This window comes from Phaseolus vulgaris, chromosome 8 (genome assembly GCF_051622355.1).
Source record: "Phaseolus vulgaris cultivar YP4 chromosome 8, ASM5162235v1, whole genome shotgun sequence".
Lineage (NCBI taxonomy): Eukaryota > Viridiplantae > Streptophyta > Magnoliopsida > Fabales > Fabaceae > Phaseolus > Phaseolus vulgaris.
In genome coordinates this window covers 57,031,567-57,175,745 of record NC_143505.1, presented here as the reverse complement: position 1 = coordinate 57,175,745, position 144,179 = coordinate 57,031,567, and the positions used below count along the sequence as shown (strand labels likewise).

Sequence of the window (144,179 nt, the reverse complement as noted above, 5' to 3'; positions counted from 1 at the left end):
ATTTTAAAAAACCAAAATTAAACCCATCCGGACCAGGACTTTTAGAGTTGTCACAATTCCAAACTGCCTCCTTTACTTCAGCTTCAGATATAGCTCCAACCAACATTTCATTATCCTCTCTAGTGATAACAAACGCCCAATCAATCTTCTGTATTCACTTGGATTCAAAAGTAATGAACCTTCACTTTCAGAGAGAGGATAAGATGGTTCCATGGAAGAAGAGGCAGGTTTGCAAGCCAATCAACCACTATAAGAAATAAGATCTAAACAATATTTCCGTTGATTGAAAACAATACCAGAAGGTGAACAACTTATCTCAAATATCAAGAAATAACGAAGAGTACCAAGGTCTTTGATACTAAATGAGTCATGAAGATGTGTTTTAACACACTGGATTTCCTGAAGATTATTGCCAACCAACATAATGTCATCAACATATAACATATATCAACAGAGCGGTGAAAGAATGATTGTCTCTGCGAATAAATAAAGAATGATCAATTGTACTTTGAACATAACCAAGTTGTATTATAGTCTAAGTTAGTTTTGAGTTCCATTGTCGACTCGCCTGCTTTAGTTCATATAAAGATTTTCTATGTTTACAAACTTCCGTTGGATGAGAAAGAGTAAGGCCCACAACAAGATCACCATGAAGAAAAACATTATTCACATCTAGATGATGAAGAATCCATCCTTTAGCACTTGCTAAAGACAAAATAAATCGAATGGTAGTAATTTTAACTACCGGAGAGAAAGTCTCAAAGTACTAAATACCTTCGGTTTGAGTATATCCTTTGGCAACCAAATGAGCCTTGTACCTATCAATGGTGTCGTCTAGTTTATGTTTGGTTTTGAAAACCCATTTACACCCAATTGGACGCCTTCCAATAGGCAAATCCATCAAAGACCATGTTTCATTAGACTCAAGAGCATCAAGTTCACGTTGCATAACTTCTTTCCAACAATCATGTTGTATCACCTCTTTAAATGATAGTATCCAAGTTGTTGTTTGAGACGAGTAGAAAATCGAACAGATGAAGGTTGTGGATTAGAATGTTGTTGTGGATCATAATGTTGGTGTTGTGAGACATCAGTATCAATTAAATTCAATGATGTAGAAGAATCAGTAGTAGGTAGCAGGAAGATTGGATGGTAATACAATTTCAGAAACTGAAGAAACAATCACTAGTGCAGAAAGACAAAACAAATGCGGCTATTTTACATTTATAAGAACGGCTATATAGCCGCACTTTATCAGCACGCATTCTTAAATTGGAGATTTAAGAGTGCGGCTATTTAACCGCATTCGTAAATGCGATTTATAAATGCGGCTATGGTAAATAGCCGCATTCTTATTTAATTATTTTTTAAAAAAAATAAAACTCTAAACCCTAAGGCAGCAATAACAACGGAGCAAATACGACATAACAATAACCCAAACAGCAGGCAATGAAGCAGGGTGACCTTCGTCAATACAAGAAAACAAATAGATAAGAGAAACAGAAAAAATATATATAAACCAATGGTTAAGAAGAAAGAGAACTCGAAACGAACTTACAATGGCACAAAGAAGACAATGAAGGCTCGTAGAAAACGAGAGGAAGCACAAAAGCAGAAACAAAATAGAAAATGAAGCGTCAGGGAACCCTTCGCCAATGCAAGAAAACAAACAAATAAGTGAAACGAAAAAAATTTATAAACCATTGGTGAAGAAGAAAGAGAACGAATCGAAATGAACTTACAATTGTACGAGAACACAATGAAACTCGTAGAAGAAGGGAGGAACACCATAGCAGAAACAAAGAGAAAACGCGAAGCGCCAAAAAGAAAGAAAGTATGAAAGTGTAAGTGGCGCGCTTCAAAATTAGGGTAAAAAATATTTAAGAATGCGGCTATTTATAATAGCCGCATTCGTAAATCATGCGTTTTGATTTAAGAATGTGGCTATTTAAATAACCGCATTCGTAAATGAAATTAATTTCAAAAATACCACCGCGTTTTGAATGACAGCGACTAACCTAAAACCACATTAAATAAATAGTCGTTGTTTATAGATTTTGTGCTAGTGAATATCACTAACGTAGGCACAACAATATCATTATCAGAAATAGAAGTAAGTAAATGCTTAAACATATCATGTGTGTCAAAATTGGCATCTATGTTGCTCTTATAAAAAAGGAAAATGATTTTCATAAAAAATAACATTTAGAGAAAGAAGAGAAAAGAGAAAAAAGAAAATGATATATTTTATTAATCAAGAATTGTTACACACTTACATTATTGAAAATTATATTTATATAGCACACAAAAATATAAAAGATAAGAAATATCATAAATTGATAGAGTAGTTACAATAGAGTAGTTATAACTTATTGAACACTACAAGAAAATCATTAAATAGTAACCAAATTTAGAGACAAAAAATAATTAGTCACTATATTAACTAAATTAGATATTAATTTAGAGACTAAAAAATTATTCAGATCTAAAGTGGTTTCTATTATTAATAAAAAATTATAAAATAATTTCTAAATTTTTATCTAAATTAGCTACTAAGTTTTAGTTACTAATATTTTAGATTTTAAAATAGTTTCTAAAAGACTAATAGAGATTAATTTATAATATAAAGTAATAAGTAGCTAATAGTTAGATACCAATTTTAAAAAAAATTATAAATTTTTATTAATAATTTTTTTTTTAAATTTAATAATTTTTTTAATTTATAAAATGTTATCTAATTTAGTCAAATAACTAATTATTTTGGTTTCTAAACTTAACTTTTATTTAATATTTGTGTTATAGTAAAATAGTTATAACTTATAACGGTTATAATGTTATAACTGAAAAAAGAAAATAATTACAACTAAAAATCTATCATATTTATATATATATATATATATATCATCTAAAAAAAAAAAGGAAAATGAAATGCTTAATAAAGAATTGTCCACTTGTCCTGATTAAGAATCTAGTTGAGCTAATCATTATAAGAAATTGTATTTTTTTTTATCAGCATAAGAAATTGTATATTATATTATCGACGATTTTTATGAAGAATCTAGTTGACGTAAGCACTAGTACAGTTACCTAAGTTTTTTTACACAGAGATTAGGATCTATAGATAAAATATATTGTTTACCTGGGGGATATTTATGTACCGATTTAAATATGTGTATAAATTTGAACTATCTATTGATTTATTCATAAGCAAATACAAATTAATTTTCCACCCAATATCCGTAGAACAAATTAGTAGAAAATTGAGCACCATGACACATGAATAATTTTGAAGGAATTGATCTATAGGTATAAATAAATTTGTCCGTACGGAAAATAATTGGCATTTTACATACGAAATTTACGTACAAAATTAACAATATTTTATTAAAAAAATAGTGCATACGGATTGAACAAAATATTTTATTGGAAGAATTAAATAGAGTATGTTCTCTTCAAACTTGTTAAGTTCTTCTTGTGTATCCTAAACCCTTTTTTTTATAAAAAAATAATAGAACTATTTTAGAAATATTTCAATTTTTATACCAAGATACATAAAAGTTCACAAACTTGTAACCTTGAGTAAGTTCTTCCCAACTTTACCTTTCATCTCTTCTACTCAATCATTTGATTTGTCACTGGCATCTCTAATTTTTATTATTTTTTATAGATTTCATACATATCAATTTAGACACCAATCAAAATAAAAAAAAACATGTTAAACATATCTTCAATGTTATCACCAAACATTTAACTGTATTATCATAAAGATTTCAGTGTGATATATGCGTATCCTGAAGCCTAAAACATTGCAAACGAAAAAATTGACCTTCATCGTCCTCAAACCACAAACACTTTGTGTAACGAGGAATCATGAATTGAAATTGTTCTTACAATAAGGACCAAGAACACTTGAAATGGGTTAATCAAGACTAATCCTTCAATCTTGGGCTGAATACTATCTTGGGTCGGGTACTTCTCTCCTTGATGGAAACTCTTGGCTTCTCCTCTCGGCTGGTGCTCTCGGCTTCTCCTCTCGGCTGGTGCTCTCGGCTTCTCCTCACAACAGGTGGGGGGTACCTGCAAGTCGCTCCGATGCCAAAGTCAGAAAAGGTTTAACGTTCATCAGATAAAATCACTCTTACCTTTTTTCTTACTCTGAACTTCTATTTATAGGGTTTCCTTAATGGGCTTTTCTCCTTTTCTGTTGGACTTTCTCTTTACACCTTTTTATTATTTACACACTCCTCCTGTGGGTTTTAAACTTAATTGGGTTTCATTTTTATAGTAATATTTATATTTTATTTTATTCTTTAACATATATCTTTTTCATTCTCGGTTTCAACCTTCTTCCCTCGTTTACTCAATGTTGTTCTCGGCCTAAACCTCTCGGTTTTAGCCTACCAGTACACTAGCCCCCGAGACAAAAATATTTTTATTTTAAGTTTAAAGAAATATTTGTGTCTTAATATAATATAATAATGTTTGACGTTTGATTTGATTTGATATGGAACGCTTTGATTTCTGCGCTTTATTTTGCTCAGTTTACATGACTTGACAGGAACTTGCTATTTTGACCGTTAGATGACATATTTTTGAATGGTGCCACATTGTTTATAACGTTTGAAATTCTAGGGTTTTGTCTGGGCTATTAATAGGTTTGCCATTGGGTTTTTTATGATTGTGTGAGCTTTGCTGCTGTTTAGAAGGAAGCATATTGTCAATCTTCGTTCAATTCTTGCGAAGGTAATGTCTCTTTCAAGTTCTTTTGCTACTGATGAATTTTCAAGCGCGGGTGGTGAATCAATTGGCCGAGTGGTTCGAGAAGAGGTTCCTCCTAAGTCAAAATCTTCTTCTGCTACTCCATCTTGTATGAATGATTCAAGTGGAGCTCCTGCTGTTGATGTTCCTCAGGAATTTGAATTTATCGTACCCCAGAAAAAACTTCGTCCTGGTTATCAATGGGTCAATCCTAAAGTCCGAGAGTATTTCTCGAAGTATCGTTCTGCTAACGAACTTCGGAGTTTTCTTTCCCGTTCTCAAATTTATTATTCTGATATTGAAAATGATCATTTCATTTCGGCGTGTTGGTGATGTTGATAATGTGTGTCATGGCCGAGAAGGTGATAGCTATGAATTTTTTTATTTTTATGCTTGCTTTTTCAGAGATCTTCATATTCGATTGCCTTTGAACAATTTTCAAATGGGCGTTCTTAATTTTCTTAATGTTGCTCCTACTCAGCTTCATCCTAATGGTTGGGCTGCGATGCAAGCATTCAGTATTTTGTGTAAATTATTGTCACTTTCTCCTAGTCCTTCTGCGTTTCTATACTATTATAGTTCTCGGCCTGGTAAATGGCCAGGGTGGCTATCCCTTATTAGCAAGTCCAATGTGTGTTTTCTTAAGCCTTTTACGTCGTCGTATAAGGATTTTAAAGGAAGTTTTTTCAAAATTCTAATAGAGCCAATAGGAAGAGAATATTTCTTTAATGGAAATTCTCCAAAATTTCCTCTGTATTGGACGAAAGATCCTATGAAGTTTAACTCAATATCCTTTCATTCGATGGGTGTGGCCGATCGTCATGTTATTGAAGTTTTTAGTCGTTTCTCGTATCAAGTTCCCACTCGTGCTTTGCTTCAATTGTATACTTCATCACATCCTCGAGAAGATCTTACTGGTACGTGGTTATTCCGCATTTTCTTGCCTTTTAGGATAAGTTTTTTAACTTTGCTAAATTTTTTATTGATTTTCAGCTCTGATGGCAAGTACTAATTTGAAAGCTCGATCTTACTTTTCGAAACTACTTAACAAAGTGGGTGATGTTACTCCCCGACGCGAGAATGTGGTAAATCCTGTTGTGGAAGTAGAAAACGTGGAGCCAGTTGCTAATGTTGACGTGGTGGAACTGCCAAGTAATGTTGATGTTGCTGGTCCTTCGAAGAAATCAAAGAAACGAGATAGGAGCAGCAAGAAGTCACATTCATCTTCTCGGCGCCATCGCCATAGTGGAAATGTTTCATGTGAACCTCTTCCCGAGACGATTTTTAGTGCTACGAATAAATATGCAAAATTCGTTCAAACATCTTTTAGTGAATCAACTTACAATATGCTGAAGAATATGGATGTTGCTTTATTAGCGGATTATGTTATTGAATTATCAAGTAGAAATCTTTTGATTGGAAAAATGATGAAAGAGAAGAATGGAAACTGCGTGTCGTTGTCCGAATTTGAGAAGCTGAAGAATGATCTTGCTGAGTATAAGGATAGGATGAACTCTTTATCATTAGAGTTAGAGAAGGTGGCAAAACAGAAAGAACAACAAGAAATCGAAAATGAAGGTCTTGGAAAAGAAATTTCTGATTTGAAGAATGAAAACCTGAAATGTATTACGGAGAATGCTCAATTGTGCAAGGAGAATCAACTTTTGACCGAGAAGGTATCGGCGCTATCTTCTGCTAATGAATCTGACAAGAACACCATCAAACTTATGGATGAGGAGATTAATCAGCTAAAGACCAATGTTTTTGAAGCCGAAAGTTTTATATTTGAACAACACAAACTTGGCTTTGAGAAGGCTCTTCAACAAGCAAAATACTTTTATAAAATTCCTATTGATGAAGGTAATTTTGATGTTAAGAAGGACTTTTATAATGGTGAGCTATTTCCTGCTAATGAGATTCCAGATAATGATGCTGAAGATATTAATATTGAAAATTAGGTATAGGGTTTTAAGTTTTAGTTTGTCGGATACTTCTCGGTTACTTGTGGAGAAGTATAATTGTTTTGGAATGCTAAGTTTGTTGGATATTTGCATTCGTGATGTAATTCCTTTTTTTGGGAAATTTTGTTAATATAAATGTTTAAGCTTTTGTGGTTATCATCGTAATTTTATCCTGTTATGTTCTGATAATTCTGTTATAATCGTTGAGGCTTGCTAGTTTTCGGTTCTTTTGTTGAAAGCGTTAGAAATGTTAGAATTATTTGAGCTTACCTCTCGGTTTTAATAATTATTAGTTTAAAGACGACATTTTGTTGGAACATGAAGATATTGACTATTATGACTTGGACCTTTCGGTGTTTTTTTTATTAAAAAAAAAATTGTGAAGTATAAAATTATTAATCAAAAACCTTTAATTTATTAAGGTTGATTCATAATTGATATATTATTGACTGGAATATGCAATTGTCGGTTTAGTAATGTAAGTTGTACGAGTGACTTTCGGTTTTTGGAATTGTATTTTAGCTCTGATCTTTCGGTTTTTGTTTGAAATAAAATGTTTAAGATTGACAAATTTTAAAGGAAGATTCTGATAGCAAGGATTTTCAAAAAACGAAAGCTAATTCTGATCTTTCGGTTTTCATGTGATTTGAAGATTTTCAAGAATGAGAATTATATTTATGTTTGTTTGGGAGGGATTTCACCTGAAATGAAAGCATCCAAGCCCGAAAAAGTTATGTAAATCGATTCTCGGGTGGGATTTCACCTGGAATGAAAGCATCCAAACCCAAGAAAACTATGTAAATCTATTCTCGGGTGGGATTTCACCTGAAGTGAAAACATCCAAAGCCGAGAGTTTATGTAAATCTATTCTCGGGTGGGATTTCACCTGAAGTGAAAGCATCCAAGGCCGAGAGACGAAGAATGTATATGTACATAATGGAAGATAACAAAACGGATTGTTTCTTGAGAATTCCTCTTCATTATATGATAAGTAATTTACATCTATTCTAACTAAAATAAAATTTTAGATGACTTGCATTCCAGGTTCTCGGTATCATTTTCTCTTCCAAAGTTTCTAACCTATAAGCTCCATTTTGTAAGTTTTCTGGCACTCTAAAAGGTCCTTCCCAATTGGATGCCAATTTTCCATGTCGTGGATCCTTTCGAGCATCAGTTCGCATTCTCCACACCAGATCCCCTTCTTTAAAAGCCCTAAATCTGACTTTTGCATTAAATCTCTTCATTGCTCTTCGTTTGACTGCAGTCTCTTTTATTTTTGCTTTTTCTCTAAGTTCTTCAATAAGATCAAGATCGGTTCTTAAACACTCATTGTTGATATTCCAATCTTCCATTTGTCTTCTTAATGTGGGTTCATTAACTTCTACTGGTAACATTGCGTCTGTTCCGTAAGTGAGATTGAACGGCGTTTCTCCAGTTGATGTTTGCGGTGTGCAACGATATGCCCATAAAATCTCCGGTAATTTCTCTACCCATAATCCTTTAGCAGTCCCCAACCTCTTTTTTAATTGTCCAAGAATAACCTTGTTTGCGGCTTCAGCTTGTCCATTCGTTTGTGGATGTTCGACCGAAGTGGTTGTGGGCTTGATTCCCAAATCTGCATAAAATTCCATAAGTTTTTTGTCAATGAATTGTCGGCCATTGTCACTTACAATAGTATGTGGGATTCTGAATCGACATATTATATTTTTCCGTATAAACGTTTGGACTTGCTGTGCCGTTATCTTTGTCAATGCTTCTGCTTCTATCCATTTTGTAAAGTAGTCTACAGCTACTATCATGAATTTTGTTTGGCCTCGTCCAAGTGGGAATGGGCCAAGTATATCAATTCCCCATTTTGCAAATGGCCATGGAGATATGATTTCTTGCAACTCCTGCGCTGGGATATGATTTAAGCTCCCAAACTCTTGGCATTTTCTACATGTTTTGACATAAACTTCACAGTCCTCTCGGATTGTTGGCCAATAATAACCAGCTCTACAAACCTTTGTTGCCATTGTTCGAGCTCCACAATGCAGTCCACAAATTCCTTCATGAAGTTCTTTGACCACATATTCTGCTTGTTCTTTGGTCAAACATTTTAACAAGGGCATAGAGTATCCCCTTTTATATAGCTCATCACCGATTAGAATGAAATTAGCGACTTTCTTTGCTATTTTGACATCCGGCTGAACACCTTGCTCCTGGGTCTTTATGATTTGAATGTATGTGTTTATCCAGTCATCTTTGGCTGTTACAATATTGAAGCATTCATCGAGACTAACTGTCGGATGACTGAGGGTTTGTTGTATGATGGAATTGTGTTGCACTTGTCTTTGTTGGCTTGCTAACTTAGACAATGAATCTGCTTTCATATTTAATTCTCTTGGAATGTATTTCATCTCGGCCTTGTTAAAACATTGCATAATATTTAAGACTCTATGATAATATTTCATTAACAAAGGATCTTTTACCTGATACTCCCCGTGCACTTGTCCCACCGACAGCTGTGAATCCGTTTTGCAAAGGACATTTTCCACTCCCATGTCTCTGGCTAATAACAATCCTGCAACAAGAGCTTCGTATTCGGCCTGATTGTTGGATGTTTTGAACTCGAATTTGAGCACCATTTCGACTTGGAAGTTATCGGGTCCTTCAAGTACTATTCCTGCTTCGCTTCCTCTTTTGCTTGACGCGCCATCTACATACAAAGTCCACTGGTCCTGTTGTGCTGATGTTGGCATCTGAATGATAAAATCTGCAAGAGATTGGGCTTTGATTGGTCCTCTTGGTTCGTATTTGATTCCATATTCCGAAAGCTCCATTGACCATGTCACCATTCGACCTGCAAGCTCTGGTTTTTTTAAAATTTTAGATATTGGAAAATCTGTTCTCACTATTACCTGATGATTCTGAAAGTATGGTCGAAGGCGTCTTGCAGCATACACTAATGTTAGGGCAACTCTCTCAGCTTTGGGATATCTGGTTTCGGCATTTTGTAGGGTTCTACTCACAAAATATATCGGTTTCTGCTCTGGGTTTTCTTGGATTAAAGCAGCTCCTATTGCTTCATTTGAAGTAGCTAAGTAGACTATGATGGGTTGATTGGGTACAGGTTTTACTAAAATTGGAGGTTCAGCCACCATGCTCTTTATTTGAGATAAAGCTTGCTCACATTGTTCACTCCACACAAAATTTTCAGATTTTTTCAACAAGTTTATAATCGGTTTAGTTTTCTCAGCCAATATTGGCAGAAATCTTGATAGTGAATTCAACTTCCCTACTAACCTTTGCACTTCTTTTAGGTTTTTTGGTCTTCCCATCTGCATGATTGCCTCACATTTGTCAGGATTAGCTTCAATTCCTCTGTTTGTCAACATAAATCCCAAAAATTTTCCTCCTCTGACGCCGAAAACGCATTTTTCTGGATTAAGTCGAATATTGTATTTCCTTATTTGAGCAAACACTTCTTCAAGGTCTTCCAGGTGGTTCTGTATCTCATTTGATTTAACAACCATGTCATCAACATACACTTCTAGGTTCTTTCCAATATGTTCTTTAAATACTTTGTCCATCAATCTTTGGTATGTTGTCCCAGCATTCTTCAAGCCGAAAGGCATGACTTTATAACAATAATTTGCAACATCAGTGGTGAAAGCTGTTTTCGGGATATCAGGTGCATACATCTGTATTTGATTATACCCCGAATAAGCATCAAGGAAACTCATCATCTCTTGGCCAGATGCCCCATCAACAAGTCGGTCATGTTAGGCAATAGATATGTGTCTTTCGGACAAGCTTTGTTCAAATCGGTGTAATCTGTACACATTCTCCATTGTCCACTTGGTTTTTTGACGAGTACCACATTAGACAACCACATGGTATACTTAGCTTCTCGGATAAAACCAGCTTGTATTAACTTTTGAGTTTCTTCAATTGCTGCCTGTCGTCGTTCTTCTCCTAACTTTCTTCGTTTTTGAGATACTGGCTTTGCTTCCCGGCAAACAGATAATTTGTGACACATTACCTCTGGATCAATTCCAGGGATATCAGACGGCCGCCAGGCAAATAAATCCTTATTGCTACGCAACAGTGTGATAAGTTTGCTAAGCAATTCATCAGGCATACTTCCACTTACATAAGTGCATTGTCTGTCGTCTTGGCCTAACAGTACTGCTGTCGTTTCTTCTTTCGGTTCCAGCCTTTCCTCATTCAATCTGGGATCCAAGTCCACCATGGCTACTATTTTTTCAACCTCTTTATCCACCTTCAAATTCATTTTTAAACCTGCTGCATAACATTCTCGAGCATCTCTTTGATTGACATAAACTGTAGCTATCTCTCCTTTTTCTGTTGGGAATGTGGTGTTGACACGATTGCTCCTAACTTATTTAAGGAAGATCGTCCTAGCAACACATTGTATGAGGTGGATGCATCCACCACCAGATATCGGATTTTAATTTTTCTAACTTTGCTACCTCTTCCAAATGTTGTCACCAAATCAACATATCCCTTTGTGTTAACTCTTTCGCCTGAAAAGCCAATGATTTGCTCTCGGAAAGGTACTATGTCTTCTTCTCTCAAATGTAACCTTTTGAACGTATCCCAGAACAAGATATCGACCGAACTCCCTTGATCAACCAGGGTCTTCATGACAGCATATTCGGCTATTTCAACCGTGATCACCATAGGATCATCATGATCTGGATCAATTTCTTGGAAGTCTTCGTCTGTGAAAAGCATTGGTGGTAAAGTTCTTCTTTTGAAAACATGATTAACAGACCTGATATTTCTCCAATGTTGCTTTCGTGCAGATGAGGATTCCTTCCCAGAAAAACCTCCTGAGATCGTATTTATAAACCCCCTAACCGGTCTTCCCAAACTTCGCTCTCTGCTTCGTCTTACTGATTGGGTGTTTTGATAGATTCTATCTCTTCTTTCGTCTGGCCTTCCAACCCTTCTTTCGTCTCTTTTTTCCACTTGTTTATTTTCTCTCCTTTCCAACCTTTCAACCCTTCTTTCACCCAGCTCTCGCCCCCTCGTATCTCTCTCTGGACTCAACCATACTCTTGGATTTCCCCTTTGAACAAAACGTTTTAACTGTCCGGCATGAATCAACTCTTCTATTTTATCTTTCAACCCAATACATTCTTCTGTATGATGACCATGATTTTTATGATATTCACAATGTTTGGTGCGGTCTGCCCTTTCTGGTGTTCTTGCTTTTCTTGGTGATGGTATTATTTCGGCTGCCATGGCTTCCTGTAAAATTCTTGCTCTGTTCGTATTTAGAGGTGTGTATTGCTGGAACTTTCGAGCTCTGAATTCTTCTCGGGCTCTTCTTGCAACAGGCGGGTGTTCTCTTTCTGTCACCCTCTTCTCGCCTCCATCAACCCTTACTTGGTTTCGAAACTCCCTTAATTCTTCCATTTGCATAAATTTTGATGCCCGTTGCCTTAGTTCATCCAGATTGATCGCAGGTTTCTTGCAAAGACTATCGGCAAATGGTCCCGGTTTTAATGCCGTTATCATATGATGCATGGTGACCTCTGGACTAAGATTTCGGATCCCCAAAGCAACCTTTCCAAAACGTTCCATGAACATTCTTAAAGACTCTCCTTTCTCTTGTCTTATTTTCACTAAGGCGATTGACGTTAAATGATGGGGACGACTAGTTGCAAATTGAGCACCGAACTTTTCTATCAACGTATCAAAACAATCTATACTCAAAGGTGGGAGGTGTGTAAACCAGCTCAATGCTGCCCCTTTCAGAGTTGTAGGAAATACTCTGCACATAACAGCATCATTCCATGTATACAAGCTGATTTGAGTAGTATATATTGCAATATGCTCATCAGGATCCGTACTTCCATCATATTTGTCAATGGTTAAGTTCTTCCAATTGTCAGGCAACGGAGTATCGACTATAACATCATAAAACGGATGTTTTCTGGAAGATGTTCCTGCACAAACCCCAGAGTTTTCAAGCCATCTTCTTCTGGTTTGAGAATTTTCATTATATATCCTCTCGTTCACTTGTATCCCCGGTTGGACAGTTTCGAAAGATGAATTCAAAACCGTTTCCTCTTGTAACTTTCTCCTCATGTGTGCGTTTTCGGCTCTTAACATACTCAATTCTTCTTCATTGTTCTTTTTTAACATCACAAATTCTTTTTGTAATTGGACCAACATTGCCATTGGCATGTTAACATTGTCTTCCCGATCTCCACCTTGTTCTCCTCCTTGACTCATCTTGTCTTTAACCCTTCTCAATTGACCCTCGGCCCCACGGTGGGCGCCAAAATGTTCTTACAACAAGAACCAAGAACACTTGAAATGGGTTAATCAAGACTAATCCTTCAATCTTGGGCTGAATACTATCTTGGGCCGGGTACTTCTCTCCTTGATGGAAACTCTTGGCTTCTCCTCTCGGCTAGTGCTCTCGGCTTCTCCTCTCGGCTGGTGCTCTCGGCTTCTCCTCACAACAGGTGGGGGGTACCTGCAAGTCACTCCGATGCCAAAGTCAGAAAAGGTTTAACGTTCATCAGATAAAATCACTCTTACCTTTTTTCTTACTCTGAACTTCTATTTATAGGGTTTCCTTAATGGGCTTTTCTCCTTTTCTGTTGGACTTTCTCTTTACACCTTTTTATTATTTACACACTCCTCCTGTGGGTTTTAAACTTAATTGGGTTTCATTTTTATAGTAATATTTATATTTTATTTTATTCTTTAACATATATCTTTTTCATTCTCGGTTTCAACCTTCTTCCCTCGTTTACTCAATGTTGTTCTTGGCCTAAACCTCTCGGTTTTAGCCTACCAGTACAGAAATCTTGTCACATGTGGAAAGTCATTGTTGTAAGGAGGATTCATCAACTAAAATCACAATTTCAACATGGGAATTGCAAGCTGAAAACACGTTTTAGGAGCGCCAAAGTTAAGTTGCGAAACCCAATTGAAGTGTGGGGCTCATTGAAGTTCGCTACAAAACAATCGTGCGACTTACAACCATGATAACTAAACCCTATGTGAGAAAGTCCGTGATTAATGAGTAAAACTGAAGCTTAATTAAATGGCGTCAATATTTTTGTCCGTATTTATATTTCCAGCTTAATTAGAATTAGATGTAGATATTTTCCCAATAAAAAAGTTATTTTCTTCAAGAAAATTCTAAATAAAAGGCCAAAAGAAAAAACTATGATAAAGTTCGTTTGGATAAGTGTTTACTCCTCCTCGTACTCTACCCAGACATTCTCTCATCTTATCCTTGTTTTGAGGGACATTTGTGGTTCTTGATTTTTTGTATTTTTAAATAAAAAAACTCATTATGTTTATACAAGTTATTAGGCGTAATATTCTTTAATAAAGGATACATTTAAATTATTTTTTAGTACTTTTTATAACAAACTTTCTATTAGTTTAATTTGTGTGCAAATTACTTTAATTGGCATGTTTAAAATAGTATAATTTTCCTTGGTAAAACTTTGTAAAATAACTCCAAACTCTAAAAAGATTTGATAAACCAATTAATAATTTATAAAGTAGTATGATTGAGTTATATTTTTTTATCAGCAGTATATATTTATAACAAAATGGAAATAATTCAGGTGTTCTAACCTTTTAAAAAATATGTAATTTGCAAATTTCATCTTTACAGTGTGTGATTTTAGTCCATTTCCCAATCCCTTTTCAATGTTACATTGTTCCATTGAGTAGTGAGTTGCTACTATTTCACTTAAAGCACTACAACAAGAAAATAGAAATTTAACGGTAATATAACAAAATTAATATTTAGAGTTGGTTAATCATTACTAACAAATAAATATTGATATTGATTAATCAATATCATTAAATTAAATTTGAGTTAAATGTGTGTATCTAAAACCATAATTTATTAGTATTGGTTTTTAAGACCAATTCTAGGTTTGACTAAACTTAAATTGATGTTAATTTAGTATTAAATTATAGATTTAATTTTTAGTTAAAACAATTTAATGGTGATCAAATCAATACTGATATTTTTTATTTTAAAATTTATTTAATCTAATATTTTTTTAATTTTAATATTAATTTAAATTGAGTCGATTTGCTTAACATGTGACAATATTTCAAAAAAAAAAATCTTATAAAACACCTCTATCTTCAACAAAATAAAGTATAAATAAAAAAATTTGTGGTGGAGGAAGGAGATGAACATGAATGAAGTAGATGAATATGAATGAAAAAAAAAAGTGTGGATAAAGAAGATGTGTGTCTATGAAGAAGATGTGTAAGGATGAAAAACCTTATTCAAAACAAAATTTATAAAATATTTAAATAAAATCAACTTCTTAAAATTTAAAATAACTAAATACTAAAATATTAAACCAAATTTTATTACTAGAATATTTTATACGTAAATTCTTAAAAAGCTTTAAATTTGGGTTCTCAATGTTTTAATTAAGTGCTATTTCTAATTAAAATTTGAGTTGTACAGAATAATTCTTGTTTCATGTGTTAAAAAAATTACATGTTGACATAAATTACTCCAACGCTAATGGAGAATATAATTCCAAATTCAGTATTATTTTTTTAAAACATATTAATTAATTAAACGTATTTTAGAAAAAAATATTCAATACACTACACAGTGAAAATATTATCTTCTAGATGAATATTTTAACAAAAAAGGCTTCATATAAAGAAGTATAGTTATATTACTATGATGAAACTCCAATTTCTATTGTAGTGTGTAGTTTTTCTTTTAAAAATTCCATCAAATTAATTTTTCTCATTTGAAAATTAAATTTGAAAGTTAAATGTGCAAAACGTGGAACATGAAGCCATCCAATCAAGTGGCTATAAAAGGTAAGATAGAATGTGTGTATATTGACATCCTTTACTCAAAATATGTTCGACTAAGTTGAGTATGTCTCTCATCTCTTCCTATTTCCATTATTCATTTATAACTCTTTCTCCTAATATTTTTCTATTGCTTCTGTTCTCTGCTTATATTTATATATATATATATATATATATATATAATAATGCTCTATTTCTATTGTTTCATTTATACCTCAATTTAAAAATTGAAAACCCACTGAATTATAAACCATCGTAAACCAAATTTTATCAAATTGTATTTGATTTTTTTTTTCAAACCATGCAATTAGGTTCAGTCAGTGTTTTGACTTGAAAAAGTGACCTAAAACAGTAGAATATATTTATTATTTATTCAGTATTTAAATTAATTAATACAAAGTTATTTAACTTTTCAGCATAATTATCTTGTTATGAATTTGTAATTATATATAATAACTTTCTCTTAATTTGAGTAAATATTAAGCATCAACACCATTATTTGTGTATTCCTATTCATTTATTGATTTTTATTTTTTTTATAAAACATTAATATTATACAGAAAAAGAAACAATGAGGAACTCTCTTATTTTGGCTTCCTACACAACTTCTTCTCTCAGTCACATAAAAACAACAAAAGACTCTTTTGTGTAGCTATCTTGATCACGAGACATCACCTTAACATTGCCAATGACGCACTTTTCTTTGAAAATAATAATTAACTTTCATCCTATAACTTTCACTATATAACTTTCACAATACAATGATTTGAAAATAGATGAATTTCAAAAGGTGAATGGTTGTGTCACTTTGGTGTTGGGAGTAAGTTGAAGATAATTACAAAAGCAAGAAATAAAGAAAAAAAAATACTTAATATGTGACAGTTAAAAATTGTCAATGTATTAAATTTAATTTTAAACATAAACAATAAATAAATTGAATGAATCTAGAGTATTAAATACTTCAAGCATTTTACATTTTACACTACTATCATATTTCCCAACCAAAAATTAAATACTAGGTGATTATTATTTGGATTTTTTTATATAAGGATTAAAGTATTTCTTAAACAGTCCGTTTTAATTTTATTTATTTTTGTTAATAAAAAAAGTAAATATTGATCCTAAAATAATACACATTGTGACTCTTTCTACACTTTTCAACTTTAACATAATTAATACAACACACAAAATATAGTAGGAAGTAGACTTAGTTGATATTATTATTGTTCATTTATCTGCCTATGATGAACATTGAACAAAATTAATATAATACATAATATATAGTATGAAGTAGACTTAGTGACCATAGTTAGCATCATTATTGTTTATTTGGCTGCATATGTGATGATCATATATATATATATTAAAAAATATATTAAAAAATATATTTAGTGACCATAGTTCACACTATTATTTTTTATTTATCTGTCTATATGATGAACAAAATTAATAGAATATACAATATATAGTAGGAAGAAGACTTAGTGAATATAGTTGATATTATTATTGTTTATATGTGTGATGAACATAATTGAACAAAATTAATACAACACACAATGTATAGCAAAGGAGATTTAATTACTATAGTTGACACTATTAATGTTTATTTGTCTGCATGTGATCAACAAAATTGAACAGAATTAAACAAAGAAGTAGATTTGGTGACATAGTTGACTCTATGTTTATGTGACCAGCATACATGGTGCATTGAAGACCCCATTTAGTAATAATTTTAAACCATGGTGAAATGTTAATGTCATTTGAAATTTAACATATACGAAATTATGAACAAAATTTACAGTAGTTTAAAATTTTATGACTAAAATGCTTTAAAGAAATTTTTTTCAAAGAAAATAATAGATTGCACACATTCATCAATCTATCCAATTCAACTTCAACCAGAATTGATAAAATAACAGTAATCTACAAATAAATAAAAAATCACAAAATCAACCTTTTAAGTACATTGTAAAGCTACCAATCCACTTTGTTGTGCAGATTAAAATAGATTAAAATGATGTTCTTCTTGTTAATTTACTTTGTTACTGTTTTCATTCTCAATGTATTATGTTTGGGATGGAGGATTGGGGTAAATCCTTTGAGAATTGTTGTGAGTGGAGAGTGGGAGACGGGAAGAATATTTTGTTTTGGAAAGATGTTTGGGTGGGCAACGAAGATTTGAAAAGTAAATTTCCAAGATTGTTCTCTTTGTGTGGTAGTTTACAGTCTTGTGGGGAGTGGGTTAATGATAGATGGGAGTGGAAGTTAATTTGGAGGAGAGGTCTGTTTAATCGGAAAATATGCCAAGAAGTCCAGTTGTTACAAGAAGTGCATGGAAAGACCCCTATGTTGAATTCTGCAGATAGTCGAGTTTGGAAGGCTGGTAAGGATAGTGGTTTCTCAGTAAAATCTGTCTATGATCTTTTAAGAGACCCTGTTGAGGGAAAAAGTGTGTTTGTCTTCCTCTGGAAGACTATTGCTTTGCCCTCAGCACAGATTATCTCTTGGAGGGTGTTGATTAATTCGATTGCCACAAAAGCTAACTTGGAGAGGCGTGGAGTTTTGGTGGATACCAATCTATGTAGTTTTTGCAGGATGGCTGTGGAGTCGACAAAACACATGTTTTTTTATTGTAGGATTGCTTGGTTAGTCTGGAATCAGTGCTATACATGGTTAGGGATTGCGTCGGTTGTCCATGTTGTCCCAACAGCTCACTTCTTGCATTTTATTTTGCTAAATGCTCTTGTCCAGGTTAATGTAGTTTGGAATTGTGTTTGGATAGTTGTAGTTAGTGAATTATGGAAGCACAAGAATAAACATATTTTCCAAGGAGGGGTGATCGATCCTTGTTCACTTTGGCACAATTAAAGGCTTCTAGGGTAACTTCTAAACCTGTTTCTGCTAGTTTTACTTACTCTTAGTGGTGCATTGATCCTAAGGCTTGTATGTTTTCAATAAAGTGAGCTTTTATAAGAGTTACTCCTTCGGTTGGGTTGTTTGTTGTTCTAAGCTTCTGTTTTGTTCGCCCCTTGTTGTGGTTGCAAAGAGATTGTATTGGGTTTGGTTTTGAGTTTGTACGGGTTAGATTTGAATTTGTACGGGTTAGTTTTGAATTGGTACGAGTTAATCTTAAAAATGAACGGGCTGTACGGTTTTTAGTGGTAGATTTGTTTGTCTCTCTCTATTTGTTGGTTTGGGAGACAAGAGAAATTGTCTCATATTTTTTAGGTATGTATAAGGGTTGAACCACCCCTTAAGTGGTTCCTGTTATTCAATCCCTTTTGCTAATAAAAAAAAATCTCAATTTATTATGTATATATACTTTTATTTACCATTTCCATGATCAAATTTTAATTTTAGTGTATGAGCATTATGCTATGAGTTTCAAATACATACTTAACATAATAAATTAAATTTATTCACAGGTTGAAAGAGTTTGAAGTCTTTAGGATTGTCGCATCTTTTTCAAATTCTTACATCCATTCTGCTATTGACTCCCTCATTTTCTAAAGATGATCGAAAGGTAAATAATATATATTCAATTTTGTTTTACCTAGCAATTGAAACCGTTTGTCTTACAGAAATATACTTTTGCAAAGATATACTTGAGGTATGTCTTTTGTATAATACTTTCACTTTGTACTTTATTTTTTTCCTCAATTAATTTTCACATTTCTTCTATCTGTGAGAAGTTATATCTTTCCATAAATTACTCTTAGGTTTTTATCCTTTTATGATTTTTTAAAATAAATCTAATAATGCATATTTATTTAAATAAAATCTTGAATTACTTTTAAGTTAAGAAGAGTTTGGATTATATTCAAAATGAACTAATTAACCTAAAAATGATTTTATGCAAGGTTGAACATAATATTTTCAATGTTTAAGCATCTACATGAAATTCACTTAGTGGGACTATTATTTTAAATTTCTTTTTCATTTTTTTAATTTATTTTGTTCATACTACAGACTTACATAGTCTATATGGGAGAATATCCAAAGGACATGGAAATCACAGAATCATTTCACACCAGTATGGTTCAAAGTGTCCTCGGCAGGTTCATATATAAGCCTTAATCGTTTCTACTCAACTCACTTAACATTGTCTGTCTAACATTTTCAAATACAAAGAATCTTGTTTGATTTAAATCCTATTTTGGAGGACTGAAAAGAAAAATAATGTAATAAATTGCACCTGAAAGAGAACAAATCTTTTATTTTAAACCTATTATCAATCAAGAATATGGAATTTTTTAACTAACTTGATTAAAATTCCATATGACATATATATCCATCCAGCAAATTTGCATCAGATACTTTGCTGCACCACTACAAGAGTTTCAATGGATTTGTGGCGAGGCTAACCAAGGAAGAATCAGAAAGAATGAAAGGTAATTTTTTTTTCCAAAAAAATGAACTAAAATATATTAATAAACATAGTACTTGAAATATTCCAATTGTACATATGTGTCTATTATCTCAAACCACATTTTCATCAGCTTTTGCTTTATTCATAAATATATTTTTGGTTTTGGTTCATGTGATATTCGTGAAAATTTGAAATTTTTGGACAGGAACGGATGGTGTGGTGTCTATTATTCCAGATAGAGTCCACAATGTCGATACATCAAGGTCCTGGAACTTCCTTAACTTTCCTGAAGATGTCCCAAGAGCAAATGAAGAAAGTAACACAATTGTTGGAGTAATCGATAGTGGAATTTGGATTTCTAATGCCAATAGCTTTAGTGATCGAGGCTTTGGTCCACCACCACCGAAATGGAAGGGAACATGCCATAACTTCACTTGCAATAAGTAAGTAATGTTTCTTGTAACATGCTACAACACATATACATAAACAGCAAGCCTGGTTTCAATTTTTAAACTCACATTTTAAATTTTTTCATGTCAAATGTCAAATTTGAACGAACATCCACCTCAATAGTAAATCAACGTGGATCCAAACATATACACCTAAACTTAAGTAATAAAATTTTCAAAGTAATAATTATTAAAAGATATAAGTAACCATTAAATTACTTATCTATGATTGCTTGCTTGGTGATTTGTTTGTAGCAAAGTAATTGGAGCAAGATATTTTCGCATTCGGGGTCAGTTCAGGCCACAGGACATCATATCTCCAGTTGATACCAATGGTCACGGATCTCACTGTGCATCCATTGCTGCTGGAAACCTTGTTCCCAATGTAAATCTGTTTGGACTTGGCTTAGGAACAGCAAGAGGAGGAGTTCCATCCGCACGCATTGCTGTGTATAAAGTTTGTTGGACAGCGGGTTGTCAAAGTGTTGACATTCTTGCAGCATATGATGCAGCCATTCTCGATGGTGTTGATATTCTTTCTGTTTCACTGGGACCAATATCAATCAGACAACAGAACTATTTTGAAGACATATATGCAATAGGAGCTTTCCATGCAATGAGGAGGGGCATATTAACTTCTAAATCTGCAGGCAATTCAGGTCCTGGTCGTGCTACAATACCGAATCTTGCACCCTGGCTCATTTCTGTGGCTGCCGCCACTATAGACAGAAAGTTTTTCACTAATCTCAAACTGGGCAATGGCCAGATCATCCGGGTAATTATCCCTTTAACTTCTTTTACTTATTTTTTAAAATATTAAAAAAGTAACAAAAGATTTCTCTCAACATATACAGGGAATTTCAGTGAACACATTTTAGTCTACCACAGAATGGTTACCCTATAGTTTATGGTGGAGATGTACCAGCTCCTGGATTTAGTAGTTCCACATCACGGTACCAACGTTAATTTTCTTTAAATTCCAATGTTTCTTTTCCATCTAATCAAGTTGACGCAGTTAAAGAAGCAATATTGAATTAATGGTTAACACTTTGTAACGATTAAAAATTTTAATTTTACAAAATAGTGAAGATTATTTTAAACATGTATCACTATAATAATAATATAATTTATTTAAAAAACATATATAAATTAAAAATTATAGAAAAAGGTCACTATAATAAATTGTATTTTAAAAAATTCAAGCTTGATTTTTAAATATAATAAAATTATAAACCTTTACTAATTCTTCTGATATATTATTACTATATTAGAATCTAATTAGTTGATAGTTAATTAGATATCAATTTAAAAATTATTTATTAATAATAAAAATTACTTTATATATTAATATTTTTTAATTTTTAAAATAATATTTAATTTAGTTAATATAATGATTAATTAATTTTTCTCTAAAATTAATTTTTATTTAATTTTTTTTTTTTGTAATATATTGAGAAGGAAATTAAATTTTATAAATAATTAAAGGAATTAACAAAGTAATTTAGCCTTATTATTTGGTAATTTTTTTGGAATCTTCTATTACAATTCAAAACTCCATTCTAACATTAGCATCATTGATAATTCTTTAAATGGAGCTTTGGTGATTAAATAACTGAATTTTATAAATAATTAAAGTAAATAGCAATTTAGACTTATTATTTGGTAATTTGTTTCTAATCTTTCTATTACAATTCAAAACTCCATTCTAAGCTTAGCATTGCTTAGGTTGTGCACTAACAATTCCTTGAATGGAGCTTTGGTGAGAGGAAAAATTGTTTTGTGTGATGGCTATGCTTCTTCTGTACGTGTGGGATTTGCTTCTGGAGCTGCTGGTATCATATTCCGCAGTACATTGCCTTTAGTTGTTGCAGATGCATTTGCATTGCCAGAAGTTCACATTAGCTCAAGTGATGGGCAATCCGTATATAATTATTTAAAGTCAACAAGGTACAAACTTTTCATCAACACATAAATATCATACATAAGTGCTATAAAATTTTGCTCAATTATTCTTGAATAAAATGATTTATATGTCATGTCACCGATTTGTAGTAATCCAACAGCTATCATATCCAAGAGTTACGAAGGAATAGACTCAGCGGCCCCTTTCATTGCTCGTTTCTCATCAAGAGGTCCAAATACGATCACTCCAAACATTCTTAAGGTAACTTCATGGTACAATATACAATCAATCCAACCAATTCAAGGTCATTTGCTTATATATAAGTTATCTCTTGATGGTGTAGCCTGATATAGCAGCTCCAGGAGTTAACATTCTGGCTGCATGGTCTCCAATTTCTCCTATTTCTTCAGTTAATGGAGATAGTAGAATATCGTATTTCAATATAATATCTGGAACTTCAATGGCATGCCCTCATGTTACTGCAACAGCTGCTTACGTCAAATCATTTCATCCCAGCTGGTCTCCTACTGTACTTACATCCGCATTGATGACAACTGGTAATGGTCTCCTTGCCATCTATGCATGCTAAACTTATTTTATGCCTTCCATGGTTAATTTAAAAAGACTAATTCTTTCTTTTCTTTCCTCACCTGAGTTATTGTTGGAGTTTTTAATTTGAATACACACATATGATTTCATTTACACATATATAGATATGGAACTTTTATTTTTGTTGTGAGATCATGAGTAACTCATTTCCTTAAATATGATAACCTAAAACCTTATGCATTATCACCCTAATGTACATTTGTGTTGGGAAAAACTAGATTAAGTTCAATTATTTTGTGGTATATCTTAATGGCTAAGTATGTATATGTTTACTACCAAATTTGTTGGTTTATCATTTACAGCTACCCCTATGAATCCTGCACTTAATTCGGATGCTGAATTTGCTTACGGTGCGGGACAAATCAATCCTTTAAAGGCAGTAAATCCTGGACTAGTTTATGATGCTGGTCCGAATGATTATATTGAATTTCTTTGTGGAGAAGATTATAGTACAACAATGTTGCGACAAATTACGGGAGATAGCAGCACTTGTACATCAGCAAATAGAGGATCTGTTTTCAACCTTAACCTCCCATCTTTTGCTCTGGCAACCGCTCGCTCAAGTTACAACCATGTCACTTTTGGTAGAACTGTCACTAATGTTGGATCAGCTAGATCCACATATAGGGCAAGAGTATCTGGATATCCATCTTCTTTAAACATCCAAGTAGTGCCAAATGTTTTGACCTTCACATCTGTGGGTCAGAGGTTGCCCTTCATCCTTAGGATTCAAGGAACCATTAATACAAACTTGGTTTCTTTTTCTTTGACTTGGGATGATGGCACTCATCAGGCAAGGAGCCCTGTTGTTGTTTATGTTTCATAAATTCTCTGTTACCAAGGCGAATGGTAATGATTGTGTAATTTGTTGTTTGTTTCTCTTTTTTTTTCTTCCTGTTGAAGTTTAGTGAAATATTCTGGGTGTGTTGTAAGCCACAGAACTTGTGATAAAGTGCTATGTAAGCCAAGAATAAAATCAAGATAATAATTACTTGATCCAAAGTATTTTCTACTGCTCTTTCTGAGTAATTTAGATATCGTTATTATATTGTATGCATACATTCATTATCATTGGTTATTAAAATGAGAAACCGTCTATCCTTCTTAGTAATATAAATGTCATTATACTACGATTTTTTACCTGTTAAAAATATAATATTTTTATTATATAAATTTGGTTTGATAAAATATAGAAGGATTTAAAATAATGGTGTCATAAATCTATACTATCGTCTAACTTTGTTGGAATGAATGTCAAGTATTAAAAGAGTGAACATATTTAACTTTTTGATAATTCAGTAAATTATTATTTAACACTATACCAAATTTTCTCTGTTTCCAATAAAATCAAACATAGAGAGAAACAAAGATATACAATTTTATAAGAAAAACTCTGTATTTAAAATATACCACCTAAGGATATTAATATAGAAAACAGAATACAAAACCTTTGTACATTGGCAAACACTAGATGGATTTTGTTACATGCTTAACATATTTAAAATTAAGTTTAAAAATTTACCTTTATTTGGATATCCATCTGTACATAGGGCAATAGTATTTGGATATCCATCTTCTTTATCCAAATAGTGTCAAATGTTTTGACCTTCACATCTGTGCGTCAGAGGTTGTCCTTCACACTTAGGGTTCGAGGAACCATTAATACAGACATGGTTTCTTATTCTTTGACTTGGGATGATGGCATTCGGCAAGGAGCCCCATTGTTGTTTATGTTCCATAAATTCTCTGTTACCAACGTGAGATTAATTTGTTGTTTGTTTTTCTTTCTTTTTTTCTAGGTGTGTTGTAAGCCACCAAATGTATGATAAAGTGCTATGTAAGCCATGAATAAAATCAAGATAATAATTACTTTTATCCAAAGTATTTTCTACTGCTCCTTCATATGTCGTTATTATATTTTATATACATTCATTATTATTGGTTATTGAAATGAGATCACATTGTGTAAATGATATTTTAAACCATCATTTCACACTTAAATAAATTATTATTTTATTATAATATAATATTTTATTTTAAAAAACGGTTCTACAATGTTTGTTTTTACTATTTGATATGTTAAAACCTTATTTTTCTTAGTAATATAAATGTCACTATACTGTAGTCATCCATAATCCTTCAGATAATGACAACTATAGTAATAACCAAATAATAAACTCTTATAAAATACTTTTATCACAATTCAATTAAAACTAAAGAAGAAAGGAGGTTCATGAGATGTATCTAATTTATTGAGATTCTTTTGAGTTGTGGTAAGTGTAATCACAACTTAAAGAGAAGATTTTATCATTTTGTAAGGTAAGATTTGTACTCATTCATATATATTAATTTGTTCTTATTTCTAGTAAATGTGAAATCTTAAATATATTCCTTTGTGTCAAAGATTGAGCATCTCCAACGCATGTCTAGATATCTCGTTAGGATAAAGTCTTATTCCATATTAATAAGTTTATTAATGTTTAGTTTAACATCACAAAATTAACTTATAAAATGAGGTTTACATTTACTACTTCTGTAGTATAATTTGGCTGTCCAATCTCCAACCATTAATCTTGAGTAAAACCCAATCAAAATTCCTATTAGAGTCACTAAATAATATGCTAATTTAAAGACCTTAATGTTGGAGTTGTCACTTGAAAAAGAACTTAAGATACCCAAATATCTATCCACTACCTTTCTAACTCTTCTTTTAAATCCTACTTCTCTAAAGTATGTTTATAATTTTGTTCTTTTGATTTATTGACTAATAATATGTAGGTGAAATTCAAGATACATTTTAAATATTACCGTCGTTTACTAATTAATATTTATTTTAAAAAATGGATTAATAAAAAGGCGGTTAGAGTGTGAAAAGTTTATGACTAATGAAGTAAGTCTAAACTTTTTTGAATTTAAATAATTTAATATTGATTGAGTTTTTTTTTTATGACATTTGAATAAGGGAAAAAGAACCTTACTTCAATACAACAGTCAAATTCAAAGAAAAACTATTGTTAGTGTAATTTATTATAAGATCACAGTTTTCATTTATAAGAATTTTTTGTTTATTGTTGATTATGTATAAGTATTTTGTTTCTTTTTTTTCATTATTTGAATTGTTTGTTAATAAGCTCTATCTAACACAAGTAGAGAAATCAGTGATTTTCAAAGAAAATAAATAGGAAAAATGGAATATAAAAAAACATTTTGATAGGACTGACTTTAATAAACATCAATAAATAGCAGAAAAATTTCAGTTCATGATTACGTAATCAAATTTTTTTATTGTTTACGATCAGACTATATTTTATATGATCATTTGAGGCCTACAATACCATTTTTCTTTCATATTGCTCTGCATTTGTTTTGCTTTGGGAGCTTAATGGGAAGGAGAATATTATATATATTATTTTTTATCAATAAAAAAAATAAATAAATATAAATCATTTTAAGAATGATTTAATCTTATGTCACTTCAATCCATCTAACAAAAGACAAACCCTCTTCACAAACCACAAAATATACACCTTATTAATCTATAGAAAACTATTTATTATTAATTGAGTACATACAAATTAAAAAAATTGAAACACGAATTTAAAAAGGAAAAGCAAACTAAAACTGAAGAAATTTTAAAATTACCTATCACTAAACTTTTAGTTGAGCGAAAGAGAATACCTCAAAAATACATATATGGTTTGTTACCATATAGTATCTTCAATCAATGATAAACTAGTGGAACTCACAACCCCTTGATTAGCTTCATTCTCTGCTTTGAAGCACTCCCAAATGAAGTCGAATCCCTTCCAAACACGAAAAACAGAGGTAGGAAGACATAATACCTTTTAAATAGAAACTTTTCGACTATTAGACAAAAGAAGGAACACGTGTGGGTCATTCATGAAAATAATTGACTATTTATATATTTATAGGAAGCCAAACGTCTCCGACACACAAAACGACATTATTTATGAATCGCAGGATTTAAACCCATCCAACGACACACAACAAAAGACTCTTCACCTCAACCATGTCAGTTGTAATCATCATGCACGTGAATACAACCCTTCACTCATAATAGCATTAAATGCAAAAGACTTTCCGTGCAACAACTATAGGAAATACCAAAAATTGGTAATTGAAAAATCTTCATCTCTAAGACCATTGAATGCACTAAAAAAAATCATGAAATAGAAATTAATTTTTAGAAATTAAAATAATTAGTTGCAATAGTAACTAAATTAGAGACTATTTTAAAAATTAAAAAAGAATTGGTTTCTAAATTAATTTTTATTATTTTCTATTATTGTTAAATAGTTTCTAAATTGGTATCTAATTAGCAATTAAGGTTTTAGATATCAATTATTTAGTTTTTAAATTTAGTCTCTAAAACCTTGATTGCTAATTAGATACCAATTTAGAAACTATTTAACAATAATAAAAAATAATATAAACTAATTTAGAAACTAATTTTTTTTGTCTTTATTTTAGTTCCGTAACTAATTATTTTGGTTTCTAAAAATTGATTTCTATTTTATGATTTTCTTACAGTGATGGTTCAACCAGCCAAAATTATTCAAAGTCACTCAATGGTGAAGGTGCGGAGAAACCAAAAGTCTGTGAGGAACTTTGAGATTTCCGACATAACGGCTACCAGATTACAGATACGTCTAATCAGAAGAATGCAAATATAAAACCCCGTACACAGAGTTAAAATCAATTTGACAAGGCCAATACGAATACTCAAAGTAAAGGTCAAAATATAAAGTGTGAACTTACTAAATAAAAAATATAAATAGTAAAGAAGCCCAAAATTGTGTAGTATAAATAGGAAGTTTAATTAGCAAGTAAGTAGAGTGTTTTTTTAAAGAGAAGATTACTTAATATTAAAAAAAAAGTTTATTCAATCTAATTGAATCCAAATATTGTGGGTTATTATATTTTAAGTGTTTTGATCAAACTCATTTTAATCAAATTAAAAATCATTGTTTAAAAGTTTAGGGTTAAGTTTCGATATTAAACTCAAATCCAATCCAACTCATATGTTATATAAGACATATTTTTTAATTTTAGTATATGAAAGATGAATATTATAAGAAAATTACATATACTAGTGAGTTTTTTTATTTTATTACTTATAGATAATTATGTTTAATATTAAAAATTTAATAAAATTGAATAAGATTTATTAAAATTAAATCCATCAATTAAATATACAAATGAGAAAAAATATTTTAATAAATTTAATGTCACCATTAATGTTAATTAGAACGAATACAAATACATCATCTTCAAGTAACCATCTCTTCTTTCTTTTACATAAAAGAGTCAATAAGAAAAACAAAATACGGTTGTTTCCATCTTTCTCTTTGTACTTCCTCCTGTGGTCTTCTTTACCTTTCTGAATTAATGACTTTTACACCTTCGTATCGAATAAGTTTGAAAACAAAAAGAGAAACAAGTAAATAAGCTTAATAAAACATTTATCTCTTTTTAGTTTTAAAGGCTTAAAAAAATTATCTTTGATGACACAAAAGAAATGGTGAATGATTAATGTTTATAAAACAATCATTTGAGTCTTTAATAAAAAAAGAAGTAAAAGGATTTAGGGGGAAATAGTGAAGAAATAAGCAACGACATCATGTGGATATCTAAAATGCATAAAACAAAATGTGGTTAGGTTTACATTGTAGTGTCTTATGAAAAAGAATTTGAGAAATGTACTCATTTGAGAGTGAGAAAACAAAGTGAGTGAGGGGAATTGGAGAAGAGAGCACGGTAGACAAATAGCCACTTGTCTTAATTCAACCAATGGATCAAACTTCATGCCCTTGATGACAACAATTGTAAACCAATACAAAAACGCAATGTGCGTAAAGAGGATGGAACAATGGAAACAAAACCAGAAAAAATAGAAAAAAAAATGAGGATCAGAGTATGTATATATATATATATGTGTGTGATAGAGAAAAGGAAAAAAAAAGTTTGAGAATGGAAGTCTGTATCTCAAAGAGACAAAAGGGGATCAGAGAGAAGGGAGAAAGCTTTAAATACATTAATATTCTAACTGATTTAAGAGAGGGAGAGGTGGGTTGTTGATAGATAGGGAAGTGAGAAGCTTTTGATAAAGAGGAAGATGAGAAGTTTTTTATAGAAAGGAAAATGAGAAGTTTTTGAAAGAGAGAGAAGTGAAAAGTTGTTAAAAGAGTTACGTTTGATTTTCAGATTATAAAATAAATAAAAAATAAGAGTGTACCAAAAAACAAAATGATAGAAATGTCCAAGATAACAATAAAATGACAAAAAACCTCTTATTACATATTTTTAAAATAATAAAATAAAATATTATTATAAAGATAAGATGGGAAAATAAATGTGTAAAAAAAAACAGTTAAAGAGGAAATCCCCTATATATAGAAGAAGATATAGATTAAACATTATTATTTTTTTTTTACTTTCTCCTAACTTTCTTACTTAAACATTTTTATATCATCTTTAATTAAAGTATCTCAACTATTGTAATTTCTATACTTTTATATTATGACATTCTTTAGTCGTCTTTTACTTCACCAATATACTATAATCTAAACTTTCTTTCTAATGGTTAATAAAATAAAATTTTAAAAATACTAAATTTAAAACTAACCCAATCTCATCATAAAACCAATTTATAAAATAAGATTTAAAACTACTTGCATAATATAATTTAATCTTATCTTTAATTATTAATTAAAGTAAAGTATTCTTATAATTGTAAAACTCGAATAACAATGTAAAGAAAAACATTTTAGCTTAGGAAGTGAATTTCAAATATCTTATAAAATACTTTTGCATATCTTTATCTTGTATTTTTTTTTTAATTTAAGATTTGATTTGATTACTTACCTTTATATTTTCTTCCTTCACTACAAGAAACATTTATGCAGGGTTACTAGTTTCTCAGGGCTTTCCATTTAATCATTCTTGTGTTTTTTTAACCATAATTATTTACATATATTATATTTATTTATCTATATTTTTAAAGTATTTTTTCAATAAATAAAACAAATAAATAGATATAACATTCATCAATTAACATGATATACATATATATAACTAAATTAAAATTTATACAAAAATATATCAAGTAGACACATTGAAGTTCAAACTCAAAAACAGAATATGAGTTAAAAAACTATGAGGAATTAATAAAAGAAGAATACTGCTATGAAGTACTGCAAATGAAAACCTAACATTATTTACAAAACCCAAAATAGGACAAAAGTCATTTCCACATTATATTATACCAGTGGGAATACAGGCAGTCTCACGCTTGTGTATCTACATTTTTTTTAATTTTTTAATTTATATATATTTATGTTTAATATTAAAATTCGAATAAAAAATGTCATTATTCGCACACTTATATTAACAATATAAAAATTTATAATACATAATAAATAAATAAATAAAAGTCATTATCATCATCATTATATAAAATTATTATACTTTGGTGTCAATTGGCTTAACCAATGCGAGTAATTAATCATCCTTCTAAGTAATATATATTTTTAAGTGATTAATACTTATGAGACCAATTTTTTCAATAAAAAATAAATAGACTTCTAAATATTTATTTTCTTAACATATAAATATATTTCTATAAAAGGAGAATGTAAAAACTAAAAACATGACAAATAAAGTACATCTCTTATTGCGTTGGTAAATTTTCTGATTGATGTTATTGGGTAAAAACATTTTTAAAAAGTATAATGTTAGAGTCTTATTTTATTTTCTGGACACATATTTCAAAAAAAGTTTTAGGATTTGAAAATTTAAAAATTGCATTCAAGTAGTTACAAAATAATTAAATAAAATAATAAAAAAGAACCAACCAAGAACGTGTGCATAAACCAGCTTACTAAATATTGATTTTAAAAATTAAAAAAAATATTAATTTTAAAATGGAGAAGTAATTTATGGAGAAAGAAAAATAGCTAAGGGGGAATCCCCTTTATTATAGTAATAGACTATTCATTGTTTAAAATATTTGTCGATAAAATAAAACTCAAAGATTATAGTTTTTAAAAATGTTTTTACCCAATACCTTCAGCAAGAAATTTTCCCTAGGCAAGGCAAACTATACACTACCGAGACTTTATTTGTTGTTTTTTTTTATTTCTACAGTAACTTATAACCAATTTCAAAGGAAAGACTTACTTGTTTTATTTGATTACTTTACACCCAATCAATAAAGACATTACAACTATCTTTCTCAATTGATCCAAGGAATCCATGAATGCATTCTTTTGCCTGAGTGTTGCATTGGGGACATTTTCCAACCACAGGAGATCTATAAACTCAAAGACAACCAAACCAGAAATCTAATAAGCATATATTGTCGAAACAACCCAACCGGAAAAACTGCTAACAGAACAAAATAGGTAGTTATCCTTGTTTCTTTTTAAACATACTGATAAAGAATCTATATTCTGTTTTTATTGGGCCCCTGTATTTTTGGGCTTTTTCTCTTTAGGGTTTCTGTTTTTTACTTTCCAGCACCTACATACACTCTTGTACCGATTGAGCATAATAATATAGAAAATATATCTTTCTCTTTCGCTCTCTCTGTTGCAATTCATCACTGTCACTTTCTATCTTTTTCTTTTTGGTGCAACATTGGTTTTGCCTTTGGCTTCTTGGTTCTTTCTTTTGTCAAGCAGGGCATCTTTCTTCCATCTTATTCTAGCTTATGCAGGTTTGATCTAACAACCCCAAGACTCGCGTCAACTCTGTTACATACCATTCCAATGTGTTTAACAAAAACTAAGTACAACTACAACAACAATCTAATATAAAGAGTGATATATTAAGTAATTACAATAAAAGTAGACTTTACTATACAATAGATAGTATAAAAAAAAAATTATTTGAAGTACGTTTTAGATATAATGTAGTGTGGTGGATAAGGGGTTCGGGTTTGTCGGGTTGATGGCAATCAAGGAAAGCAAAAATTGAACACTTTCTCTTAAAAAAAGCTTTGGAAAGCCTCACATATTCCTTCACTAAATGAGAAATTCGCTCATATGATATTATAAACAAAAAGCAAAAAATATAATAATTAATTAGACAACAAGTAAGTACATAAAAAAAATATCGACGAAACAGAAAATGGAGAATCTTTGTTCATGGATTGGTTTTGCCAATTATTATAAGAAATAAAAAAAAACAATAATTATATACATACTTACGAATTTGTGAGCACTAACTAGGCAGAAGTCATTGAAAAACAGTACTAACTAGTTGATTTCGTGGTTCTTGGAACGAAACTACTACTTCTGATATTTTGAATATGAAAATAGAAAACGAAGTTTAATGGGTTATATAGCCTTCAGTTTAGTTTCAAATTTAAAAATATTTAAAATTTTTGAAAATATTAAAATTTTGAATTTTCTTTTTGAAAATTAACAAAATTCAAAACTTTGAAAATTTTGAAGTGTTTCGGAAAAGCTTTATTTGAAAATTTAATTTTTTTTAAAATGTAAAAAATTTGAGAAAATAGAAAATATCGCATAATAATAAAATGAAATTAAATATTGATATGAGGATAAAATAGGAAAAAATTGAGGGAAGTTAAAGAGGGGAATCCCCTTTATATATTTAAAAATTTTGAATTTTTAAAAATTTAAAAATTTAAAAATTTAAAAATTTAAAAATTTTGAAACATTAAATTTTGAAATTTGAAGGGTTTCGAAATGGTTTTAGGGAATGAAAAATTGAAAAATTTAAAAGTTTTGAAAATTTAAAATTTTTGAAAAATTTAATGTGTTAAGAAAATGTTTTAGGGTTTGAAAAATTGAAAAATTTTAAACTTAAAAATTTTGAAAAAAATAAAATATGAAAATATAAAAATTTAAAAAAAATGACGTAATGCCCATAATAATTTAATAAAACCAAATATTGATATAGGGATAAAATTGAAAAAAAATTAAGGAAAGTTAGAAAGGAGAATCCCCTTTATATATAGATAGACTAGTGATATATATATATATATATATATATATATATATATATATATATATATATATTTTTGGTAATTATCTGTTTGTGTAGATAAATGTGTGAATGCTTTGTATTTATATCTTCATTTAACTATAAAGGGATCCTTATATATTATGTTGCCTTTAATACATAATAACAAATAGTATAAGGAGAATATTCACATATACTTATATTTATAAACATAAATAAAATTAACAATACTTGATTTTTGAGATAACAAAATATCTTTACAAACAACATTTTTCGTAAATTTTTCATTTTCTCCTTCAAGGTGTCATTCTTTAATAAGAATTTTGGTTGAAGCTTGAGAAACACCTCTTAGTAATGCAACATATAATTAATCATGACAAAAAACGTGTCGTGAAAGGTAAATTTCAATCTTAAGTATAATTTGCCTCCTGTGATTTATTTTATAGTAATGGCTAAACTTAATTTCACAGAAAATTGTTTCCTAAACACAAATAACGGGAATAGAGACATTTTATTTATTTATCTATATTTATGTATAATATTAAAATTGAAATAAACCATATTACATATAATTTTATATGTTATTTATAAATTTAAAATATATAATTATTAAATGTTTCCTTATATGTATTTATATTTATTAAAATAAATTACAAATATATAAGAGTGCGAATACATATAGATACACTTATGATAATATTATAAATAAAATATGCAGATTTGCAGTAGTAATATTATAAAAAGTTTACGCGTGGAAATTCATCGAGTGAATTTTTTTATATGTGGTCCAAGTAAACAATTTAAGTAGAACTGTTTTTTTTATTTACTATTGGTACGGATTTGAAACCTAAATGTTTTGATTAAATCAAACAATTCATTACTCTTTATGTGAATTAACTTTGTAATTAAAATTGATATAGTTTTAAATAATCGTTTTAATATTTTAAATTTTAAATTAATTTTTAAAAGACTAATAAATATTAATTTAAAATATAAAATAATAAGTAATTAAAATTTTTGGTAGTTAATAATTAAATATTAATTTATAATTAATTTATAATTTTTTATTAATAATAGAAACTTTTTCGAATATCAATAACTTTTTTATTTTACAAAATATCTATAATTTAATTACACATTAATTAATTATTTTAATATCTAAAATTATTTTTTATTTAATATTTTTTTAGTGTTTCTTTTCTTACAAACAATTTTGAAAGTTAATTTAATTAATTACATAATTGATCATTGCTATAATTTATTATTATCAAAACAAAATTTTATTTAGATATATTCTGTAAAATCTATTTTTAATATTTACAACAATTCATTTTATAGAAATTCATGCTGTAATATTTTTCAAACCAATAAGGGATTAGTGTAATATAGAAAATATTGAAAAGTTTGACACATATAATGATTTATAAAAGATGGATTTGTTTTTCTCATAAACATTATGCATGTATACGTGGGTTTCAACGTGACTGGTGTGTCCTATACTCTGGCCTTCATAAACGATGGGCTTTGTCACTCAGTATTCAACTTTATCTTTGTCTCCAAAACTTCTTTTTCAAATTTGTTTGTTTCTAAATCTTCTTCAGTGGTAATCCATTGCTTGAGCAATGCCATCGTAAAGAACAAAATTCACAAAAATTAAAACAGAATATAATATCGAATTTAACACATGTTATATTTAAAATCACCCCAACTACCAATTTTGAATATCACATATTTTATATTTTTCAACCAGTATACACATTAATTTTATATTTTTCATACCTACAAGAGATTGAACTAATTGAACCGTTACAATAGAACAATTATAATTGATAGAACAGTTTTTTTTATCAGCAAAGAATAAAATTAAATAAACCGAGATACTTTAGAGATATCACAACCCTTATACAAACTCGCACTCGTACAAAAAGTATAGGTAACATCTAGCACATGAAGAAAGAGAAAAACTGTTGCAAAATTATTGCCAAGAGTATACAACCACACAAGGTTCCAAAACTACTGAAAAAGTAGTTATAATTGAAAATCTAAAATATTATGAGATCATATTTATCATCTAATAACACCCCACAAGCTGAAACATGTATATCTTTCATGTTCAACTTGGATAAGTTGTCACGAAATGACCGAGGATGCAGAGGTTTGGTCAAGATATCAACCATTAGAGGAAGAATTTGGGATTAAATAAATGAGACCTTCTTAAAGTTTAGTATGAACGAAATGACAATCAATTTCAATATGTTTCGTCCTCTCATGAAACATGGCCTTATAGGAAAAGTGAATTTGGCGTTTGAGTTTGGACAAGCGTGGGTTGTGGTTGGAGATCATGGAGTTTAAGTATGGAGGTTGGAGAAGCTTGAAAGAGCAGAGGGACAATAACAACAAAGTCTCTCTTTGGTGGAAAGATTTGAAGGAGAGCTGGAAGTCGAAAAATTGGGGAGGGAAGTTTGAAAACTACTTTACTGAAAGCTTGGAAAAGGGAGAAAAATTCTTTTTTGAAATGACAACTGGACGGGTTGTGGTGCTATGTAGATTCTCAAGACTCTTTTATTTAATCGCTAATAAATAAACGAATAAATGTGAGATAAATATACAATAAAAGGACAATATTTATAAAAAAAAATTAAATTATTTATATTATTTTAATAGACTCTTTTGATCAATAGATTCTTAGATGTTTAATGTAAACTAAATATTAGATTACATATCTAAGTATTAATTTTTTTTTTAATTATATCCATTTTGAGATTGAAATTTATATGTTGTGAGATAGATGGGACACTTTCTCTTGGAAAAAAGAAAATTAACTGTTTCATGTACATTTCAGATGTTAAAAAAGTGATTAGATTATAATTAGGTGTGATATAGATGAAATGCAATTAATTGAATCTTTAATTAAAGGTAAAACATTTTCCTTTACTTTTAAAAGTAATAAAAATAAAAGAGTAAAAGTGAAGCTTAATTATATTTCCAGCTTAATTAGAATTAGAGGTAGATATTTTCCCAATAAAATAAGTTTTTTTCTTGAAGAAAATTCTAAATAAAAGGCCAAAAGAAAAAACAATGATAAAGTTGGTTTGGATAAGTGTTTACTCCTCCTCGTGCTCTACCCAGACATTCTCTCATCTTATCCTTGTTTTGAGGGACCTATCAGTTTGTGGTTCTTCATTGTTTGTATTTTTAAATAAATAAAAAAACTCATTATGTTTATACAATATTAGGCGTAATATTCTTTAATAAAGGATACATTTAAATGATTTTTTAGTACTTTTTATAACAAACTTTCCATTAGTTTAATTTGTGTCCAAATTACTTTAATTGACATGTTTAAAATAGTATAATTTTCCTTGGTAAAACTTTGTAAAATAACTCCAAACTCTAAAAAGATTTGATAAACCAACTAATAATTTATAAAGTAGTATGATTGAGTTATATTTTTTTATCAGCAGTATATATTTATAACAAAATGGAAATAATTGAGGTGTTCTAATCTTTTAAAAAGTATGTAATTTGCAAATTTCATCTTTACAGTATGATTTTAGTCCATTTCCCAATCCCTTTTCAATGTTACATTAAGTAGTAAGTTGCGAATATATTTACTATTTCATTTAAATTCATGCACTACAACAAGAAAATAGAAATTTAACGGTACTATAACAAAATTGATATTTAGTGTTGGTTAAGCATTACTAACAAATAAATACTGATATTTAATATTAGCTTTTTAAGACCAATTCTAGGTTTGACTAAATTTAAACTGATGTTAATTTAGTATTAAATTATAAATTGATATTTTAGTTAAAACAATTTAATGTGGATCAAGTAAATACTAATGTTTTTTATTTTAAAATTTATTTAATTTAATATTTTTTAATTTTAATATTAATTTAAATTGAGTCGATTTGTTCAACATATGATAATATTTTAATTTTTTTATAAAACATTAATCTTCAACAAAATAAAGTATAAAAAAAATAAAAAAATTTAGTGGATGAAAGAGATGAACATGGATAAAGTAGATGAATATGAAAGAAAAAGAAGAAGAAAAAGAGTGTGGATGAAGGAGATGTGTGTCTATGAATGAGATGTGTGAGGATAAAAAACCTTATTTAAAACAAATTTATAAAATATTTAAATAAAATCAACTTCTTAAAATTTAAAATAACTAAATATTAAACCAAATTTTATTATTACAAATATTTGATAGTTAAATTCTTAAAAAGCCTTAAATTCGGATTCTCAATGTTTTAATTAAGTGCTATTTCTAATTAAAATTTGAGTTGCGCAGAATAATTCTTGTTTACATGTTGACATAAATTACTCCAACTCTAATAGAAAATATAATTCCAAATGCAGTATTTTTTTTAAAGCATATTAATTAATTAAACATATTTTAGAAAAAATATTCAATACACTACACTGTGAAAATATTATCTTCTAGATGAATATTTTAACAAAAAAGGCTTAATATAGAGAAGTATAGTTACATTACTATGATAAACTCCAATTTCTATTGGAGTGCATAGTTTTTCTTTTAAAAATTCAATCAAATCAATTTTTCTCATTGAAAATTAAATGTCAAATTAATTTTTCTCATTGAAAATCAAATTTGAAAATTAAATGCGCAAAACGTGGACCATGAAGCCACGAAATCTAGTGGCTATAAAAGGTAAGATAGAGTGTGTATTGGCTATAAAAGGTAAGATAGAGTGTGTGTATTGACATCCTTTACTCAATATATGGTCGACCAAGCTGAGTATGTCTCTCCTCTATTCCTATTTCCATTATTCATTTATAACTCTTTCTCCTAATATTTTTCTATTGCTTCTGTTCTCTGCTTATATATATAACAATGCTCTATTTCTATTGTTTCATTTATACCTTAATTTAAAAACTGAAAACCCACTGAATTATAAACCATCATAAACCAAACTTTATCAAATTGTTTTTGATTTTTTTTTTCAAACCATGCAATTAGGTTCAGTCAGTGCTTTGGTTTGAAAAAGTGTCCTAAAACAGTAGAATGTATCATACTTTTTTATATTTATTATTTATTCAGTATTTAAATTAATTAATACAAAGTTATTTAACTTTTCACATAATTATCTTGTTATGAATTTTTAATTATATATAATAACTAAGAGTAAATATTAAGGATCAACATCATCCCTAATTACTTTTATTGGTTTATTTCTAATTATTTTATTACTTTGTTACAAGTGGTTCCCTACACAACTTCTTCTCTCAGTCACATAAAAACAACATACTCTCTTGTGTATAGCTATCTTGATCACGACACATCAAGTTAACATTGCCAATGACACACTTTTCTTTGAAAATAATGATTAACTTGTACTCATCCTATAACTTTCACTATATAACTTTCACAATGCAATGATTTGGAAATAGATGAATTTCAAAAGGTAAATGATTGTCATTTTGGTGTTGGGGGAGTAAGTTGAAGATAATTACAAAAGCAAGAAATAAAGAAAAAAAACTTAATATGTGACCGTTAAAAATTGTAAATGTATTAAATTTAATTTTAAACATATAATTTTAGTAATATTTTTTTATAGATAATAAATAAATTTAGAGTATTAAATACTTCAACCATTATATTATAATATTTCTCAACCAACTAGTTCATTATTATTTGAATTTTTTATATAAAAATTGAAGTATTTTTTAAACATTTCGTTTTAATTTTATTTATTATTTGTTGATAGAAAAATTAAATAAGTTTATTGGTGCTAAAAGAATACATATATCACTCTTCGTACAGTTTTCAATTTGAACATAATTAATACAACCCATAACATAATATAGTAGGAAGTAGACTTAGTTGACATTATTATTGTTCATTTATCATACCATGGTGAAATTTTCATGGACAAAATTTACAGTAGCTTAAAATGTTATGCCTAAAATGCTTAACATTTTTTCAAAGAAAATAATAGATTGCACACATTCATCAATCTATCCAATTCAACTTCAACAACCAGAAATGATAAAATAACTGTAATCTACAAATAAATAAAAAATCATAAAACCAACCTTTTAAGTACATTGTAAAGCTACCCAATCCACTTTGTTGTGCTAATCTACTTTCTTATTGTTTTCATTCTCAATTTATTATGTATATATACTTCTATTTATCATTTCCAATATCAAATTTTAAAATTTTATTGTGTTACTATGAGTTTCAAATATATATTTAACATAAATTTTATTGTGTTGCTATGAGTTTCAAATATATACTTAACATAATAAATTAAATTTATTCACAGGTTGAAAGAGCTTAAAAACGCATTCATCATTTAATCAAGATTACTGTCACCAAAAGATGAAGTCTTTAGGGTTGTCACATCTTCTTCAAATTCTTGCATGCATTCTGCTGTTGACTCCCTCATTTTCTAAAGATGATCGAAAGGTAAATAATATATATCTAATATTGTTCTAGCAATTGAAATTGTTTGTCTTACAAAAAATATACTTTATAAAAATGTACTTGAGGCATCTCTTTTATAATACTTCACTTTGTACTTTATTTTTTCCTCAACTAACTTCCACATTCCTTCTATATGTGAGAAGTTATATCTTTCCATAAATTACTCTTAGGTTTTTATCCTTTTATGATTTTTTTAAATAAATCTAATAATGCTTATTTTTTTAAAGAAAATATTGGATTACATTTAAGTTAAGAAGAATTTGGATTATATTCAAAATGAACAAATTAACCTAAAAATTATTTTATGCAAGGGTTGAACATAATATTTTCAATGTTTAAGCATCCACGTGAAATTCACTTAGTTTAAAATTCTTTTTTATTTTTTTAATTTATCTTGCTCATGCTACAGACTTATATAGTCTACATGGGAGAATATCCAAAGGATATGGAAATCACAGATTCATTTCACACCAGTATGGTTCAAAGTGTTCTGGGCAGGTTGATAACCCTTAATTGTTTCTATTCAACTCATCTAACAGATTTTCACTCAAAATTGAGGCTTAGTTTAATATTGTCTAAAAAGAGAACAATTATTTTATTTTAAACCTATTATCAATCAAGAATATGAAATTTTTAAAAAACTAACTTGATTAAAATTCCATATGACATATATATCCATCCAGCAAATTTGCATCAAATACGTTGTTGCATCGCTACAAGAGTTTCAATGGATTTGTGGCGAGGCTAACCAAAAAAGAATCAGAAAGAATGAAAGGTATTTTCATCTATTAGCTCATACCACATTTTCATCAGTTTTTTGCTTTATTCATAAATATATTTTTGGTTTCTGTCACATTCCTACATTAATATGATTGATTATGATTTTGCGAAAACAGGAATGGATGGTGTGGTGTCTGTTATTCCAGATAGAGTCTACAATGTTGAAACATCAAGGTCCTGGAACTTCCTTAACTTCCCCGAAAATGTCCCAAGAGCAGCAACGGTGGAAGGTAACACAATTGTTGGAGTAATCGATAGTGGAATTTGGATTCCTAATGCCAATAGCTTTACTGATAGAGGCTTTGGTCCACCACCACAGAAATGGAAGGGAACATGCAATAACTTCACTTGCAATAAGTAAGTAATGTTTCTTATAACATGCTACAACACATACATAAACAGCATGCCTGGTTTCAATTTTTAAACTCACATTTTAAATTTTTTCATGTCAAATGTCAAATTTGAACGAACATCCACCTCAATAGTAAATCAACGTGGATCCAAACATATACACCTAAACTTAAGTAATAAAATTTTCAAAGTAATAATTATTAAAAGATAAAGGTAACAAATAAATTACTTATCTATGAATGCTTGCTTCATGATTTGTTTGTAGCAAAGTAATTGGAGCAAAATATTTTCACATTGAGAGTAACTTCAAGCCAGAGGACATCATATCTCCAGCTGATACTACTGGTCACGGGTCTCACTGTGCATCAATTGCTGCTGGAAACCTTGTTCCCAATGCAAATCTGTTTGGACTTGGCTCAGGAACAACAAGAGGAGGAGTTCCATCAGCACGCATTGCTGTGTATAAAGTTTGTTGGGAATCGGGTTGTAACGGCGTTGACATTCTTGCAGGAGTTGATGCAGCCATTGCGGATGGTGTTGATATTATTTCTATTTCAGTGGGAGAAAAAGAAGTTGTCCAACAGCTGAAATATTTTGAAGATGTATTTGCAATAGGATCTTTCCATGCAATGAGGAGTGGTATATTAACTTCTAAATCTGTAGGCAATTTGGGTCCAAATCCTTCCACAATGACGAATGTTGCACCCTGGTTCATTTCTGTGGCTGCCAGCACTATAGACAGAAAGTTTTTCGGTGATCTCAAACTGGGCAATGGCCAGACCATCCGGGTAATTATCCCTTTAAATTCTTTTACTTATCTTTTAAAATATTATAAAAGTAACAAAAGATTTAATAGTTCCAGTTCCAGGTACCAACATTTACCAATATCTGTCTTTTAATTCTTTTTCTTACTTTATTTATTTATTTATTTATAATTTTTTATATACTTTCTCTATTTGAAAGGGTTCAAATTTTCTTTAAATATCCAATGTTTCTTTTCATCTAATCAAGTTGACACCGTTAAAGAAGAATTAATGGTTAACACTTTGGAACGATTAAAAATTTTAATTTTACAAAACAGTGAAGATTTTTTTAAACATTTATCACTATAATAATATTATAATTTATTTTAAAAAATAAAAATTACACATTATAGAAAAGGTCACTATAATAAATTGTAACTAATTTTAAGAAAATCAAGTTTTGATTTTTAAATATAATAAAATTATAAACCTTTACTAATTCTTTTGGTATATTATTAGTATATTAGAATCTAGTTATTGATTGCTACATAACAAATTTAAAAATTATTTATTAATAATAGAATTTATTTTATATATTAATAAAAAAAAATTTAGTCTTTAAAATAATAATTAATTTAATTAATATAGTGATTAATTATATTTTTTTTAAATTAGTCGAGAGAGAAATTGAATTTTATATATAATTAAAGAACTTAGCAAAGTAATTTAGACTTATTATTTGGTAATTTGTTTCTAATCTTTCTATTACAATTCAAAACTCCACTCTAACCTTAGGATTGCTTAGGTTCTGCACTTACAATTCTTTGAATGGAGCTTTGGTGAGTGGGAAAATTGTTTTGTGTGATGGCTATGCTTCTCCTAAATTTGTGGAATTTGCTTCTGGGGCTGCTGGTGTTATATTCAGAACTGCATTCGTGTCTTCAATTGGCCCAGATGTACTTGCCATCACTTTACATTAGCTCAAGTGATGGGAAGTCCGTATATAATTATTTAAAGACAACAAGGTACAAAACTATTCATCAACATATCTATAAAATTTTGGGGAACTAATCTTGAATTAACTTATTTATATGTCATGTCATCGATTTGTAGTAATTCAACAGCTATCATATCTAAGAGTTACGAAGGAATAGACTCAGCAGCCCCTTACATTCCTCGTTTCTCATCAAGAGGTCCAAATACGATTACTCGAAACATTCTTAAGGTAACTTCATGGTACAATATACAATCAATCCAACCAATTCAAGGTCATTTGCTTATATATAAGTTATCTCTTGATGGTGTAGCCTGATATAGCAGCTCCAGGAGTTAACATTTTGGTTGCATGGTCTCCACGTTCTCCTATTTCTACAATTAAAGGAGATAGTAAAATATCGTATTTCAATATAGAATCTGGAACTTCAATGGCATGCCCTCATGTTACTGCAGCAGCGGTTTACGTCAAATCATTTAATCTCGGATTGTCTCCTGCTGCACTTAAATCTGCATTGATGACAACTGGTAATGGTCTCCTTACCATCCATGCATGCTAAACTCATTTTATGCCCTTTTCTTATCTCTCAATTCAATAATCCTTCATGGTTAATTTAAAAAGACCAATTCTTTCTCACACATAATATAGATGAAACTTTGGAACTTTTATTTTTGTTGTGAGAGATAATGAGTAACTCATATCCTTAAATAAAAATTAAGCGACTAGTTTGTACGAAAAAAAGAGACTACGATGTAAACATTTAATCAAGAATTGTTTCTGAACTCTTTTATATAAACAATTTACAGAAAACTTCATAAGATAACAATTTTATTCAAGTCTATCTATCATTAAGTCATATTATTATAACATAATTATTAAATAATTTTTTTTACTGTTAAAGTATTTTTTTTATGTTGTTATTTTTGTCCTGGTGCACAGTTCGTTGTTTTTTTTTTCTACATCACTTTTAATGTTTTACTGTTTTTTTATTTTAAGTAAAATTATTATTGATTTTTTTTATCAGCAAGAAAAAAACAAAATATAAACCACTTTAGTGGTCTCATTCTTATAAAAAAAATTAATTATTAGTTTCTCTCAAATAAGGTAAAAAAATAAACTAATTTAGATATTAATAATTTTTTTAATCTCCAAAATACCAAGTATTTAATTTTGTTAATATTATAATTAATTATTTTTTATTTTTAAAATTGATTTTTATTTAATTTTTTTTTAGTAATATTTTTTCATTACTACCTAAAGTACACTTGTGTTCAAAAAAACTAGATTTAGTTCAATTATTTTGTGGTATATCTTAATGACCAGTATATATATGCTTACGACCAAATTTATTGGTTTATCATTTACAGCTACTCCTATGAATCCTGCACTTAATTCAGATGCTGAATTTGCCTACGGTGCGGGGCAAATCAATCCTTTGAAGGCAGTAAATCCTGGACTAGTTTATGATCTTGGTCCGAATGATTATATTAATTTTTTGTGTGGACAAGCTTATAATATTGTAAGGTTGCGAAAAATTACGAGAGATAACAGCACTTGTGCATCAGCCAAAAGAGTATCTGTTTTCAACTTTAACCTCCCATCTTTTGCTCTATCAACCGCTCTCTCAAAGAACAACGATGTCACTTTTGGTAGAACTATTACTAATGTTGAATTAGCTAGATCCACATATAGGGCAACAATATCTGGAAATCCATCTTCTTTAAACATCCAAGTAGTGCCAAATGTTTTGACCTTCACATCTGTGGGTGAGAGCCTGTCCTTCACCCTTAGGATTCAAGGAACCATTAATGCAACCTTGGTTTCTTATTCTTTGACTTGGGATGATGGCACTCATCAGGTAAGGAGGCCCATTGTAGTTTATGTTCCATAAATTCTCTGTTACCGACGTGAATGACAATGATTATGTAATTTGTTGGTTGTTTCTCTTTTTTTTTCTCCCTATTGAAGTTTAGTGAATAAATATTCTGGGTGTGTTGTAAGCCACATAACTTGTGATAAAGTGCTATGTAAGCCAAAAATAAAATCAAGATAATAATTACTTTATCCAAAATATTTTCTAGTGCTCCTTCTGAGTAATTTAGATATCGTTATTATACTGTATGCGTACATTCATTATCATTGGTTATTGAAATGAGAAACATTTTGTCCTTCTTAGTAATATAAATGTCATTATACTAGGATTTTTTACCTGTTAAAAATATAATATATTTATTATATAAATTTGGTTTGATAAAATATAGAAGGATTTAAAATAATAATAAATAACATGTATAATATGTATATAAAAATGTATTATTATATAATTTTAGAATAATAATAATAATATAAGTAGTAGTAATAATAATGATAATAAAATAACATTTATTAACATAATTTTGTTGTTTGGTTTCATTAATCAATATGTTTATTTTTCATTATATCAATTTTAATCTATGTAAGTAAATATTTGAAAATAAGATTTTTTTTATCGACAAAGAATAAAAAAATTAAAGGAAACATTTTAAGGATATTTCAATCCTTATACAAGAATCTCAAATCAGAAAAGAAGTGTAAGATACAAGTACCTATATAGCTATCTAACAAAAACTTCACAACTACCTATAATAACCTATATTTGTAAATAAGATATCAAATAATTTTATATTAATATATATATAATATGAAAGTAAATTTAAATTTAACCATGAGTTTTAAAAAATTAATGATTAAATAAAAAAATATATTAATCAATATATATGTATTTATGGTATTAAATTTATATTAATATTATATAATTTCTTCCTTTTTCTCTCTATCTATCTATATCCGGATAAAAGTAATATTACTCAAGTCAAATAAAACTACTATACACACACAATAAATATCTAAATGTATATTTATATCAAAATTAATATTAATAATATGAATATAATATTGATAATATGAATATAATACTAATAATATGAATAATATTAATAATATTAATATAATTTATTTTATTATTATTATTAATAATTATATTAATATGTATAAATTATATTAATATGTATAAGTATAATAAAAATGATAATATGACCAAAGAACTTGTCTGGTCTAGTGGTCAATGCTTCCCTTGCTCACTGGAGATATCTGGGTTTGCTTACATACGCATTGCTTAACATGTTTAAAATTTTACTTTTACTTTTAAATTTTTTTTTGAAAAATAAAATATGAGAGATATTTTAAAATATTCATACTATTTATAAACTCATTAATGAATGAGATAATCGATTATTAACTATATTTTTAAGAGAAGCAAGGTTGTAGTGTAGCTGAAAAATAAAAGCAACGGTAAAAATAACATTAAACGATTCTTTACTATTTTTTTAAGAGAAGAAAGGTTGTAGTGTAGGTGCAAACAAAAAAACAGAAGAAACTACACTCCATGTGAGAGAGCAAACTTTGTACAAATATAAAAGTCACATGATAAAATAAGAGTGTTGATGTTTTCACCCCTCATTTGTCGGTTGGATTAGTACAATTCTCCGTTCAGCTATGCTTTCTATAAGAATAAGTGGTAGTTTGGTGGGTTTTTTTCCTTGCAGTCGAGGGGTAAGACAAGGTGATCCATTGTCTCCTTTACTTTTCTGTCTTGCAGAGGAAGTTCTTAGTAGAGGTCTCTCTAAGCTTGTGAATGATAAGAAGATTTTAAATATGGCCAGTCCGCACGGTTATCTCACTCCCTCTCATATTTTGTATGCTGATGACATATTTATTTTTTGTAGGGGGATATTAAGTCTCTTAGAAATTTGAGTTCTTTTCTTAAAACATATGGTGATTTTTCTAGTCAATATATTAATAACTCTAAAAGTAGTTTCTTCACCATGGATAATTCTCCAAGATTTGTCACCAAAATTCAAAATATTCTTTCTTGTAGTCATGGTTGTTTGCCTTTCCATTATTTAGGAGTGCCTATCTTTGTTGGTGCTCCAAAGTGTCGGTTTCTTCAACCTTTGGCTGATAAAGTTAAATTGAAGCTAGCATCTTGGAAAGGTAAATCTCTTAGCATGATTGGTCGAATTCAGCTGGTCAATACAGTGATTACTGGATCTCTAGCTTATAGTTTTAATATGTATAAGTGGCCTGTTTCACTTATTAAGCAAGTTGAGCAGTGGTGTCAAAATTTTATTTGGACTGGTGATATTCTGAAAAAAGGTATTGCTACCGTTAATTGGGGGAAAATTTGTTCACCTCTTGAGGATGGAGGCTTGAATATCATTAATCTTCATCATGAAAATAATGCATATCTTCTTAAGCTTGCTTGGAACTTTGCTTATAGCGACAAACCTTGGTCTTTACTCTTGAAAGCCAGGGTTCTTAAATCAAAATATGAATTTCGAACGGTTTATAGATCTTCCTCTCTCTGGCCTGGAATTAAGCAATTTTATTCTACCATACTTGACTATACTTATTGGACTGTTGGTACAAGTTCTTTTATTAATTTCTGGAATGATAAATGGTGCTCTACTACTTCTTTAGCAAATATTGCAGGGTTATCTGATGGTGTTAGCATTTCGAATACAGTCTCTCAATTTTGGACAGGTTGTGATTGGAATATTCCCTTCTCTTTACAACAGATGCCTCTTTTTTTTAATCATATCATGATTAGAGAGGAACAGGATATTCCTAATTGGATTCTAAATGAGTCTGGCGTTTCACTCTTAAATCGGCTAAGACTTTTTTCTTGGAACCAGGAGTTCCAGGTGGTTGGGGTAAATTCATTTGGTCTTCATCTATTCCGCCTTCCAAAACTCTAGTACTCTAGAATTTTTTTCATGGACGACTTCCTACAGATCAACATATTCAGAATAAAGGTTTGCATATATGTTCTATGTGTTCGCTTTGTGAAAAGCAAGAGGAATCTATTCAACATCTATTTTTTGAATGTCCTAACGCATTGCATATTTGGAGTTGGGTACGACAAATTTTTCTTACTTCTCATTTCTCTAATAAGGATGATCTACTTTCTTTTATTAAGAGTGATGGTAGTCCTTTGGTTAAATTGATTAAGCTTGCGGTGATAACCTTTTCTATATGGATGATATGGCGTATGAGGAATTATGCTAGATTGCAGGATAAGATTGGGGTTTCTAAGGCTATTTCGATAATTAAAGATTTAACTTGTCTAGTGGGAAATTCGTCTAAAGCTTCAATGAAGAATGATATGTTGGACTTCAACGTGATTAAGTTTTTCGGTATTAAGACTCGTAGTGGTAAAGTTCTTTGTCATCTTCCTATTAGATGGGAATTTCCTTCACCAGGCTGGGTCAAAATTAATACTGATGGGGCTGCTAGGGGGTATCCTGGTCTTGCTACTTGTGGAGGTATTTTTCGTGGGAGTATGGGAGAATTTATTGGTGCTTTTTCAGTGTTTCTTGAAGTTCAAACTGCTTTGGTTGCTGACTTTTATGGAGTTATACATGCTATGGAGGAAGCTCAAAAAATGGGACTTACTAATGTCTGGCTTGAATGTGATTCTGCCTTGGTTTGTGCTGCGTTTACTGCTAGGACTAATGTTCCGTGGATGTTTCAGAATCGATGGAATACTTGTCTTAATTTTTGTGGGACAATCAGGTTTAGGGTAACTCATATTTTTCGTGAAGGGAATGCGTGTGCTGATAAGTTGGCTAATTTAGGATTTATTCATAGAGAATCTTTTCATTGGTATAATAGACTCCCAGCTAGTCTGTTCTTAGAATTCTTTATGAATAGGTATAATCTACCTATGTATCGTTTGTGTTAACATATGGGTTTTGGTCTAGTCCCCCCATATTTTTGTATTTTCTTTCTTTTTTCTTTTTTTTAATAATATTTTTTTTTTCATGTGATGGCAGATGATTGTTGTTTCTTGAGGTGTCAGCTTAGCTGAGATGTCAAGTTGCATAGTGATGCCTAACACGAAAACTTTATAAAAAAAAATTAATATTTTATTATTTTTTATTTTATTTTTTAATTTATAAATATTATTATATTATTATAAATAGTGTCAAATGTGTATTATTTACTATTCATAGTGTCAACAAATTTTTTCTTTAAATTTTTATTTTTATCAACAAATAGTAATGAAATTAAATTGGTCCACTTTGGGTAGTCCAATCCTTATAAAGAATAATTGATTTCAAAGAGTACAATTTCATTTGCAAATCCACCAAAATTACCTCCTACTAACTACCTCAGCTCTGTCAATTGAAAAGGAAAAGTAGTAAGGATAAACCATTATAAATATATTAAATTGAATGCATACATACCAAGGGTTCTAGACACCAGTTAGGGAATGAGAAATTAGCTGACGGTATCTTTGATAAGATCCATGACCAAACCTTAACCTGTGTCAGGGAGAAAACTTCACTATGATCAACCAATTCATCTTTAAATAAACAATTATTACAATTATTTTTGTGCCTCCAAATCTCAGTAACTAATGCGATCCACACATTACCCATAATCCATCGTGTCTTTTCTCACACTTATCTATATGTGAGAGAAGAAGAAAAAACAACTTACTCCCTTTTTTTCCCTCCTACACATTACTCATAATCCATCGTGTCTTTTCTCACACTTATCTATACGTGAGAGAAGAAGAAAAAACAACTTACTCCCTTTTTTACCTCCCACAAATCAACGCACTTGGATTGTGCAATCGTTTTTCCATTCACTTAAACAATGCCACCATGTTAATATATGTCAAGTTTTTAAGATATATTTTAAGATTAAAATAGTTCTCTCAAAAAATGCTTTGTTCTCTCTCTTCTTTTCGCTTTGCCACAATAATGGCATACGGTAATCACATACAGCATCTACCTTCAGGTAACCATACAACTTTCTTCTTCTCCAATTTCCCTAATGGTTATGGAGAATACGATATGATAAAAATATTTCAAAGATGGACTAGAGTTAAAGAAGTCTTCATAGCCCGAAGGCTGAATAGGTCGGAAAGAAGGTTTGGGTTTGTAAGGTTCTTTGATGCATCAAATGTGATTCGTTTGGAGAAGTAATTGGACCAAATCCACATTGGCAACATGAAATTCTACGTTAATATACCAAGGTATAGGCGCCAAGAGCGTGGACCAAACAAGGAGGTAAGGAATCAAGGAAAGTATGATCCCAGGGAGAGGAAGAATAAGGTGGTGAGAAGGGAAGTCAATAGGAAAAAATATAAGGAAGTGTGGAAGGAAAAGAAAGTTAAAAAATCCTTTGCAGAGGTGGTTAGAGGAATATCATCTCAAGCACTTTGGAAGAGACCTATCATTGAAACTGAAAAACAAGTATTGTCATGGATGGAAGCTAGTGCAATCGGTCAATTCAACTATGAGCTTAACTTTTATCAAGTACTTTAGAAATTTATCAAGAGTGGTATGAATATGGTAAAAGTTAGATATATGGGGGGATAACTTGGCCTTATTAACACCAACTGAGGGCGAACGTATTGAGGATGTGATTAAACTAAAAAAAGATTGGTTTAAGAGTATTTTTTATGAGGTATAGCCGTGGTCAGAGACATATCTAGTCAGTCATAAATAGTATGGGTTAGATGCACTGGTCTTCCCTTCACGTTATGGAACAAAGACTGTTTTGCAAAAGTGGTAGGAGAAGTGGCCTCGTTAATAACCATTGGCAAAGCTACGAAAAGCTTGGAAAATCTAGAATATGCACGACTTCAAGTGAGGATGCTAAGGAGTGGGAATGCAAGGCTAAACAAAGGGATGAAGATTCTCGGATGAGAAGGGAGATGTATGGGGAGACAAATTTTGCACCCCACCAAGGCAATTGAGGCACCGAGGGAGATGGGGAATAGGAGAGTCCAGCAGGAAACCACAATGGAAGTTCTTATTTGATTTGGATGATCACCAGGCTAAAATAAGCACTAATTCAAGGTTAGATCTTAGCTCATTAAAATCTTTGAGTAATCCTTTATCTAATGAAGGTATTGTTAACTGTAATAGAAGGGTTAGGAAGTCAATAAAAATAGCATAACCAATTAAGATTTGGGAATTAGGTAAACATATAGGAATAACTTGTTGCGGGGATGTGGAAGAGGTAATCAATGAGATGGAAAAGTATGGAAGAGAGGGATGTAGCAGTCATGGGAAAGTGTGAGAGGGTAATAAGAGAGGTTTGTCATGATTATTATATGTATAAATATCAGAGGGCTAGGAGAGGGAACTAAAAGGAGATATATGAGGAACATAATCACCAAAGAAGGCGCAGAAGTAGTATGTATTCAGGAAACAAAAACAAAAACTAATTCTTTATCAGACGCCACTTGTTTTTCTGAGGGGAAATAACGGATGGCTACATAATGAAGGTGAAGACGGGGCTGGAAGCTTGTTAACCATGTGGAATAAGGAGCTCTTAAATTATGATAATCATGTAATAGGAAAAGGCTTTATTGTTCTTTATGCTAAGCACTTGAAATCCCAAAAGAACATAGCGTTGGTTAATGTGTATGCACCATGTAATGCTAGAGAAAAGACTGCACTATGGGAGGTAATAACAAATATTAAATTGGTAAATCAGACTTATAATTGGTGTGTTCTGGGTGATTTTAACGCGGTTAGAAGAGTCAATGAAAGAAAAGGAAAAAGTGTAAGGAGTAATCAATCGAGTGAAACAAAAAGGTTTAATGAATTCATTGACAAGAACGTTTTATTAGAAATTCGAATTGTAGGTAGGAGGTTCACATGGTACAAACAAAACGGAACAATTAAGAGTAGGTTAGATAGAATCCTAGTCTCTATTGAATGGCTACAAGAATGGCCTTTGAGCAAGCAGAACATTCAAGTTAGGGAAATATCTAATCAGTGTGCAATAGTGGTTAAATCTGTGGTCAAGGACTAGGGCACGAGACCTTTTAAGTTTATTGTTGATGCTTGGCTCTTGAACAAAGGCTTCAAGACTTCGAGACTTCATGGTATCTTGTAGATGTTTTGGGCTTATGGTTCCTAGATAGGTTGACTTGGGTTTTCTTTCTCGATCAGTTGGACTTGGGCTCTCTTTCGATTGGGTTGATGTGAGCTCTCTCTTGGTTGAATTGACTTGGATTTTCTCTCTCGATTGGGTGAATACTTACAAGGTGCTCAAATGATAAAGTCATAATCAATTTAATTAAATAGTAATCTTTATAAAAAAAAACATTATACTTACAGAGACCACCTATCATAATCAATTTGATTAAATAGTAATCTTTATTAAAAAAAAATATACTTACACAGACCACCTATTTATAGTGTTTGTTATTGGACTTCATCAATTTTCTTGAACTTTTACTTTTTATACTTATAATTAATTAGTGAGTGTATTCTTAATATTTTGCACTTATTTATTGAATCTTGATACATTATTAAAATTATTTTATTATTGTTTTTTTTTCTAATTTTACTTAATGTTTGTGTGAGAATGGCAGTCTCTCGATATTTTCCGGGACAGTACAATGTTATTGACAACATAAAAAAAAAAAAAGAGCTCATGTTAGTGAGCTTATTTGCATTCATTTCTTCCTAAAGTTACAAACATCATTCAACTTTTATTTCAAATTATTTCATCTTATTTGACGCACTTAGAATTGATACACTACAATTGGGCTTCTAACTTGGTGGTTTCCATCATCCCAAATCAAAGAAGCAGAGAGTATTTCCACATTAATTCTCCCTTGAATTATGACATAAAATGACTTTTTCTGCCCTATAGATGTGAAGGAAAGAGTATTGGGTTTCACTTGAATATTTAACAAAGATGGAGCAATTACTCTGGCTTTATATGTAGATGTTGTAGATCCCACATTTGTAACTGTTCTTCGATAAGGACTACTAAAATATGAGTCATTTACATAAAGAGAAAATGAAGGGAGGTTTAATTCAAATACTGCTTTCTTGTTCGCTTGTCCTTTGCAACTACTATGATCTGCAGTTAGGACTCGAAGCTCTTTATCTGTAAACCCTTCACCACACAAAAACTTTATATAATCTGCTTCATTAATATCATATACTAGACCAGGATTTGGTGCCTTAACAGGATTAATAAGCCCAGCTCCATATGCAAATTCAGCTTCAGGATTAAGAGTACGACTCATTGGAGTAGCTATCAATAGAGTGAAAAAAAGATGGTCAATTTGGCTGACTAATGATAAAGAAAATCATACTCTTTATGTGTAATTGCTTACATACGCACACTTTTATCTTAGAGGAACTAGGTGATTATAACTTATTTATTTTTTAAAACACACTCTCGAGAGCACATATTAGTAGTAGTAACTTAGCAAAGTATTAATTACCAGTGGTCATCAATGCAGACTTGATCATGGCAGGAGACCAATTGGGGTGAAATGATTTGATATATGCAGCTGTTGCAGTAGCATGAGGGCATGCCATTGAAGTGCCTGAGATTACATTATATTTTACTTTTCTTTTGTCACCTTTGACACTTGAAATTGGGTCAATTGGAGACCATGCAGCTATAACTTCAACTCCAGGAGCAGCAATGTCAGGCTACAATATCAGTAAAATTAATATTGAAAATGGTATCTTGATTATATAGCATACAATATGTAAGGTTACCTTTAAAGTATTTGGTGTGATTGGATTTGGACCTCTTGAGGAGAATGAAGCTATGGAAGGGATTAGTCCATCGTTTACTTCTTCACTCTTAAATATTGTGGCTGTTGCATTTCTAGTAATTGGTAGAACAATAGATGAGAAAAGGTTGAATTTAATATCATTAGATTTCACACTTTTCATTATCACATATATTTTACACCTTTAACAACTAAAGTGACTCCAGTGGATAACTCATGAACTTATTTTGTTGAATTATCTAAAACTTTGAATGTAGTGAATTTTTTACCCCAATTTAGAAATAAAAAGATATATATTTGTGTGATATTGAAGAAGAACCCACAAGTTATTTCAACTAAGATATTTGATTATTTGATCATTTTTTTATTTAGCATTAAATCTATTATTAGCATTTTGAAAATAATAAAGGTGAACACAAAAGTCTCATTTATAAAGATACACAGGATTAAATAAATTTTTAAGATACTTAAAATTGATTCAGATAGAAATGGACACCTTTTAACTTTTTTTAGTCTATACTTATACTTAGTATTTAATGAATACATAAAAATAAAATGTTTGGCTTAATCCCAAATTTTATATCCGTGAGAATTATTCGAGAGAGTTTGAGAGTTATAAATTAATTTCTCCTCCTTTATTGTTAATATTCTAATTTGTAATATTTTCTCCCACATTAGTAAAAGTGGGTTGTTTCAGCTGTGTCGGAGATTAAGTTAAATTGGCGGAACTCCGTTAACTAGTTTTTGGTGTGTTTTTTCGTCTTTATCTCTTTTATTATTCTGTTCTATTTATTAGTATTATGCTGCTTTCTCTTTTGTTATAGTATTCAATATTATATGTCGGATAACTCTCTTAGTGTTTTATTTTAGTGAAAAATTACCCGTTTTTTTCAACATAAAATTGATCTTAACTATAATTTTTACTATTAATACATAATCATCAAGATATTTATTTATAATATCTAGAAAATTAAAAGGTTATTTAATTCAAATACATACAAAAATGCACTATTATAGTACAAATATTTTATATATATCACTTTGGATAATATATATATATATATATATATATATGTATATTACTATTTTTCTCTTAATATTGGGAGGTGCAGTTCGTAATTATGGTGCCTGTATAAACACACATACCTGTTTGAAGTTAAATAAGAATGTATGAGTCTTAGATCCCACAGAGTAACCTCCAAAGCAGGCAACGCGTATGCTCCGGGCAAATCTTTAGGGTAATTATTTCCAAATATAACACCAACTGCCCCAGATAAAAACCCTGCATCTTCAGCACCCTGAATGCTTTCACACAGAACAATCTTTCCCTGCACTGAATGTTTATCCAAAGAGTCCTTTTCACAATACCTGACCAATTAATAACGTATCAAATTGAAATCCAATTTTTTTCTGATTTCCTTAAAGAAAACAACAGACTGTCTTAGAATTCATTTTCTGATACCTGGATGTGGAGCTGTTATGTCCACCAGCAGTGTTAGGTATATCTCCACCATATACAAGTGGATAAAGTTTTCTCTTAAGATCAAATGTGTTGATTGAGACCCCCTGCACACATATAAATACTCACACTCATCAGTAAAACTAAGCCTTTATTTGAATATTTCAAGTTAAGATCAATTCCGTTGAAGTTATAATGGAGAATTTACAGAAATGATACCTCATAAATCGCCCCATTGCCCAACTTCACCTTGGTGACAATCTTTCTGTCGAAAGTGCTAGCAGCTACAGAAAGTAACCATGGTGCATAATTTGTCATTGAGTAAAGATTTGGACCCAAATTGTTGGCAGAATTTGAGGTTAGTATCCCCTTCTTCATTGCATGAAAACTTCCTATATTATTTGAATCTTGAAAATACGGAACATGGACTATATTTCCGAGTCCAGTTGAAATAGAAATGACGTCTACTCCATCACTAATAGCTTCATCAAAGGCTGCAAGGGTGTCAGCATCGCCACAATTTCCTGTCTTCCAGCATACTTTGTACACTGCAATTCGGGCAGATGGAACTCCTCCACGGGCAGTCCCTGAGGCTAAACCAAATAGACTTACTGAGTTAACCGAGTTTCCAGCAACTGTGGATGCACAATGTGATCCATGACCTTCTCCATCTCTTGGGGATAATATATCATCTTTGGCAAACTCACGCTTCAGATTAAAGTACTTTGCGCCAATTATTTTGCTGCATCAAAGTATTGACTGACTTAATAAAGAATCTACTTTTTTACAAAGTGAGCATCCAATTGCTTTACCCCGGAATATTCTAGTCAGAATATATGACATTGCCGTGAAAAGTGATGTTACAAAAATATGTCAAACTTGACTCTAGTTCATTTTTTAGTCTATCAAACCATATACAAGATAAATTAGACCTATCAAAAATTAAACAGAAAATAAACATCTAAATAGGTTAATAGCTTAACCCAAGTTTTCAAATAATTTAAACTAGACCTGAAAATTGTATTACAAGTAATAGATTAGACTGAATTTTAAAAAATATATATGTTAGATCTATTTAAACTTGTATTGTCTAACTTTTTTTTATCCAAGTAACATATGACTTGCTCAAATAAAAGAGTAATGATTAAAGTACACCTTATCTGAGTGTATATATATATATATATATATATATATATATTTTTCAGTTAAGTCTGCTTCTGGTTTTTTAAGAGAAGGAAATGAGGAAGACTCGAGAAGGTACAAGTTCTTCTGGGGTATTAAGGCGCTTCCCTCAACTCACATCACAGCTTGGAGAGTGATTGAAAACAAGGTTGCTTACAAGGTAAATCTGGAGAGAGGAGATACAGGGGTCGAGAGCAATTTGTGTTGTTTGTGAAGGATGTTAGAGGAGTCAATAAATCATTTGTTCTTCGGTTGCAGAGTTGCTTGGATAATTTGGAACCTATGTTACGATTGGTTAGGTGTGAACTCAGTTGACTCTACGGATCCTGTGTCTCATTTTGAACAGTTTAAGATTCTAGACTCTTCTACTTCAGTTAATCTTATCATGGGTAACATGTGGATCGCGTTGGTTAGCAAGATTTGGAGACATAAGAATAATTGTTTATTTAAAGGTGGAGTGATTGATCATATTGAAGTTTTCTCTTTGACAGAGGTTAAGGTTTGGTCCTTGATCTCATCAAAGATACCGTGAGCTAATTTCTCATTCTCTGACTGGTGTCTAAAACCTTCCGTATGTATGCAGTCAATTTAATATCTTTATAAGAGTTGCTCATTTTTATTATTTTTCTGTTTAATTGATAGAGCTGGGTAGACATCAAGAGATAATATTGGTTGATAAGTGGACAAAAAGGTATTTTTTGAAATTCAATTTTTGTAAAAAGGGTTAAATCATCTTTAAAGTGGACTCATTTAATTTCATTCCTATTTGTTGATAAAAAAAATAGAGAGAGGTTGGAAGAAAAAATAAATATGAAAGTAATATATAAAGAAAAGAGAGATAAATATAGTAGAAAATGAGAAAAGGAAAAAAAGCAAGTCTATAAAATAAATGATTACTTGTTGCAGGTGAAGTTATGACATGATCCTTTCCATTTGGTTGGTGGAGGACCAAATCCTTTGTCGCTGAAGCTCTCAGACTCGGGCCAAATACCAGTGTCTATTACTCCCACAATTATGTCACTCTCTGTGGTTTCTCTATTAGTATTCTGCGGAAGCCCTAAGAAGTTCCACGACCTTGTTGTGCGAGGAACATTCTTGCCGTTTGGGAAAACAGAGACAACGCTCTCCATTTCTGTTGCAATCCAAAGTAACACTGTGTTTTACCTTTCATGAACATAATATTAATCATGAATTACAGAGGCATTGAAATGAGAATAGCACCTGCCATTCTTTTAGCCTCCTCTTCTGTTAACTTCATGACGAATGCATTGAAGTTTTTGTAGCTGTGAAGTACAGCTTCTGTTTTGAAATCGCTGGAAGCAAGCAGGTTTGGACAGTTAACGAACAAAATCAATCTAACTCTATTCCATTATTTGCAGTGGAGTTTTTATTCAGTAAGAAAGATATTTTGAAGCATGAGTTATCATAAACAAGAATATATGTTGAACCTGCCAAGGACTTTTTGAGCCATGGTGGTATGAAGAGAAGGTATGGAAGTGAGGTCTGTGTCCTTGGGATGATCACCCATGTAGACAATGTAAGTCTGTGTTGAGAAAAATTATATATTAATTAAATTAAAAGAATAATTGAAATCTAAAAATAAAGTAGATAGATACTAAAAATAAGGAGGGAGATGCAAGATTTAAGATATAAGTAGGTATTTGCCTTCCTATCATTGTTGGAATGTGCATGTTTAACTGTGGCAATGCAGAGAAGAATGAAAAGAAGGCATGGCCTTAAAGAGATCATATTTGATACTCCAATGGGATATGAAATACCTAGCAGAATTTGAAGGGGCTAAATTAAGAGTGTGCATAGCAAGTTCCAGCAAAGAGTATTTATAGTAGAAGAGTAGAATTTGGCTCATTGCTACTTTCACAAATCCAATAACACTGGTAGTACTTCACTAGAGTGTTCATAATTTTGACACCACTAAAAATACAAAAGATATTCACACCACTAAAAAGATAAAATAGTTATTTATAATAATAAATTGACATGGATGTGATCGTTTAATAAATTTCTTTAAAACTTTTAAAAATATCATTTTTTACGACTTTTCAAAGAAATGCTTTTGGACTATAAAAAATTCTTTATGTTCAATCATAATATTTAATACAAAATGTTTTTTACAGTATAATATCACATAAAATGGGTCACTGAACGAATCTTTCTTTTTGGTAAAAGAAATCATAAATATAGGGTAAAGGAGAATTTAACTGTAGTTCATAATCCATGACAACTTCTGATAGTCGTTAAAAAAAAAGTGGAATAATCTTGCATGTTCTTAAACAAATTATTTTTCTTTCAGACAAAGCTACACACCATGTAAAAAAATGCCCAGGTACTTTTGCTTTTGGACAAAAAAAAAGTTCAAACTTTAGTTAGCTAATCTTATCTGTAAAATTTATTGTTTGTTTCTATTTCAAATAAAGTAATAATATATGCGAAATTAATATTAATTATATAAAATTAAATCTTTATTATTCAAATTTAAATATTATTATTACACTATATTTTTATAAAATAATTGTCGGGAACTTCATTTCTCACTGAAAGTATATCATTGAATAGAAAGAATGAAAGATACAAATGATCAGCTTTGACTGTTTCTTACACATTAATTACAACCATTGAAAAATAAATTAATTGAATTTAATAAAAATTAACAATATTCCAAAATGGATTAACTATTAGACCTTTTATTTATTTAAAATTACGTAACTAGAAAATATTGATATAAAATTGATAATGAAATAATTTCAATCTTTTAAGAACTTTTGTCTTTTAATCTTATAAAATTGCTAATGAAAGCAACATTTTAATATAAATCTCATAAATATACCATTCTTGAAAATAAGATAATCTTTTATATAAATAATTTTATTTAATTTTAAATATTTTTTTATTAGACTTATTTTAAAATATTAGTTTGATTGATAAAAAAAATATCATAATTTCTTTCATTAAATATATTTGAAGTCTTGAGAACAAAATTTATAGATTTATTGAAAACGTTATTTATAATTTGATTTCTATATTTAGACTTTTTTTTAATACGGTGTCATAATTTTCAAAATTATTAGTTTAGTTTCATCTTATATATAAAAAATGATAAAAAAATAAACAATGTGACTCTTCGGATAAATTCATGTTAGGTGTTATTCAGAGTGAGATAAAATAACTATTATCGTACGCACAATATTCTACATGTGAGTTATTTTTCTTCACATCACTTGGACACAATTTTCTGGCATTCAAGAAACTATTTGTTTTTTATTGACACGTGTTTTGAACATGAATCTCGAGGGAAAAGTGGTTGTTCATTCAAGAGGCAGAAATTGACAGAGTTGGAAAGAGTCACTAAGGTTTGAGATTATCACATAAATCTTAAATTTTATCTTATAAAATAATTAAATAAAATTGAGTTAGATTTAGAATTTATTAATTAATATAATATTAAATTTATTTAAAATTTATCTTAATGAAAATTTATCATCATCGGATCAACATCAAATTATATAATTTTAAATATAAATGGACAGATATTAGTAAGATTATAATAAATACTACATCAACTAAAAATAAAATATGTTTACAAATCTTCTTTTATAAATTTTATTTTATAAAATCAAATGAGATTTTAAAATTCATTAATAAATAAAAAAACTCTTTTCTAATTAAATTAGACTTAGTCAGAGAGTATGACTAAGTGTGAGAGTATAGCATGGGAAAAGAAAGACCACATAATGTACAATGTCTCATTCTAGTGTTATCCTGTCACATCATCACAGGTTAACTTGAATTTAATGAGAAAAAACATATTACATGATTTTAAATATGAAACTATATTAAGAAAAATTCAAATATAAAAAAATAATTAACATTCCATAAATAATTATACAAAACTTTGTAGTGGGACTAGCTGGACTTTTTTATAGCAGCCAAAACAGAAAAAGATGATTGCACAGAGACTACGTCAGATAGATTAGCAAAATGTTACATAAGATGGGATAAGAATACAAAAAATAATACATTATTTCTTTATTCAACTTGTTGAAGATTCAAGGTCAAATAAAATTGTGATTCATCATATCTCTGTTTAAAGTGAAACTTCATCACAATTTAAATATATATATATATATGTAAATACTTTTAAACTTCTAAATTTGAGATAATTGTTTTAATTTTAAGTTTTCATCACAATTAAAAAATTATTTTAGAACTGTCACTCAAACACCATTAGAGAATTCATTAATTTAAGGAAACTTAATAAAGCTATTTTTAAATTAGAATATCAAAATAAATTTATATCACATTTAATAGACTAAAAACTAAATTTATTTCATTAAAAAGATAGCCAATATTTTATTCATAAATTTTAAATATTATATAAATTTTAAAATAAGTAAGGGTATCGAGAAAAAAATAAAGATAACGTGAAGAAGTGGATTTTACTATCAACTCGTGCGTGGAACTATGTGAAAAAGTGAACTTTAAGTCTAACTCAATCCCATAAAACCGACTCATAAGATTGAGGTTTGCACTCACTTATATACAATGAAAGACTCTAATATCTAGTCGATATGGGATCTCCACCAAATAATCTATATAGAAAAGATAAAAATTGAAATAGTGATTCTTCTCTATTCTTCTTCCAACCATATCATAGCATACCATAATTTTGTTGCTTCTCATCTTAATAAAATATTATATATATATATATATGTAATTCTTTCAATTTTTACTATTTAAAAAATATATAAATAAAGGGAATTTATATCTTATTAAATTTAATTATTTTTAACTATCAGATAAAATTTATTCAAATTAATTTATTATTAGAAATTATTATCTCTATTTTTCTCTCTTTCAGGTTCTTATGCAGTAGAAATGTTGTTGGTTTAGATTTTAGTGTTAGAACTTATACTAGAAATTTGATAGGATTTACCATAACTGTATTTGATATGAAGAGAATAGATGAAGTTACAACTATCAGTAAAGATTCCAGCATATTAGAATTTTTTTTTTTTAACTTAATGGTTAAAATATTGTATTTACTTTTCCTGAATTATATTTTTAATAAAAGGATATTCATCTTTCCTATAATATTAAATTGCATAATCTCTTCCATGTTTTTAAGAGATCCTTCCTTATATTTTAATAACCTAACATTCATATTTTTTTAATTTTTTATTAAAAGTATTTTTAATTTGTATTTAGAACTTTAATTTTAATTTTCATAATATGTTATTTTTTAGTCAATATGATTTTTTTAAATAAGATAAAAAATAATTATCACTTTATTAAAAATATAAAGGAGATAAATATTAATTCCTAAAAGTAGAAAGGGATGTGAATGTTTATTTAACAGATAGAAAATATGCTAATGTTATTTTATTAGAAAAAAGATTAATGTGTTTTTTAGTGTTCAATACCATTATATAGACATGTTTTTGGATATTTCACCAAAAATGGTGTAGTTTTTTTTCACATTTAATTGCAAAAAATTACAGAAATGGGCAGCATCAATTGCAACTTCATTTCCAAAAAATCTCATTGTACTAAAAAAAATTTATGTAATCATGTGAACATAAAATGTGTAGGCGTGTTTTGAGGAATAAAACATTATTTATGAGAAAATCAATTGTTGTTGCAGGTTTTGTAATTAAAATTATAATAGTGTGAGAAATTTTTTAATTTTGTGTCTAGTTGCAATTAAAGCTACCCATTTGTATTTTTTTCTGTACCATAAAAAAAACTGCACCATTTGTGAAATATCCTATGTTTCTCTATTGTAATGCTCAAATTTGTACTGTTCAATGCATCTACCTCACTTTTTCCTTCTTCTATTTTTTCAAGTGGGAACATTCTTCCAAAAACATAAATTGTGATATTCATCCGATGTATATTGAAATTTTTTAAATTATCTTCAATTCAAAATTAAAAATATGAAATTAATAAAATACAATTTCATTATAAAATTGGAAAATCAAAATTTTGTATATATTAGTTATAGTATGTATTTTATATAAGAAATTAAAAATATGAAACATGAAAATCACACACAAAAATTATTTTTACCATATAATTTTTTTAATATTATTCTTATAAAATTATAAATATTTTATATTACATGTAATTTAAAAATTATATTATTTGAATACCAGAAAAAATAAATACATATGTGTGGAAGCGGATGGAATTGTATAAATGATATAAAACGTGTTTTACACTCGTTGATTAAATTAAAGTTCAGGACACAATTATAACAATGATGGTTAACGAAATATTTTAAATAAGTATTATAAAATGAATTTTTCTTTTTTAGCAATGAATGATGAGTGAATGTAAAAATGTTGAATATGACAATTTCTTTTTATAAAAAAATTTAATGTTAGGCATCACTATGCTACTTGACATCTCAGCTAGGCTGACATTTTAAGTAACAACAATCATTTGTCATCACATAAAAAAAAGTATTATTAATATATATATATATATAAATATGGAGGACTAGACCAAAACTCATATGTTAACAAAAACGATACATAACTAGACTATATCAATGAAAGGATTCTCTATGAATAAATCTTAAATTAGTCAATTTATCAGCACACACATTAGTTTCACAAAAAATATGATTAACTCTAAACCTGATTTTTCTACAATAATTAAGAAAAGTATTTCATTGATTACGAAACATCTAAGGAATATTTGTCCTAGCAGTAAATGCAACACAAACCAAGACAGAGTCACGTTCCAGCCAGACATTAGTAAGATACAACTTTTGAGCTTCCTCCAAAGCATATATAACTCCATAAAATTCAGCAACCAAAGCAGTCTGAACGTCAAGAAACGCAGAGAAAGCTCCAATAAACTTCTTCATACTCCCACGAAAAATACTTCCACAAGCGACAAGACATGGATAACCCCTAGCAGCCCCATTATTGTTAATTTTAACTCAGCCTGGTGAAGGAAACTTCCATCTAACGAGAAGAGGACATAGAACTTTATCGGTACGAGTGTTAATAGCAAAAAACTTGAACACATTGAAATCGAACATATCATTCTTCATTGAAACTTTAGGCGAATTACCCACTAGACAAGTTAAATCTTTAATAACCAAAATAGCCCTAGAAACATTAATCTTATCCTGAAAACGAGCTTATCATCTAAATAGAAAAAATTATCACAACTAGCTTAACTAATTTAACCAACGGACTATCACCACTCCTACTAAAAAGAAAGAAGATCATCCTTATTAGAGAAATCATAAGTAGGAAAAATATGTCGAACTCAACTCCAAATACGCAAAGCATTATCACATTAAAAAAATAAATGTCAAAAAGATAGATATTGTCAAAGTGACTTTTTTTTCTTCTTCAAACTTGTTCTTATTAATTATTTCTTTAAAAGCAAAAATCTAAATCATTTTATCTATTTTATTTTAAATATATTTTTTATTGTTCCGTCTATTTCCAAACTTAACTATTATCATGTTTCCTAAGAAAGTTTGTTTGTATTTTAAATGTTAAAAGCTAAATATTTGTGTCTTATAAAGTTGTATATTATACTTTTAGTATTATTTAAGTTTTTCTATTACTGATATTATAAAAATTAGTTTGACAGTAACTCATAAACTGAAAATTAATTATGTATTTAAAATATAGAAAATAATACAGTTTCTTTTATTAATTCTTTAAATAAAAGGAGTCTTTTTCATCGACTAAAACGAATAAAACCATTGGCTACTTAGTCATGTTTTATATACATGTGACCACAAACATACGAGAGTGCAACATGTTTGTCTTCTTCTTCTTTTTCTTTTGTTAGATTGTCTGATACTGTATATGAACTAAAATGACCTACAAGCAATACAAATGAGACAAGTGAAGTGGCATCAGCACTTGATGATAAAGATGAAAAATAATTTGAATAATCAACACAAACATGAAAATTTTGAAAAATGATTTGAGCAATAATCAATATTAATAAGTATAAGTAGAAAGAAACCAAATTATTATTTAATATAGATTACATAAATAAAAATAATAAACTGGATTGATAAAAATAATATATAATATATAAATGAAATAAATATCATTTTACAAATTTTGTAAGGATAAATTATATTTAAACTCACTTCTTAATATATTATTTGTAACATCCCTAAATTTTATCCATATATAATAAAATAAAAAGCAAAACAAACACTTTCTACTTAACATATGAATATATACAACTATCTCATGATTGTATCTCAGAGAAATAAATATCCCTCTTCATAGGGATTTTAATATATACATGAACAAATTTAAAACAAAACATGTCTTCCTCTGACGGCTCACTAATGAACTCTATTATCTACAACCTCATCTTATGCGAAGCAAATGTGCAGAATATTAGGTGCATTAAGGCGATTTTAAGATGTTTTGAATTAAGCTCGGGCCTTAGGGTAAACTTTTTTAAGAGTAAGATAGGCGCAATTGGAGTAGATAGTTATGAGGTGAAAATGTATTCAGAAATACTTCATTGCAGCATAATGGAGATACCTTTCTCATACTTAGGTTTAACTATAGGAGGTAATCCATCTAGGTGTTCTTTTTGGGAGCCTGTGGTATCGAAGATAAGGAAGAGATAGTCAGTATGGAAGAGGAGGAACTTGTCATTCGTAGGAAGAGTGTGCCTTATAAAATCTGTTATCAACGTTATACCACTATTTTACCTATCCTTTTTTAGAGCACCAATTGGAGTGTGTAAGGAGATTACTAAATTACAGAGAAAGTTCCTGTGGGGGTGGGGATCAGAAGGGAGGAAAATTGCTTGGATTAGTTGGGATAATATCTGTAAAGCGAAAGAGGAGGGAGGTCTTGGTTAGGAGTATCGAGTTGTTCAATAAGGCACTCTTGGCAAAATGGCTATGGAAACTGGGTTCCTCTGAATATGGTCTTTGGAAGGAGATCTTAGAATCTAAGTATGGTTTGAGACGGTTGTCAAACTCATACGTACCGAAACAAAACAAGTTTACATCTAGATGGTGGTTAGATTTATTCAAAGTTAGTTTTTCAGACCAAGGTGTTAATTGGTTTAATCAGAATATGGCTTGGGAAGTTGGATCAGGGGAGAAGGTTAAATTCTGGGAAGACGAGTGGCTAAACATTGGGCAACTCAGAGTAAAATACGAAAGAATATACAATAACTCTGAGCTTAAAGACAAACCTATTGATAATTTTGGCAGTTGGAACGCAGATGGGTGGGAGTGGAATTTCAGTTGGAGAAGAGATTGGTTTGAATGGGAAAAGACTTTTGTAGAGGAGTTCCTGTCAATAATATCACATGTGTCACTACAACCTGACAAAGAGGATTCAAGGACTTGGAACGATCCTCCATCTTTTACCTTTTCAGTAAAATATGCTTATAATAAGCTAGTTAACCAAGGGTTTGGGGGAGTATCAGTATTTGGTTATCTATGGAATTTAAAGGTTACGCCCTCAGCCATGTTTTACGTGTGGAGGGTCTTTTTGAATAGGATAGTGACAAAACAGAATCTGCACAAAAGGGGAGTGTCATTAGGTGATACTTTATGCGCTTCATGTGGAAGTGAAGAGGAGACCATTGCACACATCCTCCTCTCATGTAAGGTCTCAAGTAAAGTTTGGAACATGTGCTTTAGTTGGTTGGGAATCAGTTCAGTGAACCATAATGAATTGATTTATCATTTTGAACAATTCTCTTGTATGTGCTTTAACAAAGAAGGCAACAGGTTATGGAAAAGTCTTTGGGTCTCAATAGTATGGAGTATATGGAAGCATAGAAAAAAGGTTATCTTTAACCAAGCTAAGATAGATGCAGAGGAGATTTTTACCATGGCACAAGTACAATCTTGGATATGGATGAAACACAAAGAAAAGAAAGTTATCTTTTCCTTCTCTGATTGGATCTTATCACCATTAACCTGTGTTAATATGGTAACTAGGTAAGGGAATAAATGTTTTTTCTCATATGTTGATGCATGTATATCACAGGAACCATCTTAACCCTCTTTATATTCTGCATGATTGGTTGGGTGCTGTTATAAATAAGGCATAATTTTCTTAAGAGCAAGGTAATGTGGTAGTTTTTGCTTCTTTGAGTTAGTTTGAGAGGTGGAAAGGTTGAGCTATTGGTGCAGGTACAGCTGATGGGGAGCAATGTGTTAATATTTTAAAAGAGGAATGTAGAGTGAAAAGATGGTGGGCCGAAGAGGTTTTTATTTGAAGATGGTGATGCTCAAAATCCTTATGGAGCTAGAGGAAATCAAGGAAATTCTTGGTGTCTCACGCTTGGTACCTTTGCTGCTAGTATTGGTGTTTTTCAAATAGGTGTTATGATAGGTATTGGTTATTTTTGGAAGATTTGGATAATGTGTTCTGTTGGACAATGTATGTCTTGCTGCAATGGAATTTGTAGGACCTTACAACTGCTTCAATGGTAAAACTGAAAATCATATCTGAAACTTTCAATTTAAATGCCAGCATAGTTCAAATGTGGTATCTAGATAATGTTTCTACCTTTTTCAATTTCACGCCTGTTGATTGGTTGCTGCAACAATTAGAATTTTAATTGTTTAAGATCCAAGGGATTGATTTGTTTTGATTATCTAAGTTTTTGGTGAGGAGGGGTAGGTGTTTGTTTCTCTTTGGTGCAGGAAAATTGGAAGGACATTAGCTAAATAACATCAGATATTACTATCACGTTGTGGTGAATGAAAAGTGAATGTCTTCTATCTTTACCAATTTTGCTAGTAGGGACGTTTGTAGCATAGGGATATTTTAAATTAAATTGTCTGAGACCAACGGGTTGAAAATGTTTTTCAATGCATACGTTATCGGGAAGGTGTTTTCTTTTGATGCAGGTAAAAGGGAGGACAACAACTAATATCATAAGATATTAGAGTAGCATGAGGAGTGGAAGCGAGAAGATTGTTGATGGAAGCTGGGGCATAGGGAGAATAAGTTGTTATCAATTCTAATTGATGTCTCATGTGTGTGGTGTCCTGCTAAAGGAGCTAGATAATTGGGATGGCATTAGATGTTAGATGTTGGATTTTTGGAAACCAAATCTGGTTTGTGCAACAGTTGTAATGTCAGGTTGTAATAGTGGCTTTAGGGGTGTGCTTTTTATGTTGCTGTATGATTTTAAGGTTGTGGGGTTGCATAGTTTTGTTAGTTTTGTTGTCAGGTTTCTTATAAGTTGTTGTTGTAAGAGGGTAAGTTCTCTTTTGTTTGTTTTTTCTTTCTTTTCATAGCCCATTTTTAATGGGTTTGTATAAGGGTTGGGACACCCCTAAAGTGTCTCTTTAATTTTTTAATTCTTTGCTGAAAAAAAAAAACCTACAACTTCATATGCTCTTGTGTAATTACACGATCATCACAAATTAAAGAAAGCGAACACAAACAAAGAACAGGGTAAGCTGGCAATATAAAAATTTCTATAAAATTTCAATCTCAATTTAATGAAAATATTTCATCAAGTCTCATACAATTTCTCAAATCATCAAGTGTCTATTAAAAAATCATATCCATCTTTCATATATCAGACTTCTACTAACTCAACACATACACACTTGACTCTACTTCCGGAAGACTCGTGCGTTGACTTAGACTAAGAGATATGCACCTGTCATACCATATCACTATGAAATCCACACAGCTATGCGCATAAAATAATCTCAATATCATCTCTCCTATTATGACATGGTTAATTCATATAACAGGTCAAGTTAGTTATCTTTCAAACAACTTACATATTCATACGAACCTCATTTGACTCTCACCACCTGAATAACTTCATCTATATGATTCCATTATCTTAAGAGAGTCTGGATATCTCCTTCTATACGAATCCCTAGTCAATGCACATTCTAAACAATCTTAACACAGTATTTTCTTACCTGAAAATACTACGTCTTGACAAAATTTCATATTTTGAACCTCAAAATATCCAACATCAAACAAATAAATCATACCAAATTTTATAATTTTCAAAACACACAACAATTAAGTTACTAATCATATAAATGTCTAATTAAATAAATTTTCAATTAAATATACACGAAATAAAAGTTTAAATAATTTCTAAGTAAAGCTATACGGAATTTAATAAACCATCCTTTTAAAAGAAAGAATTTTTTTTTTTTTAGAGATTCTAGCTTGATCGAGAATTTCTCGCTAGCGAAAATCAAGCCGAGAGCACCCAAACTTTCATCCCAAATCTCGTTTGAGTGAGAATTAAGCTGAGAGCACCCAAATTTTCATCCCATGTCTCGCTTGAGCGAGAATTATCTCGCTTGAGCAAGATATGCAGAAAAATTCTGCATAAACATGTTATACTTGTTAAATTCTAAACAAACATTCCATTTAATTGATAAATTTCTAAATCTACAATTTACATTAACAGTTCCTGCTCAAAATTATACAAGCACTTTCATTAAGTCATTGAACCAGTATATCAATCTACACATATATGTGATTTCTAAATCAAAATCACTTAAAATCAAACAACCAATTCTCATCAAATATTTCATAAACTCATTTAATTCCAAACTCATATACATTCTACAACATCTACTATATCTACCATTTCACACTTCAATTTCACTCAATTTCCAAATCGATTCAAAACAAGAAATCCTGCAAACCAAAAGTTTACTGATGACCACGTCACCCCACATCCAGATCTTCTAGTCTAGTGTTCTATTGAAAATTTAAACTAATTTTTCTTACCTTTACTTGAGCATATGCTCACTAAAAGTCTCAAGTCTACCAAAAGCTTCAAGAGTAGCTTAACCTGCCCCCACATAGTCCTGATTAAAATTTAACTATACCACTAGAACTCTGACCTAACAAAGACTAATCCTAAAGCAAAAATGGTCATATGTGTAAACTTAGATCGAGACAAATCTACAAGTTCAAAATTTAACTCAAAGAGAAGAGTAAAAAATGAACTTACTCTATCAGACATTCTGATCAGGCAGTCTTGTAGTCCTCGTTGTCAGGAGTCTAATGGTAGACTCTGATCGTCAAACTGATGAGTAAGGAAGTTAGAATCTTAGAGAGAAGGGAGAGAAAAGGAAAGGAAACTTCTAGAGAGATGGTGGTTCTTTTGAAAGGAAACCTGAATAACTGAATTTTCTATTTATATGTCATTTTCATTTTAATAATAAAATATTCAAGATTCATTTAAAATATATCACTTTTACTCCAAAGTAATTTTCTAGATCCTTACATTCTCCCCAACAAGAAAAATTTTCGTCCCCAAAAATTGACTTACCAAGATAGGGATAGGTTTCCCTAATGGTTTCTTCTAATTCCCAAGTGGAATCACCAGATCTATCATCCCACACCACCTTCACCATATTGATGGTCTTGCCTCTGAGTTGTTTACTCTGTTGATCTTCAATCCTATATGGTTTTGCTTCAAAAGACAAGTTATCCTTGATTTGCACATTATCCACTTCCAACATGTGACCAGGGTCTGAGATATACTTTCTTAGCTGTGATACATGAAAGACATTATGCAAGTTTTCTAATTGGGGAAGAGCAATCTCATAAGCCACTGGACCTATCTTCTTTAAGATTTGATAACTTCATTGATTTGATAGCTCGTCCTACACCCTTGGTTGGTGACACTCTCATGAACACATGGTCTATAGTGTCAAACTCCAAAGGTTTTCTCCTTTTATATGCACAGGATTTCTACCTACTTTGAGAAGCTTTCATTCTATCTTGTATCTGTTTCACCTTCTCAGTGATCTATTGAATTAACTCTGGCCTAACCAAAATTGTTGCACCATCCTGATACCAACATAAAGGAGTTATGCACTTCCGCTCATACAGAGCTTCATATGGTGTCATCCGAATATTGGAATGATAACTATTATTATAAGTGAACTCCATTATATGCAACATCTCATCCCAACTTCCTAGATGATCCAAGATACATATCCTCAACATATCTTCTAAGTACTGGATCGTTCTCTCAGACTGCCAAAACCGTGAAGTAAACATGGGATCTCTATCCGAAACAATACTGGAAGGCACTTCATACAATCTTACAATTTCTCTGATGTATAACTGTGCCAACTTGGCCATAGATATCCTCAAATTAACTGGAAGAAAGTGAGCACTCTTTGTCAATCAATGAACAATTACCCAGACTGCATCATGACCCCTTACTGATGTAGGAAAATGAGTAGCAAAATCCATAACAATGCTATCCCATTTCCACTCAGGAATATCCAACTACTGCAACAATCCACCAGGTCTTTGATGCTCTACCTTTGCTTTCTGACATGTCAAGCATGCAACAACATACTAAGCTATTTCTTTCTTCGTGCCTGACCACCAAAAGGACTCCTTCAAATCTTGGTACATCTTATTCATACCGGGATATAGACTAAGATGACTTTTATGACCCTCTTGAGCTCTTCATTTGCAGGTATGCAAATTCTGCTATTAAATCTCAAGATCCCATCTTCTCCCATCACAAAGTCATCTAAGAAGATGGAGTATCATGTGATCGATTTTCGTATTTCAGGACATGTGGCCTATTCAGAGTCACTAAAGCCTCGAAGTTGAAGAGTACTAGTGTGAGGTAGATAGATGCCATCAACAGGATTGCCTTTGAGATAATGTAGAAGTCGAGAGACAGCTTGCTGGTGGAGTGTAGTAGGAGCACATATGAATTGGCTGAGGTTGTTGGCTAAAAAGGCAATGTTAGGTCGAGTGTTGGTTAAGTAGATGAGTCTTCCAATTAGTCTTCTGTATATAGAAGTGTCTTATTATTCTTTTATCTTTCTAATTTTACATTATTTTTCTGTGATAACAACCTTTCGTTCTCTCAATATTTTTCATAAAAGTACAATACTATTGACAACTGTACCTGTCGAAAACAAATGGAGGCCTTAGCATCCAGTTAGTGTCGATCAATATGACTAAATTCATTAAGCCCAAGAGAAGGTTAACTACACCAAACAGTGATTAACCATTAGGTAATACACTCTCAATTATGATCCAAAATCCTAATTTAGCCCAGAAACAGGGCCCAAAATCATATAAATAGTCACAAGTTTCGGAAAAAAGGTACGTCGTCATCACGCCTTAATCACACCGAATATTAAAATCTCACTTGAGTGTCGGAGTACCTCTGGATTAGGAGTTAGCAAAAGGAGGGGAGGATAGCGAAGGAATAGGAGGGAGGTGTTCAGTGAAACAAAGAGGCAAAAGAAGACCGACCAACTATGATGGAGATAATAGTTATCTCAGTTCTAACCCATACAAGAGCAACAATATAAAAGAAAAAGGCTCCTCTCACTGAGCTTATTTGCATTCATTTCTTCATAAAGTTACAAACATCATTCAACTTTGATTTCAAATTATTCCATCTTATTTGACGCACTTAGAATCGATCAACTTGCTACAGCCCCATACACTACAATTGGGCTTCTAACTTGGTGGTTTCCATCATCCCAAATCAAAGAAGCAGAGAGTATTTCCACATTAATTCTCCCTTGAATTATGACATAAAATGACTTTTTCTGCCCTATAGATGTGAAGGAAAGAGTATTGGGTTTCACTTGAATATTTAACAAAGATGGAGCAATTACTCTGGCTTTATATGTAGATGTTGTAGATCCCACATTTGTAACTGTTCTTCGATAAGGACTACTAAAATATGAGTCATTTACATAAAGAGAAAATGAAGGGAGGTTTAATTCAAATACTGCTTTCTTGTTCGCTTGTCCTTTGCAACTACTATGATCTGCAGTTAGGACTCGAAGCTCTTTATCTGTAAACCCTTCACCACACAAAAACTTTATATAATCTGCTTCATTAATATCATATACTAGACCAGGATTTGGTGCCTTAACAGGATTAATAAGCCCAGCTCCATATGCAAATTCAGCTTCAGGATTAAGAGTACGACTCATTGGAGTAGCTATCAATAGAGTGAAAAAAAGATGGTCAATTTGGCTGACTAATGATAAAGAAAATCATACTCTTTATGTGTAATTGCTTACATACGCACACTTTTATCTTAGAGGAACTAGGTGATTATAACTTATTTATTTTTTAAAACACACTCTCGAGAGCACATATTAGTAGTAGTAACTTAGCAAAGTATTAATTACCAGTGGTCATCAATGCAGACTTGATCATGGCAGGAGACCAATTGGGGTGAAATGATTTGATATATGCAGCTGTTGCAGTAGCATGAGGGCATGCCATTGAAGTGCCTGAGATTACATTATATTTTACTTTTCTTTTGTCACCTTTGACACTTGAAATTGGGTCAATTGGAGACCATGCAGCTATAACTTCAACTCCAGGAGCAGCAATGTCAGGCTACAATATCAGTAAAATTAATATTGAAAATGGTATCTTGATTATATAGCATACAATATGTAAGGTTACCTTTAAAGTATTTGGTGTGATTGGATTTGGACCTCTTGAGGAGAATGAAGCTATGGAAGGGATTAGTCCATCGTTTACTTCTTCACTCTTAAATATTGTGGCTGTTGCATTTCTAGTAATTGGTAGAACAATAGATGAGAAAAGGTTGAATTTAATATCATTAGATTTCACACTTTTCATTATCACATATATTTTACACCTTTAACAACTAAAGTGACTCCAGTGGATAACTCATGAACTTATTTTGTTGAATTATCTAAAACTTTGAATGTAGTGAATTTTTTACCCCAATTTAGAAATAAAAAGATATATATTTGTGTGATATTGAAGAAGAACCCACAAGTTATTTCAACTAAGATATTTGATTATTTGATCATTTTTTTATTTAGCATTAAATCTATTATTAGCATTTTGAAAATAATAAAGGTGAACACAAAAGTCTCATTTATAAAGATACACAGGATTAAATAAATTTTTAAGATACTTAAAATTGATTCAGATAGAAATGGACACCTTTTAACTTTTTTTAGTCTATACTTATACTTATACTTAGTATTTAATGAATACATAAAAATAAAATGTTTGGCTTAATCCCAAATTTTATATCCGTGAGAATTATTCGAGAGAGTTTGAGAGTTATAAATTAATTTCTCCTCCTTTATTGTTAATATTCTAATTTGTAATATTTTCTCCCACATTAGTAAAAGTGGGTTGTTTCAGCTGTGTCGGAGATTAAGTTAAATTGGCGGAACTCCGTTAACTAGTTTTTGGTGTGTTTTTTCGTCTTTATCTCTTTTATTATTCTGTTCTATTTATTAGTATTATGCTGCTTTCTCTTTTGTTATAGTATTCAATATTATATGTCGGATAACTCTCTTAGTGTTTTATTTTAGTGAAAAATTACCCGTTTTTTTCAACATAAAATTGATCTTAACTATAATTTTTACTATTAATACATAATCATCAAGATATTTATTTATAATATCTAGAAAATTAAAAGGTTATTTAATTCAAATACATACAAAAATGCACTATTATAGTACAAATATTTTATATATATCACTTTGGATAATATATATATATATATATATATATATGTATATTACTATTTTTCTCTTAATATTGGGAGGTGCAGTTCGTAATTATGGTGCCTGTATAAACACACATACCTGTTTGAAGTTAAATAAGAATGTATGAGTCTTAGATCCCACAGAGTAACCTCCAAAGCAGGCAACGCGTATGCTCCGGGCAAATCTTTAGGGTAATTATTTCCAAATATAACACCAACTGCCCCAGATAAAAACCCTGCATCTTCAGCACCCTGAATGCTTTCACACAGAACAATCTTTCCCTGCACTGAATGTTTATCCAAAGAGTCCTTTTCACAATACCTGACCAATTAATAACGTATCAAATTGAAATCCAATTTTTTTCTGATTTCCTTAAAGAAAACAACAGACTGTCTTAGAATTCATTTTCTGATACCTGGATGTGGAGCTGTTATGTCCACCAGCAGTGTTAGGTATATCTCCACCATATACAAGTGGATAAAGTTTTCTCTTAAGATCAAATGTGTTGATTGAGACCCCCTGCACACATATAAATACTCACACTCATCAGTAAAACTAAGCCTTTATTTGAATATTTCAAGTTAAGATCAATTCCGTTGAAGTTATAATGGAGAATTTACAGAAATGATACCTCATAAATCGCCCCATTGCCCAACTTCACCTTGGTGACAATCTTTCTGTCGAAAGTGCTAGCAGCTACAGAAAGTAACCATGGTGCATAATTTGTCATTGAGTAAAGATTTGGACCCAAATTGTTGGCAGAATTTGAGGTTAGTATCCCCTTCTTCATTGCATGAAAACTTCCTATATTATTTGAATCTTGAAAATACGGAACATGGACTATATTTCCGAGTCCAGTTGAAATAGAAATGACGTCTACTCCATCACTAATAGCTTCATCAAAGGCTGCAAGGGTGTCAGCATCGCCACAATTTCCTGTCTTCCAGCATACTTTGTACACTGCAATTCGGGCAGATGGAACTCCTCCACGGGCAGTCCCTGAGGCTAAACCAAATAGACTTACTGAGTTAACCGAGTTTCCAGCAACTGTGGATGCACAATGTGATCCATGACCTTCTCCATCTCTTGGGGATAATATATCATCTTTGGCAAACTCACGCTTCAGATTAAAGTACTTTGCGCCAATTATTTTGCTGCATCAAAGTATTGACTGACTTAATAAAGAATCTACTTTTTTACAAAGTGAGCATCCAATTGCTTTACCCCGGAATATTCTAGTCAGAATATATGACATTGCCGTGAAAAGTGATGTTACAAAAATATGTCAAACTTGACTCTAGTTCATTTTTTAGTCTATCAAACCATATACAAGATAAATTAGACCTATCAAAAATTAAACAGAAAATAAACATCTAAATAGGTTAATAGCTTAACCCAAGTTTTCAAATAATTTAAACTAGACCTGAAAATTGTATTACAAGTAATAGATTAGACTGAATTTTAAAAAATATATATGTTAGATCTATTTAAACTTGTATTGTCTAACTTTTTTTTATCCAAGTAACATATGACTTGCTCAAATAAAAGAGTAATGATTAAAGTACACCTTATCTGAGTGTATATATATATATATATATATATATATATATATATATATATTTTTCAGTTAAGTCTGCTTCTGGTTTTTTAAGAGAAGGAAATGAGGAAGACTCGAGAAGGTACAAGTTCTTCTGGGGTATTAAGGCGCTTCCCTCAACTCACATCACAGCTTGGAGAGTGATTGAAAACAAGGTTGCTTACAAGGTAAATCTGGAGAGAGGAGATACAGGGGTCGAGAGCAATTTGTGTTGTTTGTGAAGGATGTTAGAGGAGTCAATAAATCATTTGTTCTTCGGTTGCAGAGTTGCTTGGATAATTTGGAACCTATGTTACGATTGGTTAGGTGTGAACTCAGTTGACTCTACGGATCCTGTGTCTCATTTTGAACAGTTTAAGATTCTAGACTCTTCTACTTCAGTTAATCTTATCATGGGTAACATGTGGATCGCGTTGGTTAGCAAGATTTGGAGACATAAGAATAATTGTTTATTTAAAGGTGGAGTGATTGATCATATTGAAGTTTTCTCTTTGACAGAGGTTAAGGTTTGGTCCTTGATCTCATCAAAGATACCGTGAGCTAATTTCTCATTCTCTGACTGGTGTCTAAAACCTTCCGTATGTATGCAGTCAATTTAATATCTTTATAAGAGTTGCTCATTTTTATTATTTTTCTGTTTAATTGATAGAGCTGGGTAGACATCAAGAGATAATATTGGTTGATAAGTGGACAAAAAGGTATTTTTTGAAATTCAATTTTTGTAAAAAGGGTTAAATCATCTTTAAAGTGGACTCATTTAATTTCATTCCTATTTGTTGATAAAAAAAATAGAGAGAGGTTGGAAGAAAAAATAAATATGAAAGTAATATATAAAGAAAAGAGAGATAAATATAGTAGAAAATGAGAAAAGGAAAAAAAGCAAGTCTATAAAATAAATGATTACTTGTTGCAGGTGAAGTTATGACATGATCCTTTCCATTTGGTTGGTGGAGGACCAAATCCTTTGTCGCTGAAGCTCTCAGACTCGGGCCAAATACCAGTGTCTATTACTCCCACAATTATGTCACTCTCTGTGGTTTCTCTATTAGTATTCTGCGGAAGCCCTAAGAAGTTCCACGACCTTGTTGTGCGAGGAACATTCTTGCCGTTTGGGAAAACAGAGACAACGCTCTCCATTTCTGTTGCAATCCAAAGTAACACTGTGTTTTACCTTTCATGAACATAATATTAATCATGAATTACAGAGGCATTGAAATGAGAATAGCACCTGCCATTCTTTTAGCCTCCTCTTCTGTTAACTTCATGACGAATGCATTGAAGTTTTTGTAGCTGTGAAGTACAGCTTCTGTTTTGAAATCGCTGGAAGCAAGCAGGTTTGGACAGTTAACGAACAAAATCAATCTAACTCTATTCCATTATTTGCAGTGGAGTTTTTATTCAGTAAGAAAGATATTTTGAAGCATGAGTTATCATAAACAAGAATATATGTTGAACCTGCCAAGGACTTTTTGAGCCATGGTGGTATGAAGAGAAGGTATGGAAGTGAGGTCTGTGTCCTTGGGATGATCACCCATGTAGACAATGTAAGTCTGTGTTGAGAAAAATTATATATTAATTAAATTAAAAGAATAATTGAAATCTAAAAATAAAGTAGATAGATACTAAAAATAAGGAGGGAGATGCAAGATTTAAGATATAAGTAGGTATTTGCCTTCCTATCATTGTTGGAATGTGCATGTTTAACTGTGGCAATGCAGAGAAGAATGAAAAGAAGGCATGGCCTTAAAGAGATCATATTTGATACTCCAATGGGATATGAAATACCTAGCAGAATTTGAAGGGGCTAAATTAAGAGTGTGCATAGCAAGTTCCAGCAAAGAGTATTTATAGTAGAAGAGTAGAATTTGGCTCATTGCTACTTTCACAAATCCAATAACACTGGTAGTACTTCACTAGAGTGTTCATAATTTTGACACCACTAAAAATACAAAAGATATTCACACCACTAAAAAGATAAAATAGTTATTTATAATAATAAATTGACATGGATGTGATCGTTTAATAAATTTCTTTAAAACTTTTAAAAATATCATTTTTTACGACTTTTCAAAGAAATGCTTTTGGACTATAAAAAATTCTTTATGTTCAATCATAATATTTAATACAAAATGTTTTTTACAGTATAATATCACATAAAATGGGTCACTGAACGAATCTTTCTTTTTGGTAAAAGAAATCATAAATATAGGGTAAAGGAGAATTTAACTGTAGTTCATAATCCATGACAACTTCTGATAGTCGTTAAAAAAAAAGTGGAATAATCTTGCATGTTCTTAAACAAATTATTTTTCTTTCAGACAAAGCTACACACCATGTAAAAAAATGCCCAGGTACTTTTGCTTTTGGACAAAAAAAAAGTTCAAACTTTAGTTAGCTAATCTTATCTGTAAAATTTATTGTTTGTTTCTATTTCAAATAAAGTAATAATATATGCGAAATTAATATTAATTATATAAAATTAAATCTTTATTATTCAAATTTAAATATTATTATTACACTATATTTTTATAAAATAATTGTCGGGAACTTCATTTCTCACTGAAAGTATATCATTGAATAGAAAGAATGAAAGATACAAATGATCAGCTTTGACTGTTTCTTACACATTAATTACAACCATTGAAAAATAAATTAATTGAATTTAATAAAAATTAACAATATTCCAAAATGGATTAACTATTAGACCTTTTATTTATTTAAAATTACGTAACTAGAAAATATTGATATAAAATTGATAATGAAATAATTTCAATCTTTTAAGAACTTTTGTCTTTTAATCTTATAAAATTGCTAATGAAAGCAACATTTTAATATAAATCTCATAAATATACCATTCTTGAAAATAAGATAATCTTTTATATAAATAATTTTATTTAATTTTAAATATTTTTTTATTAGACTTATTTTAAAATATTAGTTTGATTGATAAAAAAAATATCATAATTTCTTTCATTAAATATATTTGAAGTCTTGAGAACAAAATTTATAGATTTATTGAAAACGTTATTTATAATTTGATTTCTATATTTAGACTTTTTTTTAATACGGTGTCATAATTTTCAAAATTATTAGTTTAGTTTCATCTTATATATAAAAAATGATAAAAAAATAAACAATGTGACTCTTCGGATAAATTCATGTTAGGTGTTATTCAGAGTGAGATAAAATAACTATTATCGTACGCACAATATTCTACATGTGAGTTATTTTTCTTCACATCACTTGGACACAATTTTCTGGCATTCAAGAAACTATTTGTTTTTTATTGACACGTGTTTTGAACATGAATCTCGAGGGAAAAGTGGTTGTTCATTCAAGAGGCAGAAATTGACAGAGTTGGAAAGAGTCACTAAGGTTTGAGATTATCACATAAATCTTAAATTTTATCTTATAAAATAATTAAATAAAATTGAGTTAGATTTAGAATTTATTAATTAATATAATATTAAATTTATTTAAAATTTATCTTAATGAAAATTTATCATCATCGGATCAACATCAAATTATATAATTTTAAATATAAATGGACAGATATTAGTAAGATTATAATAAATACTACATCAACTAAAAATAAAATATGTTTACAAATCTTCTTTTATAAATTTTATTTTATAAAATCAAATGAGATTTTAAAATTCATTAATAAATAAAAAAACTCTTTTCTAATTAAATTAGACTTAGTCAGAGAGTATGACTAAGTGTGAGAGTATAGCATGGGAAAAGAAAGACCACATAATGTACAATGTCTCATTCTAGTGTTATCCTGTCACATCATCACAGGTTAACTTGAATTTAATGAGAAAAAACATATTACATGATTTTAAATATGAAACTATATTAAGAAAAATTCAAATATAAAAAAATAATTAACATTCCATAAATAATTATACAAAACTTTGTAGTGGGACTAGCTGGACTTTTTTATAGCAGCCAAAACAGAAAAAGATGATTGCACAGAGACTACGTCAGATAGATTAGCAAAATGTTACATAAGATGGGATAAGAATACAAAAAATAATACATTATTTCTTTATTCAACTTGTTGAAGATTCAAGGTCAAATAAAATTGTGATTCATCATATCTCTGTTTAAAGTGAAACTTCATCACAATTTAAATATATATATATATATGTAAATACTTTTAAACTTCTAAATTTGAGATAATTGTTTTAATTTTAAGTTTTCATCACAATTAAAAAATTATTTTAGAACTGTCACTCAAACACCATTAGAGAATTCATTAATTTAAGGAAACTTAATAAAGCTATTTTTAAATTAGAATATCAAAATAAATTTATATCACATTTAATAGACTAAAAACTAAATTTATTTCATTAAAAAGATAGCCAATATTTTATTCATAAATTTTAAATATTATATAAATTTTAAAATAAGTAAGGGTATCGAGAAAAAAATAAAGATAACGTGAAGAAGTGGATTTTACTATCAACTCGTGCGTGGAACTATGTGAAAAAGTGAACTTTAAGTCTAACTCAATCCCATAAAACCGACTCATAAGATTGAGGTTTGCACTCACTTATATACAATGAAAGACTCTAATATCTAGTCGATATGGGATCTCCACCAAATAATCTATATAGAAAAGATAAAAATTGAAATAGTGATTCTTCTCTATTCTTCTTCCAACCATATCATAGCATACCATAATTTTGTTGCTTCTCATCTTAATAAAATATTATATATATATATATATGTAATTCTTTCAATTTTTACTATTTAAAAAATATATAAATAAAGGGAATTTATATCTTATTAAATTTAATTATTTTTAACTATCAGATAAAATTTATTCAAATTAATTTATTATTAGAAATTATTATCTCTATTTTTCTCTCTTTCAGGTTCTTATGCAGTAGAAATGTTGTTGGTTTAGATTTTAGTGTTAGAACTTATACTAGAAATTTGATAGGATTTACCATAACTGTATTTGATATGAAGAGAATAGATGAAGTTACAACTATCAGTAAAGATTCCAGCATATTAGAATTTTTTTTTTTTAACTTAATGGTTAAAATATTGTATTTACTTTTCCTGAATTATATTTTTAATAAAAGGATATTCATCTTTCCTATAATATTAAATTGCATAATCTCTTCCATGTTTTTAAGAGATCCTTCCTTATATTTTAATAACCTAACATTCATATTTTTTTAATTTTTTATTAAAAGTATTTTTAATTTGTATTTAGAACTTTAATTTTAATTTTCATAATATGTTATTTTTTAGTCAATATGATTTTTTTAAATAAGATAAAAAATAATTATCACTTTATTAAAAATATAAAGGAGATAAATATTAATTCCTAAAAGTAGAAAGGGATGTGAATGTTTATTTAACAGATAGAAAATATGCTAATGTTATTTTATTAGAAAAAAGATTAATGTGTTTTTTAGTGTTCAATACCATTATATAGACATGTTTTTGGATATTTCACCAAAAATGGTGTAGTTTTTTTTCACATTTAATTGCAAAAAATTACAGAAATGGGCAGCATCAATTGCAACTTCATTTCCAAAAAATCTCATTGTACTAAAAAAAATTTATGTAATCATGTGAACATAAAATGTGTAGGCGTGTTTTGAGGAATAAAACATTATTTATGAGAAAATCAATTGTTGTTGCAGGTTTTGTAATTAAAATTATAATAGTGTGAGAAATTTTTTAATTTTGTGTCTAGTTGCAATTAAAGCTACCCATTTGTATTTTTTTCTGTACCATAAAAAAAACTGCACCATTTGTGAAATATCCTATGTTTCTCTATTGTAATGCTCAAATTTGTACTGTTCAATGCATCTACCTCACTTTTTCCTTCTTCTATTTTTTCAAGTGGGAACATTCTTCCAAAAACATAAATTGTGATATTCATCCGATGTATATTGAAATTTTTTAAATTATCTTCAATTCAAAATTAAAAATATGAAATTAATAAAATACAATTTCATTATAAAATTGGAAAATCAAAATTTTGTATATATTAGTTATAGTATGTATTTTATATAAGAAATTAAAAATATGAAACATGAAAATCACACACAAAAATTATTTTTACCATATAATTTTTTTAATATTATTCTTATAAAATTATAAATATTTTATATTACATGTAATTTAAAAATTATATTATTTGAATACCAGAAAAAATAAATACATATGTGTGGAAGCGGATGGAATTGTATAAATGATATAAAACGTGTTTTACACTCGTTGATTAAATTAAAGTTCAGGACACAATTATAACAATGATGGTTAACGAAATATTTTAAATAAGTATTATAAAATGAATTTTTCTTTTTTAGCAATGAATGATGAGTGAATGTAAAAATGTTGAATATGACAATTTCTTTTTATAAAAAAATTTAATGTTAGGCATCACTATGCTACTTGACATCTCAGCTAGGCTGACATTTTAAGTAACAACAATCATTTGTCATCACATAAAAAAAAGTATTATTAATATATATATATATATAAATATGGAGGACTAGACCAAAACTCATATGTTAACAAAAACGATACATAACTAGACTATATCAATGAAAGGATTCTCTATGAATAAATCTTAAATTAGTCAATTTATCAGCACACACATTAGTTTCACAAAAAATATGATTAACTCTAAACCTGATTTTTCTACAATAATTAAGAAAAGTATTTCATTGATTACGAAACATCTAAGGAATATTTGTCCTAGCAGTAAATGCAACACAAACCAAGACAGAGTCACGTTCCAGCCAGACATTAGTAAGATACAACTTTTGAGCTTCCTCCAAAGCATATATAACTCCATAAAATTCAGCAACCAAAGCAGTCTGAACGTCAAGAAACGCAGAGAAAGCTCCAATAAACTTCTTCATACTCCCACGAAAAATACTTCCACAAGCGACAAGACATGGATAACCCCTAGCAGCCCCATTATTGTTAATTTTAACTCAGCCTGGTGAAGGAAACTTCCATCTAACGAGAAGAGGACATAGAACTTTATCGGTACGAGTGTTAATAGCAAAAAACTTGAACACATTGAAATCGAACATATCATTCTTCATTGAAACTTTAGGCGAATTACCCACTAGACAAGTTAAATCTTTAATAACCAAAATAGCCCTAGAAACATTAATCTTATCCTGAAAACGAGCTTATCATCTAAATAGAAAAAATTATCACAACTAGCTTAACTAATTTAACCAACGGACTATCACCACTCCTACTAAAAAGAAAGAAGATCATCCTTATTAGAGAAATCATAAGTAGGAAAAATATGTCGAACTCAACTCCAAATACGCAAAGCATTATCACATTAAAAAAATAAATGTCAAAAAGATAGATATTGTCAAAGTGACTTTTTTTTCTTCTTCAAACTTGTTCTTATTAATTATTTCTTTAAAAGCAAAAATCTAAATCATTTTATCTATTTTATTTTAAATATATTTTTTATTGTTCCGTCTATTTCCAAACTTAACTATTATCATGTTTCCTAAGAAAGTTTGTTTGTATTTTAAATGTTAAAAGCTAAATATTTGTGTCTTATAAAGTTGTATATTATACTTTTAGTATTATTTAAGTTTTTCTATTACTGATATTATAAAAATTAGTTTGACAGTAACTCATAAACTGAAAATTAATTATGTATTTAAAATATAGAAAATAATACAGTTTCTTTTATTAATTCTTTAAATAAAAGGAGTCTTTTTCATCGACTAAAACAAATAAAACCATTGGCTACTTAGTCATGTTTTATATACATGTGACCACAAACATACGAGAGTGCAACATGTTTGTCTTCTTCTTCTTTTTCTTTTGTTAGATTGTCTGATACTGTATATGAACTAAAATGACCTACAAGCAATACAAATGAGACAAGTGAAGTGGCATCAGCACTTGATGATAAAGATGAAAAATAATTTGAATAATCAACACAAACATGAAAATTTTGAAAAATGATTTGAGCAATAATCAATATTAATAAGTATAAGTAGAAAGAAACCAAATTATTATTTAATATAGATTACATAAATAAAAATAATAAACTGGATTGATAAAAATAATATATAATATATAAATGAAATAAATATCATTTTACAAATTTTGTAAGGATAAATTATATTTAAACTCACTTCTTAATATATTATTTGTAACATCCCTAAATTTTATCCATATATAATAAAATAAAAAGCAAAACAAACACTTTCTACTTAACATATGAATATATACAACTATCTCATGATTGTATCTCAGAGAAATAAATATCCCTCTTCATAGGGATTTTAATATATACATGAACAAATTTAAAACAAAACATGTCTTCCTCTGACGGCTCACTAATGAACTCTATTATCTACAACCTCATCTTATGCGAAGCAAATGTGCAGAATATTAGGTGCATTAAGGCGATTTTAAGATGTTTTGAATTAAGCTCGGGCCTTAGGGTAAACTTTTTTAAGAGTAAGATAGGCGCAATTGGAGTAGATAGTTATGAGGTGAAAATGTATTCAGAAATACTTCATTGCAGCATAATGGAGATACCTTTCTCATACTTAGGTTTAACTATAGGAGGTAATCCATCTAGGTGTTCTTTTTGGGAGCCTGTGGTATCGAAGATAAGGAAGAGATAGTCAGTATGGAAGAGGAGGAACTTGTCATTCGTAGGAAGAGTGTGCCTTATAAAATCTGTTATCAACGTTATACCACTATTTTACCTATCCTTTTTTAGAGCACCAATTGGAGTGTGTAAGGAGATTACTAAATTACAGAGAAAGTTCCTGTGGGGGTGGGGATCAGAAGGGAGGAAAATTGCTTGGATTAGTTGGGATAATATCTGTAAAGCGAAAGAGGAGGGAGGTCTTGGTTAGGAGTATCGAGTTGTTCAATAAGGCACTCTTGGCAAAATGGCTATGGAAACTGGGTTCCTCTGAATATGGTCTTTGGAAGGAGATCTTAGAATCTAAGTATGGTTTGAGACGGTTGTCAAACTCATACGTACCGAAACAAAACAAGTTTACATCTAGATGGTGGTTAGATTTATTCAAAGTTAGTTTTTCAGACCAAGGTGTTAATTGGTTTAATCAGAATATGGCTTGGGAAGTTGGATCAGGGGAGAAGGTTAAATTCTGGGAAGACGAGTGGCTAAACATTGGGCAACTCAGAGTAAAATACGAAAGAATATACAATAACTCTGAGCTTAAAGACAAACCTATTGATAATTTTGGCAGTTGGAACGCAGATGGGTGGGAGTGGAATTTCAGTTGGAGAAGAGATTGGTTTGAATGGGAAAAGACTTTTGTAGAGGAGTTCCTGTCAATAATATCACATGTGTCACTACAACCTGACAAAGAGGATTCAAGGACTTGGAACGATCCTCCATCTTTTACCTTTTCAGTAAAATATGCTTATAATAAGCTAGTTAACCAAGGGTTTGGGGGAGTATCAGTATTTGGTTATCTATGGAATTTAAAGGTTACGCCCTCAGCCATGTTTTACGTGTGGAGGGTCTTTTTGAATAGGATAGTGACAAAACAGAATCTGCACAAAAGGGGAGTGTCATTAGGTGATACTTTATGCGCTTCATGTGGAAGTGAAGAGGAGACCATTGCACACATCCTCCTCTCATGTAAGGTCTCAAGTAAAGTTTGGAACATGTGCTTTAGTTGGTTGGGAATCAGTTCAGTGAACCATAATGAATTGATTTATCATTTTGAACAATTCTCTTGTATGTGCTTTAACAAAGAAGGCAACAGGTTATGGAAAAGTCTTTGGGTCTCAATAGTATGGAGTATATGGAAGCATAGAAAAAAGGTTATCTTTAACCAAGCTAAGATAGATGCAGAGGAGATTTTTACCATGGCACAAGTACAATCTTGGATATGGATGAAACACAAAGAAAAGAAAGTTATCTTTTCCTTCTCTGATTGGATCTTATCACCATTAACCTGTGTTAATATGGTAACTAGGTAAGGGAATAAATGTTTTTTCTCATATGTTGATGCATGTATATCACAGGAACCATCTTAACCCTCTTTATATTCTGCATGATTGGTTGGGTGCTGTTATAAATAAGGCATAATTTTCTTAAGAGCAAGGTAATGTGGTAGTTTTTGCTTCTTTGAGTTAGTTTGAGAGGTGGAAAGGTTGAGCTATTGGTGCAGGTACAGCTGATGGGGAGCAATGTGTTAATATTTTAAAAGAGGAATGTAGAGTGAAAAGATGGTGGGCCGAAGAGGTTTTTATTTGAAGATGGTGATGCTCAAAATCCTTATGGAGCTAGAGGAAATCAAGGAAATTCTTGGTGTCTCACGCTTGGTACCTTTGCTGCTAGTATTGGTGTTTTTCAAATAGGTGTTATGATAGGTATTGGTTATTTTTGGAAGATTTGGATAATGTGTTCTGTTGGACAATGTATGTCTTGCTGCAATGGAATTTGTAGGACCTTACAACTGCTTCAATGGTAAAACTGAAAATCATATCTGAAACTTTCAATTTAAATGCCAGCATAGTTCAAATGTGGTATCTAGATAATGTTTCTACCTTTTTCAATTTCACGCCTGTTGATTGGTTGCTGCAACAATTAGAATTTTAATTGTTTAAGATCCAAGGGATTGATTTGTTTTGATTATCTAAGTTTTTGGTGAGGAGGGGTAGGTGTTTGTTTCTCTTTGGTGCAGGAAAATTGGAAGGACATTAGCTAAATAACATCAGATATTACTATCACGTTGTGGTGAATGAAAAGTGAATGTCTTCTATCTTTACCAATTTTGCTAGTAGGGACGTTTGTAGCATAGGGATATTTTAAATTAAATTGTCTGAGACCAACGGGTTGAAAATGTTTTTCAATGCATACGTTATCGGGAAGGTGTTTTCTTTTGATGCAGGTAAAAGGGAGGACAACAACTAATATCATAAGATATTAGAGTAGCATGAGGAGTGGAAGCGAGAAGATTGTTGATGGAAGCTGGGGCATAGGGAGAATAAGTTGTTATCAATTCTAATTGATGTCTCATGTGTGTGGTGTCCTGCTAAAGGAGCTAGATAATTGGGATGGCATTAGATGTTAGATGTTGGATTTTTGGAAACCAAATCTGGTTTGTGCAACAGTTGTAATGTCAGGTTGTAATAGTGGCTTTAGGGGTGTGCTTTTTATGTTGCTGTATGATTTTAAGGTTGTGGGGTTGCATAGTTTTGTTAGTTTTGTTGTCAGGTTTCTTATAAGTTGTTGTTGTAAGAGGGTAAGTTCTCTTTTGTTTGTTTTTTCTTTCTTTTCATAGCCCATTTTTAATGGGTTTGTATAAGGGTTGGGACACCCCTAAAGTGTCTCTTTAATTTTTTAATTCTTTGCTGAAAAAAAAAAACCTACAACTTCATATGCTCTTGTGTAATTACACGATCATCACAAATTAAAGAAAGCGAACACAAACAAAGAACAGGGTAAGCTGGCAATATAAAAATTTCTATAAAATTTCAATCTCAATTTAATGAAAATATTTCATCAAGTCTCATACAATTTCTCAAATCATCAAGTGTCTATTAAAAAATCATATCCATCTTTCATATATCAGACTTCTACTAACTCAACACATACACACTTGACTCTACTTCCGGAAGACTCGTGCGTTGACTTAGACTAAGAGATATGCACCTGTCATACCATATCACTATGAAATCCACACAGCTATGCGCATAAAATAATCTCAATATCATCTCTCCTATTATGACATGGTTAATTCATATAACAGGTCAAGTTAGTTATCTTTCAAACAACTTACATATTCATACGAACCTCATTTGACTCTCACCACCTGAATAACTTCATCTATATGATTCCATTATCTTAAGAGAGTCTGGATATCTCCTTCTATACGAATCCCTAGTCAATGCACATTCTAAACAATCTTAACACAGTATTTTCTTACCTGAAAATACTACGTCTTGACAAAATTTCATATTTTGAACCTCAAAATATCCAACATCAAACAAATAAATCATACCAAATTTTATAATTTTCAAAACACACAACAATTAAGTTACTAATCATATAAATGTCTAATTAAATAAATTTTCAATTAAATATACACGAAATAAAAGTTTAAATAATTTCTAAGTAAAGCTATACGGAATTTAATAAACCATCCTTTTAAAAGAAAGAATTTTTTTTTTTTTAGAGATTCTAGCTTGATCGAGAATTTCTCGCTAGCGAAAATCAAGCCGAGAGCACCCAAACTTTCATCCCAAATCTCGTTTGAGTGAGAATTAAGCTGAGAGCACCCAAATTTTCATCCCATGTCTCGCTTGAGCGAGAATTATCTCGCTTGAGCAAGATATGCAGAAAAATTCTGCATAAACATGTTATACTTGTTAAATTCTAAACAAACATTCCATTTAATTGATAAATTTCTAAATCTACAATTTACATTAACAGTTCCTGCTCAAAATTATACAAGCACTTTCATTAAGTCATTGAACCAGTATATCAATCTACACATATATGTGATTTCTAAATCAAAATCACTTAAAATCAAACAACCAATTCTCATCAAATATTTCATAAACTCATTTAATTCCAAACTCATATACATTCTACAACATCTACTATATCTACCATTTCACACTTCAATTTCACTCAATTTCCAAATCGATTCAAAACAAGAAATCCTGCAAACCAAAAGTTTACTGATGACCACGTCACCCCACATCCAGATCTTCTAGTCTAGTGTTCTATTGAAAATTTAAACTAATTTTTCTTACCTTTACTTGAGCATATGCTCACTAAAAGTCTCAAGTCTACCAAAAGCTTCAAGAGTAGCTTAACCTGCCCCCACATAGTCCTGATTAAAATTTAACTATACCACTAGAACTCTGACCTAACAAAGACTAATCCTAAAGCAAAAATGGTCATATGTGTAAACTTAGATCGAGACAAATCTACAAGTTCAAAATTTAACTCAAAGAGAAGAGTAAAAAATGAACTTACTCTATCAGACATTCTGATCAGGCAGTCTTGTAGTCCTCGTTGTCAGGAGTCTAATGGTAGACTCTGATCGTCAAACTGATGAGTAAGGAAGTTAGAATCTTAGAGAGAAGGGAGAGAAAAGGAAAGGAAACTTCTAGAGAGATGGTGGTTCTTTTGAAAGGAAACCTGAATAACTGAATTTTCTATTTATATGTCATTTTCATTTTAATAATAAAATATTCAAGATTCATTTAAAATATATCACTTTTACTCCAAAGTAATTTTCTAGATCCTTACATTCTCCCCAACAAGAAAAATTTTCGTCCCCAAAAATTGACTTACCAAGATAGGGATAGGTTTCCCTAATGGTTTCTTCTAATTCCCAAGTGGAATCACCAGATCTATCATCCCACACCACCTTCACCATATTGATGGTCTTGCCTCTGAGTTGTTTACTCTGTTGATCTTCAATCCTATATGGTTTTGCTTCAAAAGACAAGTTATCCTTGATTTGCACATTATCCACTTCCAACATGTGACCAGGGTCTGAGATATACTTTCTTAGCTGTGATACATGAAAGACATTATGCAAGTTTTCTAATTGGGGAAGAGCAATCTCATAAGCCACTGGACCTATCTTCTTTAAGATTTGATAACTTCATTGATTTGATAGCTCGTCCTACACCCTTGGTTGGTGACACTCTCATGAACACATGGTCTATAGTGTCAAACTCCAAAGGTTTTCTCCTTTTATATGCACAGGATTTCTACCTACTTTGAGAAGCTTTCATTCTATCTTGTATCTGTTTCACCTTCTCAGTGATCTATTGAATTAACTCTGGCCTAACCAAAATTGTTGCACCATCCTGATACCAACATAAAGGAGTTATGCACTTCCGCTCATACAGAGCTTCATATGGTGTCATCCGAATATTGGAATGATAACTATTATTATAAGTGAACTCCATTATATGCAACATCTCATCCCAACTTCCTAGATGATCCAAGATACATATCCTCAACATATCTTCTAAGTACTGGATCGTTCTCTCAGACTGCCAAAACCGTGAAGTAAACATGGGATCTCTATCCGAAACAATACTGGAAGGCACTTCATACAATCTTACAATTTCTCTGATGTATAACTGTGCCAACTTGGCCATAGATATCCTCAAATTAACTGGAAGAAAGTGAGCACTCTTTGTCAATCAATGAACAATTACCCAGACTGCATCATGACCCCTTACTGATGTAGGAAAATGAGTAGCAAAATCCATAACAATGCTATCCCATTTCCACTCAGGAATATCCAACTACTGCAACAATCCACCAGGTCTTTGATGCTCTACCTTTGCTTTCTGACATGTCAAGCATGCAACAACATACTAAGCTATTTCTTTCTTCGTGCCTGACCACCAAAAGGACTCCTTCAAATCTTGGTACATCTTATTCATACCGGGATATAGACTAAGATGACTTTTATGACCCTCTTGAGCTCTTCATTTGCAGGTATGCAAATTCTGCTATTAAATCTCAAGATCCCATCTTCTCCCATCACAAAGTCATCTAAGAAGATGGAGTATCATGTGATCGATTTTCGTATTTCAGGACATGTGGCCTATTCAGAGTCACTAAAGCCTCGAAGTTGAAGAGTACTAGTGTGAGGTAGATAGATGCCATCAACAGGATTGCCTTTGAGATAATGTAGAAGTCGAGAGACAGCTTGCTGGTGGAGTGTAGTAGGAGCACATATGAATTGGCTGAGGTTGTTGGCTAAAAAGGCAATGTTAGGTCGAGTGTTGGTTAAGTAGATGAGTCTTCCAATTAGTCTTCTGTATATAGAAGTGTCTTATTATTCTTTTATCTTTCTAATTTTACATTATTTTTCTGTGATAACAACCTTTCGTTCTCTCAATATTTTTCATAAAAGTACAATACTATTGACAACTGTACCTGTCGAAAACAAATGGAGGCCTTAGCATCCAGTTAGTGTCGATCAATATGACTAAATTCATTAAGCCCAAGAGAAGGTTAACTACACCAAACAGTGATTAACCATTAGGTAATACACTCTCAATTATGATCCAAAATCCTAATTTAGCCCAGAAACAGGGCCCAAAATCATATAAATAGTCACAAGTTTCGGAAAAAAGGTACGTCGTCATCACGCCTTAATCACACCGAATATTAAGATCTCACTTGAGTGTCGGAGTACCTCTGGATTAGGAGTTAGCAAAAGGAGGGGAGGATAGCGAAGGAATAGGAGGGAGGTGTTCAGTGAAACAAAGAGGCAAAAGAAGACCGACCAACTATGATGGAGATAATAGTTATCTCAGTTCTAACCCATACAAGAGCAACAATATAAAAGAAAAAGGCTCCTCTCACTGAGCTTATTTGCATTCATTTCTTCATAAAGTTACAAACATCATTCAACTTTGATTTCAAATTATTCCATCTTATTTGACGCACTTAGAATCGATCAACTTGCTACAGCCCCATACACTACAATTGGGCTTCTAACTTGGTGGTTTCCATCATCCCAAATCAAAGAAGCAGAGAGTATTTCCACATTAATTCTCCCTTGAATTATGACATAAAATGACTTTTTCTGCCCTATAGATGTGAAGGAAAGAGTATTGGGTTTCACTTGAATATTTAACAAAGATGGAGCAATTACTCTGGCTTTATATGTAGATGTTGTAGATCCCACATTTGTAACTGTTCTTCGATAAGGACTACTAAAATATGAGTCATTTACATAAAGAGAAAATGAAGGGAGGTTTAATTCAAATACTGCTTTCTTGTTCGCTTGTCCTTTGCAACTACTATGATCTGCAGTTAGGACTCGAAGCTCTTTATCTGTAAACCCTTCACCACACAAAAACTTTATATAATCTGCTTCATTAATATCATATACTAGACCAGGATTTGGTGCCTTAACAGGATTAATAAGCCCAGCTCCATATGCAAATTCAGCTTCAGGATTAAGAGTACGACTCATTGGAGTAGCTATCAATAGAGTGAAAAAAAGATGGTCAATTTGGCTGACTAATGATAAAGAAAATCATACTCTTTATGTGTAATTGCTTACATACGCACACTTTTATCTTAGAGGAACTAGGTGATTATAACTTATTTATTTTTTAAAACACACTCTCGAGAGCACATATTAGTAGTAGTAACTTAGCAAAGTATTAATTACCAGTGGTCATCAATGCAGACTTGATCATGGCAGGAGACCAATTGGGGTGAAATGATTTGATATATGCAGCTGTTGCAGTAGCATGAGGGCATGCCATTGAAGTGCCTGAGATTACATTATATTTTACTTTTCTTTTGTCACCTTTGACACTTGAAATTGGGTCAATTGGAGACCATGCAGCTATAACTTCAACTCCAGGAGCAGCAATGTCAGGCTACAATATCAGTAAAATTAATATTGAAAATGGTATCTTGATTATATAGCATACAATATGTAAGGTTACCTTTAAAGTATTTGGTGTGATTGGATTTGGACCTCTTGAGGAGAATGAAGCTATGGAAGGGATTAGTCCATCGTTTACTTCTTCACTCTTAAATATTGTGGCTGTTGCATTTCTAGTAATTGGTAGAACAATAGATGAGAAAAGGTTGAATTTAATATCATTAGATTTCACACTTTTCATTATCACATATATTTTACACCTTTAACAACTAAAGTGACTCCAGTGGATAACTCATGAACTTATTTTGTTGAATTATCTAAAACTTTGAATGTAGTGAATTTTTTACCCCAATTTAGAAATAAAAAGATATATATTTGTGTGATATTGAAGAAGAACCCACAAGTTATTTCAACTAAGATATTTGATTATTTGATCATTTTTTTATTTAGCATTAAATCTATTATTAGCATTTTGAAAATAATAAAGGTGAACACAAAAGTCTCATTTATAAAGATACACAGGATTAAATAAATTTTTAAGATACTTAAAATTGATTCAGATAGAAATGGACACCTTTTAACTTTTTTTAGTCTATACTTATACTTAGTATTTAATGAATACATAAAAATAAAATGTTTGGCTTAATCCCAAATTTTATATCCGTGAGAATTATTCGAGAGAGTTTGAGAGTTATAAATTAATTTCTCCTCCTTTATTGTTAATATTCTAATTTGTAATATTTTCTTCCACATTAGTAAAAGTGGGTTGTTTCAGCTGTGTCGGAGATTAAGTTAAATTGGCGGAACTCCGTTAACTAGTTTTTGGTGTGTTTTTTCGTCTTTATCTCTTTTATTATTCTGTTCTATTTATTAGTATTATGCTGCTTTCTCTTTTGTTATAGTATTCAATATTATATGTCGGATAACTCTCTTAGTGTTTTATTTTAGTGAAAAATTACCCGTTTTTTTCAACATAAAATTGATCTTAACTATAATTTTTACTATTAATACATAATCATCAAGATATTTATTTATAATATCTAGAAAATTAAAAGGTTATTTAATTCAAATACATACAAAAATGCACTATTATAGTACAAATATTTTATATATATCACTTTGGATAATATATATATATATATATATATATGTATATTACTATTTTTCTCTTAATATTGGGAGGTGCAGTTCGTAATTATGGTGCCTGTATAAACACACATACCTGTTTGAAGTTAAATAAGAATGTATGAGTCTTAGATCCCACAGAGTAACCTCCAAAGCAGGCAACGCGTATGCTCCGGGCAAATCTTTAGGGTAATTATTTCCAAATATAACACCAACTGCCCCAGATAAAAACCCTGCATCTTCAGCACCCTGAATGCTTTCACACAGAACAATCTTTCCCTGCACTGAATGTTTATCCAAAGAGTCCTTTTCACAATACCTGACCAATTAATAACGTATCAAATTGAAATCCAATTTTTTTCTGATTTCCTTAAAGAAAACAACAGACTGTCTTAGAATTCATTTTCTGATACCTGGATGTGGAGCTGTTATGTCCACCAGCAGTGTTAGGTATATCTCCACCATATACAAGTGGATAAAGTTTTCTCTTAAGATCAAATGTGTTGATTGAGACCCCCTGCACACATATAAATACTCACACTCATCAGTAAAACTAAGCCTTTATTTGAATATTTCAAGTTAAGATCAATTCCGTTGAAGTTATAATGGAGAATTTACAGAAATGATACCTCATAAATCGCCCCATTGCCCAACTTCACCTTGGTGACAATCTTTCTGTCGAAAGTGCTAGCAGCTACAGAAAGTAACCATGGTGCATAATTTGTCATTGAGTAAAGATTTGGACCCAAATTGTTGGCAGAATTTGAGGTTAGTATCCCCTTCTTCATTGCATGAAAACTTCCTATATTATTTGAATCTTGAAAATACGGAACATGGACTATATTTCCGAGTCCAGTTGAAATAGAAATGACGTCTACTCCATCACTAATAGCTTCATCAAAGGCTGCAAGGGTGTCAGCATCGCCACAACTTCCTGTCTTCCAGCATACTTTGTACATTGCAATTCGGGCAGATGGAACTCCTCCACGGGCAGTCCCTGAGGCTAACCCAAATACACTTACTGAGTTAACCGAGTTTCCAGCAACTGTTGATGCACAATGTGATCCATGACCTTCTCCATCTCTTGGAGATAATATATCATCTTTGGCAAACTCATGCTCTATATTAAAGTACTTTGCGCCAATTATTTTGCTGCATAATAGAGATTGTTTTGTTTACATCATACACAGTAGAAACATATACTTCACAATAGATTATAATAATATAATAATATTTAAATTTTAAAAAGAAATATGATTAAAAATTATTTTATTGGTATATGAAATAAATGTGTTTTTACTGTTTGTTTGTGGTGATGTGTGTATGTGGTGCTAACACATCACCAGTCTTAATAAAGAATTACTTTTTTAGAAAGTGAGCATCCAATTACTTTACCCCGAAATATTCTAGTCAGAGTATGACATTGTCGTGAAAAATGATGTTATATAAATATTTCAAACTTGACTCTAGTTATTTTTTATTAGTGTATTAAACCATGTAAAAGATAAATTAGACCTATAAAAAATTAAACAGAAAATAAACATCTAAATAGGTTAATAGCTGGACCCAAGTTTTCAAATAATTAAAACCAGACCTAAAAAATTGTATTACAATTAATAGATTAGATCGAATTTTCAAAAAAAATAAGTTAGATCTATTTTAACTTGTTTTTATCCAGTAACATATGACTTGCAGAAATGAAAAGTAATGTTTAAAGTATACCTTATCTGGGTATTCATAGAGAGAGAGAGGTTGGAAGAAAATAAAAAGAAGAGAAAGAAAGTGATATATAAAGAAAATAGAGATAAATATAGTAGAAAATGAGAAAAAGAAAAAAAACAAGTCTATAAAATAAATGATATTACTTGTTGCAGGTGAAGTTATGACATGATCCTTTCCATCTGGTTGGTGGAGGACCAAATCCTTTGCCGCTGAAGCTCTCAGACTCGGGCCAGATACCACTGTCTATTACTCCCACAATTATGTCATTCTCTATGGTTTCTCTATTAGTATTATGCGGAAGCCCTAAGAAGTTCCACGACCTTGTTGTGTGAAGACGATTCTTGCCGTTTGGGAAAACAGAGACAACGTTCTCCATTTCTGTTACAATCCAAAGTAACACAGTGTTTTACCTTTCATGAACATAATATTAATCATGAATTACAGAGGCATTGAAATGAGAATAGCACCTGCCATTCTTTTAGCCTCCTCTTCTGTTAACTTCATGACGAATGCATTGAAGTTTTTGTAGCTGTGAAGTACAGCTTCTGTTTTGAAGTCGCTGGAAGCAAGCAGGTTTGGACAGTTAACGAACAAAATCAATCTAACTCAATTCCATTATTTACAGTGGAGTTTTTATTCAGTAACAAAGATATTTTGAAGCAGGAGTTATCATAAACAAGAATATATGTTGAACCTGCCAAGGACTTTTTGAGCCATGGTGGTATGAAGAGAAGGTATGGAAGTGAGGTCTGTGTCCTTGGGATGATCACCCATGTAGACAATGTAAGTCTGTGTTGAGAAAAATTATATATTAATTAAATTAAAAGAATAATTGAAATCTAAATATAAAGTAGATGGATACCAAAAATAAGGAGGGAGATGCAAGATTTAAGATATAAGTAGGTATTTGCCTTCCTATCATTGTTGGAATGTGCATGTTTAACTGTGGCAATGCAGAGAAGAATGAAAAGAAGGCATGGCCTTAAAGAGATCATATTTGATACTCCAATGGATGAAATACCTAGCAGAATTTGAAGGGGCTAAATTAAGTGTGAGTATAGCAAGTTCCAGCAAAGAGTATTTATAGTAGAAGAGAACTACTACAGTTTGGCTCATTGCTACTTTCACAAATCCAATAACACTGGTTTGTAATTTATTTCACTAGAGTGTTTGTAATTTTGACACCACTAAAAAAACAAAATATCTTCATTTCACACCACTAAAAAGATAAAATATTTATTTATTTTTAATATAAAATGATAATATATATTATATTAGTTGGTTATGAGATGGCAGTATTTTGTACGAGGTCTCAATTTCCTATCTAGCACCATTTACATATTTATTTCCCTATCTAGCACCTTTTTGTTTTTATTTCCCTATCTAGCACCCTTTTATTTTTTATTTTCCTATCTAGCACCATTTTAAAAATAAATAAATAAATAATAAATTATTATTTTTTTAATAATTTTAATTTTGAATGCATTAAAAAATAAATATTTTTAATGTTTAAAATAATTAGAAATATAATTAATGAATAAATAAATGAGTTTTTACAAAATAAAAATAAAAAAGTAATAAATTAGAAATGGTTAGTTTAAAACATTAATTTTATAAAACAAATATTTTACATCTCAAAAAGTAAAAGCATTAATTTTATAACATTTTTCACATCCCATTATAATATAATATATTAATATTTTAAATTAAAAAGACAATTAAAATACTAATTTATTTAGTTGTTGTTAGGTAGGTATGGTTATTTTTTATTTTCACCCTTACAATTTTCTTTTTATTAAAATAAACGAAATTGCTCAAATATAAAATAATTAATTTACACTTACAATAATAAAAAATGACATGGATGTGATCCTTTAATAAATTTTTTCATAACTTTATTTAGAACTTTTAAAAACATCCTTTTTGTGACTTTTTAAAAAAATCTTTTGGACTAAAAAAAATATTATTTATGTTCAATCATAATTTTTAATACAAAATGTTTTTTATAGTATAATATCAAAATGGGGCCACTGAACGAATCTTTATTTCTCGTAAGAAATCATAAATATAGGGTAAAGGATCATAATTCATGACAAGCTATATCACTTCTAGTAGTAGTTGTTAAAAAAAAATGGAATAATCTTGCATGTTCTTAAACAAATTATCTTTTTTAACGACAAATCTACACAGTGTAAAAAAATGCCCAAGTACTTTTGCTTTTGGAAAAAAAAAAAGTTCAAACTTAGTTAGCTAATCTTATCTGTAAAATTTATTGATTGTTTCTATTTTAAATAAAGTAATAATATATTTGAAATAAATATTAACTTGTAAAATTAAATCTTTATTATTCAAATTTAAATATTATTAAATAAAATAATTGTCTGACAACTTCATTTCCCAGGGAAGATATATCATTGAATAGAAAGAATGAAAGTCAGATAGAAATGATCAGCTTTGACTGTTTATTACATCTATCATTACAACCATGAAAAAGAAAAATGATTGAATTTTATAAAAATTAACAATATTCCAAAATAGATTAACTATTAGACCTTTTATTTAAAATTACGTATCTATAAATATTAATATAAAATTGATAACTAAATCATTTCAATGTTTTAAGAACTTTTGTCTTTGAACATCTGAAATGAAAATTGCTTAAATAAATATCTTGCTAATGAAAGCAAGATTTTAATATAAATCTCATAAATATACCATTCTTAAAATTAAGATAATCTTTTATATAAATAATTTTATTTAATTTAAAATAGTTTTTTTTATTAGATTTATTTTAAAATGTTATTTTGATTGATAAAAAAATCATAATTTCTTTCATTAAATATATTTGAAGTCTTAATAAAAGTTATAATTTATTAAAAACGTTATTTATAATTTGATTTCTATATTTAGAATTATTTTAATACAGTATCATAATTTTCTAAATTATTAATTTAGTTCCAATTTAATTTTAAATGAAACAATGAGACTCTTCTGATAAATTCATGTTAGGTGTTATGCCTAAATTTGTACTGTTCAATGCATTCTCCCTCACTTTTTCTTCTTTTCGGTTTTTTCGAGTACAAAATATGAGAAAATTCTTCCAAATCAACTTATAAAATGTGACTGCATCAGTTGCATATTGAAATTTTTAAAATTGATATCCGGAATTAAAAATCTGGAATTAAAAAAATAAATCAAGAATAAAATTTTTGCTATGGAAATAAAATTTTATAATAAAATTAGAAAATCAAAATTTCATTTTGAAAAAATAATTATGAAATATAATAAATACATTTTGAAAAAAAAAAATCAAAAAGTTATTATAGAAAAGGAATTTCAAAAACCAGTAAAATGTTCTCACAAACAAAATTTCGTGACGTGTTCCACGTGTTTCAGAAAAAAAAATCCAAAATGTATTTTAATATGTACTCCTTTTTAACTTAAAGATATTTTTGTGATTTCATGTAAAAATCGGTTACATGTTCAGATTATGTCATACTGAGACAAATTCTTCCTACGTATTCAAATCTTTCCCTAAACTTTACGCTTTCATATTAAGTAGGGTTTAGGGTTTAGGTGAAAATTGATTTTAATATTTTAATTTTTTTAAAATAATTATAAAGGAAACATAACATCATCTTTTAAATAATCTTAGTTTCAACCTACACTTTCATATCTTTCTTTCGGACGCAACACTTCTATTCTTGTTAATACTACAAGAAATAATTATGGTAGAGTTCTCAAAATAGTGACGCAAAAAGCAAAAAAACAACTCTATGACTATAAAATTAAATAATTATTAAGAAGTGGACTTTAAGTCTTTGCAACTCGTGCATGAGACTATATTAAGAAGTGAACTCTGATACCATATTAAAAAGTTAATTTTAAGTCTAACTCAACTTCATAAAATCAACTTATAAAGTGAGGTTTACACCCACTTATATACTATGAAATATCTTAATATTTAGTCGATGTGGGATCTCTAACAATAATTAAACTTAGCGTTGTCATTGAGGACACTACGTGAGAAAACAAATGTAAGTAAATTGTTATCCGTGTCGCCTAGACCTACACTAAATTTAATAAAATATTAACTTCTCCATTTTGTGCCCCCATTCTCAACGCAATATCATTTTGCAACTTATTTTTTGATTGCATCTACTTTGTGTTCACATTCTAAATCTAACTTGTTATTATTATTTTAATAATTTTTAACTTACATCAACTTTGTGTTCACATTCTAGACTTAATATTATTCTGTCAATTAATTTTTTTTCATTGCATCTACTTTGTGTCCCCATTCTAGACACTAGTTTATTATTATTATTTTAATAATTTTTAGTGAGTTAAAGGTCTCCATTGTGAACACAATATTTAACATTTATTTTTATGTCTAACTTGACTAGACTTTACCCTTACTAGTAACTTCTTTTATTTTGTTGGCAGCTAAAATTAATTTTTCTTGTTGTGAAAAACACTTAAAAAAAAAAAACCAATTTATTTATGCTTTCTCCAGCCCTCAATACTTACTATTTTCACTTCTCAATTAAAATATAACTATTATTCTTAGTTAAATTTTCAAATTAGTTCACATACCTCACACAGATGTATCTTAGTTTAACTAAATTTTAAACATAAGTTAAATTTAGTTACTCTTTTTAATTTAATTTACTCAATTAGATTATTACATTGAAAACACAGTCCTTACAGCTTTTCTAGACAAAAGAAGAAGAAAAAGTGCGGGTAATTTTCTTCCTGAAATGTGAGAGAATCCAATGTGGGTAAAATGACACATACTGTCCCAAAGAATAGACATGAAAAAGTAAGTGAAGGTAAGACAATTGAAAGGAGTGGTCTAGAGAGTAGGTAGAAAGGGGTAATAATGTAAATGTGGCTGCCAATCATGGTGTTTGGTTATTGGTATTATAAGGGATGTCAATGTCCTAATTATTGTATTGGGATAAGTGTGTGCTCCACTAGAGTTCACATCTTAGGAAAAGGCTAAACAACATTCGAAGATGAATAGTGGGTGGAATTCCAAGTAGTTTTCCCATTAAGAATTTTTGTTTGTTTACATTTCATGGGTGAACACCTTCCACACTGTAACAATACTAAGAACATGTATTCAAATAATATATAAAAAAATTATTACAAACTAAACTTAAAGTCTAACTCAATCACATAAAATCGACTCATAAAATTGAGTTTTGCACCTATTTATATACAATGAAATGTCATCATCTTTAGTCGATTGGGATCTTCAATAAAAATATTAAATTATCGTTTAATTCAAAATAATTGACATTTTTTTTAAATATGAAGAATTTAATAAAATTCAAATTATTTTCAATTATATTATCCGATTGAATTAGAGTGTGTTTTGATTTGTAAATTTCCACTTTCCTAAGAAAAAAACACAGTTTATGTTTAATAAGTGGAGTTGAGATAAATTATTAATTTATATACTAAATACATGTTAAACTATAAAAAAAAGAAACATCTTCTAGCATCTTCATTATACATTATACATTATACACAAATTTATAAACTTAATACTTGAGTTAATGTTTTTATTAGTTAGAAAATACTCATATGACATACAATTTAATATTTTAAATTTTGAAAAAAAAAATATTGATTTATAAAAGTAAAAAAAATACCTTTTTATTTTAAAATGCATATTATTGTCAATAATTAAATAAAATATTAGTTATAGTATGTATTTTATAAAAAAAAAATTAAAAATATGAAACATGAAAATACACAAAAAAATGATTTTTACCATATAATTTTTTTAATTTTACTCTTATAAAATTATACATATTTTTATATTCTATTATTTTAATATTTTTAATATTATTTTTTAAAATTATATATGTAATTTAAAAATTATATTATTTGAATACAATAAATAATAAATACATATGTGTGGAAGCTGATGGACTTTTATAAATGATATAAATTTACACTGGTTGGTTGGCATAAACAACTTCAAGACACAACTATACAATGATTTTTAACGAAATATTTTAAATAAGTATTATAAAATGCATTTTTCTTTTTACCAATAAATGATGATTCAATGTAAAAATGTTGAACATCGCATTTTTTTTTGTTCAAACTTGTTCTTATTATTTCTTTAAAAGCAAAAATCTAAATCATTTTGTCTATTTTATTTTAAATATATTTGTTATTGTTCCGTTTATTTCCAAACTTAACTATTATCATGTTTGCTAAGAAAGTTTCTTTGTGTTTTAAATGCTAAAAGCTAAATATTTGTGTCTTATAAAGTTGTATATTATACTTTTGATATTATTTAAACCATTGACCTACACAAGCAATACAAATTAGACAAGTGGCATGAGCACTTGATGACAAAGATGAAAAATAATTTGAACAATCAACACAAACATGAAAAATATATGAAATATTTGAAAAATGATTTGAGCCACAATCAACATTAATAAGTATAAGTAGAAAGAAACCAAATTATTATTTAATATAAATTACATAAATAAAAATAATAAACTGGATTTATAAAAATAATATATAATATATAAATGAAATAAATATCATTTTACAAAATTTGTAAGTACTTCTTAATATATTATTAAAAATATTTTATAATTTTTTATAAAATATATAATTAAAGAATAACAGTTTTGCATTCACAAAAATAATATATAATAATAATTATAGTTTTAGTTCAATAAATAGAAAATAAAACGTCCAAGTTTATTTCAAAGTCTAACTGAATATTATATAATTAGTAACTTTGACTATTCACATGTATGATAAAAATAAACATATTTAAAATAGTATAAAAGTATGCTCATTAATGTTTAGGTCTAATTTAAAAATATAAGACAAATTTAATATTTTCAGAAAAAAGAGAAATAAAATATAAAATAATTTGACATTTTAAAATATTACTTCTAAAAAACACTGTAAACTATTAAAAGAATTTGTACATCAAATATTAAAAATATTAAATCTTAATTGCATTTTTTTACTATTGAATTTTGACACTTTCTCGAATTCGCTAATGATTTTTGTTTTCACTTATTGTATCATCAGGTCAAACATTAAATATATTTTACTAATTCATAGATCGAGAATCAAATAATCACTTGATGTAACTAATCGTGTTTGTTGGTCACTATGAATTGGAAAAATATAAGTATCTTGTTATTTCTTAATTTTTTAAGAGTTGACATAAAAAGTTATTTAAATATTTTTTAAAATTATGTGAAATGTACTGTAAAGATAAATGTAAAGATAAAATTATGATGGAGTTTTAAGTTTTATAGTAAATAATATCTCAAAACAATGGTTAATATTAATAAATTTGATATTGCACCATTGATATTTTTTATAAAAATAAAAATAGTGTCTGTGTGATGTGTTTGTGTTCAGGATTCTATGGTCAATTGCTTACTCATACCTCATCTTACATGTCACTATTTAAAGTTAAATAAAAATGCCATATTTAGTGTAGAACATTTATTGTTATGAATAAATATATTAAATGCAAAGTTTAATTATCAATACTATATTAAATGTTATATTTATTATAGTATTTAAGTGTATTTTTTTGGATAAAACTTTTTAATGGACTTGTTTGACAGTTGTGATATATTACAATAAAATTATGAAATAAAATATAAAACAATTTTAGTGACAAAAAGTAATTAGTTGCTATAGTACTAAATTAGAGATTATTTTAGAAACTAAAAAAATTTTTTTGTTTCTAAATTAATTTTTATTATTGTTAAATAGTTTCTAAATTGATATCTAATTAGCTACCAAGGTTTTAACTACCAATTATTTAGATTCTAAATTTGGTAGCAAAAAACTTGGTAGCAAAAAACTTGGTAGCTAATTAAATACCAGTTTAGAAACCATCTACCAATAATAGAAACTAATTTAGAAACCAAAAGTTTTTAAAATTTTTAAAATGGTTTCTAATTTAGTCACTATAGCAACTAATTATTTTTTGTCTTTAAAATTTGTTTTTATTTCATAATTTTCTTGTAGTGATAAACGTATAGCTCTAGTTGATAAATATAAAATATTGCTAAAAAAATCATTATATATCAATTAATATAGAAAAAAATAATCAATACAAGAAAAAATATTTTTTTTACCGATGTTTATTTTGACATTACCAAGAATTGAAATCCTTGTTAAGTCATTTACTCAATTGTAATTTCTAATACTACCGTTGGAAACGTAATTTTCATGATATTTTTTAACCTCATCAAAAGCCAATATTTATTTCAAAACTCACTTTAACTATCAAGAGTTTAAAAACATCCATAAAATATAATGAGTTTCAAAACTTCCATACAAATATCATAGATTTCAAAATTTCCTTAAAATACCATGTGTTTTAAAATCTGTATAGAATAACATGTGTTTTAAAATCTTTGTAAAATATAAAAATATATGTATCCAATTTTACTTATTTAATATTAATTTTAATTATAACTTAATTTTTATATATTTAAAAATATTAATAATAAAATATTAAGTTAATAATTATTTTTCTTCCACTTATTATTTTTATTATTATTCACTGATTATCATACAACCAAGTTTAACGAGAAAATTTATTTGAAAAAAAAAATATTATTGTAAAATTAATATGAAAAAACCTTTTTTATATAATAAAAAAATATATACCGAAGATCATGAATACCTAGATGAATCAATACCTTTAAATATGACAACATTTGTTTCATTTTCATAAAATTCTAAAAAAAAAAACACTTCCAAAACAATCAATGTACGACACATAGATGAAGATTGAAGATTGTTGACCCTCAAATTGGTGCTTCACTCCAAAGTAATAAAGTTGGTGAGATTTTCATAGAGACAACCAAATCATGAAAGGATATATATTACGAAGTGGACTTTAAGCCTAACTCAATTCCATAAAACCGGCTTAATAAGGTGAGGTTTTCACCCACTTATATACAATGAAATGTTCTCATCTCTAGTCGATATGAGATCTCCAACAATATAAATTCACACATACCACAAATTCCATCTTTTAATGTTTTGTTGACCTATTATAGTATCAAACTATTTTAAATTAGTCCATACACTATTTGCTTTTATCATTCTTTTAAGTTTGCATGAAGTAATATGTAGGTGGATCATCTTTGATTGCTAGCTCAGATTGAGACAACACTATAAAGAGTAGAGGAGGCTTATAGGTCTCAATACGGCCCGTCTTAGGCTTTAACGCTTACGTCTCGTTTAATAACCTAGTACTTAAGCTTTAACATTTCAATTAATAAGTTATAAAAAAAACAGTTCTAAGATCAATTATGCCTTCAAAATATTATGGGTCTCAACTCCTAATACATTTTTAAATTATTTTATCTTTTTTCTTTCTTGTTTAGAATAAATTAGTTAGTTTTGAACTAATTAAATAACAAACTTTAAGGTTTAACTCATAAAAAAATCTAAGTACAATTAGGTTCTTCATCTTGAAAGGCTTAAGTTTGGGATGTGTATAGGTAATTAGTTTAATCTCCTATTGAAAGGAAATGTAACTTATCCAAATAATAGATTATAGGTCATATTAATCATTAAAAGAGAAATTATAAAACTACTTAGGTAAAAATAAGAACATATCTATTTGTACTTAAAATCAGTTAAAAAAAATTCAAATTTTAAGAATTAAATAATATTAGTTAAAATTTAAATAAATAACTAATTATAAGTTAAAAACACCCTTACAATGAAGAAAGGGACAGATGCTCTAGATGAAAGCTATATGTGTAAAATTGAAATATTCTTGAATAGAACAATATTATTTTATATTTATCCACTAGTTTATCAAAACAGTTCTAATATAATAAAATTACTTATCAGCTTGAAACTTATAAACTAAATGTAGTTTATTAACTAATTTTACCAAACAAATCCGTGAACAATTTTTATCGAAAATGTTTAAATTTAAATAAATATTTTAATGATAACATTATAAGAAAATTATTAAATAGAAATTAATTTTAAAATCAAAATAATTATTATAAACTTAAAAAATCATTGGTATTTAAATTAGTTTCTATTATTAATAAAAATTTAGAAAATAGTTTCTAAATTGATATCTAACCATTAGTTATCAAGATTTTAACTACTTTGACTACTTTATATTCTAGAGACTAATATAGAATCTAAAATATTAGTAGTTAAAACCTAGGTAACTAATTTATATACCAATTTAGAAACTAATTTAGATACGAATAATTTTTTAGTCTCTAAATTAATATTTAATTTAGTTAATTTAGTGATTAATTATTTTTTTGTCTGTAAATTTAGTTTCTATTTAATAACTTGCTGGTAGTGTAAACTTTTTCAGAAATTAAATATTTTGTACGTTATTTTCTGCCCTTAAATATATAATAAATATAGTATTTAATACTATTGAATTTTCAACCTTACATTTAATATAATTAAATAAAACATTTTTATTTACTTCCAATACTGATATGTGAGGTGAGATTTATTAAGCAATTGACATATAATATAATTTTTTTAATAATATACTTTTCACTACAAAAAAAATATAGTATTATTTACGAAATTTTACCCACGGACTTTAATCCGTAGGTAAATTCAGCATTACCTATCAACTATTACCCACGGATCTTATTACCTACGAATTTTTACCCACGGATCTTTATTACCTACCAACTATTACCCACGAATCTCTATTACCTACCAATTATTATTGTAACACCCCGAAAATACATCTAACTATTTAAAATGTTCTACGTACAAAATTTATTTCTAATACATGATTAGGACATATAGAAATATAAATATTTACAATATAAGTTTCAAAGTCAACACCCTAAAACTCTTCAGACCCTCCTACACCTGCAATATCATCTGCTCATGTACGTAGTACCGTCATCGCAGTTCAAAAACAACCAAGAAAAGTAAGGATAAGCTAGTGAAAAGAAATTTTATATCTTATCTATTTTTTTGCAAAAATAACCAATCAAACAAATCATTTATAAACATTTCTTTAAATATTGTCATATAAAATTTCAATATCAATTTCATCATTCATATAGACCACACATGGATCTATTTTCAATCACAATCATTGGATTTCATTTCAATCCCACTTCATCTTCCGGAAGACTCATTAAGTATGCCCCTACCAGATACTAACACCTGATCCAAAGATTACTAGCGAATCCAATAGAAAGGATCAGGGTAAGTTCAAACATCTAATACCGAGTGTCTACAGCGGGACCCGATGTGTATGAACTCCCTCTCAGCTTCTCACCACCTGATATCTTAATCTACATGACTTAGATCATCAGTAAAGCCAGAGGATCTCCGTTAAACATAGACTTTTCATACTTAATGTACCATCAAACAACAACTCATACATTATCCCAAATGTATGACATCAATTTCATACAATTCACATCATTCATATATAAAACATATCATTCAATCACATAACATTTAAAAATTCATATAATTCAAGAACATTTCCAATATCAAAAACAATATTTAACTCTCAAACTATCAAAATATAATATTTATAAAGTTTAAATAATATCTAATCAAACACACAATATATAAACAAACAACATCCCTGGAAGAGAAATTGAATATTGGGATCATGTCCCCTCAATATTCAGATCTCCTAGCCTAGGGTATTATTGAGAGTTAAAGTTAGCTTCTCTTACCTTAATTGTTTGCTTTCCAAGCAACTTCTAGAATTTTATTCCCCACAGTCTAGATAAGCTTCAAAATTTACGGGCCTAATGTAAGTTATTCAAACATAACAAAAATTCAGTATATAGTAGAATAAGTTGAGAGGATTAAACTTCTCAACTGACCCCACCAAGATTGATGACTAAATCCTAAGGAAAAATATAGAACAAAGGATCTCTAGAGCAAAAATGAACTTACTCTGTTTGAAGATCTGATCGGGTAGAAATGTAGTCTGACTCCTCATCTACAACATGGCGTAATCAGATTTTGGAATAGATGAGGTATGAGAGAGAAAATGAAGAGAGAAGGGAGATGAGAGAAGTGGGTAGAGAGAAAGTAGGAAAAAAAGGTAAAGAGGAAAATGATGGGGCAAGGGCTCTTGGTTTTTATTCACAGGGTTACAATTATCATAATAATTATATACATAATATTAAAAATATTATTATAATATAATTAATTATAAAATCACAAATAATAATAATAATATTTAATAATATTAAGAATTTTTATTAATATTGAGAATTTTTAATAATATTAATTATATTAACATTGATAATTTTATTAATAAGTATAATAATAATCACAATGTTATAATAAAACTTGACTAGTGTAATGATTAAAACTTCTTTGGACATTTTTTCAAAAAACTTAGATTCGATACTTTAATTACAATTGAGTGGGTATTACCTATGAAATTCTTCCATAGATAAATTGAATTTTTCTTGTAGTGTTGGCTTAAAAACACAAATTCTAGTTAAATAATAAAATCTATGTAACTATATTTTATCAACTATAACTATAAGCTGATCAGGTACTAACTAGCATATAGTTTATTAGTTAATTTTGTCAAACAAGTCCATGAACAGTTTTATTGAAAATAGTTTAAATTTATTTTTTTAATCATGATTTGTTTAGAAGTTAAATATTTCATAAGTTATATTTTTTATAAAAAAATTCTAGATATTACTATACAACTTTACATCTTAATTAAAGTGACACTTTAAATAACAACAATTATATTTCCTAAATTATTTATTATCCTTAAATATCATAATAAAGATCACATTTAATGGTATTGAATGTTAAACTTTACATTTAATATATTTATAATAACAATAAATTATCTAACTTTAAATAGTGACATGTAAGGTGAGATATCTCTAAGCAATTGAGAATAGAATCCTGAAAATATGATCAATACATTGATCTTTATTTTGTGTTTGGTGAGCAGTGGTACTAACCCTGTAGTTTATGGTATTGAAAATGTACTGAAAGAAGATTTGGAACTGGAACGACGAGTAAAGCTCATTAGCAAGTCTCCTACCAAAACTATTAATGTATTTTATAATCTTGTACCTTATGCTTTCTTTTGTTGAATCAATCAGATTATTTGATTAACAATTTTTTTTATATATATGGTGTTCTAAATTTATAGACAGAGTATGGAGACGTGATTGATTGCATTGATATTAACAAACAACCCGCCTTTGATCATCCTTTACTTAAAATCACAAACTCCAAGTAAATGAATTTTTTTAATCAAACATGGAAAATTCAATATTTCTTTCAATGCACTCTTAATTTCAATATTTATTTGTGTTGTTTAATTACAGAAAAAACCTAGCTTTCAAAAACCAATTGAAAAAAGAAGTGTGAAGAATTTATCACATAGATCTATATTTGGACTTCATAAAGATCGGTGTCCTAAAGGGACTGTTCCTATTCTGAGAACAACAAAAAAAGATCTTATTGAAGAGAAAAATTCACTAACTAGTAGTATCTTCCTTGAAGATATCCCTGGTGTTCATGTATGTTGTCTCCTTTGACTAAATTTCAAATTTCCATGATTTATTTCTATAAATTACATCGTGTTTTAATTCTTCAATTTTTGAACTTTGTAGGTTGCAGAGATAGCTATTTCTTCCAAGTTTGGCCCATACTATAGCATTTTCGGAATGAATAGCGTTTATAATCCTAGAGTAACTGCTAAGGGTCAAATGTCTCTTTCTCATATGTGGGTTCAAAATGGACCAGTAGATACTAATAACAAAATTAGTATCGGATGGCATGTGAGTTCTAATCTATGCAATTATATTATTGTTTAAAAAAATATGAAAAAAATAATTTATAGTAATTTCATGGTATAGAAAAAAAAAAGGCAATTTTTTCTTGCATCTTATAAATTGTTATTTGCATTCAATCCATTCTGAAATTTAAAATTTAAAATTGAAAAAAAAATGTTCAAAATATGAAATAGATTTTTATGTTCCAGGAATGCAATTTCAGAATAGAATTGAAAAATCAAAACCCCATTCTAGAAAAAAGTACATTCTAGAAAATAAATTCCAAAAAAAAAAAGCAGAAATTTATTCCATAAAAAAATTCTAAAAACCACAAAAGTATTTCAGAAATTAAAATCCAAAAACGTGTTCTAGAAAATAAAATCTTAAATGTAATTTTATCTACATCTCCAAGAGCATTTATTTCATGTGAACAACGAGTGCTGGTTTATATTTTATTAGGTGCAGGAAGTAATTTTCTAGAAAAGGATACCCATCTAATCTCAAATTTTGGTATAGGTATGTCCAGAATTATACGGTGATCAAGATAGCCATGTATACACATCATGGACGGTACGAAAAGATATCATAATTTATATTTATATTTATATATATATATATGATAAACTTATTTATATGAACATCAAATGCTCCCAATTTCACATTACTAGTTTTCACTTTATGTTATCTTAGTGCTGTTAAAAAAAAATTATGTTATCTTAGCATTTGTGAAAAAAAAAATCCTTCACTTATTAAATAATTACTGTAATGTTTCTAATATACAGAGAGATAATTATCGGAAGACGGGATGCTACAATATTCGATGTCCAGGTTTTGTTCAAATTCATAAAAATATGTATCCTGGTGCACGTCTGAAAAATGTATCTTCTTATGGTGGACCAGTTTTTGGATTTGATAGTTCTATTACTCAGGTGATGTTCTTGTTATATATTTTCATGTAATATTGTATAATACATGAATGTGGGATATTATTTTTGACAAAAATTTGTGTACATACATTTTCAGGACCCAGTGACCAAAAACTGGTGGATAGGTGAAAAAGGTCATTTTATGGGATATTTTCCAGCAAAATTGTTCTCCAATATGAATTCAGCGGATAAAGTAGGGTTTGGTGGAAGGACTTTAACTCCTAAAGGTTCTCCTAGTCCTCCCATGGGATCTGGACATTTTCCTGATGAGAACTTCTATCATGCAAGTTTTTATAAGTGGATCAATGTTGAGAATCTTACAAGAGATTTTGGACCTGAAAAATATCAAATAGAAAACTACATTGACCATCCTAAATGTTTTGGTGTTAGTTATTATGGTAAACTTCAAAAAAAATTTGGATATACTCTCCAATTTGGAGGACCTGGTGGTAATTGTGGAAATTGATTAGTTAATTTTTAGTAATAAACTTTAAAGTTATATTTTATTATGATTATATTTTTAATCATTTATGATTCTACCATTGCCTTATTTTTCTCAACAATTTTAATAATTTCATAATTCAGAAAGTATTATTCAAGATATATGTCCTAGTGTATATTGTAGAATATAAAATGTAGTAGTATCAATTTAAAATCACACACTCTCACCCAAACATACTCACTCACCCACACATATGCATAAGACGCGATTTTCATATTAAACAAAACGATCAAATATAAGTATAACATATAATTATTTTCCTTTAACATAATCTTCCTTTTTACCTTTTTTTTGTTTAGTTGGTTGCGTAAACACATCACTTTTTTTATAATTAAATATATAATAAATAGTTATCTTTTTAATTTTTAAGTTCTTTAAATAATATAAAAAGTTTTTTCTACAAAAAAAAATATCAAATATACAATGTATCAATATAACATAAAAAAAGTTATAATTTTTTATCCAAATAATTAAATATATTATGAAACAAAATCAATAATTTTGATACACACAAAAAAATTACTCTCACTTAACAACCATTTTAATAATATAATAATATATATTGGTATTTTAAGTTTAAAAAAAAATTGACATCTAACTAAATATTAATATTTTAATTTTTTTAATTTTAAAAATTATTTTAATATTTTGTATTTTGTCTATATTTTCATTAAGGAGATTTTTTCTTTTTTTAATTTTTTTTATTACAAATATTAATATTTTGTTGTTCATGTAAAATGGAACAGGGTGTCAAAATATCATCACCTAAAATAAAATAAATACACTATGTAGTACATATATGTTACTTTATGGGTTCCAAAGTATCATCCCTTATTATGAAATACAATTTTAGAAAAAATTATCTTACAAATTAAAATAATTAACAAATTAAAATAGTGACCCTAAACCCTAAACTATTATGTCACTCTCTAAACTTGTTCTTAGGATTTGTTTTGGACTAGGAACAAAGAACTAGGATCTTAATTACTTTAGCTACTAAAATTTGCTTCATGTTGCAGTTAATTTATTCAGTGATAAAGACAAATTTAAGAAGTATTTCCAAAACTTGTATGTATACTCTAAAGTTGCCAATCAAGATGCTTAGATAATGTTGAAACTACCCCCAAAGATGGCTTTGATTAACAATGAGTTTATCATGCAACCAGGATTAAACTTTAAACATAACAGGAAGTTTTAGATAGTTGCAAAGATATGGAGTTTTGGTATGTTGACCAAGGAATTGTAGCCCAAGATGCAGAGGGTTCAGCTTCATTTTGCAAAACTATTCAGCGACAAGAATTCGAGAAAGCAGTTGAATCACACAAGATAATCTGCAAGCCAAATTCTAAAAGCTGCCATGGCTATCAACAACGGTGCTTTAGCTGAAATGAAATTTCCAGTGTCATACTTGGAAACCCTTCCCAAGGTATGATTATTTTCCACATAAATAGAAGCAGTTGATGTTATTATATGATTTAGACAAATGATAAAAAAAATAATATGGAATTGATGGTATTTCTGGACATCGCAAAGTACTTATCACACATTTCTGATTAGATGACAACTTAAAGAACTATTAGACAATCACTCTGTCACGATATTTTAATTAAATTTCTCTGCAAGTTTACCAAGGAAACGTTCATAGAACGTGTAAAGAGCTTTGTTTGATCATGAGCTTAAAGAAACAATGTGTCATTCTTCTAAAATATAATATACTATATGCATTGCTAAAATCTATCTGCTCACTTATATGACATTGTGGTGAAATTTGATTCGTTTTGGGAAAAGGGTTTTTCCAACATTGTTGGAGATCCCACATCGACTAGAGATTAGAGTCTTTCATTGTATATAAGTGGGTGCAAACCTCAATCTTATTAGCCGGTTTTATGGGGTTGAGTTAGGTTTTTCTTCCATCAGATCAAGTGTGAATTTCCATTCTAATTTTTTTTTCAATTTTTATTAATATGGTGTTTAATATTTTGTAAAATCCTCATTTTTAGAAAATTAACAGTTTCTGGTACTGCTGGGTTTTTATTAAAAAGCTTAAATAATATCAAAAGTCATAGTGGTGAGTAATTCCGCCTGTCACGGACGACCCGGGTTCGATCCCCGGCAACGGCGCATTTTTTCTTTTCATTCTTTTACACAAGAGTAACCTTAAACTTATTATTGTATTGAAATATAAATTTTTGTCTTATTTAAGGATTTTTTCTGCAAAAATACTATTTTTATGAACTGTAATACATTTATCTGTTATGGTGTTTAATTATTATAAACTATCGAGTCATACTTTCATAAAATCTATATATACATATATAAAATTAATATGATATGATAAATAAATGGATTAGATCTTTCAAGAAAAATCAGATATAATTTTAGGTATTACCAAATTTAGTCTAAAAATGATTTAACTTGATATAATGTATTTTATTGTGTATCCAATTTTACTTGCATGAAATATATTTCACTATCAAAATATTGAAGTTTCAATTATAATACTAAACAGTTATATGACATTTAACATGCTATGGTTAGTTTTAACTATGCATAATCTCAAGACAGCTAGTTATGATACCAACACATTTTTTAAGGCTTTTAATATAGTTAATTATTTATTTTTATCGCCTTAGATTATCAAAATATATTAATAAGTTTTGTTTTGGATTGAACGTATTTGCATATGTTAACAATGATTAAATCATATAGAAAATTAGATAATATGAATATTAATCATGGCACACACCTTAATCTAGGTCTAATAGGAAAATGGTCAATGAGATATTGCAAATAGATGCAACAGACAAAAGTATGTCACTATTATAACATTTATTCTGTCTGAATACCGAATACTTACTTGAATGTCAGATAACCTTTTGCAAGTGCACTCTCGATGGAGAGTCGAAGTTCGAACAACGGGAGAAAGGAGAGAGCAACTGAAGGAAGAAATCAATTGTTAAACTGGTAACAATTATTGTCTCATTCCCTCACACCAAGTGGTTAAGTAAGTGTGAATGTTCACTTCAGAAGAACAAAGAGAAAAAGACAATTATAAGGTGACAAATGATGCAGCGAAAATTAAGATAAGGAATAAGTAAAGAAGAAGAACAAAGCAAAGAACAAATTAAATATTAGAAGAAGACATATATGGAATGGAAGGAGGCGTAAAAAAGATAAAAGAGGAAGGGATGAAGAAATCTTATAGAAATAAAGGAAGTCACGCCACTTGGAACAGAGAGACTCCAAGATAAGTGATGCAAGAGCCTTATTAGGTACTAGCTAGTTGGTCATGAACAAGTTTTACTGAAAAATATTTAAATTTAAATAATTATTTTAATCATAATTTTCTTAAAAGTTAAATATTTACTACGCTTCTTTATTACCCTTAAATAATATAATAAATATAACATTTAATGGTATTGAATGTTAAACTTTACATTTAATATATTTATTCATAACAATAAATGCTCTATACTAAATATGACATTTTTATTTAACTTTAAATAGTGACATGTAAGGTGAGGTATGAGTAAGCAATTGACAATAGAATCTTGAAAATATGATCAGGACATTGATCATTGTTTTGTGTTTGGTGAGCATTGGTGTTATCCTTGTAGTTTATGGTATTGAAAATGTGCTCAAAGAAGATTTGGAACTGGAACGACAACTAAAGCTCATTAATAAGTCTCCTATCAAAACTATTAATGTATTTTATAATCTTCTAATAAATTACCTTATGCTTTTTTTTTAATCTTAGTCTCGTTATATTGATTAACAATTTTTTTTATTTGTATGGTTTTCTAAATTGTTAGACAGAGTATGGCAACGTTGTTGACTGCATTGATATTAATAAACAACCGGCCTTTGATCATCCTTTACTTCAAAATCATAAACTCCAGGTATATAAGTTTCTCTAATTAGTTTTCAATGTGAAAAACTTTTAATATTTCTTTCAATACACTTTTAATTTTAATATTTATGTTTGTTGTTTACTTACAGAAAAAACCTAGTTTTCAAAAATCAACTGCAAGAACAAGAGTGAAAAATTTATCAAATGGACCCATATTTGGACTTCGTAAAGATCAGTGTCCTAAAGGGACTGTTCCTATTCCAAGGACAACAAAAGAAGATCTCATTCGAGAAAAAAAATTGTTAAACAGTAGTATCTTCCTTCGAGATATTCCTGGTGTTCATGTATGTAGTCTCCTTCAACTAAATTTCAAATTTCCATGATTTATTTCTATAAATCACAGGTTTAATTCTTCAATTTGTCTATCTATTGAACTTTGTAGCTTGCAGAGGTAGCTCTTTCTTCAAAATTTGGCCCATATTACAGTGTTTCTGGAACAAATAGCGTTTATAATCCTACCGTCACCAAAGGTCAAATGTCGCTTTCTCATATATGGGTCCAAAATGGACCAATAGATACTAATAACAAAATTAGTATTGGATGGCATGTGAGTTTTAATCTTTGCAATTATATTATTGTTTAAAAAAATATGTAAAAGAATTACCTAATTTGTACTAATTTTATTATGTAGAAAAAAAATACATATTTAATCTCAAGTTTTGTTATAGGAGTGTCCACAATTACACGGTGACAAAGATACCATATGTACTCTTCATGGACGGTACGAAATATATATTTATATATATATATGATAAACTCATTTATATAAACATCAAAATATTTTCAATTTCACATTATTAGTTTACATTTTATGTTAACATAAGAAACCTTTGTTAAAAACATGAATCCTTCACTTCTCAAAATATTATAGTGATGTTAAAAAATATGCAGTCAGATAATTATCACAGGACAGGATGCTACAATACTCGATGTCCAGGTTTCGTTCAAACTCATAGAGGACTTTATCCTGGTTCACGTACGGCAAATTCATCTTCCTATGGTGGACCAATTTTTGGTTTTGATAGTGTTATTACTCAAGTGATGTTCTTGTTATAAATTTTCATATAATATTGTATGATACATGGAGGTGAGGTATTATTCTTGACAAGAATTTGTGTATATACATTTTCAGGACCCATTGACCAAAAATTGGTGGATAGGTGGAGATGGTTATTATATGGGATACTTTCCATCAAAATTGTTCTCCAATATGGGTTCAGCGGATAAAGTAGGGTTGGGCGGAAGGACTTTAACTCCTCGAGGTTCTCCTAGTCCTCCAATGGGATCTGGACATTTTCCTGATAAGAACTTTTTTCATGCAAGCTTTTATAGGTACATCTTTGTTGAGAATGCTACAAGAAGAAATTATGGACCTGAAAAGTATCAAATAGAAAACTACTTTGACAAACCTAACTGTTTTCGTGTTAATTATTACGGTAATCTTCAGAGAGACCTTGGATATTCTCTCCAATTTGGAGGACCTGGTGGTAATTGTGACAATTGATTAGTTAATTTGTAATCAAGAACTTTAAAATTAAACTTTATTATAAAAAAAATTTCAATAATTTATGTTTCTACCATTCTCTTATTTTAGTCAACAATTTTAATAATTTTATAATCACAGTGTATTTGACCTGTATAGAGTATGACAAAATGAAATATAGAGCATAAAATTTATATTTCAATAATTATAGAAGTTTAAGTCAATTGATGTATCATAAAAAGGCACAAAAATATCACCGTTGCCGGGGATCAAACCCGGGTCATCCGCGTGACAGGCGGAAATACTCACCACTATACTACAACGACCTTTGATATTATTCAATCTTTCTAATAAAAACCAACCGTATCAAAACCTGTTAATTTTCTAAAATAGAAGATTTTACAAAATACTAAACACCAGATTAATAAAAATTGAAAAAAAAACTAGTATGAAAATTCACTTGATCTGATGGAAGAAAAGGCAAGTAGACATAATTTTGAAGGAATAACTGAAAAGCATGTCCTCTAAATACATTAGATAAATGATCTACACTAAATACAATCTTCTAATTGATACAATTGGTCCTCAACTTACCCCTGTCAGATTTCAGCTAAAGACTGCAAATAATAAACACAACAACTTCACATTTCTATTCTCAACTAACAACATCTTTAGGACTCAACAAACAGATGCTGCCAATAAATGATACAAGGAGATGGTTGTTTTACTGTAAAACCTCACCACTCATTTTGTCTTCTCATTCATGGCATGTGCCTTCTTTTCTGCTTTGTTGCTGCTTGGGTTTGAACCATTCAACACACCTGGATTGCTAAAACTCTTTGTTTCTTTTGATTCTGCACCAAGATAATTTGACAGTACTCTTCTCACCCCAAAGCCTCGACGTTGAGGTTTGATGTTCTTATTGTTATTGTCAATGTTAATGTTGTTGTTGAGGAAAGGAGATCTCTCTCCCCTTGCAGGACTAATTAGTGGTGGTGCCACTGAAAAGCTTGGTGTGCCAACTGCTTTGTGAGGAGTGCCTGAGACAGACACTGTCATTGGAACCAATGGAAACCTATCTGAATGTTTAGTCAAGTCATCCACATACAGCAGATCGTCTATGCGAGCTACAATGTTAAATGCCATGCTCTCCAAAACTCTTGAATAACTCTCTAGTATGGATTTTCCAACATCCTGAATGTTTTCAAATGAAATAAGATTTGTTAATGTGAAAGGCTTTGAGATAAAGATTGCAAAAACTAGATGAAAATAAGGAAATAGAAGCATGGAACCTTGTTGCACTGAATCTTGCTGGTATCCAAGGTAGTTTGAGTTAGACCAGGAAATTTCTGCTTCAGTGAAAGTAGGACATTTTCAGCTCTTTCTGCTAGTAGTTCTCTCTTATCTCCGTCAGCCATGAAGTCCTTCACAATTTCCCACGATGACTTTGTAGTTGAACGGTTAGGATTAGGTGGGGGTTTAGAGTTAGCTCTTCTACGCCACACATACATTGAGGCTTCAACACGGTTTGCAATCTCAAGTGCCACATGCTCGGAGGATAGGTCTAGGCAGTCAAGAAGACACTCTGGAGAGAATTTCTCTGATGTAATGTAATGGTAAATAAAATCCCCCAAACAAGTTCTTCCATTCTGAAAGTTTAACAAGAAATCAACTATGTTGGAAAAAAACCCTTTGCGAAAACCAATCAAATTTCACCACAATGTCATATAAGTGAGCAGATAGATTTTAGCAATGCATATAGTATAGTATATTTTAGAAGAATAACACATGTTTTTTAAGCTCATGATCAAACAAAGCTGTTTACACGTTCTATGAACGTTTCCTTGGTAAACTTGCAGTGGAATTTAATTAGAATATCGTGACAGAGTGATTACCTAAAAGTTCTTTAAGTTGTTATCTAATCATAAATGTGTGATAAGTACTTTGAAAGTGGTTGACACTAAACAAATTTACACACTAGGAGTATATAAAAATTAAACTCACTTTGCAATGCCCAGAAATATCATCAATTCCATACTATTTTTTTTATCATTTGTCTAAACCATATAATAACATCAACTTCTATTTATGAGGAAAATAATCATACCTTGGGAAGGGTTTCCAAGTATGACTCAGGAACTGCCATTTCAGCTAAAGCACCGTTGTTGATAGCCATGGCAGCTTTTAGAATTTGACTTGCACATTCTCTTGTGTGATTCAACTGCTTTCTCGAGTTCTCACTGAGGCCGGCAGGGGGCACACGAGGTACAGGGAGCCACCACTTATCCTCTTGTCGCTGAATTCTTTTGCAAAATGAAGCTGAACCCTCTGCATCTTGGGCTACAATTCCTTGGTCAACATACCAAAACTCCATATCTTTGCAACTATCTAAAATTTCCTGTTATGAAGATAAGTTTACACGAGTGTCAGCAATTTCTCTACCATCTACTACTCTACTAGCACACCATGAAAGAATAAGATTCAACACTCACAAGAAGCATGTTGTCGAGTTTGCGCAGAGCTGGAAGATTCATAAAAAGGTCTGACCTTGGTCTGCAAGTCATTACCTATAGAATGCACCATATATAAACATCACAATCGCAATACCTGTTTTAGTTTTAGTTACATACAAAGTAGAGAGCTCTTTATTGAAAAGAAAATTGAAGTCATATATGAGCATTCAATCCAATTGTACCTCTAGCTTACTTCCATCTGGAAATGTCTGCCAAGAAGGTATTAACTCAACAATGTGATCACTAACACTAAGAAGCCATTCCATCTCCCTCCGCCACATTTCTTTCTTTTCACAAGGAACAGGTTCTAGTCTCCATAATTGCCCAAATACAGTGGCTACAAGTTGCATTAAATTCGAATTGTAAAGATCATTACAACAACATTTAAATTCAAACGATAAAGGAAATTTTGAAAATTTTGCCAATCCAGCTTGTGTTACAGACAAAGCATACCACAAAGATTTGTAACGGCATTTGAGATGGCCAAAGCACTGCAGACTCCTTTCCCAGATCCTGACATATCTTCCCCAAGCAGTAATTTTGCAAACCTTTCCTTCATTGCATCGATTCCTGATCCAACATTATTTCCCAGTAGTTAGACGACAACCAAATGAATATTAACAACTAAACCCACCTAGGTGTTAATAATAGTCTTTCAATATTTTTCCAGCCTTCATAGAATCAACGGAATTCAAAACTTGTGTGAATTTTTAAACTTTTTGCAGTCTGTCAGTACTCCAAATATTCTAGTCCCAACTTACCTGGCATTTTAGAACTGATGCTGGTAAATTTTTTATCTTCCAAGAGAGAAACAGGTTCATTTTCTTTCTCATCTGATTTGCGGCATTTGGAGAGTGCAGCCTTCCGAATAGGCCAACCAAGAGGAGGAGAAGCACACCCTTTGAGTTCTTGAGCTGAAACACTGGCAGAAGAAGGAAACCCGTCTTTTTTCTTCTGAAAATTTTCACCCTTGTTGCATAAAGCCTCCATCTTGAACAACTTTCCCTCAGCAGAAAAGCTTTGCTTTTTGAACTAAAATCACCCCAATGATGGCTCACTCTCCTCCAACATGACCCAACACAGCGACAGTAACAGTTTTCTGCCGTAACAGAGAAGGAGTTTGAAAAACAAAGGAAGTTGGGAGGTGGGTTTTATAGATTATCGTGTATGAAGGGACCGTTGAGGTTGCTGTGAACACAGCATCGTGGAAAAGACGATGGAATGAAGAACAATGTAGCTTTTGGGGAAAAGGTTATTGTGTCACTGAACAGTTGTCGTGGTTTCTTACACTCTCTCTCTCTCTCACTGTTGTTCCAAATTTGAAGTGTGGAATGCCCCATGACATACCAACGTCTCTCTGGCTTTCGCTCTCAGAGTAACTCAAATTTGTGGCCATGTTCAAAAATAATACTAAACAATTTAAACTTGTTTGACTTTTTTCTGTTATTCCCAATATATATTATGCTTTCTAATTTCTGTTTAGTAATTACTATTATATGCATCTCGATATAATTTTTTATTACTTTTTATACTGTTAATAATTACTCTCTCTATACTTTAAACTTAAAAATGTACTAATTATATTTTAAAAATTCCCTCAAAATATTTATATGTTATCAGCATTTATTTTTATTGCAATTTTAATGTACTAAATTTAAAACGTTAAAATATAAAATATTCTTACAAACTTTCAATACTTTAAATTCTTTACGTTTTTTTAATCCATTTTTAAATTTTTATTATTAAAACTATTTGTGAATATCTCTTATAATTTACAAACCTTTTTCGTTATATGTTTTTAATTCATATTTTGTAATTTTATCTGCATTTCATAAATAACTTGCAATGCACTTTAATTACAATTTTAAATAAAGCAAATTAGTATCTAAATACACATGCTAATGCTAATAGGCAAGAGTACTTTCACAAACAAAATTTAGTATCTCGATTTGTTGCATACAAATAGAATATATAGCTTGACAAGATTTTGCATGCTGGAGTCTTTTATAATTGTATATTTTACTCACTTTTTAAATTTGTATTATTCTCTTTTAAATTATACAGTAATCGTCTTATTATTCTCATATTATTAATTTCTTTCTTTCCTGCCATCCAACTATATTATTTTTCTTCTTCTTTTATTTTTATTTAAAAAAGTAGAGAGACACTAAGTGCTTGTCTCTGCCTAGTATTAATAAAATTCAAGTACAATTTTTTCATAAAAAGGAATATCATTAATTGAAAGGAGGAATAGAAGTTTCCTGTGCAATGAATAAAACAGTTGAATTAGGTATATATTTGAATATAAATAGAATTGTGAATTGATAGTTCTTGGTTTAAATTTAAATGTAATACATTTTTAATTGAACTGGAAAGTGAGTGGTGAGAACAAAGGTCCTATAGACTCACCCAAGAACCACCCTATTAGCTCCATTGTTGTCTTACATCCATGCATCATCATCTTCCCAGCAACAAAAAGGTAGAACACTTTTTTTGCCTGGAAGACACCAACAACGGCTACCACATCAGACATACACAAAGTGGAAAAAAAAAAGGTTTAACGTTATTATTTCCGTTTGGGAAAGAAGAGGTACTCATAGCCTTGAAGATTCGTGTTACTATAATTTTAATAGTTTTTAATCACAAATATTTATAAAATCTAAAGTTTGAACTATGTTTTATAGGCCCACTCTATATTCCTCTTAGCATTGGTGCATTTAAATGTTGAGTTTGGGTAGTAGTAGTTGGTCTTGAATCCATACTCTTGAAGCAATAATTAACTTTACTTACCACTCTTTGTAAGGAAAGCTTTTCTTCTACTTTTTGCACCCAAGCTAGTCGTTTGAATTTTAAATCAGAATAAAGAATGCGTCCTTTCCTTTTTCAACTGCGGAATTTCAAACCCAACCACCATAGCATCACGTTATGTTCTCACCGTTGCGAATCTATCATTTTTTTCATTATAAGGTTTTGTTCTTCATGCAGTGCAATTGCCAATTGTTTTCTCCAATGTTTCCATTGGAATTTCACCATCCATTTATTAAATAGATAAACAACAAATAGCTAGGTAGCACAGATACAAATATATATACTGACACAATACGGATACGAACACCTTTAAAATATAGGACACGGAGATACAGATCTATATATTATATAATTTTGAATTATATAAATTGAAAATAAATATTTATGTGCAAAAGTATGTTTGAGATTCTTTTGGGAGCATGAAGATATTTTTCGTGATGGATTCAAAATAATTTGTTCCTTAATTTTATAATTATAATAAAAATTTATACAATAAATTTGAGTTTTTAGAAAATTATTGTATTTATACCTTTTAAAATTGTGTTAGAACGGTACTATAATTTCCAAAAGTCCAACAAATATTTTTTGAATTAAACATTTCAGATACGCATGAGTGTCGACACCGATACGTATGTCCGATACGCATACGTCATTTAAGATAAGTGTTTGAACCTCATAAACAAATAACATTAACGTTTTATTTAATTAAACAGAAGTCAAAAGAACATATATATTATAAGCATTTTTTATTTTTTAATAAAACAACTCTTTCATAACAAACAAGCATTAGCTTTATTTGTAGTAAAAGAGAAAATAAAAAATGAAAACAATTAAAACCAAACAATTTTTTAAATCATACAATATATTTATATATGTGGAAAATAAATAAAAAATGTTTTTTCAAACCAAATGTCAACTGGTCTGGTTTTCTTTGTAATCACATGAACTGTGATTTCTTTTAAATGACATTTTATATTTCTTTTTAATCAGTGATATTTGTTTAAAAAATGTCAACATTAACTGCACACTACTCATCATGTGAATTCGCGCAAACTCTTTATTCACGGTGTATAATGGTCCCCTAAGCATTAAAAAAACTCGTTTCCAAATTTTGTTTTGTGGTTTGGTTGGTGACAAAACTCAACTTCCTCTATTTTTTGCCACTGCTCTTAACTAGAACACCCTAGAAGAGGAACAAAAGTTTAAAACCCATTCACGTTGATTGGGTTTGTTGTTTTAAGTTCTTCTTTTCGTGGTTGCTAAATTTTTTAACACCAACGGTAGCCAAATTTGGTACTTTTTTGTGAAGCAAAGTTTAGGTTTTCTTTGTAGTGTTCCATTTCGAAGTTGGTTACTTGAAATGTTAGGATTTATGATAAAATTAAGCATAGTGGTGGCGTGATTCGAGACTTGAAGTAACACCCAAAGTGGGTTGTGTCAATCTTGATGTATGAATCCAACCACCTCAAATTCTAAAAATATAATATTCTTCCTGTAACTCTTCCACCTTTTATTTTATTTTTTTTATAAATTTTAAATTTTGAATAGATTTGAAAATGCATTTTGAAGAATTTAATATATAAAATTATATTCTAAATTTTATATTTTTGAAATTTATTTTTTTACATATCTTTTAAAATTTTGAATTTGAATTACAGTATTTTAAAATTCGGAACATTTCAAACTTTAAAATTAAAAATACAAAATTGTATTTCGAATTTTAAATTTCGAAAGATATATGGATTATACTATTTGAAAATTAAAAAAAAAAAATCTTCCATCTTTTGCTCGAGGGTAATTTTGGAGTAATAAAAATTATGGATGTGCAGGAACACAATGTGGAGGTGGAGGAAGAAATTACTTCTTTAGACTGGATAAAGAAAAGTCCCAAACCCAATTGGTTTGGGTTAAGACTTATGCAAGTTTTGGACTGTTTCTTCCTGCACCTCCATACCTTAAATTCAACCCATTCAACTAGGTCCATTTTATAATATTGTCGTTTTAGTTTTTTTTTTACAGGAATCAAGAAGAGTTAGTAAAGAAAATAAATGAAAATCACAATTTTACAAAAATAAACTTGTTATTGATATTAGATTAGTATAAAATTACACTTATTTTAAAAGTTAATCCATCGTATTAATAATATTTCCAAGATTTATAAAACATGTGCTGATTACACCACCATTCACATATCTTTCGATGATATTTCGTAAATATTTCGATTTATTTGTGTACCACAGAAAACACAAACACGTCCTTGTTGGGATAGTGAATATGTGTTTCAAAAAGTCATGAGAAATTATTTCAAACGTGTACAAATTATTGTTATATAAAAGTATAATTTGAAAATTATTACGAGACAAATTTTTAAGAAATTGAAAAGTAAAAATTCAAATGTGTAATAGAATAATCTGTAAAAAGAACTATTGAAAAATAACTAGTTATAAATAAGTAGAAAAAAATGTAATAAGAAATAATGCTTATGAAAGAAAAACAACCAAAACAAATTGATAACAGACGAAACAATAAAATTAATATATATATTTCTGAAAATATTGTAGAAAATATTGAAAATCTGTAAAAAAATATAACATGTATAATAAAATAATATTAAAAGATAAAATTTGAGAATAAATAATAAGAGTTATACTAATGAAAGTCAAAGGCTAGCATGTGAAATGTCACATAAAATTTCCATCGCCTATTTTTTCGTTCATAATATTTTCATATCGCTTGATGTTTTCATATCATTTGATGTTTTCTTTTCGGGGCAAATCCAATTTTCTATATATTAGAATTCCTACTTTAATAAAAAAAATTATAATACATAAATAAATGGATACAATTTTTATTTTAAAGTTAATTTATTATAATTGAGTTAGGTATAAACTTATATATTAAAATGATATTAAAACCATTAAAAACTATCATACTCAGAGTTGTGAAATTGACTATTATGTCAATATTGTGGAAACCATCTACAAATATCTAATTTTATATTTTTACTTTTTTTATTTACTTCATTGAACTGTAATTGAAGAAAGCTTCTTAAAATTAAAGATAATTTTTAAATAATAATAAAAAACTTGTTTAATCAACTTCTATCTATCTAAGATTATCTAATCACCATAATCAATACAAATGGAAAGAAAAGTACCCTCAAGAAATCAATTATGTTACTAGGGACACTGAAGCCTTCTTTATGAAACAAAAACAGGAAACATCCAATGAAACTACTAAGACACTTTTTTTATTAATTAAAATTTATTACGAAATGAAAAAATAAAAGAAGAAATTGAAGAAGAAATCCATTAAATATGATGTGTAAATTGTAATAAACTATTTTTTCTGGTTTTTAATAAATTTTAGTTAAATCACAAAATGTTCTTAAAAGAATGTTTTATTTAGCCCTTCCATCCAATCCCTTCTCTCTCTAAGTTCTATAAGCCTAAAAAGATATTTGGGCTTCAAATTTTCGAACATACTACCAACTTAGAAACAAGCCTACAAATTCTTATTGGCACCCCCTTCTTAGCTAAAAGCACCTCCTCCACACTTATAAAAGATAACTAAGTTGTTAGACAACAAACATTGTGAAAAAATAGTCAAGAACCTATCGTTTAAAACATTATAAAAGTAATTTCATAATAAATCTCAAACATTAAGAAAAAGTAATCGAAAAGTAAAAAGCAGAAAGTAATTAGAAAGAAAGTTGTTTTGCTGTTAAATTTATTTTAACCTGATCATAAATTTTAAAATAAGTTGTGAAAATAGTTTTGTTTTCTCTTTTCCCTTTGAAAATTAAGTTATCGGCATTTTTTTTCTTATTCTCTTCTATTTTATTGGAAAACTTAACGGGGAACACCATTTATATGATTAAAAACTCCCCATGAGTTCAGACTTTTCAACCTGATGGTTAGATTTGGGATTAACTTGTATTTGACAACAGTCGATTTTCCCAGCAATTTAAGGACATTAAAGGAAACTATTAAAAATATTATGATGAATAATATTCCTGATAATTAGATTTTAATCAAATTCACAATACATTTGGGGTATTTGGTACACTTCATTTGAAGATTTCTGGACAAGGTTTACAGCGATAAAATTGTGCATGAGATGGATTTGAGTGAATTTTTAAAGAAAGTTTGAAGTGATAAATTTGTAATTATTGTGTGTAAATGAAAATTTTACCTCATTTATTAATTTTATTTCTATTTATTTTTTAAATTATTACTATTAATACTAATTATTAATTCATATTTTTACATAAATATTTTTGTTAAGAAATAATTCATTTTTATTTTCTTACTAATTTTTTAACACAAATCTTATATTTTAGAACATAAATCACACAATTTTCACATTTACATAACGACAAATAATTCAATTTAACATGTGGTTCACAACTTAGCATCTACATCCTTGAAACAAATATTTTCACAAAGATAAAATTATAAGCTCTCTCAACTTAACATATCAACAACTAATTACACACCAGACGAAGACACACAACTACTTAAGCCTTAATATTCGAAAGAAATTATTAAGTCTTGATGTAAACATTTATATTAATTCAACATTTTTATAATAGTTTATTACTTTTTCTGTCATTAGTTACCACATTGCACCTCATACTTGTTGTCGATAACTTCATTGTCACCCATAATTTGCCGCTATTCAAGGTGGAATCCATCATCAACATGGTCACACCAACCAAGCTAGACCCATTACACTTCCACCATCACACTCTCTTCAAAGACACAATGTTGACTCTAATCAACATGCTAAATTGTTCATCTCTTTCCTTAATTAGAACCTCACCTATAATGTCACTTATGAGAATCCTCAATAAAAAAATAATCTTTTTCGACAAAAGTACACTCACTTAAGAGAAAACAAATAAACACATACTCAATTTTAACGTAGTTTGACAATTCAACGCATACATCCACCATTCACGAACACTCAACTTTAATTAGTTAGTAAATTGTAATTGGTTTATTTATGAATGAAATATTACTGGTGGAATACGAAAGTCAATTCAAACGAAGTTTTCTCATAATGATAGTCACTATGTTGGATTAAATGCCCACTAATCCATATATATATATATATATATATATATATATAATAACCACAAAATGGATATCACTAATTATATATCACTCCATGAACATCTCTTGATGGAGCTCGTTCCCTCATGTAAAGAAAATTTTCCTTACTTGAGCAGCATCACATAATGTGAAGGACATGTGTTTCATAGGAGAGAAAATTTATATAATATATTTTTTTGCATGAGTGAGCTCTTGTATGTGACACAAGTAGGTCAAGACACAATAAAATCATTGTATTTGAATCATTATGGTTTTAAATGAAGAAATTTAAAGTGTAATTTTCAATTCTAACTCTTTACCAAATATTAAATGTTGAGTTTAATGTTACAACCAAAAGAAAGAAAAAAAAACAAAGTATTCAAAAAATAAATAGCTTCAAAATTTAAATATCTAAATGATATAAAGAAAATTTAAAGAAAAAATAAATAAAAAGTTAAAATTCTCATAAATTCAAAAATAAATGGTTAGACTTAAACACTCTCTATAACTTTAAGAAAAACTTTGACATGTTACACATTTAACTTAACTCCATCTAGAATAAACATGCTTAATATTAATATTAATGCACATGAGCAAGTTGGTTGAGTCTAAAAATACATTACTCTAATCTTTGAATTTAAATTTTCCTGTCAAACATTTAGTTATTGAATAATATATTAATATCTTTATCATCATTCTTCGAACGTAAGATTTGTTTGTCTTAGTGATAGTACGCTTATGAATTCCAACTTTAATAATATATATATATATATATATATATATATATATATATATATATATATATATATATATATATACTGATATACTGATATACTGATGCACAAATGTGTGGACACTCCTTGCTGAAAGAGCAGCTGTAGAATGCGACCCTAGTTCCAAGACCTTTCACCATTGACTATGCTGCAATTTTTTTAAACAATAGTTGTCATTACTCATTACTAAGAATCTTGATTTTTTTATTGTTGGCAACGATAATCGAGGCTTCAAATTTTGCTGAAGGATGCAAATTACTCCATGTTCTGCACCCCAGGAATCTTCTAAGGCAGGGTTCTACGACAACTCATCTCTTCCCCGCATAACATTGACAAATCTTCATCCATGATTAATTTGTAGTTATTACCAAAACGTTATAATTTATTTCCATGTCTTCGTATACATGCGTTAATATTTTTCAACAATTTGCTTAAAAAAATGTGATGCTTGCTGGTTTTGTGTTTAAGTTATCTCTTCGCACTCTTGAAACTACTCCCCGATTGTTGGTCCAATTACAGCCATATACCCTTTGTGGTCACTGGTTTCTTTAAATTTTCATGGCATGTTTGTCCATTTTTAATAGTGCTATACTCTCTTTGTACTTTTTGTTATAACAATGAATTGAATTTTAGTAGTTAGTGGCCATGACATGCCAAACTTGATGACTTTACTCATTTCTTTACTCAGTTCAATTACTTGGAGAGATACACACACATCACATCTATACCTTATGATGGAAAGCACACAAAAAAAGGAAAATACCGATCTAAAGTTCTAAACTTGTTGTATGAAAGAGAGCATTAAGGTTATCAATTTTTTGGTTATAAATGAACTTTGAGCGTAGACTAGCCCATTAATCAATTAACATTGTTTTGATTGTTGAAGTTAGATATAAGCGCAATAGAGAATTCAATGTCTAGAAGGCACAATAATGAAGTAGAGTGGCTCCTTAAAGTGCCCCAACATCGACAGTGGTAGGTGCTGCCCATTAGCCCATAACTGTAGCACACTGAAGACGACATTTTCATAGATTAAGTAATAAAGTGAAACCACGGTAACCCATGTTACATAAAGCTTGAACCAATGACACCTCTTATCATCGTTATACGAATCATTGTCCTTTTGCTGAAAACTGTTTACCCATTTGCTTATATTCACATCGAATAAGCTACTAAACTATGTGCGTAGAAGTAGTAGTGGTCCAAATTCAAAGAAAAAGAATGATAATAACAATCTAGAAGATCCAAATTGTTGATATTATTAAGTCATAACTGCTTCTCTGTGTGTTTGTTTTTTTGCCTGTGACTTTGTACTGTTTTTTTCCTAGTCCAGCACTATGCTCTAAGCTCAAATGTGTTTGGCAGGATTGGTAAGAACATGGAGGAGTACATCCTCCCAAAAAGCCAATTTCAACGCATATATTTTTAGGTGGATCGTTGAATCTATGTGTCGTGTTCTTAATCTTGGCACAATTGAAAACGACCTGGTTCTGCCCTTTTTAATTTGGACTTAAATGTGGTTAATTGTGGCAAGATAAGTCCTTTTATGTGTTTGACCACACCATAATCAAGAAATTAACTTTTATGAATATGAATAAAGTATTCAACAATCAACGTCATCCCAATATGTGTATGCGAAAACAATGTTTAATTAGATCATTTCCACTATAAGAAAGTGCTTTCCGGCTGCACCCACATCTGCATTTTACCTTAAGTTTGACCAATGACTATAGAATTTGATTTTTGGTATATGGATCACGTGATTCTTTTTCTAGTCACGTGAGCTCTTGTTGGGTACCATACTATACTACTATAGTCTATCCATGCATCTGGTTACCCTTAAAACAAAAACAAATATTTGATTGATCAAATAAAATGATATATTAAAGCTGGAAAGCTATGTATTTGTACAAGAGAATGAATAAAGTTGCACGAGAATGAACAAACTAGTTTAAAAAATAGAAAATAAATCTCAACCAGGTTAAAACAGAATAATTAAATTCCTAAAAATATAAAGACTTATTCAATAACAGAAAAAGCTAACTTGCAATTCTAACACATCTGATCCTACCGGGAAAACTACTGTATGCAACTGTGAATGACCTATTTGGAATTTATGTCAAAGATCTCAGATTTTCCTGTTATGAAGTACTTTGAGTCAATATCAAACACCTTATAGAAAATGGCTTCTACTGTTCTCCATCTCTTGAGCTAATCAACTTTTTTTCTATGAATAAGTTAGTACTAATTGAAAGAGTTTGTTTATGCTAAACACATTTTCAACAGATGAATGTTGTGAACTTACACCTTTTTATTAAAATGGAAGAAAAGTGTTATAATATTTGGTGGGGAAGGGGATAGAATGGTCGTGCGTGTCAGGTTTAGGCATGTGAAGGTTGGACCCTACAGTGTGGAAATTTTGCAATTGCCAACTTAGAGGCATTAGGAAAACTGGTACAGCAGAATGTATACGAAGAAAAATAAATAGATTTGAGGTTGACTCAATATCACTGTGTTTGGTACTTGTCATCATATTCACTGGATACCTAACCTCCTGAGTGCCATTACAAAGTTTTCCGAGGATGATAACTATATATATTCAATATTTAACTGAGTATTAAGAAATTAAAATCAGAAAAATTTCTGAATATGATATACTTTATAAATGATTAAATAAACTTAACTCAAAGGGTCTTGTTCAAGATGTGGCAAAATTTATTTTGGGACTTGCAGAGTAAAGGGGCATGTTATCAGTGCAAGAACAAAGTCAAATCCTGAGATTGCCCTTTGGAAGTGACAAACCATTCTTCTCTGGTGATGCTGCATAAGCACCAGTAGCTAGTTGTAGCATCTTGTTCAGGTAATATATAGCAGCTAATCATCAAATTCTTTTGGTTGTGGTTGGAGAGCAGCTTATCAACACTGAAGACACTAGGAGGCAATAAGCAAGTAAAAGTCCAGGGTCGTGCTTTTGCATTCTGCAAGATGCCAAGAGATCTGATGCCATGATTACAAGTATGGCAGTTGCACTTGAGATTTTACTTAGTTGTTGGTACTAAAGTTGTCAAATTCGAAAGATTTTCATGAGAGTTGGTGACGATTCTTTTGTAAACTTTGAAAAATTTGCCATATTTTAAAAACTATAAATAATAGAAATTATATGATTAAGAGCTTCTACTTTGTAGATCACAAGAAATATTATACCTCAAACAAGATTTGGAGAAATGCAGAAAAACCAATTTATCCTTGCTCTGTGTTCGAAGATTCACTAGAAAAGCCATATAAAATATGTGCTCTTTACATTATTATTCTTGTATTACTCTGTCAAAAAAATTACATAAAATCAATTATATAAAAAATATATGAATTAATTTCTTATTTTTTTATTATTTTTTTCTTATTCATAAATTTTTAAAAATTATAAAAAAAATATGTAAACTTATATTTTATTTATTTAAAAACAAAATTTACAACCATCACCCCATTCACAAACTTCAATAAATTTTTCTCATAAATTCCTTATAACTTATCTTAATTTAAATAATCTCACCATCTTCACATTTTTTTCTCGCAAGTCACTCCAATCTAAATAAAATATAAAGGATACTCACTTATTATTTGTTAAATTAAACTTAGAGCATATTTCTAAGAGTTTTTTCTTAAAGAATTTTAGAAAAGTAAAATAAAAAAGATAGATTAATAAGTAATTATAAATTAAAATTAGTTTGTGCATGAATTTAAAACAATTAAAAAGGTTGTATGAAAGAATTTATATATCGAAATTGAAATGAAATCAATCAATTAAAAAATATTAGATAAAACAAATTAAAAAATAAGCTCTTATGGCTTTTCAATTTTCAACAGCCTCTAATGGAATTTTGACTATGATAGGGTTATTTTTTTTGTTTTTTATCAAAATGGAATTCGTTTAAAAAAAATTACAAATTTAGGTAAGTCGTGCCAATTCGTCACGACTTCATATGCACAACTCGTCCCAATTAGACACGACTCTGTCATGTCATACTGAAGTCGTGTCAACTTGACACGACTTCTGCCCTGTCATACTGAAGTCGTGCCAACTTGACACAACTTTTGTCGCATCATTTTTTTTTTAATTTTATTGTTTATATATTGGGTAGTAAGTTATGTAATGTTAAAAATTAATTTGATACATAATTTTCTAAGAGTGTTAGGTTTAAGGAACAAAAAAATGGATAATCGTGTATAGATCATGTTGGCACGACTTCAGTATGACATGGCAGAGTCGTGTCAAATTGGAACGATTTGTGCATATGAAGTCGTGCCGAATTGACACGACTTGCCTAAATTAGTAAATTTTTTTAAACAAACCCTATTTTAGTAAAAAAAATAAAAAAATAACCCCATCATGGTCAAAAACCTCTACTTAGAAGTCAAGAAAGTACATTAATGGGTGTGAAATTTTGAGCACCATATATAATATAATTTGAGTGTTGGAAACCAAAAATGCTATTGAATGTATCAAAGATTCATGTCTTTTAGAAACTTTTATGAACTTGATGAATTGAGTTTTTAAGTTTTTTTTATCATTGTTATTGTTTTTATTAATGATATCCTAGTGTATACGAAGAGTAAAGAATTAATCAACTATATTTACATCAATTATACAAGTTTCGGTTAGATAACGTAACATTTTGACAAATTCTTACTTTAACTTCATGCTTTTATCTCTATTTTCATATTAATTGTGAAAAGTTGGTTTTAACCATTCTTCATACCCATACCTTTCTTTCAGTTGCATATGGTAACAACTTTTTTCTTCAGTTGTTGCGTATAAGAGAAAACAATTTCATCATTTGAGCGTGTGTGAGAGGGTTGACAAAAACATTGATTGTATTCGACCTTCCCTATCGTGAAGATAATTTTTTTTAGTTTTGTACTTCATTTTTGTACATCATTGATTTTTTTTTTGGGATTTGTGGCTTCCAAAAAAATAAGGGAACAAAAATATAGTCACCACTAATAAAAACATCACAAAACTTACATCAATCATCAATGTTCACCACCAGCTTGATGGAAAATTCAATACAGTAAAAATAATAACTCAACCAAAGCAATAAGCAACAAATAATAATTTCCCTAACTTGCAAGAATATGTGAGAAACAATAACAAATAATGGTAGCAACAAAAACACATTGAAGGAAAACACATAAATTTTTAACGTGGAAAATCTTCTCAATGTGAAAAGTAAAAACCACGGGCACAAGTCAGTAAATCAAGCTCCACTAGGATCAAAATTAAAATTACAAGAGAGTCTCAAATCACAACACAAATTGTGCTCAATAATCAGCCAAATAGCAAGACAACAGAGATGAAATAAAGAACAAGAAACCAGAAAACTCAAAAGAACTGCGGTTGTTGTACACGACCTATATGATACTGTTTCGGTAACTTTTCAACAATTCGAACGATCAAATTGAAACACCCCAAGTTATGAACTTGTTGACAAAATCTCAGTCGATCCAACGGTGGACAAAGCAGCAGCGACGATCAGAAAATTTTTCGTCCTCAAAACACGTTGCTTCAGTGTGAGATGAATTTCTCACTGCTCAAACAACTTTTCAAATATTTGAATGGTTAGATTGAAGTACCACACGTTATGAACTTGTTGACAAAATCTCCGCCCGATCCAACGGTGGACAAGGCGTCGACGACGGCTGAAAGTTGCTAGATAGAACTTCCTCTCTTCACTCTTTTCTCCTTTTCTTTTCTCTCCTTGCTGACGACTTTCTTTGTTTAAGAAAAAAACCTAAAGGTGATTAATATTAGGTTGGGCCTCCACATAGGACGTGAACCCAACCCAACAAATCTCCCCCTCACAACTATGTGGAGATGATCGACAGACAAACCGGCAATCTCACAACAAGTTTCAAACTTGATTCCGAGTAGTGTCTTAGTCATCATATCAGCACAATATCATCTGCGTGAACTTTTGCCAACTCTAGTAACCTAGCTTCCAAAGCATCACATATCCAATGATACCTCACATCAATATACTTGAACCTATAATGAAAAGTTGAATTCTTACCAAGATGAATTGCACTCCAATTATCACAAAATAGTTTCTTGGACAAAATTAAGATCTTGCAAGAGTTTCTTCATCCAAAGCAACTCCTTGCATGCTTTTGTAATGGCAATGAACTCTACCTCAGTAGTAGACAACGCAACACACTTCTACAATCTAGATTGTCATGCCACAGCTCCCCCTACAAATTTTATCACATAGCCCAAGATAGACCTTTTAGAATCTATATCTCCACCCATATCAGAATTAGTATAGCTTACAAGGATAGACTTATCACCTCCAAAACAAAACTTCAAACAAGTAGTAACACAAAGATACCTTAAAATCCATTTTATATATCAAACTACCAACAAGAGCATGTCATCAACATACAACAAAAGCGGTAAATATGTATTAGCTTAAACTTTTATACTAGAGTTATAACGAAAGAATTTAATCTCCATGTATTAACACAAAATCTTTGTTAGTGTAATTTTCAAAAGTAAAAGAAGATGAATTTAATTTTGTATTCTCGAATTTATAAGCTTAGGATATATAATAAAATATGTATTAAAAAATATTTGAAAGTGTGGAGATAAGGAAACCGAAATCTAAAAAGAGGAAAATTGAAGGCGTGTTTGTGTACTGTAGTGTGGTCAGGCTTTTTATGGGGGCAGCAGCAGAAGTAGCAGCAGATATTTTTTACAGTGAAAGTGAAAGTGAAGCAATTCCTCAGCAGAACACTGCACTCTCTTCTTTTTAGGCAACCAACCCAAATCTATTTTCGCGCCAATTCTCTTCCAACCATCTTTCTTCATTAACTAATGGTTAAATGTGGGAATAAAAGATAGTGAAAAAACAAACCAGAGAAAAAGTTTTTTTTTCTCCTAAAAGTATAAAGAGATACGCATAAATGATCATGCATACTTTATTTATAGTAGATTATGTTGTTAAAATGTGGGAGAATTTGAATTACTCGTTTTCCAAATACTCCAGGTAATGTAAATAAAAGTTGCCAAACCAATATCTTTTTCGTGCTTTAGAAGAATTATTAAAATCCTGCAAAAGTAGAAACAATATAATTATTATCAAATAAACAAAATAATTAACCATTTCCAAATATATTCTTTTCATTAAAAAAAAACATTTTTGTTCACTTCTTCTTTATGTCATTTTTTTTCTGTTTTTATCATTATTAATATTAATAATCATTTTTTGAAGCAATTTATCGAATACAATTTCTTCCATAAAATATTATTCGATGGCCTATTAAAAATAGTGTGATTCCATCGTTTTTAGACCTGTCAAATAATTGTTAATATTAAATATGGATTTCTATTAAGTAAAGTAGTAATTAATTAAGAGCTGGTGATATTGATAAAAAAGACATCAATTAGAATCATACAAACTAACACTTTTTTAAAGCACAGAAGTTTCTCACATAATAAAAATTGGTTTGAATCTGACCTAAGATCTCATACACAAGGATTATGATGTAAGATAACATATTTTCTTTTGGCTATTTATTTGGTGAATCGTTAATTGGATCTAACAATCGTTATTTGTGAATTATTTGATTCATTGTGTTTTTTAATCACATTTTTAAAAAAATAGTATAATTTAACCAATCTAAAACAAGGGCTAAGTTAGTCTTTGACCTAATATACTTGAGAAAAATACGTGACAATATAAAAGAAAAAAAAAGTTATAAGCAATAAAATGTTATATGTCTTGATTCGCCCCCAAATAGCTGTAGGCTAGGAATATGGTGGATTAGGTCCCTAAAAAAGGTTAAAATTTAGAAAGAAAAAAAAGTTATATTTGTAATTAAAGGATACAAATATATTAATAATTAACAGCATTAGGTTTTGCTTTATTATAATTAACATGCATTTTTATTTTTCAACTAAGTATGGTTCAAATTATTAAGAAATTGGGTCAACCCACAAATTTAACTCAGTTTAACGGCTTTATTTTTAATTAATGCTTAGTTAAACAAATTCTCTAGGTGATAGAAGAAAGAATATATAATAATAAAATTATCATGGAATGAAACGTTATAATATTTTCTTTGCTTGCATGATTTTGAAAATATTTTTAATTAAGTATTACAGAAAAATATTAAATTGGCATTTAATAATAATTTTAATGATTTGAAAATTTTACATTTAGAAATCGTTGTTAACATAAATTTTAAATCAGCTATCAATAAGTTTAAAAATTTATCGTATGTGTCATTTTTAATTGAATAATGATATAAAATTATTCTATATTATTAGTGTATAATTTATTTTGTCTTGATCATGCATTCTTGCACCATTTAATAACATGAGTGATTTTTTAAAACTTACGGAAAATCTCAAAACAGAATTTGGATAAAACTTTATTCCTTCAAATTAGATGATTATCATTATTATATTTATTGAATACGAAGCTAAAATAAATAAATAAATTTTATTCACATTAAAACTGAACTCTTCTAAGAGCGATTATCCTACTTTAAATCTAATCTTGATTACTTTATTATTCAAGTGGTGATTCTCTAATACACATTTTGAAAATGATCTTTAAGCTCAGATGGGATGTTTTTTCCATCTTGTAAGTTTCAATCGTCTTATCTACTTCCTTAGACTAATTGACTACACTGTTTTTTCATTTTTGTTCTTAATTCATATATTCACCCCCATATCATTGTTTCATTTGAATCGGATTCGTGTTTTATCCCAATTATGTTATTTATTTAGAGTATATAAATTCATTCACATTTTAAGAAAAACATTTATTGGTAGTTTATTTTCTTGGTAAAATAAAAATTATTTATTGTTTAACACTTTCATATTTTGTACCAATTTTATTAAACTGGCAAAATAAATTATATCATAATGTCAAAGAAATTATTTTAAAGAGAAATATAGTGCATGTGTTATAATTACAATAAACTTCAAGGAATATTTTCACTCAATACTTATTAAGTAAAAACAAAAATAAAATTAAGAAAAGAAATTGATTTATGACAATTTAAAATAAATCCCTTAAGTAGTATTAGCATTCTGGATACATGTCTCAATTTTGGACAGGTTGTGATTGAAATATTTTCTTATCTTTACCGCAGATGCCTCATTTTTTTAATCATATTATGGTTAGAGAGGAACAAGATATTCCTAATTGGATTCTAGAGTCTGGTCGTTTCACTCTTAAATCGGGTATGAATTTTTTCTTGGAACTAGGAGTTCCATGTGGTTGGGGTAAATTTATTTGGTCTTTATCTATTCTGCCTTCCAAAACTCTAGTACTCTGGAAAATATTTCATGGACGACTTCCTACATATCAACATATTTAGAATAAGGGTTTGCATATATGTTCTATGTGTACGCTTTGTGAAAAACATGAGAAATCTATTCAACATATATTTTTTGAATGTTCTAACACATTGCATATTTGGAGTTGAGTTCGACAAATTTTTTTTAGTTCTCATCTCTCTAATAATGATGATCTTTTTTTTTATTAAGAGTGATGGTAGTCCTTTGGTTAAATTGATTAAGCTTGTTGTGATAACCTTTTCTATATGGATGATATGGCGTATGAGGAATTATGCTAAATTTCAGGATAAGATTGAGGTTTTTAAGGCTATTTCGGTAATTAAATATTTAACTTGTCTAGTGGGAAATTCGTCTAAAGTTTCAATGAAAAATGATATGTTGGATTTCAACGTGATTAAGTTTTTTGTTATTATGACTCACAGTGGTAAAGTTCTTCGTCCTCTTCTTATCATATGGAAATTTCCTTCACGAGACTGGGTTAAAATTAATATTGATGGGACTGTTAGGGGTATCCTGATCTTGCTACTTGTGGAGGTATTTTTCGTGGGAGTATGAGATAATTTATTGGTGTTTTTTCAGCGTTTCTTGAAGTTCAGACTGTTTTGATTGCTGAGTTTTAAGGAGTTATACATGCTATGGAGGAAACTCAAAAAATGCGGCTTACTAGTGTCTGGCTTGAATGTGATTCTACCTTGGTTTGTGATGCGTTTACTCTTAGGACTAATGTTCCATTGATGTTTCATAATCGATGAAATACTTATTTTAATTTATGTGGGACAATCAATTTAGGGTTACTCATATTTTTCGCGAAGGGAATGTGTGTGTTGATAAGTTAGCTAATTTAGGATTTATTCATAGAGAATCATTTCATTGGTATAATAGACTTCCATCTAGTCTGTTCTTATAATTCTTTATGAATAGATATAGTCTACCTATGTATCATTTTTGTTAACATATGAGTTTTGGTCTAGTCCCTCCATATTTTTATTTTTTTATTTTTGTTTTAATAATTTTTTTTTTTCATGTGATGGCGGATGATTGTTGTTACTTGAGGTGTCAATTTTGCTGAGATGTCAAGTTGCATAGTAATGTCTAGTTTTAAATGTATTATTCAACGATGTTGTTTCTTATTTTGAATATTTATATCTCGTGTATGTCTTATTTTCTTAGTCTTAAATTTGTTTTAAATAAATATAGTAGGATGATTTTTTAAATACAGTGACTATATATAACATGTTTCACAAGAAACTATTATTCGTGTGAAATAGTTTAATCTAATTTAACTTGTTTCGTATTTGATCGGTAAAAAGTAGGTTAGAATAAACTGATTTTTATAAGAATTATAGGTTAGTTTTATTGACATATGGTATACGGGTGTATGGTCCAGTATAAGCAAAATCCTAAAAAGAAATAGATATATATTATAATAATAATTTTATTTTAATGTTTCAAATTTTTGTTGCATCCCATAAATTATCATCGTTAATAAAATTTAAATAAACTAAATAAACATAAGATTAATAATCAAATATGTAACATCCCTAAATTTTTCCATATCTATAACCAAAATCAGTATGAAATATTAAAATAAATATATAAACATAATATAAATATATCTAAAATTTTATTATTATAATGTTTCAAATTATCTCTCTCTTCATCAGACTTGAAACATTTACATAAAATTTAAATCACAATTTCAAAAGAAAAACAAACATTTTCCCTCATCCATCTTCTCACCGAGAAACTTTATCACCTGTAACATCATCTGCTCCCGTGTAAAATACACGATCATCACAGATCAAAGAAAAACAACCACAAAACAAAACAAATGGTAAGCTAGGTATTTTTAAAACTTATAACACAAATATGACTTTAACATCCACATAAATTCATCCTTTCTCATGCATTTCACATAACCATCAAGTGTCTATCAACAATTTCAATATTCATCTTTCTCATGACAAACTTCTACTGACTGATAACACAGACACTTGACTCTACTTCCGGAAGACTCGTGTATTGAAATTAGCATCCAGAGACCTGCACCTGTCATACCACTGTTGTGAAACCCACACAGCCATGCGCATAATTATCTCAATATCTCCTCATCATCTTCATATGACAGGGTAAATCCATTTGATCTGCTCTGATCAGTTCTTTCAAACCTCAGACTCAGCCAAATGGACCTCCTTCAACTCTCACCAACTGAATAACTTCATCTATGTGATTCCATTATATCAATAGAGTCAGGATTGTCTCATTCACAGGACACTCACAAATCAATACACCCTAATAACAATCTCAACACGGTATTCTCTTTCCTGAAAATACTATGTCTTAATTAGAATTCATATTTTGAACCTCATAATATCCAAAATCAAATAATCAAATCATACCAATGTTTAGAATTTCCAAAATACACAACAATTCATCGACTGATTATATAAATGTCTAATTAAAGAGATTTTCAATTAATTATACATGAAATAAAAGTTTGCATACTTTATAAGAAAAACTATATAGAAATAAATAAATCAATCTTTTAAAAGAAAATAAAAACTAGTTTAATATTTTTTTATTTTTTTTATTTTACTTTAGCTTGAGCTAGAATTCGCTAGCTTGAGCTAAAATCCACCAGAGAGCACCCAGAATTTTAGCTTGAGCTAAAATCCTCTAGAGAGCACCCATAATTTTTTTAGCTTGGGCTAAAATTTGCTAGCTTGAGCTAAAATCCTCCAGAGAGCACCCATAATTTTAGCTTGAGCTAAAATTCGGTAGCTTGGGCTAAAATCCTCCAGAGAGCACCCATAATTTTTTTAGCTTGAGCTAGCACTTTCTAGCTTGAGCGAAATATGCAGATAAATTCTGCATAACTTAATATACCTATTAGATTATAAGTCAATATCTCATTCAATTCCTAAACTATAAATCTACACCTTACATTGCCAGTTCATGTTCAGCATGATACCATCACTCTCATTGAATCATTGAGTTATTATGTCCATTTATACATACATATATATATACATGATTTCCAATTCCAAAACCATTTAAAACAAACAACCAATTCTCAATCACAACACTTTCAATTTCAATCAAACTACAATCTACTCAGAACAAGAAGTCTTGCAACAAAATCTAGCATTTAAATCAACAACCAATTCTCAATCACAACACTTTCAATTTCAATCAAACTACAATCTACTCAGAACAAGAAATCTTGCAACAAAATCTGGAATTGTTGACCCCGTCATACTCACATTCAAATCTTCTAACCTATGGTTCTATTGAAGATTTTAAACTAGCTTCCCTTACCTTTACTTGAGCATATGCTCACCAAGAGCTCCAAACCCACCAAAAGCTTAAGGATACCCTAACCTGCACCACAGAGTCCTGATCACAAATCTAACTACATCACTAGGACCCTGAGCTAACAGAGACTAATTTTGAAGATACAAACCTCACATGCAAACTTAAATTAAAAGGCAACCCAACCAGATCAAAACTAACTCAAAGGAAAAAGAGTCAAGAATGAACTTACTCTATCTAAGATTTTGATCGGTCAAACTTGTAGAGTTCACTGCCAGGAGTCCAATGACAGACTGGGGAGGTCAGAATCTAAGAGAGAAGGGAGAGGAAAGGAAAAAGGGAACAAAAATGAACATACTCTATGAAAGATTCTGATTGGTCAATCTCGTAGATCTCGTTGGCAGGAGTCCAATGGTGAACTCTGATCGTCAAATAGATGAGCGAGGAGGTCGGAATTTTAGAGAGAAGGCAGAGGAAAGGAAAAAGGAGTTTTTAGAGATGATGGTTTTTTTTTTAAATAAAACCTGAATAACTAAATTTCTATTTATATAGCCTTTTCACTTTAATAATAAAATATTCAGGTGTCATTTTAATTGTACCATTTCTACGTCGGTCCTTACAAAATAAATATGTCAAAATTATTTCTTTCATAAATATTAAAAAAAAATCTATCGTCTACACTACCTAACTAATAATCATCTTGTTTTGACTTAAAAAAATATTATTATTGTTATTTCATTTTAATAATATTAAAATATAGTAAATATTTTGTTGCAGACTGTGTAGACTAACTCAATCCACTTTGTAATTAATTTGCATGAACTATAAGATTATATGAAATAGACTAAAAAGGAATCAGAAAATGAAAATATTTAATTCGTTTTGTACTTTTTTTCAACCGACTAATGTAATCTGCATTGTCATTGTCGTCTTTAATTCTCATTGTCTATTTTTTAAATAAGATAGAAATGGAGTTACAATAATTTATTAAAAGATATATATAATATATATTTAATTTTTGAAAAAAAACTTAGAGAGATGACTCACATTTAAATTAAAACTATTTTAAATATTTTTGCTATTATAATGCAATTCAAAATTGCAAACGTCAAATCCAACACACTAAAAATATATTTGAAAACTTCACATTAGGTATGAGAAATCAACCTAAACCAAACATGATGACTTTATTCAAAGACTCGTCTATTCAATAAATTCAAAAATTTATATTTGTCTTTTCTTTATTATCCTACAAAAGAAATACACGTACAAATGATGAGTGTTTTTATATTTAATTTATTAAACATAATTTACTGATTTTATTTTTTAAAATATTTGTTAACATTATTTTTACAGTTATAAGAATAAAGATATTTATTATATTTTGTATTGATATATTTAGCATTTAAAAACTGGTTTGATATGATTTAATAAATCAGAAAAAAAAAGTTAGAAAAGCAAAGAAACATGAGAAAATAAAAAACAATGATAGCCTAATTCCTTGTTCAATCAGAACTCATTATGTTTGTTATTTGTAAAACTTTAACTTTGAATAAATTTTTTGATGTGTACTTTTAACCTACCTATACAACCATGGATTAAACATGCTTCTAGGGGATATAATGGGCTAAACACTACAAATAGATTTTAAGATTTGAAAGTTTAAAATTGGAAGTGATTTTTAAAATGTGTTTGCTTCGGTAAATAACACGTGGGAAATGATTTGGACTATAATGATAAGTGAGTTGTGGAAACATAAAAATAGCGTAATTTTTAAAGGGAGAATTGTCGATGGTTTAAAAGTTGTTGTCTTGGTTCAAGTGAAGTTTTGATTTTGTTTTACATCAAAGTCTCTTTCTACTTTTTTGTCTTTTTCGATTGGTGCCTCGAACATTTGGTCGTATGAGAATGGTTTTTTGACATATTTTTAAGTTCAATTATTTGCTTTTGGGGTGTTTGATTTTGAGTAAAGTCATGAGTATTTTTTAATCAAAAGTGTTCGGTGATGTATACATTTTAGGATGAAGTGACTTAGATCTTTTATTTTGTATAAGGATTTGATCACTCTGAGTAGTTCACATTTATTTATTTTTTATTGTAAAAAAATAAATTTGATATCTGGTGTGATTTAAACTTAATTTACAATACATTTAAAATGTAATTATTAATTTAATTTTAATTGACAATTTTTTAAGCAATAGTTGACTGTTAGTCTTTAAGAAAAGAATACCAGAAATGGACTAAACAAACAACTTAATTTTTATTTTCTTTAATAAGAAAGTTCAATATCTGAATAAAAACACTTCCAAGGAAAAAGCCATAGATAGAATTTTAAGTTTTATGAGAACAATTTTAAGAACTGTTTATTTATAAGTAATTTTAAAAAAAATTAGGCAACTTACACACAACATATATATAAAAAAGATTTAATTAAACTAATATATTTTTATATAAAAAAAATTATAAACAAATTTTATTGAAAATGTTTTAAAAAGGATTAGATTATACTGAAAATATTTGAATACTATAATGTAAAAGAATAAATAATGTGATGAAATGGGCGGGAAATAGATTAAAGGAAATTGAAGGTTGGATTGAAATCCGAGGAAGATGCATCGATGCCCACGTAACGTACGACTGGTCCACGTCAGCCAGGTCTTGATTCACGGGATTTCTGTGACTATGCAGAAATTAGCTGCAATAAATGCTGCTACCTTACCTTTCTTTTCTATTCCCATTCTCACTGTCACCGCTTTAATCTCACCAGTAAGTAACATCCCTTTTAAACATTTTTTTTGTTTTACATCTCTGTTAAACGTTCCAAATTTAATTTAATTTCAACAAAATTACAAATACACCTTTCAATTTTCCATTTCTAGTTTTTTCATTTCAAATTATTTTATATTTTAAAATAAAAATGTGTATCTTAATGGTGTTGAATAGATAATGTTAGAGTAGAAAATAGGATGTTGGTACATTTTCAAACTTCACTTTATTAACTTGCAAACGAAAGTAAATTAATAAATGTTTGTCTATAACGACATATAAATTTCTTATTGTAATGTATATATTTTATATTTTTTAATTTTATTTAAAAAATAAATAAACTACTAAATATTTAAATTATATAGATACATCTCAGTAACATCAATACGTTATAAATTACTCACATATTTGATAATATTATTTTTAATACATAAAAGACATTATTTCTCATTAATAATAATAACAATAAAGAAGAAAACATGTTTTGCCGATAAAATAAAAACTTAAGAAAACATGTACTTTTTTATATATTAAATGTTACTAAGAAGTACCAAATATTATTAGATAAACTGCATCAAAGTTCAATGTTTGAAATATCATTAATGTTTTTAATAAACACTATTAGCTTGTAATTATTGGAATATAATAAAGAATTATTGAGTGTGATAGATATAATAATATTGTATTATTTATATGTGTAAAATTGTAAATATTTATGTCATGTTGTTAAAGAGACGTGACTTAATTTATTATGGTAAGTGAGAGTGTAATAATACTTAAACTATAACAAACATGCACTTTGAATCATTAAAATTTAAGTTGAATTGAATTATATATATATATATATATATATATTAAGTTAAAATGTAATTTTAAAAAAAGTACTCAATTGTACTTATAAAAAGAAAGAACTAAAATGATTTTCAACTAATTCGACATAATTTATGTAATTCTACAAAACTAATCTTCACATAATAATCATTAAATGACCATTTTATTCACTTTGCAAAATTTATTAATTTTGAAAAGTAGAAAAGTTTGTTCGTTGGAAGACCATAAAATTGTTCGGCAATTCTTAAAGATCATTCTCGAAAAATATCCAAGAATTTTATTTACTAAACAATTAAAAAGTTGTTAGAGAGACATGAATTAATAAATGGACGAATTTGGACACGCGTTTGATTCGTTTAACAAAGAAAGTACTTTATAAACTTTAACTAATACATTTTTTAAATGTTTTAAAATGTTTATATTTCACTAAACTATTATATTCTATTAATATATTGTTCTTAAATATTATTATAGTGTGAAGAATAATGAATTTAAATGTATTAATATTTTTTTTATGTTATAATGTATGATTTTAAATGATAATTTTTTATAATGAAATCTTATACGATTGTTTATGTAATGATAAAATGTTGAGGTGGAAATATATGATATAAATTATGTATTATGTGGAATAAAATATAAAATTATTTAGAATATACATGAATATATGATGATTATAATATAATATGGTATTTGGTGTATTGTAGACATGTATATAGGAATTATGGATATCTAATTGTTTTTTTTTATATTTTATGTTAATATTGATAATTTAATTTTTACTTATAGTATGACTATAGTTTGTATCTACTCATGTCTAAATTATATAAAGATACACATAATAATGATATAAGTATAGTTATATTAAATCGAACATGATATAAATGAATCTAGTATGACTATGTAATTTCAATGTTTCTACTAATAATTGATCAAATGTTGATTGAATAATATTTTATGATATATTTTTATTTATTTACGTATTTTTCTCAACAATATAACTCGGTTAATACATGCTTATAAATATATAATGAACTTGGATTTTTTTTATATCCTTAACTATTTCAATCAACATAACTTGAAATAAAAACTCAACTTGCAAAGTGAATCGCTCTCTTCGACTTTGAAAATTTAACACTCTTGTAATAGCAAAATTAATTTTAATTAATCTTATGTTTTACTGTAAAATAAATTCAAGAAAGTGGAAAAAATAACTGGAAAAATAAGTGTTCAATTTGTGTTTTGTTTTAAACGTAATTAAGAACGAAAAAGACAATACTTCAAAATTGGAAATGAAACGAGTTAGAATTTGAATTAAAAAATAAATAAATTTGATCGTCCAACATTGTTATTGTGATAATGAGTATTGTATTGTCTAAGCCGAATGATCGAAAGTTTGAAAGGCTGACAATGAGACAAAAAATTAAATAAAAATAAATAAATAATCAAATATTGTAGTAAAGTCTATTAAATAGGTTCATTGTGTATTACAAGAAAAACACGAATTATTACAAGTCAACATTATATAGTTCCTATATAACTTTGACACCATGAAGCGGAAAGTAAAACAAAATTTGTAGTAGATGGAATTCAAAACCAAGTTACTTCAGTGACCAAATAAAGTTTAACCACTACACCTCACAAATTCTTTAGTATTATTATGATTTTTATTATACTTTAATAGTAAGATGCTTCAATTTTACTGTAAAATTGATTAAATTTCACTGTGCAAAATAGATTTTGTTTTAAAACTTAAATGTAAAAAATATACAATTAAAGGATATATTTTATAAATAGATGGGTATATAAAATTTTCATTCGTTTATTCTCTTTTTTCCACTATATTTAACTTGATTCAAATAACTTAGTTTACATTTAATTTTGTTTGATTGATTGAGTTTCTTTGGCATTAGCTGAGAGGAAGTGGAAAAAAAGAGTGTGAAGGAAAAGAGAAAAATGCATGAGGCTATGATTGGAGGTTGCGGCGTATTCGTGTGTGTATTGGGTTAGCATGTTGAGGAATAAGGAGCTGAGCATGCGTAGTAAGTAGCATGGGACCTCTTTGTTATGAGTAAGCAAGAAGATAAAGTGATTATTAAAGTTTGCATGTCAGTGAAGAGGTAACAAGAAGAACAGGATAAGGATGTTTTTCTGAGGTTTTTGACCATCTTACTGTGTCTTCACCCTCTTACTTGCCACTCACAGCAGCAACCAATAAAGAG

At 29.4% G+C, this 144,179-nt stretch overlaps 8 protein-coding genes, 1 non-coding gene and 4 pseudogenes across 11 annotated transcripts; 4 read left to right on the top strand and 9 right to left on the bottom strand.

The window, feature by feature from the left end:
• Positions 1-11,051: 11,051 nt before the first annotated feature.
• LOC150025678 (uncharacterized) lies at positions 11,052-12,968 on the bottom strand. Its single transcript, XM_090294168.1, has one exon. The coding sequence runs from the start codon at positions 12,966-12,968 to the stop codon at positions 11,052-11,054; it is 1,917 nt and encodes a 638-aa protein (XP_090150294.1).
• Positions 12,969-19,529: 6,561 nt separating this feature from the next.
• Positions 19,530-23,796, top strand: LOC137826203 (cucumisin-like; annotated as a pseudogene). Its single transcript, XR_016514797.1, has 9 exons — positions 19,530-19,618; positions 19,860-19,951; positions 20,135-20,372; positions 20,634-21,153; positions 21,233-21,331; positions 22,104-22,325; positions 22,431-22,542; positions 22,625-22,838; positions 23,193-23,796. The product of XR_016514797.1 is annotated as a cucumisin-like (transcript).
• Positions 23,797-31,050: 7,254 nt separating this feature from the next.
• On the bottom strand, positions 31,051-32,059 carry LOC137825401 (nicotinamidase 1 pseudogene; annotated as a pseudogene).
• A 5,560-nt stretch (positions 32,060-37,619) lies between these two features.
• On the top strand, positions 37,620-44,318 carry LOC137826202 (cucumisin-like; annotated as a pseudogene). Its single transcript, XR_016514795.1, has 10 exons — positions 37,620-37,672; positions 39,204-39,346; positions 39,774-39,862; positions 40,048-40,139; positions 40,261-40,501; positions 40,761-41,363; positions 42,044-42,263; positions 42,352-42,463; positions 42,546-42,759; positions 43,600-44,318. The product of XR_016514795.1 is annotated as a cucumisin-like (transcript).
• Positions 44,319-51,719: 7,401 nt separating this feature from the next.
• Positions 51,720-57,294, bottom strand: LOC137826297 (cucumisin). The gene is made up of 10 exons (XM_068632215.2): positions 57,148-57,294; positions 56,931-57,025; positions 56,704-56,795; positions 56,380-56,614; positions 54,520-55,042; positions 54,304-54,407; positions 53,988-54,209; positions 52,825-52,936; positions 52,542-52,755; positions 51,720-52,348 (listed from the first exon to the last, which is right to left on the bottom strand). The coding sequence occupies exons 1-10, from the start codon at positions 57,229-57,231 to the stop codon at positions 51,828-51,830; spliced, it is 2,202 nt and encodes a 733-aa protein (XP_068488316.1). The 5' UTR covers positions 57,232-57,294; the 3' UTR covers positions 51,720-51,827.
• Positions 57,295-68,352: 11,058 nt separating this feature from the next.
• LOC150025677 (uncharacterized) lies at positions 68,353-69,617 on the bottom strand. Its single transcript, XM_090294167.1, has 3 exons — positions 69,303-69,617; positions 68,797-69,019; positions 68,353-68,426 (listed from the first exon to the last, which is right to left on the bottom strand). The coding sequence occupies exons 1-3, from the start codon at positions 69,615-69,617 to the stop codon at positions 68,353-68,355; spliced, it is 612 nt and encodes a 203-aa protein (XP_090150293.1).
• Positions 69,618-70,816: 1,199 nt separating this feature from the next.
• Positions 70,817-76,424, bottom strand: LOC150025676 (cucumisin-like). Its single transcript, XM_090294534.1, has 10 exons — positions 76,279-76,424; positions 76,062-76,156; positions 75,835-75,926; positions 75,511-75,745; positions 73,641-74,163; positions 73,425-73,528; positions 73,109-73,330; positions 71,940-72,051; positions 71,657-71,870; positions 70,817-71,463 (listed from the first exon to the last, which is right to left on the bottom strand). The coding sequence occupies exons 1-10, from the start codon at positions 76,360-76,362 to the stop codon at positions 70,934-70,936; spliced, it is 2,211 nt and encodes a 736-aa protein (XP_090150660.1). The 5' UTR covers positions 76,363-76,424; the 3' UTR covers positions 70,817-70,933.
• An 11,059-nt stretch (positions 76,425-87,483) lies between these two features.
• LOC137825400 (uncharacterized) lies at positions 87,484-88,748 on the bottom strand. The gene is made up of 3 exons (XM_068631072.1): positions 88,434-88,748; positions 87,928-88,150; positions 87,484-87,557 (listed from the first exon to the last, which is right to left on the bottom strand). The coding sequence occupies exons 1-3, from the start codon at positions 88,746-88,748 to the stop codon at positions 87,484-87,486; spliced, it is 612 nt and encodes a 203-aa protein (XP_068487173.1).
• A 1,199-nt stretch (positions 88,749-89,947) lies between these two features.
• Positions 89,948-94,965, bottom strand: LOC137825503 (cucumisin). The gene is made up of 10 exons (XM_068631184.2): positions 94,768-94,965; positions 94,551-94,645; positions 94,324-94,415; positions 94,000-94,234; positions 92,764-93,286; positions 92,548-92,651; positions 92,232-92,453; positions 91,071-91,182; positions 90,788-91,001; positions 89,948-90,594 (listed from the first exon to the last, which is right to left on the bottom strand). Exons 1-10 carry the CDS (start codon positions 94,849-94,851, stop codon positions 90,065-90,067), a joined length of 2,211 nt encoding a protein of 736 aa, XP_068487285.2. The 5' UTR covers positions 94,852-94,965; the 3' UTR covers positions 89,948-90,064.
• Positions 94,966-106,800: 11,835 nt separating this feature from the next.
• Positions 106,801-109,065, top strand: LOC137825399 (protein neprosin-like; annotated as a pseudogene).
• Positions 109,066-112,660: 3,595 nt separating this feature from the next.
• On the top strand, positions 112,661-114,515 carry LOC137825398 (protein neprosin). Its single transcript, XM_090294392.1, is given in 8 exon segments — positions 112,661-112,807; positions 112,914-113,000; positions 113,101-113,295; positions 113,394-113,558; positions 113,680-113,707; positions 113,710-113,732; positions 113,903-114,049; positions 114,144-114,515. Coding segments are annotated over 8 exon segments (1,164 nt in total).
• Positions 114,516-114,748: 233 nt separating this feature from the next.
• Positions 114,749-114,820, bottom strand: TRNAD-GUC (transfer RNA aspartic acid (anticodon GUC)). The gene has a single exon. It is a non-coding gene; the product is annotated as a tRNA-Asp (tRNA).
• Positions 114,821-114,979: 159 nt separating this feature from the next.
• LOC137826130 (rop guanine nucleotide exchange factor 5) lies at positions 114,980-118,401 on the bottom strand. Its single transcript, XM_068631989.2, has 7 exons — positions 117,769-118,401; positions 117,461-117,577; positions 117,190-117,344; positions 116,987-117,061; positions 116,602-116,892; positions 115,787-116,143; positions 114,980-115,688 (listed from the first exon to the last, which is right to left on the bottom strand). Exons 1-7 carry the CDS (start codon positions 117,995-117,997, stop codon positions 115,239-115,241), a joined length of 1,674 nt encoding a protein of 557 aa, XP_068488090.1. The 5' UTR covers positions 117,998-118,401; the 3' UTR covers positions 114,980-115,238.
• Between the last annotated feature and the right edge of the window lie 25,778 nt (positions 118,402-144,179).

Excerpts from the sequence above, each read along its gene's own strand:
- LOC137826297 (XM_068632215.2), bottom strand. The coding sequence starts at position 57,231 with ATGATCTCTTTAAGGCCATGCCTTCTTTTCATTCTTCTCTGCATTGCC. Across the intron at positions 56,796-56,930 it reads GCTCAAAAAGTCCTTGGCAG|CGATTTCAAAACAGAAGCTG; the intron begins GTTCAACATATA and ends GCTTGCTTCCAG. Across the intron at positions 52,349-52,541 it reads GTCTGCATTGATGACCACTG|CTACTCCAATGAGTCGTACT; the intron begins GTAATTAATACT and ends CTCTATTGATAG.
- LOC150025676 (XM_090294534.1), bottom strand. The coding sequence starts at position 76,362 with ATGATCTCTTTAAGGCCATGCCTTCTTTTCATTCTTCTCTGCATTGCC. Across the intron at positions 75,927-76,061 it reads GCTCAAAAAGTCCTTGGCAG|CGATTTCAAAACAGAAGCTG; the intron begins GTTCAACATATA and ends GCTTGCTTCCAG. Across the intron at positions 71,871-71,939 it reads TCACACCAAATACTTTAAAG|CCTGACATTGCTGCTCCTGG; the intron begins GTAACCTTACAT and ends CTGATATTGTAG.
- LOC137825400 (XM_068631072.1), bottom strand. The coding sequence starts at position 88,748 with ATGGCCAAGTTGGCACAGTTATACATCAGAGAAATTGTAAGATTGTAT. Across the intron at positions 88,151-88,433 it reads AGGATGGTGCAACAATTTTG|CTAAGAAAGTATATCTCAGA; the intron begins GTTAGGCCAGAG and ends CATGTATCACAG. Across the intron at positions 87,558-87,927 it reads GGAAACCTATCCCTATCTTG|ATTTGTCTCGATCTAAGTTT; the intron begins GTAAGTCAATTT and ends TTGAACTTGTAG.
- LOC137826130 (XM_068631989.2), bottom strand. The coding sequence starts at position 117,997 with ATGGAGGCTTTATGCAACAAGGGTGAAAATTTTCAGAAGAAAAAAGAC. Across the intron at positions 116,893-116,986 it reads AACTCGACAACATGCTTCTT|GAAATTTTAGATAGTTGCAA; the intron begins GTGAGTGTTGAA and ends TCTTCATAACAG. Across the intron at positions 116,144-116,601 it reads ACTTGGAAACCCTTCCCAAG|AATGGAAGAACTTGTTTGGG; the intron begins GTATGATTATTT and ends TTAAACTTTCAG.
- LOC150025678 (XM_090294168.1), bottom strand. The coding sequence starts at position 12,968 with ATGAGTCAAGGAGGAGAACAAGGTGGAGATCGGGAAGACAATGTTAAC.
- LOC150025677 (XM_090294167.1), bottom strand. The coding sequence starts at position 69,617 with ATGGCCAAGTTGGCACAGTTATACATCAGAGAAATTGTAAGATTGTAT. Across the intron at positions 69,020-69,302 it reads AGGATGGTGCAACAATTTTG|CTAAGAAAGTATATCTCAGA; the intron begins GTTAGGCCAGAG and ends CATGTATCACAG. Across the intron at positions 68,427-68,796 it reads GGAAACCTATCCCTATCTTG|ATTTGTCTCGATCTAAGTTT; the intron begins GTAAGTCAATTT and ends TTGAACTTGTAG.
- LOC137825503 (XM_068631184.2), bottom strand. The coding sequence starts at position 94,851 with ATGATCTCTTTAAGGCCATGCCTTCTTTTCATTCTTCTCTGCATTGCC. Across the intron at positions 94,646-94,767 it reads ATTCCAACAATGATAGGAAG|ACTTACATTGTCTACATGGG; the intron begins GCAAATACCTAC and ends TTCTCAACACAG. Across the intron at positions 92,652-92,763 it reads GCAATGGGGCGATTTATGAG|GGGGTCTCAATCAACACATT; the intron begins GTATCATTTCTG and ends ATATGTGTGCAG.